General features: G+C 42.3%; 1 protein-coding gene across 4 annotated transcripts; it reads left to right on the top strand.

The window, feature by feature from the left end:
- Positions 1-13,049: 13,049 nt before the first annotated feature.
- Ildr2 (immunoglobulin like domain containing receptor 2) lies at positions 13,050-85,440 on the top strand. 4 transcript variants are annotated; one of them, XM_063253597.1, is made up of 10 exons: positions 13,050-13,246; positions 28,448-28,780; positions 29,715-29,834; positions 49,846-49,902; positions 52,650-52,796; positions 53,811-53,987; positions 62,913-63,026; positions 66,714-66,930; positions 67,950-68,481; positions 80,856-85,440. In XM_063253597.1, exons 1-10 carry the CDS (start codon positions 13,201-13,203, stop codon positions 80,868-80,870), a joined length of 1,758 nt encoding a protein of 585 aa, XP_063109667.1. In that variant the 5' UTR covers positions 13,050-13,200; the 3' UTR covers positions 80,871-85,440. The 4 variants fall into 4 exon arrangements, with proteins under 4 accessions (XP_063109667.1, XP_063109668.1, XP_003468719.3 ...); XM_003468671.5 differs by lacking the exon at positions 80,856-85,440 and adding an exon at positions 69,963-75,845 and having other exon boundaries at positions 13,052-13,246; XM_063253599.1 differs by lacking the exons at positions 13,050-13,246; positions 80,856-85,440 and adding exons at positions 13,438-15,518; positions 69,963-75,845.
- Positions 85,441-112,330: the final 26,890 nt, after the last annotated feature.

Genomic DNA, 112,330 nt, shown 5'->3' with positions numbered 1-112,330 from the left:
CTCATGTAAGAAAAGGTATAGATTTCGGTGTTGATCTTGTGTAGTCATGCTAGATGGTTACGTTGATTCAAACAGTGTCAGTTGATTCATATTTTCTCAGTGGATATATTTTCCCGGGAAAATTCAATTTTCTATGTGTGTGCACAGGTAGGGTACACGAATGTTTAAAAATAAAGGATGGCAATTGAAAATTCATTAAATTTTGTGGTATTTTCCTTACTACATATTTCTGTCACGGTTGTAGTAGCCTCATAAAATGATTGAGTGTTGTCTCAGTTGAGATTTGAGTAATAGGTGGCAACTAATATATTCCTCGACGGTTTAATGCCATTTCTGATCCTGGTATATTTTTGCAGGGTAGGTGGGTCTGACCTTTGATTACCATTTCATTACCTTGTATGAGTTATAGGTGTTTTTGTTCTTTAGATTTCTTTAGACAATTTTTGTATTTTTCCTAGAAAATTGGCTAAACTATTTGGGTTCTGAAGTATTTTGATTTAAAATTCAACCAAGAGTGAAGCAACTAACAGCTCCGTGCATCATTGACAGGACAACAGCTTGACAGTATTTTCTACTTATCAGTGCACCCAGCGACTCCATTCTTTTAGGAGGAAGGAAACTATCCATTCAAAGCCTTGCTCTATTTTTAAGAACCACAAGCTGGACCACCCAAATGTTCATCAAGAAATGAATTGATAAATTGTGTTATAACCAGATAGTACATCACTGCTCAGGAATGAAAAGAAGTGAACTAGAGTTCACTTAACATGGATGAATTTTGAAATTTTGCTGAGTGAAAGAAGGCACACATATGTTCAAAATACAAAAATGTAGAAAAGGGAAAACCATGGTTACAGATCAATAGTAACCTGGGACTGGAAAGTAGGGGGATGGGACTGAGAGCTAACACAGAAGTCTTCTAAGTAAGCAGATGTATTTTGTACTTTGATAATAGTGTTGTTGGTTACAGACAGTATATGTCAGAATTCATCAAACTATACACTGAATTTGTGCAGTTTATTTTGTGTAGATCATAGCTCAACGTAGTCGATTTTTAAAAAATGGCATAAAACTTGTAATGTTTGCTTGTAATTGTAAAAATGTATATACTAATATTGTCCTCTCCCTTTTTACTCCTAATATTGATTATAACATCCAAGGCTTTTCTTGATTCTTGCTGAGATTTATTTTATTGATCATTTAAAAAAATAGAAATTTTCATCAACACTCAGGAGGCTGAAGCAGAAGGATTATTGCAAGTTTGAGATCAGCCTGGGGTACAAAGTGAGCTCAAGGCCAGCCTGAAGTGTATAATAGTAAAACCCTGTCTCAAAAAGACACATGCACACACACACACAAAACTCTCTAAATTTTGGGGTTTTGTTGATTTTCTTTTCACTCATTTCTGCTTTAACTTTATTCATTCTTTTCTACTTCAGGCTGTTTTAAATCTCTTTCTGTTGTTTCTTGAATAAAAGTCTATTTTCAATGTCTGTTTGCTATTTCTATAGGCGTCTTATTTTTCCATCTTCTGCTTTGATTGATAAGAATTTTTTTTTGCTTTACTTTCTCTTCCTCTGCTTCGAGTTACACATTCTATTTTTATTCATACCACAGTCACCCATAAAATTTTAATGTTTCAAAAAACTTACATAAATTTCTGTAGTTAATAGGTATTCATTTCTCCCCTTCACAGGCAAGAAGCTTGGAAAATTAACATATTTCCCCACTCATCTCCTAGTCCACTCCTCCAGCACCCCACTTCTGTCTCCCAGGTTAATGTCACCTCAGATTTTTTATCACCTACATTGAGACATGATTGAAGTGTCACAAACTGAATCTATTTACCAGGTACAGTTTGATGAGTTTCAGCACATGTACACCTGTGAAACTATCACTGCCAAGGCAAGGATACCAAGTGAAGTTTCCTTCACTTCCTTGTATTTCTTGAAGTTGCCCACACTTCATTGCTACAGTATTTTTTCTCCAGTCTTTTTTTTTTGTTTGCTTCATTTTCGTACTTCTATTACTGACTTTGTGCTTACTCGTATTTTCTTTTATAATGTCTAATTTTCTATTAAACTCATCTAGTAGATTTTTCATATCAAATTAGTTTTTATCACTAGAAGTTGTCTCCCTGTATTTCACTTCTCTACTTAACATGATCTATTTTTTTTAACAAGGAATATAGTTCTAAGACAGTTACAGTAATTATTAATTGTCCTGTCTGCTCACTCCATAAACTGAGCCTTTGGCGTCTATCTCTTTCAGGTTAATTTTTCTTTGTATTTTGATTTGAATTATCCTATGCCTTTACAGGCTTGATTATATTTCATCAGATGCTAACTGTTGTGAATTTTACCCCATGAATGCTGTGTATTTTTGTATTCTTATAAATATTCTTGTGCTTTGTTCTGGAACACCATTTTTTTACTTGGAAACAGTGTAAGGTTGGTTTTATTGCTCCTTTGAAGGCTTGCTTGTGTGCTTTGTTATTTGAGATCACAACAACCATTAGGACTAATTTTTTCCTCTACTGATATGACAACCTTTTGAGGGCTTTATCTGATATCCCATGAATTTGGACGTTTTTCCACTTTGTCTAAGGGGAACACAAGCTATTTCCAGTCTTGTGTGAAATCCAAGGATTGTTCCTTCTAATCCTTTCAAGTTGTTCTTTCCCTGGCACTGTGTAGTTTCCTCCCACACATGCAGTGATCAGCATTCAGCTAAAGCTTCAGGGGAGATCCTCGCAAGAACGCCAGAGGAATTTTCTTTCCTTTTGTGCTGCACCCCTTTTCTGGTACTCTGCTTCACAAACTCCTCACGGTGCCAACCTAGACACTCAACTCCATACCCCCAACATAAGCAGACCTGGTGCCTGGAGTACCCTTCTCAGGACTCAATTCTGGTTACTCTCTCCTGGCTGCAGCTGGGGACAATCATGACACTCACCTTGTTTTTTCTGTTCTTTCAGAGATGACTTGCCTCTGCTCCCTGATGACCAGTGTCTGAAAACATTGTTTCATATATATTTTACCAGTATTTTAGTTGTTTCAGGCTGCTGAATAAATCCATTCCCTGTTACCTCATCTTGATAAAGATGACTTTTTCTTCGACATCTTTTAAGACTTAACTGATACATTTTTAAATAGGTGATCACGACAGACCTCCCTGAGAAGCCAGTGACTTTTAAATGAGAAGAGGCGGAAAGTAGCAGAGAAAAGAGCATTCCAGACAGAGGCAGCAGTCTATGCAATGGCTCAGATGACAGAGAGCTGGGTTTGTCCTCAGAACAGATGGAAGCCTGGCTAGTACTGTCCTTGTGTATCCTGCTGGGCAGGGAATGGTGCATGTTGAGGTTGGAGTAATCAACAGAGATGCAAATACTTCTCTAAAAAAGATGTACAGTCATTTTAAATATTTTTTATATTTATTTTTTAATCGGTAAATAAAATTGCATGCATTTATTATTTATAACCTGTTGCTTTGAAATCTGTTACAATGTGGAATGGCTACATTGGGCCAATTAATATATGTATTACATCATATACTTATTATTTTGTGATAGGAACACAAAATCTATTGTTTTTAAAGATTTTAAAAACATGTCATGGTTCAGTTTCCTGTTGAAAAAATGTTAGAATGGCTCTAAGAAGTAAGGGGGGCAGGTTGAGCCCCGTTAGGAGGATCCTTCTGCTGACATTCAATGGTGACTCAGAATAGAGAAGCAGCAGCTGACATAGAGAGGCAAGGAAGGGCTCAGATTATGTCTTTGGGGAGAATGGATATGAATGAGAAAGAAAGAGAGGAAATCTCTAAAGCTTGGGTAACCTACAGTTAAATGATGGTTTTTGGAGATAAGGGAGGACTTGGGAGTAGAGGGAAACAGCAAGTAAAACACAGAGCTCCTTCATAATTCGTACTGTCTGCTCCTCTCCCTCTTTGGTATGGTTGATTTTTAAATCTTACTAAGTACTTCATAAACAGAAAAGCTTTCCCCACTTCCCCAGCAGATCAGTTTTCCTCTTCAGAAATTCTAAAGGGTGGCAGGCTTTGGCTGGGGTATGTGTGGGAAGGCTGAGGATTCAGAGTTCCATTGTGGACATATCAGTGTCTTGATGCCTACCTACGCTGTATATAAGTGGAGACGTCAAGTAGGTCATTGGCCTTGTAAGTCTGCAGTTGTGGATCTGAGATAGAATTTGGAAGCAAGTCAGGGATTTAGCTCAGCGGTATAAGATCGTGAGTTTGATCCCTGGTACCAAAAAAAAAAAAAAAAAAAAAAAAAAAAAGAATTTGGAAACAAGCCACATCAAGATGATACTTAATTCACAGAACTAGATGACATCACCTAAGGACAGAGTGGAGAGAAAGGATCCAGAGGGCCACCAGCGTGTAGAAGTAGGAGAAGGAAGAGCCGGTAAAGGTGATGAAGAAGGAATGTGAGAAGAACAAAAGCAGGGAAATAAGGAAGAGAGGGATTGCAGCAGGAAGCAGTTCTGTTATTCAATAGATACTAGACAAAAGCCCACGGAGCACCAGGCTCTATCCAATCTATAGTAGATTGGATATAACAAAGCTTATAATGAGGAAAACAGGCAATAATGTAGCTAACAAGATGCTAGAACTACTCAGACAAGTCCAGTGGAAACAGCAGCTGATGGAGGGCACAAATGTAGGGTGGTCACTAAAAGCCCCATATGGGGAGTGAAAATTAAAAGCAATGATTGGAAAGAAGTAAGGAGACAAATACGAGATCAGGGAAGAGCAGCAAGCAAGAAAGCACATCAGGTGTTTGAGGGACAGTAAAGCACACCTTTCCTGGGCTGCAGAGAAGTGGATGCGGAAACAGCAGAGAGGACTTGAGAGGGGACCAAGACATAACACTTAACAAGACCAATTTAAGGGCTTAGATTTAGTGTAAATGGGGAAGCTGTAGGAGATTACATGGCTTCTACTGTTTTGTTTTGTTTTTGTTTTTTCCCCCTGAATTGGGGATTGAACTCATGCTTTTGCTCTGAGCTACATCTCCAGTCCTTGTTTAAATTTGAGACAGGTTCTACTGACTTGCTGTTTCCAATTAACCTTGAACTTACAATCCTCTTGTCTCAGCCTCCCACAATGCTGGGATTACAAGCATATGCCACCATATGCAGCCTACATTTTTTTAAAAAATATGAAATATAGGATGTTATGTTATAATATAACAGTGACAGATAACATTCATCAAAGGTTGTGTTGGTCTCTTTACCAAAAGCCTCATGAAAGTGATCTCATTTCCCTTTCACAACAACTCTAGGAACTAGATTCTATGATTATCCTCATTTGCAGAATGGGAAATTGAGGCATGTGGTAGGGAGTGATTTCCCCAAGACACACTACCCCTGAATGAATCTGCCTTGCTTCCCTAATATTCTCATTCCAATCTGTTAACAATTAAATGCTCTGAGATTTATATTACCTGAGGCTTTGCTAAAGCAAAAAGAGAAATTTCCAAGTGCTTCTCAACATTGCCTCACTGAGCTTCCCCTTTCTTGAGTAACTCAACCTGAAGTCTGGTTGACTCCACTTGTGAGCTCAGTCTATCTAAAAGGTATGAGCAAAAAATACAGTAAATGTTTTAAATTTTAAAATATATAGATTTATTACAGTAAAAGACACACAGTCCTTAATCCCCCTTAAAATCCTCCTCTTTGCTTCAAATACAGCCCATCATTGTTGGCCCTTTCTGGGCCATTCCGGATTCCCTCTTTTGTGAGGGTCTTAGTTGCACAGTCATGGCTGCCGCAATGTCCTGAATCAATTCAAAACATTCACTTTCATGGTCATTCTGACATTGGAGAAGAGCCAGAAATTGCAGATGCCGAATTCAGTAAATAAGGTGGATAAGGACAGGCTGTGTGCTTTTAGTTGACAGAAATTGTAATAAACATTTGACCAATGAAGAATAATCAAAAAACATGGGTAATACTTAAATTTTAAAAATGTATTACAGCAAAAGATACATTGCCATTACTCCCCTTCAAAATACTCAAAATCCCCTCTCACTTCTTACCCACTTAGTAACCTTTGTGATATATAGTTGCAAGAATTTTTTTAAAAAATTTAAACACTTACTGTATTTTTCAGTCCTCCTTCTTGTCACAGGAAGCCTCTTGTCACATCTTGTGGACTCTGCCTTTTGAGTCCCCCTGTTTCATATGATCCCATAGCCTAGTTTTGGGGGTTGTGCTTTCTTGGGCTCTCAGAAAGCTCTCCCATGGCAGAGGCTAGAACAGCTTTGCCGAAACACAGGTCTGATGTTGTTCTACTTAGAGATTTTCATGGATGGTCCTCTGCCTGTGCACTTAAGTGCAGAGGAGGTAGCCTGTGTCCCTTGTTTGGCCTCAGCCAATCTTTACACTCTGTGCTTTGTGAACAGAGGTTCCGCTCTTACCTCTCCCTGTCAATTTCACCTCTGTACTACCCCTCCCCACTATTCTATCCTGATTTTTCATTTCAGCTGATGTTTAAGATTAGCTCAGGCACCACCTTTTTACGAAGATAACTCTGCGCAGCACAACGGATGGATAATTAACACTTCCCCTCTCTCTGCATTCCCACATCCTACCTGGTACATGTCCTAACCTAGGCGCTGCCATACACTATCACACTGAAAGATTACATGTTTGCCTTCCTTCCCACCTTCCCACACACATGACTGCAACTCAGCTGTCAATTCTTTGGTGTAAGGGGCTGTGACTCATCCATCTTTGAATTCCTATTTGTCTTTAATGTCTACACATAGTAAGCACTCAATAAATGTGTGTGGGATAGCTGAATGAATTGAGGGAAGAGAAGATGAGGAAAGAGGACGGTGAACATTCTAGAGCAGTTTGTAGTTAACTAGCCAAGAACGTACTGATTTTCCTTGGGTGCAAGTCCCCAGAGTTGGGGAAACCGTGCAGCATTAAGTTGTCAGAGATGCTTATGGCACATTTCCAACTCAAAGATCGAAGCTGCTGCTCTGTAATACTTTGAGACCCCTCCTGCCCCTTTGCTGGTGTGAGCTCATTCTTTCCACAGTGCTCAGTGTTCTGCCCTTCTTGTTCCAGTTCCACGCCCCGACCCTTTCCTGGGGGCCATGTCACGATGACATACTCTTTCTGGCTCACTTCTTTCCTTTAGGTTCCATCTTCAACTTGTGCCAGGGAAGGCCTCTAACTAAATTCTTAGGGCTCTAAGAAACAATCTTCTGACTCAGTTGCTGAGACCCAAGCGTACAAGGCACATCTTTTCTCCTATTGGGGTACCAGATGCTACTTGATCCCTGAAACCAGAATTGCTTTTTTTTTGTTCATGATGGGGCCCTCTGTGCTACTTGGGTCTCCTAAATAATGCTTCCGTGAGTCAAAAATGGAAACAAAAGCAAAAACCAGAGTCAAGGCTCATAAAAGAAAAATATTCTTCATATTTGGCTCTGTAAGTTACAAAGAAATTATAGGTTGAAGTATCAGTCAACAAGGGCTCCCAGGGCTTTAACTACTCATAATTAATTTGATTAACAGCTCACAATGGAGGCATCATGAGAGCAGATGTACATTTCAGGGCATTATATCTGGATAAAATTATAGGCCTGACAAAACACCTGTCACCCCTTCTTCCTGCCTCTCTCCTTCCTCCTGGGATGTCCTACAGACTCATAAATTTTGGCAGGGACAGATCTTTTGTGCAGCAACTTTTTCTACATTGCAGAAACATTAGCATATACAGAGAATTAATACAAAGAAGAAAATATAAATGAATGAAAGTCTTCCCAGAGATAACCATTATTCTTTTGCTGTCTCTTTTGTCTCTTTACTTTCCATATTTGAGACTATGATGTAAATGTACTTTCATGTTCCGTTTTTTGTTTCTTCACGTTATTCTGGGATTGACCTTTTTTGGGGGAAAGCATTGTGAGACAACTACTGCAGGGAGAAGTACTCTAATTCTGAGGGGCTCTGACCCCTGGACCAGCGAAAACCTTACCTAACTCAGCATCTAGCACCACTGACACTGGATTTGAAGCCTGAGACTTCAAGCTCTTAGATTAAATCTGCTGCAAATTGGGAACTTTTCTGCATATTCTCCTACGTGTTTACTTATCATAAACTTACCACTGTTCTTGGCAATCCAGGGATATTTTTCTTTGTATTTGTATTTGTATTTGTATTTGTGTGTGTATGTGTATGTGTGTGTGTGTGTGTGTGTGTGTGTGTAAGATGGAAGAATCATGCACTTTATATCTGTATTACAGTCTTTATATTTTAAAAATTTTTTGGTAGTGTTAGAGATCAAATCTAGGGCCTTGTGCCTGTTAGGCAAGTGCTCTGCCACTGAGTTACATCTCCTGCCCTAAAAGTTTGTTTTGTTGTTGTTGTTTTCATTATTGTTTTAGTACTGGGGATTGAACTCTCAAACTCACGTTTGCCAGGCAGGTGATGAACTAAATCCCTGGCTCTAAAAGTTTTGTTTTTTAATGGAACAATTTATTCCCCAATATGAAACAGCTGAAAATGTTTTGATTTTGGTATTGAGTTTTAGAATTTAAACTTTAAATTCTTTGGTTTCATTATCTGATATATTTAAAACTTAGAGTTCATTGAGGGTGGTTTTGACGGTATGGAGGATGGGGAAGATAACAAACCTAACAGGTAACACGAGAAACAAAAGACAAACCAGTTTTAGATAAGAAACATGGCATCTGTTTTACAGTCTCACTGCATATATTCCTCCTGAAGTGCAAAATCAGAGAGAAGGAGAGATATGATTTTTATCTGTGTGCTTTAAAAAGCCCCACATTAAGCAGGATTCATGTGCATGCATGCCTGTGTGTCTGCAATGAAATCATGTTTTAAAGAGGATTCAGCTGCATTATATTTATAACTATGTGGTTGCTACCAGCTACCAGCATGTCTCCTTGCGGTGGTTCACATCTCTTTTCTCTGTGTCCTAATTCTGTTCTAATGTGAGCAGCTTTGACGAAGCAGCCAGTGAGTCCTCACCCTTTCCCACCTAATGCAATTCTAGCTGTGGCTTCTTTAGAATCCCACTGTGATCCCCATGAGACCTTATTCCATCATGTTGGTCTCTGGTTGCAGAAAAACTATGATGAGTTGGGAATCAAGGTCCTCTGTTGCTTATGACGAATCCACTTCTATGGGTAGGGGGGAGTCTCATCCTCTTTGGCTAAGACATGGAAAACAGAAGATAAACCAGGTCATAGTTTCATTCACAAAGGTCAATTCAACAGCTTCCCAGGAGGACAATGGAAAGTTATATATTGCGTTTTTTATTTATTTGTTCTTTGAGACAGGTTCTCACTATGTAGTACGGGCTACAGGCTCTCACTATGTAGTACAGGCTAGCCTAAAACTAACTGTAGTCTTCCTGTCTCAGCTTCCGAAGCTCTGGGATTACAGCTTGCACCACCATGACTGTCATATGTATCACCTCCTAAACATTACTGTTCATTGAAAGCAGTGTGGAAGGCAGTTAAATGCAGATTTCTAGGCTCCTGAAATTTCTGATATCACCCTCCACCCCATACTAAGGATTGAACCCAAGGTGCTAGGTTGGATCTGACTTATGACCCCATCCATTTTTTAAGTGCTTACTTTGAGATGGGGTGTTTTTAAGTCACTACATTGCTTGGCAATGGAGGAGTAGTGGTTAATTTATGATCCTCCTGCCTCAGCCTCCTAGAGTACTGGGATTACAGGAAGTGCCATCATGTCCAGCTAGAAATCTGTGTTTTAAACAGATGCTATAATGTGATTCTGCTGCTGGAAGTTCAAAACACTGGAATTTTGGGTCTGATAACCCTACTACTCACCAACAGTACTGCAAAACGTTACATCCTCCATCTCCATCCACTAGGTTCCATGTTTTTGAATCATTGGTTAAAGTTTATATGAACACCCTGTCGCCTTGATAACAGCCTGCAGTTGGAAGAGACACATGTTGTGATTTAGGGTATGGTCTGGGCCCCCATTTTCATGCAGATTCAAGACAGACTAAGTCTATCTCTCTAGCTATAAAGTAGACGCAGGGCAGTACACAGAAAACAAGCACCTGGGATGGTAGAACAGAAGCCTGTATTCTACGGTTCACCACTCTTTTGCAACCTCTTGATTCCTGCTGAAGTACACACGTCATGTACCCTGAGACACATTCAAAGTTCACTTTGGGGAGAATCTGCTGTCCCATCCCATGCACATCTTAGCTCTCTTTTCTCCACCCACCTCCAATTTTTCACCCAAACTTCCTTCTGTCAAGTTTTTCATAAAATGCCATCAAGATTTGCTTAATTTAAACATTATTCAGTTTTTTGCACACTGTATATCTGCATACACTTACAAGAGGTGATCAAATATGTGGTGAATTTTTTAAAAATTTACTATAATAAAAGACATGTTGCCATTAATCCCCATCAAAATACTCCCCTTCACTTTGACTATGTTTATGTCGTTTTTGCAACTTTCTTGAAACAGTTCTAGAAGTCCTCTTTCATGAATGTCTTTATGATATGATCAAAAGTATGGTGAATGCTGCTGCTGAGTACCATCCAAGAAAAAGGCAAGCTAGAAGACATATTATGGTGTGTTTTCCTCCATCTTACTTACTGGTACTGTGCAATTTCTGGCTTTTCTCCACAGTCAAAATGATCATGAAAGGTAAACATTTTGAATCAATTCAAGACATCAAGGCGGTCACAAGGGCCCAACTAATGGTGGCACATGCCTGTAATTCTAGCACTTGGAAAGCTAAGGCAGGAGGATTGCTGCAAGTTCAAGGTCTGCCTGAGCTACAAAGTGAGTTCAAGGCTACCATGAAATTCATAGCGAGACCCTGTTTCAAAAAGACAAAAAAGAAAGAAAGAAATAAAGGACACACAAAAAAGGACTTCCAAATCTGCTTCACAAAGTGGCAAGAATGATGGGATAAGTGTGTTTGAAATGGGCAGCAGTATTTTTTTTTCCTTGGTACTGGGGATCAAACTCATGACTTTGAATTTGCCGGGTAAGCATCTGCACCGTTGAGCTAAATTCCCAGCCAGGAGCAGTATTTCGAGGAGGAGTAACTGTAAGAAAAGTTTTAAAAATTTAAATATTCATTATATTTTTCAAACACATCTCATAAAGTAGTTAACTGGAGAACAAAATATAAGTATATCATCAATGAAGCTTTTAGTGTTGTCCCTTTTATGGTGCAAACACATACACCGTATTTTGGGGTCAGAAGGTCTGAGTTTAAATATTAGGTCTGCCACTTACTAGCTACCTGACATTAGTGAAGTTAATTGTCCTCTCTGGTCCTAAGCTTCCTCATTTGGACGAAATGAGAAAGTTCGTGGAAAATCTAGAACAATGCTCAGCACTGATAAATTAAAAAATGTTAGGTAGCTCTCTTCCTTTTTTTCTCTCTCTTTTCTTTTTCTTTCTTCCTTCCTTTCTTTCTTGCTCATGAAAAGAAATAGTTTAGAAATTTCTCTCACATAGCATATTATTCAAGATTCTTAATGGTACCCATGAGAAATCATCCTAGCTAAAAGAAAAAAAGAGACAGTTTATGAAAAGATACTGGGTAGCTCAAGGAATTGTCAAGAAGACTGGAATCTCGTGCAGAAGCTTTGACTTCTATCATAGCCGGCCTGGGCAGCAGATGCTGCTGCCGGCTCATAGCAAGACTGATTCTCTGCTGTTTCTGTGTGTTGAGTAGTTTGAGTCAGATTCCAAACCCTGTGAGTGGATGGTGGCCTTGCCCAGGGGCCCAGCCTTGCACTCCAGCTGGGATGGTCAAGGAAGCGGTTCTACATTTTCTGCCTTCTGCTGCTGGAAAATATGAAGGGAATTCAGATGTCGGGCAGCTGTGAAAGACCACTACACAGGATCTCCCCACTCTCTCCCCCATTCTCAGACATTACCCCTGCATACATACACATCCCTACCTATGGGGCTTGCCTGCTTCAGGAACACCCTCAAGCCTGTCTTCAGAGCTGATTTAGCCCTTTCTGCTTGTGCTCCCTTAATTTGCCCACAATGCTCCCCACCTGCCTCCTTTACACCAGAAGGCTCAAACCTTGCCTGCCTGTTGTGGAAATTTTAATTCTTCCTGGTTGTGGTCCTCAGCACCCTTCCAAGATTAACTTGCTCCTTCTCAGGTTCCTCAGGCAGTTTTCCTGGGTTTTTATGGCCACTGTACAATGAATGTGTATTATGCCTCTGGTAGACTGACACTCCTTCCTGCCCTAGACCCAAAGAAGCCTCCTCAAAGGCAGCAAGTCTGCCTTACTCATCGCTATAGCCTGGGTTCTTGGTCCCTAGTAGACTTACTGAACATCTGTTAAGGCAGAATATACTTCTCAATTCTCTGTCAACACACGGTAACCCCTTTTCTACAGTCATCAGGTCAATGCATGCTTTAGAAATGCAAATATTTCCAGTGAACTTGCCCTGCAAACTCAACGTTGGGCTGATCTAAGTTCTTATAAATTGGTATTTCATTCTATTTTTACGTATTTTCTGTCAAGTGGCTGTATGCCCTCATTCTACCCAAATATGTCTTAACAAGGAAAGTTATGAGGAGGGATTCCCTCCTACGCGTTTTCAATTCTGCTGAGCCTGTGGGTTCCTTGCACTGTCGCAAAGGAAACCAGACGAGGGGTGGGTGGGGGAGAGCTAGGCAAACACCCCCGCCTCCAGGACTTGCTAGTCTAAGTCCCGTAAGGAATCGAGGCGGGTGCATGCAGGTCCCTCACTCTTGTCGCTCTGTCCTTCTCTCCTGGTTCCAGGGGCGCGGTTCCCACCTCCCAATACCCAGTCCCCAGCTCCCGTTCTCACTCGTGTCCGTGGCGGACTCGGGGACAGGCCGTTGACCTCCGGGCCGGGAGGGGCGGCACGTGATCGGGAAACTTCGGCAGCCGGGCTGCGGGCGGAGCGCGGGCGGCGGGCTGCGGGCGGCGGGCGGAGCGGGGCGGGGAGGCGAGGCGAGGCGTGCGGGGGGAAGGCGCCGCCGCGCGGAGCGGAGCCCGGAGCCGCGGCAGGCGCCCTGGGCAGGCGGCACGGTGCAGCGCGCGGCCCCGAGTGCGCGCCCAGTCTGCCCGGACTCCTCGCCCGCCGCCAGCAGCCGCTGCCCACTTTGCAAACGCCCGGCCTGCATGGGAAGTTGAGGGAGATGGACAGGGTCGTGTTGGGGTGGCGAGCTCTCTTCTGGCTAACAGGTAAGAGCCATTTCCTGCAGAGACGAAGAACTTTATATATAGATTTTCATAGTGGTGGCTGCTTTCACCCCACGCCCGACTGCTTCCTTGTTGACCCTGTTTTAAAGCTGCTTGTGTGTGTGTGTGTGAGAGAGGGAGAGAGAGAGAGAGAGAGAGTGTGTGTGTGTGTGTGTGTGTGTGTGTGTGTGTGTGTGAACGATGGAGGCTGGGGAGAAGCCCGATTACAATTGAGCCGGATGGAGATGCAGGTGTTTGGCTCTCTGGCGCTGTGAGGTTGTTCTGCAAATGTGCATTTTCCCCTCCATACAACGGTTCTTCCGCGGTCTTACCCTGAGTTTGTGATGCTAAGTCCTCGGCAAAGCCTGACTCAGGGGCTGATGCATTCAGACCACTGGTTTTCTGGAAGGGCTTTTCTGGAGTGTCTCCCCAGTTCCTTCCCCCGGGAAGGGGAGAGCCCCGGGGTGCATTCTTTGTGGCTTCCTGGGGGTACCCCAGAGAGGGAAATGGGAAGGAGGTGGTAGAGGCTTGATTGGTCGGAGTTTAGGGCCTGGCTCAGTCTCACTGCTGTTCTTTGGAAAGTGGTCCCCTGGTAAAAGCGGAGCCTTTCTAACAGAAGCAATCCCCTCCCCCCAGTAAAGACATTTTGCCAATGTCCAGACGCATTGAGCTTCTTCTCCCCAGCACTGATCTGACTGGGCTCTTCCTGACCTCCTCTCCCTTTTGCCGAACTTTCTTTCCATCCTCCTGGATTTCGGGAAGGCGGGAGGGAAGAAGAGGGGAAGAGGAAGTCAGAAGAGATTAAGATGTGATATGGATATGCACCGATTCCCAAGATGACTGTGTTTATTAGGTATCGAAAACATAGATGAATAAAGGGGGGGGGGACAGAGGAGAGATCCTTGTTCCCAACATGCCACCCTACGTGGCTGTTCTGTACTGTGAGGCAACAACCAGGATAGCGGAGCCTGAGAAACTCAGAAAGAACCCTTGCAGAGGGGTAGCCTGGGGTGCAGCTTGGACAGCCATTCAACACCAGGTGGGGACAGAGCGGTGGAGGAAACAGAACAGGGTGTCAGAAAGGTCAGTAAGACTTGCTGGGGCAGTGACTGGCAGGAGGAGAAAGAAACAGTACCAGAAGACCTGAAAAAAAAAAAAAAAAAGTCACTGGGCAAAGGGGACCCAGAGTAATATGTCCCAAGTAAGTCACTGAAAAAGAGTAAAATACACTTAAAAAAGACAAAGACCCTGTTTCCCTTAGCTTCAGAATAATTGTTGATTGCCTATTTTGTTTTATTTTTTCTATTTCAAATGAAAGGCTTCTGCCGTTGCTCCTTCCTCCCTCTGGCTTTAGACTGTGGAGGGCACCCTCGGCAGAGTTAGCCTCTTCTCCGGGCTGCTCTGAGTTCATCCCTCCCACAGTGTTCAAATATGAATCATCTCTAATTTCAGGGTTTGGCTGATCCATGCCTTCCCCCTCCCCTGGCCTCCCCTGGTGCCTTCTACTGCCACCCTCACTGATTCTGATTCCTTAATTTGCCCCTATTCTCAGTTTTCATCTTTAGGGGAGTTAAGCCTGGGGCTTCTTATCATGTCTCCTTGAAGTCAGCCAGGCATCTGAGAAGGGTCTGAGTCAGAGGTGCTTTGCAGACCCCTCTGTGCCCGCCAAGAGAAGCACTCTGGAGATTTGTAGGGAGAGGGTGAAGGAGAACATATGACCCTCTCTAGAGGGCTAACAGTATCTTTGCAGTGGAATCTTCTCTGTGGAGTGGCCATAGAAATCCAGCTCTCAGTTTATAGAAATGGAAGCCCAAAGGAGCAATATCCATGCAGCACACTGGTGATTGGGGGTAGCTTCCAGTTCTGAACTCAAGTCAGTACTACTTGCATCCTCCCGGCATGCCACTCTGGCTTTTTGGTTCGAGGGTCTCTTGTTTCATTTAGTTTTGAGGAAGTGATGTTTTCTGTGTGCCTTCTGCCATTTGCTCCTAGAAGCAGGCAACAGGTTAGTTACCAAGGCCCTCTCAGCAGTCAAATCACTGGGGCTTCTTTGCCCTGCAGTGAGGCTGACTTTTGCAATGCCATTGATCACCCCTCCCCATCCTCACCTCCCATCACTGCTGTCAGAGGTGCCCCTGGACAGGCTGCCTCTCAGCCTGAGCAAAGTAGAGAGGAGCTAACAATGGCGGCTGGAGAGGGGACTAGAGGAGAGAACAGCAGTCAAGGGTGACATGGATTCAGGCTCATTCTTCACGGAGAAACCATGCAAGGAAAGGTAAGGAATTTTAGTCTCACCCAATCAAAGAATCCTTTTGAGGGGGTGGTAAAATGGGAGGGAGAAAGGAAAAGACAGATTAAAAATGAGACAGAGCCAAAAAAAAAAAGCCACATTTATTCTCTCCCTCCCTTTTCTGCCTTTCTCTCTCCCTCCCTCCCAGTTAACTCTCCCTCTCATTTCCCTCTCCTCCCCCTCCCTTTGCTTCTCTTTCAACGCAGGCTGAGCAATTTCTAATCAACACTTCAGTTTTTTTTCCTCGGGCTCTAGCAGCTCCTTCCTTGTCTTTCATTGCTAAAATTCTGTATTTCTCTTCTGGTATATATTTAGCCTCATGATTTCTTATTGTCATTGTGATGCTGCTTCCTGCAGTAGATTGGTTGTGTTGTTGTTGTTATTTTGAACAGAACAAAATGCTTATCAGCTGCTATTTTAGCAACAGGTGCCATGTAGCCATAAGACTCAAAGGAGGGGGTCACTGTGTCTTTGTTCCTGAATATGAGTGGTGTTTTGTCTTTTCTGGTGGTAGAGGCTGTGGGAAATGCTGGAGCCTATCAGTGCTCTGGAACCCACTCTAAGGTGTTTTCAAGGAGCATCTTCTGCCATCTCTGTGATAAAAACTGTTTGCTTGGTCAGCAGTTCTTTAGACATTCTTTTGGTTTTATTAAGTTATTTATCTATCCATTCTGGAAGCATGTGTATTATATTCCTGTGATTTCTAAGCATCAAGCACTGAAGACATAATAGTCCTTGCCCTCAAAGAGTGGTCATTCTAGTTAGTGACTCTGGTGTGTGTTCAGGTAAGTTTGTCTTGGCTCCTAATAGTCCATGATGACCACCATATCAGTGCTACAGAACTTGGAGGCAGCACATCCAACCCAAACCAGCTCTGAAACCCATTCTCAGAAGAGGTGGTAGCTGAGTTAAGACTTTTTTTCATGCATTGTCAGTCAATGGGTTACTACCATGTCTTGGCTATTGCGGTAGGGTTCATTAGATATGTAAGAAACAACCACCGGCTGCTGGAAGCCAGTCCGATGGTGGAGATACCAGTTAGAGAATTGTGGACACATAGTTATGAAACAGTAAGCATTGTCCAGAGATAATAATAGAGATCCGCACTAAGTATTATGTGATGCCCCTCCAACCCGCAGGAGAAGGTTAGGGATGGGGGAGCGTCTGTTACCTGGGCTGGTTTGTGTTCAGGTAGTCACATGGGGACTGTGTGAGAACAGCCTCAGGTAAACACAGTCGGAGTATTATGATTCATCCTGGAGAAGGAAGAGCCACTTTTAGAGACTGCTGACACCTCAACATCCATTTTATCCTTTCCATCCTGTGTACCTTCTCATTTCTCTCCTTCCTCTGTTCTCATTTCCTCCACAAACCACCTTGTCCATACCAGAATGTTTTTCAGTGCTGTTATCACAACCAGCCCCATGCCCATTGTCCCCCAACCTGGATGTTCCTCTCTAGATTAAACCAGAAAGTGCTTCAATATCTTCATCACTACAAATTCCCTATAATGTATGTGCTTATTATTGTACCAATTGTACCAATAAACTTAAATTTTAAAAAGTCTTAAGCAAGTTTTAAAATTTGGACCCATGGTTTTAATGGAGGGTAGTTTATACAGACCTGAATATTAATGCTAGTGATCTTAATAAGAGCACTATGTGAATAATCTTAGTACAAGTACTTAGTGTTGGGTCTAATCTTAGTAATATTAATATGAGGGCTTGGTCAGTGGTATGATCCCTGACCTGGGAATTGAGGGCTGGGTTCCAATCCCAGGTCATCCATAATTAACCAGTAGGTTTATACCTTAGTCTTATAATTTATTGAATGTAGTCATTTCTTTTTTTAAAAATTTATTTATTTATTTATTTTGAATGTAGTGATTTCTAACATATCTGTCAACTTTAAGGTTCTATGATTCTGGACTTTTCTCTATTTAATTTTGATGAAACGACAGGCCCAACTCTCTGTTTTATAATTTACCCAATGATGAGCAATCAGGGAGCTTTCAGTTTTCTTTAACCTTTTCATCCTAAGTAATGTTTGGAAAAATCTGCTGTTAGAATTTCCAAACAAATGAGTAGCACCCCATTCTTGGTGACTAGGATAGGGTCTACTCTGAATAATTACATATGGTCATACTGGGGACTGGTAAAGTGAGGCAAGCACTTTGGACCAGATGAGATGAATCCTTCTTCGACCAGCATGGGCCTAGAATGTCCTTGCTGGTCTTCTCAAATTTTGGATCTGGGGCCTACTTACCTCTTTACTTCTTCCAACTATTTAGCTTTTTTCTCTGATCAGAAATATAAAGAAAAGTATGACTTGGTGGTTGATTTTGCTTATTTACACATTTTAGTACTCTTTGTGTGTGTGTGTGTGATCCCATTTTATAAGTAGGGCTGATGTTGCCTACTTACACTTAAGAAGACCAAAGCTCAGAAGAAGTAAGTGATTTGTGCAAGTCCATGGTATCTTAGTAATTAAAAGCATAAATACAGTGTCATTGATTTAATGTGACTTGGATGAGTTAAGCTGAGTCTAAGACAGTCTTTTCTGGTGAACGTGGGTCAAACCAGAACTCCTGAGTTAAATGAGCACAATGTTGTCTATTATGGGGCCTTTTATACTGAGGCTTAGAGTTCATAGAAGTCAGGGAAATAGTGCAGGGAAAAGTTAACAAAAATGGCGTTAGTTTTGCCTAGTTAAATCCCAGGCCATAAGGGGAAGGAGTAAATGAGGAGTACTCCAGCAAGGCACAGGAGGGCAGAGGCTGTGCCTGGTGACAGAGCTAGTCCTGCTGGCTGTCTGGGCTTAGGGGTTGGTATAGTGTACCAGAAGCCACACAGGATGTAGCTGTGGCATATGCCTGCTTCAAATCTCAGCTGTTGAGATAGTCTTTGGCTTTCTGAAAATGAAGGCATTTTGGATGACTAGAGTTCTTTAAGGGCCAAGAAACAAGGAAGAACTCAGAAGAACATGCTGCTTCCCCTTCAGCGTCTGGAGCACTGCAGGAAGCAGGGCTGCACAGTAGGAACAGGACCCCGACATGTAGCTGGGACCTTGTGCCCTCACTCCTTCCATGCCCTTGGTCCCTCAAAAGGCAGATGCCAAGGCAGTGAAGTTCAGATTCGGCTCAGATTGACCTGGATTTGAATGCTTACTTAATGTTTAACTTTATTTTCTTTTGCTTTAAATGAAAAGCTAACCTGCTTTATTGCATTATTGTGATACTCAAAACGAAATTACATAAAACTCCTAACAATGTTTGACACACCATAGACCCTCAATATTGATTATGAACCTATGCTAGGTATATTAGTCAGCATTTTGTTGCAGTATCAACAACCCTCAAATCCAGCATTCACTTTGTTCTTGCTCATGTTACTGGAGAGCTGCGGTTAACTATGCATAGCTATGGACTGGCTCAGCTTGGTGGACTTGGCTCTGTCCCAACTGTCTTATTCCAAGACCCAGCATGAAGGAGCAGCCACTATCTGGGCATGTTGCTCTCACGGTGAAGGGCAAATGCTTGGGAGATGGGAAAGCTGGAGCTGAGGGGAAGGGGGCAGACCCAAACCACATAAGTGCTTGTAAAGCTTCTCCTTAAACATGTTTTGTGGCATATCTGCTAACGTTGCATTAGGTAAAGCAAACCATGTGACTGAGCCCATAGTCTATGGAGTGGTCAGTACATACTGTCTATAGAGACCAATGCAACACTGAAGAGGAAACAAATAACATAATTAATCACTTGGGTTAAATATTTCAGCAAAAGTAATCCAGAGTCTTTAGAAGCCTGCAGAAAGGAGCATGTTTTTCATGGAGGAGGTAGATAACAGTGGAGAATGAAGTTGTATGAGTAGGTCTGGGGCACAGGGTAAGAAGTAGATAATAAGTTGAAACACAGATAATAAGTTGATAATAGTTATAGGAACTTTCTTATAAAAGTTTTTTTTTTCCTGTCCCAGTGGCTGGAACATCCCAGAAGTCTGATTCACCCGAATGAACGGGGACAGTTTCCAAAGTGCTTCAAGCACTACAGGGTACATAACCTCTTTTAGCTTTGGTCCCTTTGGAACAGCATGTAAGCCAGTTAGACATCACCCTTGAGCTCATTTCAGATCTGTGGAAGCGGAGGCAAATCAGACAGAAAAAAGATACCTCTTTGGCTTTTATCAGCACAGTTGTGGCAGAGACTAGGAAAGCAGGGCTCAGTTGGACACATAGGAAATATGCTTAATGAATGGCAAGCTTTGCATGCAAAAGCACCGGAATTATTGGCGCAAATAATAGCTAGGTCATGAGCAAAGCACACCTGGGCAGGGCAGCACTGGAGTTTATCAAGGCTTATGAAAAGGGGGCCATATTGCTGCTTTTTGGGACTCTTGAGGGGAAGACATACAAAAATGCTATCATGCTTTTAAATTTCAATATGGCCCATCTGGTCACCCTAACATAGATCAAGGACTCAGATACTGTGCTAACAGGAGAAACTGATCCTGGCCAGGAAAGGAATACATTGAAAGAAAGGGAAATCAATGGGAAAACTGGAAAGCAAGGCTCAGAACATAGGCAGATACCAAGGTGATGTCAACTATTCTTGGTAAAAACTTTTTTATTGTGTTTTCTTAATCTACGTTGATCAAGAAGATGAATGGTTCCTATTTCTGGAAGAAAGAAGGAGTTGAGCTGCATTTTCTTTGTCTTTAAACCTATAGTCTGTAGGTCAACATTTTCTGGATTCTTTGTTCTCATCCTGACACTGCTATATCCTTTTTCCCATATCCAGTCCTAGCAGACACTTTTGTGCACCCCATATTGGTTTCCTACAAGTGGAAAACTTACTTACCCATTAGTTGTCTCTAAAGGGGTCTTAGGAAGTCAAACACTATGTGAAAGAAGAATCTCTTTAAAAAGATTTCACTTGAAGGCAGGAAAAAAGATTTGTATTACCGTACTGAATAGAGAGACATATTAGTGATCTGAGGGCCAAGATATGCAGGAGAATGAACAATTTGTCACATTCCATTTTGGGTGCTTGAAAAGTTAAGGGATAGGTGAACTTTATACAAAATTTCTAAAGATTCCTGTCTTCACTGATAATTTCCCATGACCTTTAGCAGCAATCTTTGTTTCTCTAAAATGGGGCTGTGGTTATAGATCTGCCTTTCAAAGATGCTGGCATGAATAACTTACAACTAGTGGGGGAAAGGAACTTGCTTTGAAAAAAATGAAAGTGCTAAAATAAGAACAGCTTTGCCTTCGAGTCTGCTTTTGTTATTCTTGCAAGAACATAGTTCATCATATATAGAATCCTTTTCTTTACATGAGAATTGGGACAGGATTTTATTTTGTCACATACAGGGAGGCATTGTGTGTGTTTGGAGCTGATTGTTCCTAGCCTGGTGACAGGTACCTGCCCCTATTGAAGAGCTGAGAAAGGGGCAGTACTGCTGCTTTGAGATGTCACTTGTCATTCTACCTTTAGACAGCTTCCTAGTTATTGTCCAGCAGCCATTTTTTGCACTGGGGTCTACCTGCCCGGAAAATCCTGTCACAATCACAGGCTTATTTGTTCATCTGTTCATTCATTTCACAGTTTTTGAGCTTCAGCTGCATTCTGTGACTTTTCTGTATACTGAGGACACGGAGTCAACCAAATCTAGGTCCCTGCCCTCAGGGACGTTATAGTTAAAGAACAGATGTCTATTAAATTTCTCAAGATCAGGGGCTGATCTTTTGTCTGTTGCCAGACTTAGCATAGTGTTTTAAAATATATGTTTGATTGAATTAAAATTGGATCGTCAAAGTCAGTCTCTCTGTGTATCAGGGGACAAAAAAAGACTAAGAGAATAATTTGATTGTCTAAGAAAGTGCATTCCTTCCTCTGCAGATGTGAAATCCACCTGTGCTCTTCCATGTGCTTTGAGTGCTTTCTTTTTTAAAATTTAGGAAGTTTCATCTTCACAGATGTGCTCTGTACATAGGATCCCTATTTCATTTCCTGGCTTTTTCTGTGTTTTGCTCTCTTCCCTAATCTGTCTTCCTAGTTTTCTGCAGCACTTGCTTTAGCTAGGAAAGCAAGAAGATAACGGAAGTTAGGTAGAGAGGACACAGGTCCCGAAGGGTTATTGTAAAGTAAACTAAAAGTTGGACTTACGCGAGTCACATACTACAGGGCCCGGATAATTAACTTGAGCAACTGTCCGGATCTAATGGAATGCACACGACAAAGAACAGGTCCCTAAACAAATGGGAGAGATGTTGCAGCAAGTGAAATGCAAATGAAGCAGATTGCATTCCAGGCATCAAAGGCATGCTAGCAACCAGGAGCATCCCAGGTCCTAGAAACTGTTTGAAAGGCCAATGGATTTAAACATTTATTTTCTTCCCTTTGTGGAACCCCTCCCCAACTAGTGGGGAGCTTTTCCTTTTATTTTTTTCTAGGAAACATGCATTTTGGCTATTCCCCACCACTTGCTGTTTGCTGTTTTGTTGGTTTCAATCTTCATTGCCCCACAAAAGACCAGAGAGCTAGTTACACTAGGAAAAAGATACACAGATTCGTTCTGCACCTCCGTGAACTTTTTATTAGAGGTTGGAAACTCGCATTCTGTGAGCCTTCACCAAGGCCTCATCCCAGAGTGCCTGTAATATTGTTCCTGTGTGCAGGACCCCATCTCAGCACTCCTCTCTGATTCCTAGGGCCTACTTCAGTTAAATGCTTATGATTTCCCTATGCAGTGGGAATAACATGCAAACAAAAATGCAAAATATTTCATTATGTCTAGAGCAGGTGTGGGTCAAGTTGCAGTGAAGGCTTTTTAGGTATTTGGGTTTGATCCTGGATGAAATTGGGAATCAGTGGAGGCCTTAAAGCAAGAAACTCATGTGATTTGACGATATGTGTTTTAAGAAGAACAGAAGATGTGTGGGCTGGAAGCAGGGAGACCATTAAGGGGCTATTCTAAGGCCCATGTGGTCATGAAGACTTGTATAAAAAAACAAAGTGACATGAGGAGCTTTAGAACCAGTCAGCTTGGGTGCAAGCCTGAGTGTCACCTGCTGTGTGATGTGCTGGGTAGGGTACATACACTGTCTGAGCATCATCTGCTTACTCTATAAAACTAGTATGCTAATAATGCCTACTTTGTAAGGTTTTTGAGAGAATTCATGCAAGTGTTCTCCGAGAAGTGCTTAGCACAATCCCTGACACAAGTAAGTGCTTTACAATTATTCTGTAGTACAAAGAAGTAGAAGCCTCCTTTAAGGGAATGACAGTGGGGACAGAGAAGGACAAAGTTTGAAAAATGCTTAGGCTTACTTATAATGCTTTCATTCATTGGTTGGAATTGTTTTATTCTGTCTTGTTTGATTTTATTATGTGTGATGGTATAAACAGCTGTTTTGGAGAAAACAAGACATTATGACAGTCACTGCTGATTTACTATCATCTTGCTTTGAAGTCCTACCATGCTTTTATTCTTCTGTTTCCATTGGTTCTATCCTGTTGTGTCTTACTAGATTTTAATATGTGTGATAGTATAAACAAATTTTTAAGGAAAATTAGATATTATAGTAGCCATTGTTCATTTCCTGTTATTTGGTTCTGAAGTCCTGTAATGCTTTCATTCTTTTGAATAGTTTTATACTCTTTTGTTATGTTTGATATTATTGTGTGTGAAGCTATGCTCAACTATTTCAAAGAAAAGAGACATTCTGGTAGCTACTGTTGATACCCGGCTATCTGGTTGTGAAGTGCTGTGTTGCTTGCATTGTTCCATTCTGATTTGCTTTGTTCTATTCTCTTTTGTTTTATTCCTTTTAAAATTAAAAAATACTTAGACTTAGTGATCAGCATAATATGGCCAGGGACAGAAAGGAAATCATAAACGTGGGGATTTCTATCTGGGGAGCATGGTAAGTGTATACAGGCAAAAGACCTAGGGATAGAGGGATGATGTGTGAGTTCACAAGCAGGAATTGAGGCAAGAAAAGAAAAGATGTGAATGAGGTTCACAGATTTAACCTAAAGTATTTGTTAAATATACAGATGATGCCTAAGAGAGTTGAGGGTCTGGGACAAAACTGAGAGTTGGAATCATGGAATTGAGTAATATTTCTTACATTAAGTTCACAATTCAGCACAACAAAGAGGTTGAAATTTTTAAATTTATTTTCTGGCATTCAAAGTTATAATTATATATTCTTACTAGCCTGTATAGACTGCAATTTAAACAGTATTAGGTTTCTGGCATCGGATAAGTAGTGAAATAGAAAAAAAAAAGGATAATTTAGTGCCAGGCCAGAGCTCTTGGAAATGGGAATCAGAGAGAGGGTGTCCCCGAATTACATCTCAGTATCTGTGGAGAACTGGTCATCCTTGCCCCACCCCACTAAGCACTCATCTCTGAAGGGCTTGATCTTTAGGTGAGAGTGGAGGACTCATGAGAAGTATTTCTGAAGGTTCAGATTTGGATCAGCCATATGTGAAGGGAATAGGAAACAATACCCAGTGTTCAGCAGAAAGCGTGGGTATCAGGGCTCTAGAAAGCAGGCTAGAGTTCAGGGCCAGGCCTCGGTCTCACTGGAGCAACTGGGTTGCCAATCAGAATACCATTGTAGAAGCCCTGTCTCGGGTAAGGTCAGTAGTGTTGAGGGAAAGGGAGCTCAGTGAGCACAGGGAACCTAATCTCTCACCAGGATTCAGAGTTAGAGTCAGAAGAGCAATGTTGGGTCCTGTCCTCTTGGGGGAATGGGTTTCTGGTAAGCTTGGTCAAGAAGGATTGGGAAGTGGGTGATAGTCATCATAATTTTGTAACCTGTAGAGCTGAGACAGGGATTCACATTTTTAGTTTTAAATCTTCACTCTGTGGCCTTAAAGGTCCAGAAACGTCCCAAAAGCTTGTATTTACTTGGAATTCCTCATCCTACCCTCTCCAGTGATCCTGGTCTCTCTTTTGTGTAGAGTCCTGCTGTGCCTGCATGTGTGTTCTTGCCTATGCATATCACACACACACACACACACACACACACACACACACACACACACACAGAGGGTTACTCTCCTTGTTTGCCTTCTAGGAGGTGCACAAGCAATGTACATGGTGAACATACCCAGACAACACCACTGTTGAGTCCCCAGTGTAAATTCCAGCATCTGTGCAGTTTCTGCCCATTCTTCCCTGTTTAGTGTCAGCATCTCACACCTGGATATCTGTGCTTGCCTTGCTGTGGATTTGCAGCTTCACCAAGTCAACCGACTGTTCTCTGTAGCTATAGCAACAGCAACAACAGCTACATTTATTGACCCCTTAGTGTGTATCAAGTATTGTCCTAAGTAATTAACATAAAATGTTAATTAACCCTCAAACAACTCCAACTCTACAAGACAGTTACTGTTATTCTGGTTTTGCTTGTGAGGAAACAGAAATTGTTAAGTTGAGAATTTGCCTGAGGTCATGTAACTAACAAGTGGTAGTGGTTTCTAATTTAAGACTAACTCCAAAACCCATGCCTTGAACTTTCACGCTGTAAAAAAGCAAACTTTTCTGAGACTGTATTCCTTATCCTTCAGAGAGAGAGTCTATGTTATGAAGATGCGGAGACTTGACTGACCTCTGTAAATAACTGGTGAAGAGACTCCCAAGAATTTGCTTGTTCAGATGGCTAATCACATTAACAGAGAACCTAGCTGGGGAGGAGATTAACACTAACAATCACCTGATAAACAAAACCTGAAAGTTAACTTTCTCTCCACAAAATAATAAACAAAAAGGTCAAATATTGCACAACACTTTTGTACAGTACTTATCTCCTTTGATGGTTTTGCATTATTGTACTAAGTCTAGGAACTGTGATTTCCTCAGTAGACCTTCTTTCTGTATGGAGTAGAGCAAAAGTACATGATATGTTTTGGCTCCAGTGCCTATGATTTGCTATCCAACCTCAACCTGTTAATTGAAGTCATCTCACTTTCCTGCTCCATTTTTTATCACCCGAAAAATTTGGGTGTGAATAAGGACGTGAAGAAGGATTATAAGTTAGATGTTAGCATGAATAAATGAATACAGTAGACTCTAAAGTGACACTATAAGGAAATTTGTTGCCTAATCCACCTATCTGAAACAGGGAGCACAAAATTACCCACATCAACATTTGGTGTGGTGAAGAGAAGCATAGGAATGGAGTTTCCAGGTGTAATTATCTGCCCCATCATGGAGTTGACCAGGACCTGGTGGTGATGGTAGATGGTCACTGGGACTTAGAAGCTTCTGGATGGGAAGTCAAGGGAAGGCAGGAAAAGTGAGGGAAGGTAAGTATTTGAAATCACCTCTTTACCTGTCACAGGGCTCCTCTGTGGAGTCTACTGTGACAGCAATCAATGAGACACCATTTGTTAATGACCCTTAGAGTAGTATTATGATGCTCATTTTATAGGCGAGGAAAACGAGTCTCAGATTGCTTCATAGACTTCATTAAGACTCTACCACAAGTATATCGCCAGATGATATTCAAAGTCATTCCTATTTGGTGCCAATGCTATTTTACTATACTGCGCTATCTATGACTCATTTAACCAGTTTCCTCTGCAGAGTACTAGAAATTCTCATATTAATAGTAATTCACTTGCTCATTCATTCCTTTATTTCTGCATAGGTAGCTATTGAGCACATTAAGGTCTAAAATATTTTGAGATTTGATACATCTCAAATACTCTGGTGTGTTCACATCCAAATTCCACAGAACTCAGAAACCTTTTTCTCCTAACAGAAATTAGAAATTAGATTTTCATTTTGCTTTTCACTGAAGAGACACTGACTGGAAATTAGAAGACAAGAATAGAAGTATGGTGTCTCATCCATGTCAAGGGAGCTTGAGTAAAGAGGCATAATCTTAAATAAGTGTGTTTGAGCTGCAAAAGTTTGCTTTGCAGGATGTCGTAGCACAGGGGGCACTGCTGTGTTTTGTGTCTAGATGTCAGCCCCAAAGCTTCATGAAGTTTTAGATGGGGCTTTTTTGAAGGTAGCTGAATGTAGATGTGTGGTTGATTCCTGGTTCAATACTAGGATTCAGGGTCCTGGGATTAAGGATCAGTGACTGCTAGATCGATCAGTCCATGACTTGATTGACACTGCCCTAATTCTGGTAGCCTGGATACAATGTGAGGGACAGAAAGAGGCTTGTCTCTTCTCCCTTGTTGCTCTTGCTATCTTCTGACACCATGTTGCCCCTCTGCCATGTGCCACTCTGCCTAGGAGCCAGCTGATTATGGACTGAAACCTCTACAGACTGTGAGCGTGAAAGTAAAGTTTTCATCCTTTAACTTTTGAGTGTTGACATTTTGTCTCAGCAATGAGAGAAAAGTAACTAAAGCACCTACTGGGAAGTAGTCCTTTCTGCATGTTTCAAGTTCTAGGATTACCCTCTCACCCTGTCCTACCTGAAGCTGGCTTGGTAGCTTCCTGAATCCAATTCACAATCTTTTTTATATCTTCGTAACCTTTTTCCCCGCCCCTCATCATAATTCTACTTCTGCTTCTTACAGAAATTTCTAAAGTAGAAACTCTTGACTACCCTGTTCAACTGAAGAAGTTATGTTCTTATTGCTTGGAATTTCTAGATCTAACCACTGAGTTCATATAGATCTTTTGTCTCACAAATGAATCCCTAATCTTTCATTCACTGAAACTTTACTTGTCTTTTGTTGCTCACCAAGCTTCAGGTTGAATCTTTTTCCCACTTAAACTTCTCATCTGCTTTTTTACATTCTTTTTTTTTTTCTTTTCAGTTACTCTTCAAAGCTTTCAAACTCAGTTTTTTGCTTTTGATCTGAAATCCTGATTTCTCTCAGACTTCCTTCCCCCTTTACCTCTGTCCCCTTTACTTGGTCACCAGCTGGAAGGGAGGTCACTTCTTCTTGAAGCCATACTTCCTGGTTTCATTGTCCTTATTTGCCAAATATTTGCTGTGTACCTGTGGGCTTTACAAACCAGGGCAATGAGATAAGACACACTCTTTATGTGAAAAGGCATACAAGGAAATGCATGCATCTTACAAGAGGATGCTATGTATAGTGATGGTACAGAGGAGGAAATGATCAGCTGATTGGTCAGAGGAGGCATTATGAGTAGAAACAGTAACATCATGTGTACATTCTGGAGGGGTACAATAGTTTGTCCCACTTGGAGAAATTGATGCTATTTGATGCTGTTTAATATTCTTGCAACTTGGGCTCAAATAGAGATGTTTCAAAGAGGTGGGCTGAAGGTGTATGAGGAACTAGATGATGGAGCCCTTTGGATCCCTTGTCAAGGATTTGCATTTTATCCTGACAGGCATGCAGGATGAGTGAAGCGTTTTGGGAAAGAAAGCCACAGCAGTCAGATTTAGAAAGATTATCTGAACTATAGCAAGGAGAATGTATTGGATGTTCATGGACTTCATGGGGGGAGATCAGACAAAGGAGTATTGTAATATGATAAGAAACAAAGTCTAAGCATAAAAAATGAACAATGTTGAACAACTACTAAGATAAAAATATGTAATATATTAACTAGTGTTGATTTCTTACTTTTTTGAAATTCTGTTATTTCTATTTTTTTGTTTTGCTTTTTAAAAATAGAGATAAGTAAGAGACAAAGAGGAGCTAAACAAAAGCCATGATGGTGGAGGAAAAGAGGGGAGAAAAAAATATTGAAAAGATCAACTTGACATTACTTAATGATAGATGAAATACAGGGAATGAGCATAGGTTTCCAGACAAGGCAACCAAATGGACACTGATGTCATTGATTATGATGGGCAGAGTGGGATAAGGAAGTGAGGAGGAAAGGTATGAGTGACTGTGTGATGGGAGATGAGGTTCATCATGGACACCACTTGGATGTGTTCCTTTTGTTTTTCAGCCGTGGTTGAAGGCCTTCAGGTCACAGTGCCTGACAAGAAGAAGGTGGCTATGCTCTTCCAGCCCACGGTACTTCGCTGCCATTTCTCCACATCCTCACATCAGCCTGCAGTTGTGCAATGGAAGTTCAAGTCCTACTGCCAGGATCGCATGGGGGAGTCCTTGGGCATGTCCTCTACCCGCATCCAGTCTCTCAGCAAGAGAAACCTGGAGTGGGACCCATACTTGGACTGCTTAGACAGCAGGCGGACCGTTCGGGTGGTGGCTTCGAAACAGGGCTCCACTGTTACCCTGGGAGATTTCTACAGGGGCAGAGAGATCACAATTGTTCACGGTACTAGTGTCCTTACTTTGAATCTAGGGGATGGGAGGGAGGTTAGTTCCATTCTTCCCAGACACAGGGGGATGTGAGTTTCATCTTTTCAGCCCCTGAAGAGTCCAGTTTTATTGGAGACAGGAGCAGTAAGAGCCTTAGCAAGTTGCTTTAATGGAGTGGTGGGGAACAAAAAGAGAGACCAGTGTAACATGCAGAGAACTCAGAGACGAGCCTTGGAATATTCTTCCCAGAGCCTGACCTTAAATCTGGGAGCTTATTTTCAGAATCGAATTGAAATGGGTTCTAGTGAGAGAAGTTCAGCCACATATCCTACACCTCGATGTTGCTTTACGGTCCATTCCCAAATCCAAAAAAGCACAATTTCCTAAGGAGTTCCTCTGCTGGGAGAAAGGATGCAGGCTTGTAAGTTGCCTTGCCAGGAAGATGACTGGCCTGAGCCCTTAAGACTTTGTATCCACTCTATACTTTCTCTTGCTTCCTAAATTTTGGATAATAAAAAAAGGTCCCAAGAGTCTGACAGGACCTATTTGATTATTCAAATTTTGAAGAATTCCTGTAAAATCGGTTTATTTCTGGGAGTCTAGAATTGCTCTGCAATTTTTCCGGTTCTCAGGGGTCTCTGCAGGCCTCGCTCAAAGCCATCATCTATTTCTGAGGCTGGGTTAGATCTGCTTGTGACTGTGTTCCTATTCTCTCACTTCATGAATGCTACTTTTTGTTATTATTTTGTTGATTTGGTTTTATTATAAGAGCAAACATCTCTTGACCATAGTCCAGGTGAAGAAATGGAACACAGCAGACCCTACTAGGCCTCTCCCCTCTGAATCCCTCTTCATTCAATGCCTTTCTTTCCCAGGATAGAGTTATGGAACTGAGTTCTTTTGTGTGTGTGTGTGTGTGTGTGTGTGTGTGTGTGTGTGTGTGATAACAGATGCAGATCTTCAAATTGGAAAGCTCATGTGGGGAGACAGTGGACTCTATTTCTGCATTATCACCACCCCTGATGACCTGGAAGGCAAAAACGAGGACTCAGTGGAACTGCTGGTGTTGGGTAAGTGAAAACCAGAAGCAATATTTCCATCTTAGATGGCTTGTGTTGACTGTGTCCTTCTCTCACCTCTTCGCTGTGCACACCTTCAGGTTGCATACATAGCTGTTATCTTCTGTGTGCTGATAAAACTGTTTTAGAATATGTTCTTTCTGAGCAGTAACTGTATTTACAATGTCTTGCTCTTGAAGGCAATATCCCTGCCATTTTTACATTGTCACCAAAGTTTCTTCAGCTTTCTTGTTTTCTCCTCTATTTCACTTTAATGTATAACCCTGCCTTCTTGCTTATGTTTTACTAGTCTTTGTATGTGCTAATTGCTAAAGAAAATCCCAGAGGCCTTTGAAATAGGATAGAGACTAGAGAGAAGAACTGTTTGGTGTGCAGACATCACTAGAGACTTCAGGAATCTGTTTCTACTCCACTTAAGACAGTCATAAGGCAAGATAGCAGTTAACTAGAGAGTCTAGAAAAAGATGCTTTTCTGAAAAGAGCTGTTTGGGAGACGTGCTTATGTTTTACAGGGGAGGTGGGGAGGGGCAAATCTCGTGAAATCTGAAAGTGAGTTATTATCAAAGCAAATCCATCTAATTTTCATTAATGTTAATTTTTTCATAACTGAAATCTCCTTACTTTTGGCTATTTTTCATCTTTTGTGGATTGGAGGAATGTTAGTGGGAAATGACGTGTCTTGTACCAAAACTGAAAATGTAACACATACTTTGTTCTCTATAACTGTTCAATGAATAGAAAAATTATAATACAATCAGGTGTGGGACACCTGCCTTTAATCTTAGCACTGAAGGTGAGGTAGGTGGATCATGAGTCTGAGAACAACCTGGGCTGTATAGCGTTCAAGGCCAACCTGACTGTTTAGTGAGAACTTGTCTTAGAAAATAAAAAAGATGCCATTCACCAGACTGGAGTCTAATAAACAAAGCCACACCAGCAGAGAAGCCAAGTCTGGGAACCAGTGCCATGTGTGGGTCACGGGCAGACTGGTACAGACAGACCTTAGCTTCTCCTCGTGAGTTAGTGCCATTTGCGAACTAGTGGTAGAGAGAACAAAGCCACACCAGCAAGCAAGCTCAGTCTGGGAACTAGCGCCAGGCACTAGCCACTGCTGGACTGGAACAGACAGATCCCAGCTCCTTCAGGCACATGGGCTGGCAAACAAGAGGTACCAATGCCCCACTCCTTTGCTGTAAGTGACAGGCTTATCCGCAGAAGCACAGACTATCTATGGAGGTGAAATATAATTGGATGCCTGTGGTGCTTTGATGTCTCACTAACATTGAAGGTCTAGGGCCAGTGGTCTGATCATAGGTTCAGAGGATAGCAATGCACAGTGTGACATCTAGGGGGGATCTCCTTCTGAGGGTTGCAGCCATTGTCTATTCCCTGTGGTCTTGTTTTGAAGTCCTATATCATTTCCATTGTTTTGCTGGGTTGGGTTTTATTCTCTTTTGTTTTGTTTGACTGTGTCAAATCCAATGGAGGGATCAGCTCTTTCAAAGATAGCAAGATATATTAAGGTAGCAATTTTGGCTTATTTTGAAGTCCTTCATTACATTCAATGTTTTGTTTTTATTATTTCTATTCTGTTCTGTTCTATTTGACTTTTACTGTGTTCAAAGTTATCTGCAGCTATTTTGAAGACATCAAAAGGCATTACGTTAACTATTGTAGATTTTGTAATGTTTTGAAGTCCTATATCTTTCATACTGGTTTGTTTTGATTGGTTTTATTCTGTTTTGTCCTCTTTAAAATAAAAAAAATTTAAATTAGAAAATGAAAAAGGAAACAAAAAAATTAGAATAAAATGTACAGAAATCAAGAAAATAAACTGCATCAATTATTGGACAAAGGATAGTTGAGGATATATATTTGAAGTCATTCTTCAAAATAGATTATATTTTTTGGCACTTCCAAAAAGTCAGCTTACAGCAGTTTGGGGGATATGTAAAGGTACCTTGTTTTGAAGGCAAATGAGTTTGAAGGTTGATTTTTACCCTTTATGTGAAACTCAATCCCCAGGGGGGAAATGGCATTTCTACTGAGAATTTTTAGTTCTGATCTTTCTCACATTTGCATGACTTTGGTAAAACAACAGTTCTGATGCCTTTGCATTACATATTACAAATTGGCCTGAGGTAATCTGGTCTACCTTATTAGAAAGTTGACTTCAATCAAACATACTGTTTGGTTCCAACACAGGGAGTATAACTGCTACAACTTGTAGAAGAATCAACATATGACATATTCAAAAGGAAATAAAAATGGAAAAGGTTTATATTGACATTGTAAAAGAACACAGGGAGATCAGATTGGAGATCTACTGTGGCTTTGTAAATCAGAAGGGAATAAATAAGATAAATTTCTGCTTAATCACACAACTCTAATAGCCGAGTCTGCAGGAACAAATGGCTCATTGAACCTGCAATTAGCTAATTGTGAACAGTTATTTGGCCAGGGCAGCCATTTGTGGAGAAGTAATTGTCAATGCAGGACTAAAAAAAAAAAAAAAAAAAAAAAAAGCCAGATAAATAACAGATATGATATTTGATCCTAGTTGTTTTGGAAAGGGGGTAAGCGAAAAGAATGAAAGCTTTGCCAGGTGAAAATGTGCTGAAGTGCATGATAAATGTTCCTCTGGATCAGAAAATGCAATGCAATTTGGGTTGAGGATGCTGGTACGTCGGCTCCTGGCGGGTGGGGTTCAGTGGTCACAGGTAATGGAAGGTAAAATGAAGAACAGAAATCATGTTACTCTGAGAGTAACTGTGCAGGCAAACTAGGAAGGCTGCAAATCAAAATTCATCCCCACAAAATCAGTGCTGTCTAAATAGATACATGGTAGGTTCTTGGGGAATGAAAACACATGACTCTGCTGTTTCACATTAATTAGAGATGTTCAAAGTGTGATAAATTTGTCATGGAAACGTTTTAGGGAAGGCGTGTTATTTAAAGGGCTTAGTTTGAAATCTATGAAGATTTTCTCGGTGTCAGAAGTATAAATACGAAATTCTGAGTCTTGTTTGTCTCGACATCCCTTTATAAAGTGTTTCAAAATACTGTCACGGTTTTAAAAATTCAAGTTGTTGGGTTGTTATGCCCTGCAGCCTAAGGATATATATGCTATTAGGTATTCCTTTTCATGTGAAATGGGAGAGCAGCCTGATTTCTGAGGTCAACCCACAAAGTGATGGAGATGTGGGTGGGAAGACAACTGGAATCCACAGAATGCTAATTACAACATCCAGGAGCCACTGACTCTGTCACTGAATTTTACACAAGGAGTGGTTGGAGGTTTTATTCTAGTGAAAGAGAGCTTAGAATGGGAGCCATGGAAAGTGTCTCCAAATATCTGAAATGAAATTGTTTACAAGAGGGATTGGAAACACACTCTGTCTGGTTAGGTACAACTGAATGAGGAGGTACAAGGGGAGGGAAGTTGATCTCAGTGTAGAGGAAGAACTGTTAACAACTGGAGAAATCTGGGATGCATGCTTTTAGGAGTAATGAGTCCTATATCCCTGGAGATATTCAAGAAGGTGGAACATTTCTAATCAAAGTTATTACATAAGGAAGTTATGCACCCGGAAAGGTACTCAACTAACTTACTTTTGAGCTGTATTTCAATTATAAAAGTCTTGGATTAGAAATAAACAGGACTGACAATGAATAAAAAATGACCTCCAAGGACCAAGTCTTCATCACAGAGACCAACAGGGGAACAGGTTGGTTAGAAAAACACAGCGAGTGATGACCATGCACAGAGATCCCAGAAAGAGTGAGATGTGGTCTAGAGCAGAAGTCAGAGCTACCAGAACTAATCTCACATAGAGTGAAGAAAAGAAGAGAAACCTTTGATCATAACTTGACTAAGTCAGCCATATTAGCTCTTCTTGGAGATGATCACAAAACAGGAAGCAGAAAACTGATTTGAATTTCAGATAATGAGATATAAGGAAAGATGAGATGAAGAAGGCAAGAAACTATAAGAATTTAGTTTCCTCATTTAATTTACAAAGGTGAGGATGGGGGAACAGCTAACAAGGCAAGGTTATAAAGTGTTGTATACCTAAGACTAAGGAGTTTGGACTTTCTCTTGAAAACTCTGGGGAGCCAGTGAAGAAACTTTGGCAGAGGAAGATTAGCTCTCAAGTGAGAATGATGCTTCGCAGGTAGGGCAGGCCGTGTACCAGGGAGGGGAGCCAAAGGAATCAGGTGCACTGTAGCACAGGAGAAAAGTATGAGATTATGAGCCAGGGCAGGGAATTGAAAGCAGGCAACAGAAGGTTTCTGAGATGGAAGAAATGCATGTTGGTGATTCACATATAAAAAGAAACGGAGAGAGGAATGAGTCAAACAGGATACCATGATTTCTAATTAGTTGTGTGGCCAGCCATTTCATCAACTAACAAAGAGGACAGAGGTGGGAAAGTAAGTTAGTAAGGCAAGACAGCGAGCTTGGTTTCGTTGACTATAAGGTGGCTAGGACACCAAGGTGAAGACGCTTTGCTGAGAGTTGGAAACGTAGGTCTGGAACTCAGTGGAGAGCGAAGGTTAGAGATAATGGGTTGAGAATCATGAGCAATAGATAGGCAGAGCCATGAAAGAATAGATGAGTCACCCAGAAAGATAATATAAAGTGAACAGGGCCAGGAACAGAAGCCAGTGGTTTCATATTCTAATTTTACTTCTTGTGAGTGATAATATTGTTACTGTGTGTGAACTTGTCTTGGTTTCCTCCACAAAATGTGAGCCTTTTCGTAACACTGGACTCTTCAGAGTTAAGAACCAATTCTTGTTTGTCTTTCTGTCTGCTAGCAGGGTGTCTAGAATAAAGACACCTCAGTGAACGCTTTTAAATGACAAATGGGCAGAAGCCATAGCTAATACTTTATGCCTTTGACATATACTCAGTGTTGGGTACATATTTGTTGACTGTAAGTAGCCAACACAATAAACATCTACAGTCTTGAGTGATAGAAAATACTTTAATCTCATTCTTCATAATTATCTGGTTATTTAAATTATTACTACTGATAGATCTATCATAGACTATGGTGGAAAGCAACAGAAGTAGGTTCCAGTTATTATTTAAACAGGAAAGGAATTCATTAGAAAGCTATTAAAACTGAAAAAGACTGGATAATTGCCTCAGAAAAAGGTAGTGTGCTAGGGAGATACAGTATGTTAGCTTTTATACAAACAGTCCTCAAATATCAGCGACTTACCACAGTGAAATTTCATTACTTCATCTTATCAGTCAATATCATAGTCAGATGTGGGTTAGAAGGCTCCCATAGGTAGCTCCTTTTCAAGTAGGGGTGTAGAATTCCATGTGTTCAGCTCAGCTGTATTGGATATATTTGCTTCTAGTTGGAGAGAGAGAGAGAGAGAGAGAGAGAGAGAGAGAGAGAGAGAGACAGACAGACAGACAGAGACAGAGAACTCATGTGGGACATTTTAGTGGCCAGACGCGGTATTGACAGATGTTTCAGAGTCTAAGTAGCAATATCTTTAAGAGTTCTATTGCCAGGAAAGGAATACATTACTCAAATGTTATTTTCTGTTTTTGCATTTTCTTACTAAAGAGTCGGTCTCAAGTTAGCCCAACTGGTTCAGTTTAGTTAGATGTCTGCTTAGCCTTGGGAAAGGAAGGGTTCCTGGTGAATAGTCAGTCCATCAAGAAGCAGAGAAGAATGAACCCTCCCCAAAGTAAATTAGAACACTGTTACAGAAAAAGAAAAAAGAAACATAGGACACCAAAAAGCAGCAGATGTTCACCGAAGTTTTGCCATTACTACAGCCACTAAGTTGTGTTAATATAAATAGATAATAAATCATAGTTCACAAAATGTGTCTGTAATAGACTTGTAAGGTAGGAAGAGGGCAGGCATTATTTCTCTCATTTTCCAAACAAAGAATTAATGCCCCATTTTTATGACTAGTGCATCTGTTTTGTTTGTTTTTTGGTTCCGAGGATCCAACTCACAACCTTATGCTTGCCATGTAGGTGCTTATGCCACTGAGCTAAACCCCCAGCCAGCACATCGATGTTTAAAAAAGATGGTGTTGATACTCAAACTCAAGTGGTTTGGTTCTTAGCCTCATCTCCTTCCACAGTATCATGCAACCTGTGCTATAATAAACTTTTAAAATGTGGCTGTTGCTTGAGGCATTGGTCATAATTTCTATTTGCTTCAATATTTCCTTTTATTTCTTAGTGAAAGGGGCTAAAACCATTGACCTAGACCCTCACTTCAAAAGCATAGCTGTTCTGGTGGGATTGAATACCACCCCACCAAGCATGACTCAGCCCTTCTTCAACCCCACACTTCTGAACCATCCACAAATGCTATGGATGCTTCTTTCAGAGGTTTCAGAAATGTCCAAAGACATGTGATTCAGAGAAATGGGAAGACAACCACTGATTCAACATTAAACATGAAAACTCTACTAAACACCCTTTAATGACTTTTTGATGATTCAGAAGATAAAGTCATTCTGAAGTTGTAAACCCACACATTGTTTGGGGTGCTTTGAGATGACAGTGCCAGGTCATCATTGAAATATTTAGACAGATGTTTGAGGGGGGGGCTGTACCAGCAGACAGTCACAGAAGGTGGGAATGTCCAGAAATCTGCCACCCTGAGACTAGACAATGGTCTAACAGTGGCAAGGACAGACTGTTTATAACCTGGAACCATGCCACTGTTTAGATAGGAATAAAGTTCCCTGGGGCAGTTCCAGTTGGCAGGAAGGAGACTTCACCATTTCAGGAAGGCTCACGCAGGGAAGTTATTATTTTAAAATCCAAAAGCAGTTCACCTTGTTCTTGCTTCTTTCTGTGTGGACTATGAGGGCTTGACCCTTGGCGTCTGATGTCCCTCGTGGAAGCTTGTTGTTTAAGAGCTTTTAATTAGAAAAAGAGGAAAAGGATCCCCATGAAAATGTGGCTGGATGAATGTTTCTGTCTCTGACCTGAGAACAGAACAACAGGAAATAACTAAGAGAGATTTAGATTTAGACTAATGAACACAGTCCCAATGGTAAATATCAGTTTTTGGAAATTATGGGTAGTTGAGATAAATTATAGAAATTCTTTCTCTGATGAGGTTTACCATGACATGAGTTCTCTTGTCTGAGATATGGGGATAAATAAGATGGTTTTTCAGAGTCCTCTCAAAGTCTTTGACTGTGTCAAAGACCCATTGATTATAGTTAATTCTCTCTAGAGGATGATGCCTTGTATAAGGTTGCTTTGTTTGTTTGTCTCAGGAAAAAAAGATATAAGCTGTCAACATTTCAAGCAAAACAAAAAGTACAAAATCAGAAAATGTCTCCGAGAATCTCACTATCTAGATCTAACTGTTGTGTTTTCTAGAACTCTTTGGATAGCAAGGGACAAAAGTTCCAACTAGCTTAGGAGAACTTTTTGGTGTAGGGATGGATAGGCCCAGGGGTATTCCTAGCTTCAAGCCTGGCTAAGTCCTGGTGCCCAGACTGTGTCAAGGAATCTCTCTTTTGATCTCAGCTGCTCCACTTCCCTGTGTTAGCTTCATTTTCAGGCAAGCTCTTTCCACGAGGGGCAAAGACAGTGGCCCCAGCTCTGTGGTCTCTCACACCTTCCATCTCAAGGGGGTAAAGGTCCTCTTACCCCATAGTTTTTGTCAAAGTCCTGTTGCTGGGAAGAACTGTGTGCTGAGAGAGGAATGTAGCACACTATCAACCCCGACTGACCCGCATGAGATGAATTGGTGAAGGGAAGAGAAGCAGCTCACTAAAGGAGAAAAGACTGCCAGGCAGGCAAAAACACATACTGCTAACATTTTGTGGAATTCATCATCAGTTTCTGCTTCTTTATGGGCCAAATACAGTGCTAAATCAGGAGGCTTGAAATAGGTATGCTCTCAGCAGGCCCTTTTGAGGAGGCACTAATGTAAGACTGATTTTTCTCCACAAAGGTAATGCCTCAGAATTACCTTTGTTTCCCTGTCATGCACCTGTTTTTTTCTTCCATCTCCTCCTGTGACTTACCCAGAAGTACAGTGGTGAAGAAATGGGTGGGCATGGTTTTCTACTTTTTCTAAAAAGCCCAAAGTGATTCATAATACTGTGTCTAAAATTGTAATGCCAGAGTAAATGACCTTTTCTGCCAATTAGTGTAAAAAGCTATTACGCACCTAATAGAAACATCAGTGAATTCCCGGGACAGGACAACTCCCTTGAGGTAATTTTAGCATATTTGGTGGGAGTATGTTTCCTAAGGCTGTGCAGAAATGCCAAGCTCTCGCTGCTACTTTACTGCTGCCTCAGTTTGCATGCTGTCCATTCCTCACCCAGGTGACTTGAGTTCCCGGCTGTTTAGAAGGGCTACTTGTTGCATAGGCTACCCCTCCCCTGCCCCTCCCTCTTTGCCAGCTCCAGCCCAGTTCTGCTAACCAAGGAGATTTGCCGATTAGAAGGGCCTCAGCTCCCAGGGTTCCCATGGCAACAGCCTCCTTGGAGGTCTTTGTTGCCTGCTAAAACTTTGATCTCTGAGAGAGGCTGCTGCTGTTTCTTGAGAAGATTTACAAACAGAGGAAGGAACAGAAGAAGGAGAATGAATTGGGGGAGAAGAAAGAAAAAGTTTACTCCTGGCAAAAGGGAGAGAAAAAAGTAATTACAGAGCCACACTCTAGCTGTAAATCTGTGATTACTCCTTTGGAACATCTTGTGATTTGGGCTGTGCCCACATTGCCATTTGTAGACTTGATTATGCTTTGGGTGTCTTGGCCCTACATGAAAGGTCTAAAGTAAAGCTGATCCTCCCAGGATGGTGTAGTTCTCCTGCACACACACATGTGCTGCAGGATTCCAGGGGAGCTGAGATGACCCCGAAGGCTCCCATTGAAGGAAAGAGAAAAATCAAACGTAGACTGGGCTTCTTAGGGCCTTTAACTCTTCTCTTTCCTGGCCTTGGCCTGCTCAAAAGCCACTGTTGCTCTTATTTCTGGAAAGAACCAGAAAAATGGATTGAAAGGATAGAGAAGAAGGAAAAGCCAGAAGAGTTAGCCAGGTATCAACTTGAGTCTAATTCTGTTAATAATGGCATGAGAAGTGTTCTGCCTAGTAGAGGAGAGGTCATGGCACCTCTGAAGACCTAAGACCATGCTTTGTACTTGGCAAGAACCCTCCTTTACCCTTCAGACCTCTCCACTTGAATAGGCTCAGTCTTTTTTTAATTTCCCTTTCAATTATGGTTGAAATTTAACAAATATCTTTGTCATGCTATGTCCCCCGCATGGTGAGGATACAAAATAAATGACATATCTTGTCCTTATAAAAATGACTTGTCCTTTGGTGAAGATAAAAGTTACAGTTTTGAAGCAAGTAGAGGACAAGATTAAAACTGAGTTTGGATATTAAATATCTCCAAGGCCATTGATTGATTCTCAAGAGAAGAGACATTTGGCAGTGCCATAGACATTTTTTGATCGTGGCAGCCCTTGGAGAGCATGATGTATGGTGGGTAGAGCCCAGGGAGGTTGTCAGACCTCCTATAGGATGGCCCTCTCACATTCAGCAAAGGAATAACTGTGCTCCAGATACCAACAGTGCTAGGTCATGAACAGCAAAGTTTTGGGATCTCCATGAAAGCAGAGCTTTTGAGGTCAGACAACCCTTGACTCTGTGATAATGTGGCCAATATCCACGAACCAATTTTTCTTATCTTTAAAAATAGGAAGAGAGGTCATAACAGTTACATGGAAGACCTTCTATGAGATTAAATGATGTATAATAAGAACTCTGTAAATGTTAATTCTCTCTTCCACTCCTTCCCATCTCCCCATCTCATCACCAGTATGTTGACCCTAATTGGAGGGAACCCTGTTTAGGGAAATCTGCATTGAGGGCCTCCTGTTCTACATTTTCCTTCAGCAAGTTCCACGGGCAGAGGCTTTAATGGGCCATCTGTGAATCAGCAATCCTATTACTAATAGATCACATTTTCTCAACGACATCTTTGCTAGTGGTGACCCTAATCAGCCCATGGAAATCTTGCCAGTGGATTTGAGAGTATTCTGTCCTCGCATGCTGTTTTTTGGCTGATGTCCCCATTCTCTCACTGGATGGTCCTTCATTGTTAATTGCCAGGTGTTTACTGCCTAACCTAAAGGCAAGGATTAGGTTATATAGGTCTTTCCATCAAGTCTGGAGGAGTTAGGAGAAGACCTAAAGTTTGGATTAGGATCTGCATGGACTTAACAAGGCTTCAGATAGGGTGATTTGATAATTTATGATTACTTAAGAGTAAAAAGGGAGGGAGATTTTAAAATAATTTATGACAAATCCACAGGAATAAGCTGGCACCATCCAGGCAAGGTGGTCTGATGATCACCCATCTTTAGACGTAGACCACTTTGAAGAGTCTCTTGTTGATCCAAGAGAACAGAAGACCCAGAGAAGACTTGAGATCAGATTCGCGTCAGCAGCCTTTCAATCTCGGTCCGGGGACATGGCATTCACGAAGACCCAAGGGTGCGTCCGTAGTCTCCATTCATTTACTTGAACCAACAGTGGACCCAGCAAGCTGATAGTTTGGCGGAATGGAAGTTCTGAGAGTGACTGTGGCCTTAAGATTTCTGAACAAATGAGGTTTCCCTGCGCGGGTCCCCTGTCCCTCGCGGTTCCCTATTTTTTGCTCCACTTGTTGCGCATTCCGGGGGAGGAGCTGAACCTTCAATGAAGTGCATTCCTGCTGCGTTGCCGTGGTTACCCGGGAGGGCCGAGCAGCTGGGTCAGCAGAGCATTGTAGTCTGCAGCGCCGGTGCTGGGGAACGCTGGGGAGGAGGCTGCGGGGCAAGCGCTGCAGTGGGCGGCACCGGGAAATCGGCTCAGCCAGGGGGAGAAAGAAAGGCAGTCCTGGAAAGCCGGGCAGGAGACAGTAGTCCCATTTTCCCCTGGTCCAGCTGCCGCTATTCAAGCGTGCAGATTTGCGTTCACACGGACTGCCCCTCTGACTTTGCTGAAGTGGCTACTAGGAGGGATATGGAAAGGGCTCCCGGTCCAGGCCCTAAACATTAAGATGGGGCTGGCCACCGAGCAAAAGGCATGGAGCTCTGCCCAACCTGCTGAGCTGACGCCCCATGCTTAGGGAAAGTAGCCTGTTCTTGGTGTCTTTGTGTGTAGTCTGATGCCCATCTTTTTGAGGCCAACTAAGCAGAGTAAGTGCAAGAATCACACTGCGGCCTGAGAAACTCAATTTCCTACTCCCATTGAATCCCTCTCTTCTCCATTTCACTTTTGAATCAAATCTAGCTGTCTTCTGCATTTCGTCTCGGGCCAAGTCAAGCTCGTTGCTTTTACTGTTTTGTATCTATTCACTCTGAGGATGAGGGGTTGGATCGCTATAGCACTCTACAAAGGAAGAGTACTTTGCAGTCATCTTTATTATTAGTTAGTCGCAGTGTGGTGAATGCCTTTTAATTGGATCATACTGTGTTTTGATGTATTCAGTAATCGTTTCCCAGCCACAGCTTTTAAGAGGTGCTGAGAATTTCAATGATCTCCAACGTTTTCTGCATCCAAACATTATACTTTAATTATATAAGTGGAGCAGTCATGCTACACACAAATAAATTTTCACAATCACTCACTGCAAATACCAAGAGACTAGAAAGAAGTTGCTGCAGGTTTCTAAATTAAGAATAAGCAAGTGCTGATGGAGCATGAGATATTGGGGGTAGGGGCTTCTGTGATGGAAGTAAGTAGGCCTAGGGTCTATATGTTAAATTGATTGGCTTGTTAGTCAGCTTTGTGCCCTTGGGTGAGCGCTTAACCTCTCTGAGCTGAAAACATAGGACTTTAGTCCACACGGTGCACACACCGTGTATAGACTAGACCTCTGTGATCCTTTTGTAGTTCTAAAATTTGACTCTGGGAATTCTAGAAGAAGTCACTGCCTGGGGCTAAGCTTGTAATCACTGCCAAAAATAAAGCCGGAAGCATTTATTAACAGCTAATTGCAGATGGTCCAATACTAGTCATTTTATGGAGAAATTCATTGTCAGAATTATTCTCCTCTAAGACTATAATTTAAAGTGAACTAAAATACAAAAGACACAAAAAGAAAAAGTAAACACATGAAGTGCATAAATACATACTTTATAAATCTATATAAAAGGAGTCTACATCCTCATTTGTGATGGATAGTCATAAACTATATTTTTTGAATGCATGGTTGCCATGGGAATATAGAATAAAATTGAGGATGTGTGTGCCCTTGAGAAATTTCCAATCTATTTGGGATTTTAAATAGCCATAGAAACGACACTTAAAGCATAGCCATAGAAACATCTTTGCACTTAAAAGGGCTGGAGGAAGGCATCTGCTTTCCTCAAAGACATAGGAGAGAAACATTTTGGAGGATTAGGAGCTGAGAGAGCAGGAGCTTGGAAGTAAATGAAGCTGAGATGTGTGTCAAGCAGAAAGGAGAAGAAGGAAACTCAAAGAATCAGGGAAGAATGGCATCACCTCATTTTAAACCGAGGGTTTCCTTCTGTAGTTTATTGGAAAACCCCAGGAAAACCTCTAGTTAATGCGTTCAGAGAAACGTCCAAGGCATTAACAACCTGTCTGTTGAGTGACTGAGTACCAGATCTAAGATCAAAAAACAAGTTTGTCCAAAATCTAGAACTTCTGCACCTTTGATTGCATTTTGGAGGCTTAGACTTATCATCAAAACTTGGATAAGTATTAAGAGAGAAGAGCAGTCTCTTTAGTGGAAATCTGCATGCATAGGAGGTCTCTGTAATGACTTCCTTAAAAGTACCTAGCCTAGTGATTCTCAGTCAAGGGATGAGAAGTGAAGTGGTGCTTTCATCATCTAAGGTGATACCTTAGGACAGTCTGGTGTCTAGATGGTATTCCCGGCATTGAACCTTAACCAGTAGTATGTTAAATGTTCTACAATACATAGACTAGTACTGAATGAATGAATTAGTGGATGAATGTTTCTTTTATATTTTTTATTGAGATCCTACTTCCATTTGGAGAGTAGAAAGGAATATAATGAGCAGAAAATCAGAAATCTAGCCAGAAGCCCAGTCTACCAAGCAATAGCAATCTGCTGGGCTGCTGGGCTGCTGAGATTAGAGCCCTGTCCCTGCTCTGAGGGGTCTGCAGCCTGCTAGTAGACGCTTCCATGAGGGAATCCTTGTCCCTGTGAGGGGAGTGCCCTCATGAAAACATATACGGTGCCTCCAGGGAACTCAGAGGGAGAAATCTAATTGAGGCATGCTTACAAGGCTCTGTCAGAACTTATTTCTATCTTGTAGACTGTGTGTGGTAAGGACTTGAACAGAGCAGTTAAAATGAGCATCTCAATAATGAAAGTCAGTTAATTTTGTCACCCATCAAGAAAAGAGTATTAGAACTGTGGGCAATATCACTAGGACATGGTTGTTATGAAAATGTGTAAAGATAGTTCTTTGAAATAAGGGAAAGACTCTGTCTTGAAGGGGAAGATCCACATAACCTGCTACAATCAAATGTCAGAAATACAGAGAAAAAGCCAGGGGGAGCTAAGTTGGAACTTAGTCTGGGCAATATAATGCCTAAGCAAGACCCTGTCTCAAAATAAAAAATTAAAAGAGGGGCCAGGGATTTAGCTTAGTGATGTAAGTGCTTGCCTCGTGAGCACGAGGTCGTGAGTTTGATCCCTGCCATACACACACACACAAAAAAAAAAAAAAATTAAAAGAGTCTAGACATGTAGCTTAGTGCAAAAGCCCTAAAGAAAAAGGAAGGAAGGAAGGAAGGAAGGAAGGAAGGAAGGAAGGAAGGAAGAGGGAGCGAAAGAGAGAAAAGACAGAAGAGGGAAGATCCAGGTGATACCTGTGAGATTGGCTACTCAGGATGCTGAGGCAGAAGAAATACAAGTTTGAGTCCAGCCTTAGCAACTTAGTGTGATGCTGTCTCAAAATAAAATTTAGAAGGGGGGCAGTGATATAGCTCAGTATTCCCTGTTTAATCTCCAATGACAGACACAGGAGAGAGATAGTAAGTCAGGGGACAGAGACAGAGACAACAACAGAGAGAGGATGATGCAAACAGACTTGGCAGGAAGAAAGTCCTTTGACTTCAGTAACTTTTTAAAGTCAGAAGCAGTTAACTGCCAGGCATAGCCGTGTATCACTGTAATCTCGTCCCTCTGGGAGGCTGAGGCAGGAGAAGTACACATTCAAGATTATACAATTTAGATCTTGTCTCAAAAAACAAACAAAAAATTTGGGGATGTAGCTCACTGCGAAGGCCTTGGGTTTAATTTAGAGTGCTGGAAAGAAAGGGTGGGTGGAGAGAAAGGAAAGGAAAAGAAAAGAAAAGAGAAGATAAGAAGAGTCCTGAGTTCTGCTTATGTGACTGGACAGGTTGATGGGTGTTGGCCAGACAGAATATCTTGAGCATTTCAAGGAGCCAAGCTTATTCCTGTTTCTGTCTACGCTAGGTGCAGTACGCAATTCTTTATTGAATGAATGAACTGGAGACATTCTGGAAGGGAGCTAGTTCCCAGGAATATGGATAAACAGTTCAGCTGAGGATAACTTTAAGGTGCTGGTGGCAGAAAACAGCTGGAATAGTGATGTAGGTTAGAGACCTCAGTTGTTTTATTAATAATGCCAGTTTCTATCCTGAACATTCAGCCCAAAGGATCCAAACATGTGTGCTCCAGAGCCTGTGCTGTCTGGTGTGACACTGGCACTATGTTTGTGCATGCACAATCTATGGGTGTGCCTGATTCATTTGGTTTATTCATGTGGAAATTTCTGAAAAGTAATAGATTTTGCAAGGCTTGGAAAAAACTGAGTGGTTACATGAAAACTGTTTTCTTTGAATTTGGGCTTTGGTTTGAAAAGAATAAATGTAGCTGTCTATTACAGGGTCTGCTTTCCATCCTTTTTCTCAGATGTTAAAGTGACTTGTAAATTTCCAGTCTTAAACTAAATCCTGGAAGAATAACAGTGATTCATAAGTGTTGGTAAAGCACTGCTGAAATCTGGGATGTATTTACTACCATTGTTTAGACATCCTAAAATGAGACTTTCAATTGGTTGTGATAGAATGTATGAAAAGATAGCACATTTCTTACTGGCAATAGCATTTCTTTGGAATTGTTAGGGAGGAAGCTGGAAGCAAAACAATTTTCAGAAATATAGGATTCCAGCACAAATCCAATTTTTAAAGTGTCTTTAGCACCATAGAATATAAGTCACAGAGTAAAAGTCGGAGAACCTTGTATTCTCTGCTGTTGATATAATGGTGTTGTCTGCAATACCAAAACTCCTACTATGTTCTGAATTCAGAAGTCACTTAATTTCACCCACTTTACTGCGAGAACCTGTCATTCTTACTACCCTAAGGCTAACATAATGTTTCAGAGATGCATTATGGGAACTCTTCACTCTCTGAAGCCCCAGTTATGGACTGTTGCTTCAGGGAAATGAAGAGCTTGGTGTAGGTGTTCCTGCTAGACTGAAAAACTTTGTGAATTTCCTATCCATATGTAGTATGCACTCCCCCGAGTGCCAGTTTTGTACTAATCTCATTAATTTTTTTGCAGTTATAAAAGTAAGAAAGTCTAGAGTAAAATACGAAAGGCCATTCATTGTTTTTCCATGATGACCATTTCAGACCATTAGAAATATGAAAGGCTAACAACCTGATGTGTAATAGTATTGCACGGAAGCTCCAATTTGAACATATGTGCCTATGAGAGTTTATATTTACCATTATTCTGTGTGAGGCAGAATTAGAACATCATTGAGGTAACCTACACAACCTATGGAGGAAAATCAGCATTTGTGTTTTATCTCTGTGTATAGACCCATCAGAGGTTGAAAACTCATAACCCATAGACATATTTTGTTTGCCTTATCCACTGTTTTAAGTATATATGAATTGGCTGTCACAGAGTATTTCACATAAAATATGAGCTCTGATGAATCTTGAATAATAGGGTAACAGGGGACCCTGAAGACAATTCCCACTAGGCAGGAGTTGGTTGGAGGTGAGTAGTAGCAGCACTATAATGACACCCCCATTTTCCACACCCTAGCTGTTCCCTCTTGGTTTAATCCTGGCCAGCTATCCTTATTTGTATTACCTGCTTGTCCCTGTAGAGATTTGCAATGCCAATCACTGGGTATCAGATTTGATAACTAAAAATTATCAAATAAATTTTAGATAATAAATTGTCTAAACCAGGATACTTTGAAAGTAAAAAAAGGATACTATTAATAATTACATCATGACCATAGGCATAAACTAGGACCATCCCAGGCAACCTCTTCTTTCTTCTTCTTTTTTATTTTAATGAAAAAGAAATAAAAACAATGGTATGGAATTTGAAAATAAGATTGTAGGAGAGTAATGATGGTTAGTACATTGCATATTATTATTTTCAAAGTAGTTGCACCTATTATAAGCTATAGGCATGAAAACTTGATAAAACATAGGCACACACTTTTCTTTCAATGAACTAATATCAATTAGTAGTATAACTATCCTACTGTTTGTTTTGTATATATGTATATATATACATACATATATTTTCTCCTTTCCCCCATCCCAGTTTCTCTTTCCTTTGAACAGCTTCTTTTCACTTCATGTTATCTATTGTACGTTCTGAATCTGTTTATTTTTCTAACTTACACTGAGATAATATGATGTTTATACATGTGAGTCTGATTTATTTCACTTAGGAATATGGTCTCATGTTGCATCCATTTACCTATAAATATCTCAAGTTTATCCTTCATTATAGCTGAGTAGTACTCCACTGTATTAAAATATCAACTTTTTATCCATTCCTTGGTTAATGGACATTTGGGTTGTTTCCAAGATTTAGCTATTACAAATTATGCTGCTATAAACATGGGTGCAAATGTATCATTGTGGTATGATGTTTTTAGTTCTTCTGGGAAAATACCCAGAAGTGGAACAGATGGCACAAATGAGACCTCTAATCCTAGTTTTTTGAGGAATCCCACCCTGGTTTCCATGGTGTTTGTACCAGTCTGCATTCCCACCAACAGTGCAGAAAGGTTCTTTTTTCCCGTTGCCCCTCCAATTTTTTATTGGTTGATTTCTGGGTGAGAGCCATTCTTATGGGGGTGAGATGGAATCTTAGTGCTTTCTTTTTTTGGTACCAGGAATCAAAATCACAACCTTTCTCTTGCCAAGCAGATGCTATGCTACTGAGCTATATCCCCGACCTTCTTCTTTCTTCTAATGAGAAAATTGAGACTTACAAAGAGGAAGTAACTTGTCTGTGCCAATCAATAAGTAAATTAATGAAAAAACCTTCCCTAAGCTACCTTGATTCCCAGTCTATTACTTTTTCCAGCATAATGTGATGTATATAATATGTGCAAATGATTCTCCTATTTGAATTTATGGATTTTTATAGTTAATAATTACTATATAATTGATATCCTGTGTATCTTATATCAATGGCATTTTATTAGTGATCTAAAAAATGATCTAGAGATGTTTAAAATATTGGTAAACCTGAAAACTAGAGTAAACACAAAGCTTCTCATTTAACTAGATACGAGACATTTAGAAGTTCTAGAGATAGAAAAACAGTTTATAACAAAAATCTCCCATCAAGCTGGGCATGGTGGCACACACCTATAATCCCAGCATTAGGGAGGTTGAGGCAGGAGGATCATTGGGAGTTCGTGACCAACTTGAGCTACAAAGTGAGCTCAAGGCCAGCCTGAACTGCATAGAGAGACCCTGTCTCAAAAAAGAAAATCTCCCATCAAGTGAGTATATGATACCTGGTTTGCCCACAGCATACACTGACTTCTTGGGCACTGGCACTTGTGAAGTAATGAATACTAATTATGTCTTCAAGAGATCTCCAAGATCCCACATTCCAAAATCTTTGACCAGCTATGTATTGCCTTGTTGAATTTCCAAGAGATATTTCTACAGAGCGTACTCTGGATGAAACCAACGCATTATTCTTGATCATTTGCTCAGATGTGATCCCAAACCCTCATCTAGCTTTCTACTCTAGGGGACTTTGTGAGCCTTGAGGGCACCTCTTAGCTTCTTGTGAAGGCTCAGACCAAAAGCCAGCCCAAGCAGTCTCCCTGTCTTCAGGGTGTCTTTCTCCAATACCTCTCGTGGCTCTCACTTGTCCTCCTACGGGACCTTATAAGAAGCAGAGTTGGCCTGAGTCACCAACTGTTTCTCTGGGAATATACTCTTAGCTTTCCAGGTGTGGTACCGTCACCCATGAAGGTGACATGGCTGGGACTCGTGTCACCATTTAGCCTCCTATAGATGAGGAGGGTCAGGGAAAGGTAAAGTGACCAATGATCTCCTTTACCCCACACTAACTTCTTACCCCAACTGCAGCATCTTCCCTAGTATCCTGGAGGCGTCCTTGTCCTTTGACCTTTGTCAGAGCCTCTGTTCTGTGGGATGCCTTAAGAGAAGGGACCAGTGACCACATCTGATCCTTATAAGTCTTACATAGGTGACATTTTCTCCACTGTACCTCAGCAAACTTTAACAGAAAATAATGGATTCTAAATAAGTCAAATCTGTGAATGTATATATTTTGTTTTTATATGGAAATAAGGCTATGAATGACTGTTTGAAAATGTAGATGGTGGATTCTTGTTGTATTTTCCCCAATCTGGACAATTAGCACTTCTAAATATATCTCTTGTTGTATCTGGTTAAATGAGAAGCGTTGCTTTTGTTTACTCTCTATTACTTTCAAAGCTACCGATGCTTTAAACCTCTCTTAGTGTTCTGTGCTCCAAATAATTAATTAGACTCCTGTCACTGATGATATAAGCAACCAGTTTATAGGCCTAGAGCAGTGCTGTCCAAAAGCTATGTGTGCCCACTGAGCCCTTGAAATGATACTGTGTGATATTGATAATGATAATATTGATACAATATAAGTAAATAGTACTAAATTAATTTTATGTTTTCTTTGGCTTTCTTAATGTAATTACTAGCTAAAATTACCCATGTTGCTGGCTCTGTACTTCCACTGAAAGGAGAGAAGTTTGGCAGTAGTTTCCCTGGAACTTACTAGTTTATTAGTGAGGCTTCAATGTGGTAGACATAGCATAACAGGCCTTGATATTTACCTTGACAGAAGAATGTGGTGAAAGAATCAGAATGTTTTTCTATAAGTTAGGCCAGTTTCTAAAAAGACTCCTCTCCTCTCCCTCACCTCCCCCAGTGCTTTATTTCCTGCATAGCTCTTTGCCTCCCAGAACCTCTGAGGGGCACCTGTTCTGACACCAGCTTTAATCTTCTGTGCCATATCACGCAGAAGGCACTTGGGTGCACACAGTGCCAGCTGTGGGTACCATATGGAAAAACCATACCATCTACATATGTAGAGAGTATTTCTGAAGCCAGAAGGAGTGTAGAGGAATGTGTAACCGATGTAGCTTCATCTTCGCCTTGCCATTGAAAGTTTTAATCATTGAAATATCTTCAGGCCGTAAATAGAATCATGTAACAAGATAATTCTGAGTTAAAACCAAATATGTACTTTTGTTTTCATATGGACATAGGTCTGTGTATGAATGTATGAAAACGTAGACAGAACGTTTTCATACAGATGGGTTTGACTTGCAATGAAGTATATGGAGGATGTATGAATGAGCGGAGTTGGGGTATGTCAATCTGCTCAAGCAGAGCTTTTCATATGGAAAAAGAGATTTCCTCTTCCTGTAAATAGTTGGAGAATAGGTACTGTTTCTGCTTCCAACAAGTTTCAGTACAGACTCCACTTAGATGTCTGCCAAAGATTACAGAGAAGGTCTTGGACTGAGCTCAGCCTCAGTGATGTGCCTCTGATACCCCATTGAGCATGGCCCAAGAGCCCCATGTAGGATGTTACCAATGGGAGCCATGTTTCAGGCTGCATTTTCCTTTGGAGTAACCTCTTTCCTTCTTCTTTTCCTTCCACTTCTTCTAGGCAGGACAGGGCTGCTTGCTGATCTCTTGCCCAGTTTTGCTGTGGAGATTATGCCAGGTATTCAGTCATTTAACTCTTTATTTGCTTAATTTGCTATCATTCCATCTGTCTTGCTTTTGCATTAGTGACTAATTTCTTGTTTAATCTATTTGCACATTTGTCTATATATATATCTGTGATCTTTTGCAGGATGAACTAAGCCCATTGGAAAAGCTTTTAAATTGTATTCCTTCTGTTCCTAAGCCCTAAAATAATGATAATTAAACTTGCACTGAGTTAGAGACCTAGTTCGTCAGTGTGAGGCATTGTGGCAGTCTCCCTGCCTACCGAACTATTTCAGCTATACCCAGAGAGCTCCTTAGATTCTTAACAAGGCCATTATTTTTACATTTGCCTATGTATTATTATCCAATCACACGTTACTCTGAATAGCCTTTTTTTACATTATTAAAAATCTTTTTCAAACCTCAGGAAAGATACGTACTTCCCCCCCATTGAAAAATACACACTGAGCATGTGGTGACACAGGCTTGTCATCATAAAACTATGGAAGGTTAAGACAGGAGGATCACAAGTTTGAGCCCAGTCTGAAAAACTTAGTGAGACCCTGAGTCCTTTCAGGCCCCATAAATATATCAAGCAACCTGATCACAATACACAGCTCTATCTTTTGGTGTAGTGTCAGGTGGATACACCAGCCTAAACAAGCCAAGTTAGTTTGGTTCAGCAGTATATTTCACAATGGAAGGAGGCTCAGAGACAAGGCCAAAGTCAAAGATTAAGGAAGGTTGGGATTCAGTCTCATTTTAGAGTTTTTGCGGGATTTTAACAGCTTGCTAATAGCAGAAGAGAGATATAAAACATTCCTGGCCATTGGTTTTGACTTGGTTCAATTAAAAAAAAAAAAATCCAGAGTCTTCACAGTTGAACTTCACTAATTATTCATGCATGAATTCTTCTAGCACTTTCCCATTAGCTGGCCAACCCAAAACCAGACTTTTTTTTTTTTTGCCATTGCTTCCAAGGACACAAATAGATAGCTCTTTGTAATCCCCCTTGTCAAAAGTTCACTTAATTTGTAAGTATTTGCTCACAAAGCAAAACCTCACAAAAGCCCAGTGTTACCTTATGATGTTTCAAACTAGAAGTTACATCTCCGGAGGCTGTGAAGGAGTTATTCTATGTATCATATCTGGCTCTATCCACCTGAATTCCCCTCCCTTTGACTCCAAGAATATATATATTTTTTTACTCTAGAATCTTTTAGCACATAATATTCTTTTGACTTTCAAATATAACCTGCCAGACTTTTTTCCTTAAGTGCCTAACATAAATTGTAATCACTACGCCATACGGCTCACCAGATCTCCAGGATTGCACTCTGGGAAGCTGAGGCAGAAGGATCACAAATGTGAGCTGAGTGCTCGGTCTCGACAAGTAAATAAATGGAATGTAGGTCAGTGCAAAAATCCTGAGTTAAATCCCAGTACTAAACAAACAAAATAAAACAGCCCTCCTCCCCAGCTCACTTGCTCAGCCCTTCATGCAGAGAGGCTGACTAGCTTAATTGGAATGTATCTGGATGGATAAGTGGGGAGGGACATTCAGGGGACATAAGTTGTTTGCTTTCTCTTTGAGGAAATTATGTTCTAACCAAAGGTCAAGTGACTTTATCACAAAACCTTTCATGATAACAAAAATGTCATATTTTAAAGTTCCTAAATGAATGTCCATTTAACTGAAAGAAGACTTAATAACAAAAAAATTTTTTTAAAGTGTACTTGAAAGTCCTTGTAAAGGGGTGTTTTGACAGATGGCTTTAACTGAAGTGACTCGCTTTAGTCTTTTGGCTTTTAAAGGAAAGCAGGGCCCATCCAGCCAAGTCCATACTATGATATTGAGACAATTTGCGTGAGAGCCATAGTCATTTTTATCTAAGCCAAGTAAGATTTGTTGCCGTTCTCTTAATCTTTTGGATGGGCAAACGAAATGCAATTCATGTTCAGCCGCTGGCAGAGCTGTGAAACTAACAGAAGTTAAATCAACAGACTCAGCCACATACAGGTCATTTGTGTGACCATTCATCACAGCTCCAAGCCACGCTGGCCCATGGCTATGCTATGCTATCTGAGTGTCATGGTCAACTTGAAGATGCTCAAATCAATCCCGTTATCTGGGGTTGGGGACACTACCTTCTTTGTGTGAGACTGTGTCTCCAGTTTTCTAAAGCCATGCATAGCTATCCAGGAATAAACAAGAGTTTTGGATTTCAGTCCCAGTGCTGATCGCAGGGAAGGTTTGATCAGTAAAGAAACCAGATGAGTATGTGTAGAAGCTGCATCTAGACATGGAAACCCCTTTGTCAGCATTTACACTTAATAGGCAAGGTTAACTTGACTGTAAAAGGTAGATCTTTTTAGAGATACCACTGCATAGCCCAGCAGACAATGTAATGGTAGCTCTAAAAAGCCCATCAATCCCCAGCAGGAGCCTTTCCGCCCTTGTTTCACCCTATTCTGATAATGCAATCCATTTGGTAAACCTTTCCTCAATAAGGGACCCTGATATCCCCCACTGTTTTGTGCTGGTGGTTTTGTGCGCCCAGTTCGAGACCTAGGTAGCCATCTTCCCTCTTCCCCCCTTCTTTGAAGTGCTTCTCACACTTAGAGCTCCTCTGGTGCTTGGGGGCTGTGTTTCCCAGAAAGACCTGCTTTCTTCCCCAGGTCCTCCCTTGTCTCCTTTCAGACCGTGTCCTGTCCTGGAGGTGGGCCATCTCGAGTGTGAATTTCTCTGTGTTCCTGCAGAGTGGGTGTTTGTCGGCCTGGTGCTCCTGGGAGTCTTCCTCTTCTTCGTCCTCGTGGGGATCTGCTGGTGCCAGTGTTGTCCACACAGCTGCTGCTGCTATGTCCGCTGCCCATGCTGCCCAGACTCCTGTTGCTGCCCCCAGGCCTGTGAGTACAAGAAGAATCAGTGAAGAGATGGGGAGTGATTGGAAGAAATGTTACCTCTCCAGCTGACGCCATCCACACCGAGTTCCTCCTGCACCTCCTTTTCTTCCACCCCAGAAGTTGGTCATCCCAGAGCCTCTCCTCTGTGTGAGCCCGGGATGACTGCTTCCAGGATGACCATCTTGTTTTCATCCTCACCTACATGCACATCTCCATGCTCTCTCCACATCATTGCTCCTTGAATTCAAAATTCTCATGGACATTACTGCTCAAAGGAAGGGCAGGTCCAGATTAGTGAGGATGTGGGATAATAATTTTTCTTATTGTTGGGGCAGCCAAACTAGGACTGGTTTGCTCAACTGGTTGCTCTCTTCCCATGCAGAGAGCATCTTCTGTTAAACACAGTGTGCAGATGGTGGCCTTTGGGTACCTTCTAGCAAACACTGATAGCTTTATGTCCTTGTGTGATGAAATGGGCCCTACCATTTCACCTTTCTAGCCAGACCCATATAGGCATTACATTTGGCACCCTTCCCATAAGCCAGTCTTGGAAGAGAGAGGCACACTGTATACTCTTTGGTAATAAAGCAATATTAGCAGTTTTGAAATCAAGAGCCCGGGCTGTGTACAAGCCTGTTGCTTGCTGTACTTTTCCTGAAGAGGCTGCGGATCCCCCTGGAAGCAGCCCTGGGCAGCCCTTGTGCTTGGCCTGCTCCAAAGAGGTAGAGGCCACCTACATACAGTGTGAGTAAGAGTGGACCGCTGCTGTCACTGGGGATGCTGCAGTGACAGCTCCCAGAACCATGTAATTAGTGAGGTGCCAGGTGCCAAATACTGCAGTTCCGTATGTCTCTGCCTTTTGATGGAGCTGGAGGAGGCCAAGAGAGAATCCATGCAGTCCTAGGAGGGCGTGCATATGCCTAGTAGCTCCCCCAAGTATCTCCTCAGGGTGTTTTGGTTGAAGATTTTGGAGGGTGGGAAGACATAATCTCTTTTGCTCTTCATCTCCTTCCACAGTGTATGAAGCAGGGAAGGCAGCCAAGGCCGGGTACCCTCCCTCTGTCTCCGGTGTCCCTGGCCCTTACACCATCCCCTCTGTCCCTTTGGGAGGAGCCCCCTCATCTGGCATGCTGATGGACAAGCCGCATCCACCTCCCTTGGCACCAAGTGACTCCACTGGAGGAAGCCACAGTGGTAAATGTAGTTCTAGACCCTGCCCCGTGCTTGTCTTGGGCCCCCACACTGGTTCCTTGGTGATGAACACAGCCAGTTTAGTGAAGTGTCTTTGGGAAATGATGATCTCCATTCCAGAAGTAGGGCTCTGTCCACTGTGTACTTGAATCTTTGAAGTGCATATTAGGCTTTGCAAGGGTCGTGGGGGAAGTTGCTGATCCCTGCTCATTCCTTTCCAGGCTCCTCAGTAACTAAAACTACTGGAAAAATGCAATCTACTCCTTGATTGCTGACCATTGGTTAAATCGTTATCTCACCTCTACCTAGTGTTCAGGACTCTTACTAGGTACTGTGTGGGACACAAGGATGGGTAGAATGTAGTTTCTAACAAGCAGCATAGTCTAGTCAGGAAGAGAGAGTAGATCTTTAAGACAGTTAGAAGCTTAAGAGTATGATACTCAGAGTTCAAAGACGAAAGAGATGCAGTGGCTACCGGGAGGCACAGAAATTGAGGCTGTGCCTAAAATACTGCATAAGACTTAGGAAAACAGGGGGAAATGTTGGGTATCTCCAAAAAAAAAAAAGGAAGGCCAGTACAGTGAAATACCAAGCCTGGAAGAATGCAGTGTGAGCCTTTAGTAGTGTCCAACTTGTCAGAATGGCTGGAAGGAGATAGAACAATATCATGGAGCCAGATTACAGATGGCTTTGTAGCCCTGCAGAAGAAGTGGGGCTTTGTGGGGTGAGCAGGCAAAAGCCTCTCCAGGCAGATCCCCAGGCGGAGAAATGGCAGGATGACAGGTGAGTGGTCACTGAGAGAGAGTGGGCCTAAGATCTGATGGATGTGGTTCAGCTGTGTTACGTGACTGACTTATGGTGGAGAGAGCAGGGGAAGTACTTGGGTAAATCTAAGAGACAGTTTGAAAGAAGTGAGGAGGTGCAAGAGAAGGAACGGAAGGGAGGCTTTGCAGTGACTCCAGGCTGTCTAGTGGTACAGATCATAAACAGGAGTGAAATACTGCTGGGGAGAGCTGATTCGGGTGAAGATTAGCTCCATTTGGTGCTGGATAAATTTGTGCTGAGGTAAGGAAGACAGCAGGAGGGGCAGAGTGTGGTGGAGAGGTAGAAGGACACTAAAATACAGCTTTCCTGGGGCATTTGAGCAGGATTACAGGGTAGGTTTAGAGGGTGATGTTTAAATCCCTAGATGTGGATGAGCTAGTAGGGCTGGTGAAATGACTTGGAAGGACGTGGACTTCAGAGAGTGGAGGAGGGTCCAGCTCACTTAAGGAACCACTAGTAGCTGACTGTGGCAGGTGTGGCTGTCCTCAGTGAGTAATTGGTATTTATGTTTTTTTTCCTCCTGGAACTATTAGTAGAATTCTGACGTCTGAGACTAGGAATGACTCACAAACTGAAAAGTAAAAGTGAATGACCAATGACAGCCAGGGAGTTAGAAAAAGTCAGTACAGCTCATTCCCCAAAGGATAGAGTGGGCAAAAGAGACATTAATGAAACTTACCTTATAGTCTTTACATGCTGCTTTTGCTACTCTTCCTCCCCACCAGAATCCTTCATCCCCTTATTTTTTTATTAGTGACATCGTAATAAAATGATTCTTCTTTACAGGATAGCAAATGCTTTCTGTTTTCTGTTTCCAACCTTTTCTCCATTTCTGTTTTTGCAATTTAATCATTTTGGCACTATCTTGCCATATTAACCAGCTGTACTTGGAAGTTGCTTTGACAAGTAGAAAATGTATTATTTCACACACGAAGAAATTGCAAAGTAAAGTAGTTCTAGGGTTGGCTAAATGAAGAGGTTGGTAGCATTGCTACAGGACCCGCCTCTTTTCACCCTTGAACTGTTACCTGTCTTCCTTGGCTGGGTCCTCTGGTGATGCCTTGGTGACTTCAGCAGTTCTAGGAACTCAACGTTTTCAGAGATGGAGAAAATGCATCACACCCTTGTACTGCTTTCCCCACCAGTAAGGAAGAGTCTTCCAGGACTTCTTCCCCATCCACCAGACTTCTTGTAGTTTTATTGACAAGAATTGTATTCCATGTCCATTCCTAAATCAGATGGGTTTGAACTAATCAAGACTCACTTTTTAAATCTGGACAACTATTTGCCTTAGAAATGAACCAAGTCAGAGTACCATTAGCCAAGTAACACAGGAAAGATGGCAGCCAGTGTATAACACAGCTAGTCTGCCCTCATTCTGATTATCTGGTTGTGGGGCCGGGATAGAGTTCTTCATAGAACCCACAGGGACATTTCTGTACTCATGGTCCCCTGGACAGCATAAGTGATGGCATTTAGCTAATTTTCCTATTAAAAAGGTGGCTTAGGCCACTGTAGACTATTCAGTAAGGAACATAAAAAATGTTAAGAAATGCTGATAAAAATGTAAATGTAGCCTTTTTATATTTATATGCTATTTTAGTTTTAGGGTAATTGTGATAGTGATTTTTCAGATAACATTTGTGCACAATACTCTTTGAACACTGTGTAGTTTAGAAAGGCATTTTCAATAGGTTGTGTATAGTGTAGCCTTTTGTTTACCAAATGGGAAAGGAAGAAGAGGTTCTTTGATTCCTTCTTCCATTCTTCACAGCAGTTGCTCAAAACTTACTTACTTTCTTTCTCTTTCTTTATGTCTTCCTCCTCCTTCTGAGATTTTCCTTGTTATGAAAGAAAGTACTGTCCCCCTGCCTTGGATCCATCACCTTCGACTTTGTTAAACTTACATTCATACTGTACCCAATTTCCATCTCATATCTCCAATTTTTCCTTCTTTTACAAACTCTTTCCTATCAGCATTCAAAACACACTCAAATCTCACCCATTAAAATACAACAATGATCTGTAGAAAATTCTGAAATCTTCTAATGTTGCTTCCCTGATCCTGTTCCACACTCACTGCCAAACTCCTTAAAAGAACTTTGAGGATTTAATGTCTCTCTTTCTTCTGCTCTGACCAACTCCCCAACTAACTTCCATCTTTCTCTTGCTGTTAGGACTCCAGCTCCAGCCAAGGTTGCCTGATTGCTAGATCTAATGGATGCTTTTCAATCTCCACCTTCTGTGACTTCTCAGAAGCATTTGCCATCCCTGTTCTAATCATTTTTCCTTGCTATCCTGTACTTGTAATCTTCTGTTTGTCTGTTGATATGCTGGCTGTTCCTTTCCTGAGTCCTTCAGATATTTGTGTTCCTGTTTGGTCTGGAATCTCCTCTCTGGGAAATCCTGCCTACTTCCATGGCTTCTGTCCTCTTCTACAAAGTATGACAGAATATTATGGTTATGTGTTTAAATTTTTAAAAATTATCACATTAAAAGGCACATTGCCATTAACCACTCCCAACATATTCCCCCTCACTCCTAATATATTATCCTATTGTTTTTGCCATTTCCTAAAGCAGTTCTGGAAGTCCTTTTCCTTGAGTGTCTTTAATTGCTCCGTCCTGATGTCCTGAATTGATTAAAAATATTTACTTTTGTTGGTCACTTTGACTTTGGAGAACAGCCAGAAGTCACATCGTGGCAGATCTGATAAACAAGATGGCTGAGGACACACTGAAATGTTTTTATGAATCTGCCTTTCCATTGGATGGCACTCATCAGCAGCATTTATATTTTTGATCAGACTTCTTAGAAATGACTTGCAGAACTGCTTCAGAGAGCGGCAAGAACAGTGGGGTAAGTTGTTAGAAGTGAGGAGAAATGTTCTGTGGAGAATTAATGGTAATATATCTTTTACTATGTGTGCCTGTGTGTGTATAATTTTTTTTTTGAGATAGAATCTTGCAATTTGGTTTAGTGCCATTGTCCAAGTCATTTTGTTGCCCAGGCTGGTCTCAAACAGTAATTTCCCTGCCTCATCCTCCTGAGTGCTAGCATTACAGGTGCTGGGTGAATGATTTAGGGATGATGATGTGCAATTTATGTATCATTGTTGCCCCTGATTGATGAGTTTTGAAATTTTGTTTTAGTTTTCTTTTTTTTTCTCCTTGAAATAAAATGGATTTGGAGGAAAAAAAAACAAGATCCTGAATTCAATCTTCAGTACCACCAAAAAGATGAACTATTTTCTGTTAACATGTGTATTTCAGTATTCACTACTTATTTATTCTTGTTTTTTAAGAAATAGAATTACAGGTGTGTACTACCATACCTGGCTTTGTAATACACTTAAATTTAAATACTTATTTTTTTCAATCATCCTTGTACTTATATGCTGATAATGCCCCATTATTATCTCCATGTTCTCTTCTGTTCCTTAGTCTCGGTATCCAGCTACCTCTGGACATCTCTACCTAGTGGCTTATAAGCATTTAATCCTCATCTTCTAGGAAACAGAATTAATCTGCAGCTTCTCTACAGATCCCACATATCTTATATCCATGGATGGCATCATTGTTTACCTGCTGGCCAAAACCAGAAGCAAAGACTTCATCTTTAACCTTTCCTTAGTGGTCCCTTCCATCATCCAGGTGGTCACCAGAGTCCTTCAGGTTGTACATCAGGATAATCTGGAATTGGCTCCCTTTCTTCTGTTTCTTTGGGAGTTCTGTTCTGTGCAGCCATCACCTCCTGCTCTGCTTAGTGTAGCTACCTCCCAGCTGCCTTCACCCCCTGTACTTGCGCCTTACTGTAATCCAATTCACTTCTATTTACCTGGCTTCCACTCATCTTTCGAAAGAACTGAGCAGACAAATCGGATTTTGAAATACCATCTTCCAAATTAATTATATATATACACACACATATATATATATGTGTGTGTATATATATCCCTACTGTATATGTACAGGGAATATGCAAATTTTAAGAATCACTTCTCCCACAATTGAGCTGCTGTCACCCTGGGGGTGGAATCTGGCAGCTGTTCCATCCTCCATAAACAGCCTTGCTTAGCTCATTAAGAGAGGACAGGAAGAACAAGGTTCTATGCATGGAAGTCTCCCTCAGAGATTGGCTGAAAAGGGAGAGATTAGCTGAAAAATACTTGTACCTTAATTGGGTCAAAGGTATCAGCTCAAATCTTCTAACAATAAGAACTTTAAAATTTATATTTTGGTGTCATAGGGAATATGCCACTATCCTCTCTCTCCAGTAAAGTCCAAGTTGGCAAGGCTAATGAGAGGAGGTATTGAAGTGTGAAGAGTCACAGCAACCAAAGAACCAGACCAAGTTAAAAACGGAAATAAATCACCCATCGACCCAAAGCTGCACTCGGAAAAAAAATCAGTTTCCAAATATGCTGGACTCTGGCCAATCGTCTAGAACATTTCTTATTAAAATATCACCACACATCAGAGAGCTCTCTGATCTTCAAAGTACAGAAAAACATCAATCTGATGCCATCCTATATGTTTTTAAATCAAGAAACATTTAATGAATGCCCACAAATTTTGCCTGCCCTCAAGGAATTTATAATCTAGCAGAGTGACTGCCAGGGACTGATGAATGGAAATAAAATGAGTAACAAACACAAGACAGTATGTGATAAGGTATTCTGTAGTGCAGGGTCAGAAAGGAAAATCTTGCCTTTGGAGAGGAGGGATCAAGAGAGGTTTTTCTGGTGATGCATATCCTCTTGAGCGCATATGTGACACAAAGCCAGATGCTGCCAGGATGAGAGAATAATTTAGCATGTCATGCAAATTCTCAGCTTACCATTAAGAAAAAAAAGCCTATTTTTGTAAGATGGATAATTGCCTAGATTTTAAAGTTACTGAACCTAAATGGATAATGCCCCTAAAGTCTAATGATCAATGCTTGGCCTCTGTCTTTTTTGACAAATTTGACTTAATTAAAGTTTCTGAAGCCATGAGACTGCTGTGACTGCTGAGAAGTCAAAGCTGAAAGTACTTAGTACAGGGGAGTCTTTTTTATAATGCCATGATTGAAAGGCAAAACTATTATCTTCATTTGAGACTGTAGTTACTGTAACTTTTCAGAGACCTGCAGACCTTTGCACACAGTCAAATCTGGGCCATAATGAGCAGTGTAATTTTTTCTTAATGACATAGAAAACAATCTAAGCTCCAGTCCAAGTGGCAATTAACTGAGAATCCTCCAGCTGTTATTCGGTGCAGCTGCCCTCTTCGGAGTTCTACCAGGGAATAGCTGCTGTGTGGTTCCATACTGCAACAACCCTTCGCTCCATGATCTGTATCACAGGGTCCTTGGAGGCTTACCCTAAAAGTGTTTCACATATTGAGATAAAGCCACTGCTGTGGGTAGAGTAGGCCCCTCCTAGTCCCACACACAGTTAGTATTGTTTATTTAATCATCAATAATAACAGCCACAAAACTTACCCTTCCTGATCAAAATTCTTCAGTAAACCACCCACATAGATGCACATGCTATACTTTATAATTCATGAAAAATACAGTTTCCATTCCTAATTTCTCTTTACTCATTCATTCATTCATGCATTCATTTGAACACACATGTTCTGAATGTCTATAATGTGCCAGGCTCTATGCTAAGTGCTAGTGATATGGATGTGAAAAGCCTTCATGAAGTTTTTACTCTGCAGATGGATACTACTGAAAATACTCTATCCAAGAAACCATAACCCTTCTCCATTCTCAGGCCAGCAGTAATTCAGCATTTATTAAGGGCCTACTATTTGTAAAACACCACCCTACGCACATGGAGATCCTGAATAATAAAGATTCTGTTGCTTTAAGAATCTTGAAATTAGATTTTTAAATAACTTGAAACACACCTGAATATCTTAAGAATAAAAGTTCAAACTAAATGACTGTAAATGAGGAAAAAGATCACAACAGAAAGATAGATCTTTTCCAACTCTGAAAATTAAAGAAAACCTTTCAAGGATGACATTGTGTTTGAGCTGCCCTGAATAATTACAAAGAACTCCATATGCTCCACTGATTTGGCCTTATGTCTTCTATTCTTGAACAGATTAATTAAAAGGTATGAAATATTAGTTGCATTTTATAGATGGGAAAACTGAGGTCACCATTGATTTGAGGCCCCTCAATAAACTGGTGACAGCATGACCATAGGATGCCCAATTCCCCACTTCCTAGTGCTGTCTCATCCATTAGACACAACTGCCTTGGTATAGACATAACAGTTCTGGGGGATAATTGCATTTTAATTGAACTCTCTGTACTATATAAACGCCTCTGCAGAGAGGAAAGAATGTGTAGCTTGATAAATAAAATCATTTCTGCTAATAACTGCTTCTGCAAAAGGATTATGGATCTAACCTCTTGGTAGAGATGCCACTAAAAAGCATGTGCTGCCATCTGGGTTTTTTTTTTTTTTTTTTAAGTAATTTCACAATTTGAAGTGGATGTGGACTGCCTAGGATGTTCTTGTAGAGAAAATCAGTGTACCTGCAAATGGGTGTGTGGGCGACTTCTCTGTCTTCAGTGCCCAGGTTGTGATTAGAGTGCTGTGGAATTTTATATTTTAATCTTTCATGTAAATAGCCTGTGGGTTGGGGATGCGGCTCTGCCCATAGTCATGGTAACAAGTTCGGAGGCTATCTTCTATGGAGGGCATGCAGTCACGTGTTTTCTTTACAATACCTGCCTCACTTCGATGACAGGGAGTGTTGGGCATGGGTCACTTACTTCCAGGTTACAGTCCCACTGGCTGGAGCAAAGGACCCAGCTGCAGGCCATACAACCCATGATATACCTAAGAGCATTCTCTAATTTGAGCTTTGCTTACTTTTCTTCTTGATCTAGTTTTTTTTTTTTATTTTTAACTTCTCTCGTCCTAGACTATTGAGAGGCAAAATGCCATGATACAGTGAAGCAGGAGTCAGTCAGACTACCTGGTTCCAACCCTGGCACTGTCAAATTATTCCCAGAAAACATATAAAAAACCTTTTAATCAGAAGTTTTCTCAACCATGAAATGCAAATGATAACAGTCCTTCTTAGAGTAGATGCAAGAGACAAATGCCCATGTAGACATTTGGCACAGGACCTAGCACATTTTCAGTGCTTCGTAGTGCTGGCTATTTGTGTGATAGTTCCATCCCCACCCCATCATTCCTTTCTTTCATTGTTTTCCTTCCTAGTATGGAGCCGTAGGCCTGCTGGTATCTGGTCACCCTTGGGCTTGGCACTGGGCTAGACTTATACTTAAGCAGTATGAGGTTTAAACAGCCTTTGTCTCTGACAATATGTGATGGAGATGTAAGACATGATATTATGTCTCCTGCAATTTATTATTAAGACCTGAAAGTAACACCTGCTTGTAACCACATAACAGCAAGTTGAATTAATCAAGTCTAAAATGTGGTATCCCTTTTCCTAAAAGGAAAATGCTAAAGAAATAAAATGGAACCATGATTCGAAGTCTAAGTGTTTTGTATCTTGTTTTGTAATAATGTATATGAAGTCTAAGATCTAATATTGGCTCTGAGGTACCACCCAGTTTAAGGAGTTTTTGCACCATCTCCTAGGCAACTAGAGGCTTCCAGTAGGAAGTGCTTTGTCAAGGTCCCTGATGTTTAGGTTTCTGTTTTCAGGGGATGTATGATCCCATCAAGTGAAGATGTGAACCTTTGACTCTGGGTGACATGTCCTCCATCTAGGAAGCAGCTGTTTTTTGTTTTTTCATGTTTTTTTATGGAATTAAAAAACTTTCAGACAATAAGCATTCAGTGGAGTGGTAGGAGGTCAAAAGAGGAAGTAGAGGGTATCAGATGACTAAAATGCACTGTAATGGAATTTTGTTATTGACCTTCAGGTCCTCCATTCAGATGGAGGGGATCTCAGGTATTTCCCCATATATAGGTACAGGTGACTTCCGAGTGATTGCAAAAACGTTTTGATAATTAGGAACTATGTTTTCCATTCGGTAAAGTGAACATAGGCCTCTTTTTCCTGATATTTTCTTTTCTTTTTCTTTTTTTTAGTTCATCTCCTTGTGTTTTCTCAACAGTTCGCAAAGGCTACCGGATCCAAGCTGACAAAGAGAGAGACTCCATGAAGGTCCTGTACTATGTTGAAAAGGAGTTGGCTCAGTTTGATCCGGCCAGAAGGATGAGAGGCAGATGTGAGCATCTGTTGGTTTTATGTGATTTGTGCATCGTGCTCTTGCTCTTCCTCATAGCTAAGGAAGTCAGGAGTATCGAACCTGAGCAGTCTTGAACTTGCAGAGCTAACAAAGATGCTGGTGACATCAGGATGGAAGGCAACAGAGGGAACAAAAGGTTTCTGTTGTGAAGAGTAGAGCTGTCATGTTCCCCGTGGTTTATGGTCTCTCCATGGGGTGGTCAGCATTGATTGTGGTGGCTAGGTAATTCTGGGGTTAGAAATGTTTTATTAAAACAGTTTTCCCCTACTCTCCTTTTAAGGTATAATGAAAATAATGATGAGGTATGAAGCTTCAGTATCAGTTTTTTCCAACACAAAGGGCCTTGGCATGGAACCATCAAGCAGTCTGGTTGCCTCATGGAGGCTCAGTAAAAGTGAAAACACAAGTTTGGCAAGTGAATCTGGGAAAAGAGGCTGACATTCATTCTTTTGAGATGCCCAATCACTGAGATGGAAAGGAGAGCAAAGAGGCTGTTCCTCTGTCAAGGAGCTTTTTAATTACCAAGTCTGTAGGTAACTGGGCACCAACCCCTAACTTACCCACAGTCCTCACAAACTCTGCAGCTGACACAGCTGATTTTGGGGGGGTGGACTCCAAATTACTGTCTATCACAGAAGGCAGACCAGGGCAGGTCTGACATGGATGGGCTAATTATCAGTGGGTGCTGGCAGGCATGGTAGTGAGGTCACTGTGTGATTACTTCAAACCCTCCTCTTCTTGGAACCAGGGAGAGACTTGATGGAACTGTTGGGAAAACAGTCCCAGACTACAGGAGCTTTATTCAGATTAAGGACAACATATTCCACCCAGTTTGCAATTCTAAATTCATCCTGTCTGTGTTGCACCCATTACTGCATCCTCCCACCGCGGGGACTATAAAAAGACCATCTCCAGATTGCAATGTCAGGAATGCAGATGTCACTGCACTTGACAAGTTGGTTGTAACAGTGTTGTCATGGATCCCTGAAAGGGGCCAGAGACAGAGTCAGGGATCAAAGAGAAACCTGGGTAGTGTATCTACTGAATCTCACAGCTGGGGATTGGGGGGTTAAAAACTAAGATCAGAATAGAAGAATAGTTTAGGTTATGGTTCCTGTCTAACTGTCTTGACTAAAATGGAATCTGGGGTCCAGCTGATCCAGCTGATGGACTCTTAAGACCTACTATCTCTGGGGATAGAGTTGAAGGGGACCTTAGAAAGGGCTAGGTCAACTTTTGTGAGGTATATACTGAAGAAACAGAAGGTCAGAGGGGTGCAGTGACAGAATCAGTAGAACCCAGCTCTTCTGAGTTCCAGTTTCATGATCTTAACACAAGAAATTTCTGCACAAACTTGATGGTTACATGGCTGTAGATCTACTGAATCTATGGCCTTTTTGATGGTCTTCTTGTTTATTTATGTAGGGCTCCAGAATCCTGAAACTAGAAGGGACTTCTGAGGTTCTTAAATCCATCTCCTTCAATACAGAGGAGGATAGTGAGACAGAGAGAGATAACCAGGGCCAGTACTGAAGGCCAGTACCAGGACTTCAACCCTGGATTACCTGGTACCTGCAGGTTAGCATTACAATAGCTGCATGGAAATGAAGTAGGAATATAGTTCATTGTTTCCAGATGTTGATTCTATTTCTGAAGGGCAAAGTAAACCCTCGGGTAGATCACAGAATGGGACCATCTTGAAAAATCTGTAACAGGGAAGTTAGAGATTCTATAAGAATTAGGACTTTGAGGTCCAGAGTCATGAATTTGCTAGCCACTACGGCCCTCATTTGTCTTGTCTTCATATGTGAAGGATGGCTCCTGGGTCTTTTTAGCCTGACAGTTCCTAGAGTAGGGGTCAGTAAATGAAATCTCCCAGGCCAAGGAGGTTCAAATTTCTGTTTTTGTAAATAAATTTTCATGGGAACACAGTCATGCCAATTCAGTTGTGTATTATCTGTGTTTTCATGCTAGAATGGCAGAATTGAATGGTTTTAACAGTATGGCTTGCAGTGCCTAAAATACAGACAATGTTTGCTACAGTTATACTACTGGAGGTCTATGAAGGATGTTGAAGTTCAGGTTAACCTTGCCAGAAATTTTAGGGAAACATATTCCAGCCAGTTATGAAATTGACAGCCCTTCCTATCTGCAAAAATCAAAAGGGTAAGTCCAGCATCCCATCAGACATTTAAGGAAGGATCTGAGCCAATATTGTTTTTCAATGTCCTCCTCAACCCATTGTAAAGTTTTTTTCTATACAGTTTCTAAAGAGATTGTAATTCATGAGAATCATGACAGAAGGAATGTTCTAAGTTTTTACTAACCAATAGGAGCTATTTTTCTTTAAAATAGGCACAAATTAGTTCATTCTCCTTGAGTGGGAGAAAAGTTTTAAAATTTAAATTATAATTCGGAAACCAACTAATGGCACGATTAAACAGAGAGGCACTTATGGTAAAAGCTGTGTCCCTAGGAGGCTGTGTATGGAGAAGAAGAGGGAGACTCCCCGCTTTGATGTCCAAAAATTCTCTGTTCCTCCCAAGATTGTTGGAGACTGGGTGGGGTGAGGGTGGGGGCGGAAGGGACCTTGAGATGCGCATTTATGTTTCCCAGGCCTTGGCTTATCATTCCCTTGACGGCCTTAAACTTAGTAAGTGTTGTTTTAAATAATATTTTGAAGTCTTAATGAAAACGATTCTACAAAACAAATGGTTTTGGTTACATTGCAAATAGGTTTACTAGATTTATTTTTTAAGTAAAATGAAATTCAATACATTTCAGAGTTCTATAAATAGTTTCTCTCTGTTCTTTCTAGACCGTGATTCTGGTTCTTGTTCAAAGGTGCTTTGCAAAAAAAAAAAAAAAAAAGCTACTTAGGAAAACAAGACAGTTATGACTAGATACTCTCTTGCACTTGAGCATAAATGGAGACCAGGCCAGAAGGGCAGGCCACCCCCTTTTGTATTCTTATCTCCAGGCAACCAGAAATACTCTTGTAGGGAAGGGAAGAAGTCTCCCCAGGCTTTGGAAGTGTACTTGATACCACTTGGGCAGAATATTCCAGGTTCCTGGATGAGCATGGTTTAAAAGGGAGGTGTGTGGACACAAGCTGTATGCTTCTGGTTGACCTTATGGACTTCTTGCTATGCAGGGAGGGGCAGATTAGGGGTCCTGTAAAAACATGTGATGATATTGACTCTGAAGATCCCATTACATGGGAATGCGCTGGCAGAAAAGATGCTGGGTTCTGAGGTCTCTCTTTTTTGTTGTTGTTTCTTTTGGCCCAACATGCTAGGGATCATCATGGCTCATCAACAGAACTATACAGAACCAAGAAAAACATTTGAACAAGGATGATGATGTACTAGCAGGCCACCTGCAGAGAGCCCGAGTTCTGAGAAGCCTGCCTCAGGTGGAACAAAAACAATTGTTCTCTTATTCCAAGAACAGAGCACATAGGAAACCTCCCTTTCCATAAACAGTAGGGTTCAAAATGGAGTCAGTCCCTGCTGAGCTGAGAACACAGATTCCACTAGTGCAGGTCCATATCCCTCCCGAGGACCTCCAGTGGGACTTATAGAGCCTCAGGTCTCAGCCTCTAACAGGGTCCTCTTCCTGTCTCCCATGTAGAAAGTTTTGTCATGCCTGGTTTTGTCTCCACAGATAACAACACCATCTCAGAACTCAGCTCCCTGCATGAGGACGACAGCAATTTCCGCCAAACCTACCATCAGATGCGGAGCAAGCCCTTCCCTGTGTCTGGGGACTTGGAGAGCAACCCTGACTACTGGTCAGGTGTCATGGGTGGAGGCAGTGGGGCCAGCCGGGGGCCCTCAGCTGTGGAGTATAACAAAGAAGACCGGGAAAGCTTCCGGCACAGGTGATGGGTATGAAGGGGCTGGAGTAGCAGGCAAGTTAAAGCTGAGCCTATCGTTACGTACAAGTTCTGTTTTCCATCTTGTGCTGCCTCACCAGGTCTCTTTCTATAGGATACAATGTGGCCCCTTCTTGTATTCATTAAGCAAGGGAACCCTCATGACACTCTTAGAAGACATCCTGTAAAGCCTTTTGAACATGTGTGCCGTAGGCTCCTCAAGGAACCTTCACATACTCTGCCTTCCTCACATACTTAATCCTATAACCTCTAAAACTTCCCACTCATTACGTGCATCATTTTTTATCATTTGTCAGGTAAGCTGTAATGTAATGCCAGCACTCATATTGATGCACTTAATTCTCATAACGCAAAGGCAGCGACTACTACTATCCCCGTTGCGTTGGGGAAATACAAATTTCCAGATGCCCAGGAATTTACCAAGGATAAGACCAATGAAAAGGGAAGGCCAAGATTTTACCAGTTTTTCTGACCACTTCTTGAATGGCACCTTCACATTCACCTGTCCTTTACTTTGAAGGTCAGCAAACATCACATGTTTCTTACCAACTGCAAGGGTCTCTCTGGTTTCCTGCTTGGTAACTTGGTCCTAGGCCCTGAAGCAGGAACACGACTGTTTACGTGTCAGCGTATATTCCAGAGACTTCAAAGTGTTTTGTTACTTGGCTAGCTTAGAGAGTGGGCAGATGAGATGTGCAGGTTCAACCAGAGGTTACATCCTAATGATCAGAAGGCCTCACTGTGTGTTTCAGCACTGAGTGGCCCAGAAAGCATTTTTAGGCAGCCAATACTACTTTGATCCCTCTCACAAACTCATCAGGTAGCTTGGGTCACTCTCGATGCATCACGGGTGCTGGAGGGAGGCACGAGATGATTGGTGCATCCTCGTCCAGGGACCGCTGAGGGCACTCCCCCAGGTGGGCCTCGGTCTCCCCGCCTTGAACTGCGCAGGACGCGGTTACCGTAACCCTCAGTCCCCTGACCCATGCCTCCTCTGCCCGCAGCCAGCAGCGCTGCAAGTCTGAGATGCTGTCCAGGAAGAGCTTCTCCGGGGGCGTGCCGGCAGTGTCCATGGACGAGCTAGCAGCCTTCGCGGACTCCTATGGGCCGCGGCCTCGCCGCGCCGACGGCAGCAGCCTGGAGCCCCGGGGCGGCAGCCGCTTCGAGCGCGCAGAGTCGCGCGCCCACGCGGGCTTCTATGCGGACGGCGCGCTCGAGTTCTTCGCGCCCGGGGACGCGCGCGCGCCCCTGCCGCGCCTGGTGAGCCGCACGCCCAGCGCAGCGCCTGAGCCGGGCCTGCCATTCCCGGGCGGCAGCCTGGAGACGCCGGCCAAGCGCAGCGCTCAGCTCGGCCCGCGCAGCGCCTCCTACTACGCTTGGTCACCGCCCGCGCCCGACGAGGAGGACGTGCCCGACGACGCGCTGCCGCCCTACAGCGAGCGCGAGCTGAGCCGCGGCCCGTCCTACCGCGCGCGCGAGCCGCCCTACGCCAGCAACTCGGAGAGGCGCAGGAAGAAGGAGCCCGCCAAGAAGACGGTGGGGCACCTGGGGGCGTGATGGGATGGGGCTCCGGGGGAGGGTAGGCGGGGACCCCACCCAGGGAGGCCGGGCAAAGGGGCCCTGGAGTCCACCGGCCTCGGGCACTTTGTCCGCAGAGTACGCTGGGGTTCTTTTCAGCCACTTTCTATGCAGGACCAGAGTGGGGTCAGTAAGCCTGGGGTCCTGCAGGGTTTTTTTAAAGAGGCCAAATTAGATGTGTGGATGACTTTACAGAGGCCCTTAGATAGTTAAGGCTATCTTTAAGGAGGATTTGGCAGCAGGTTTTCATGGTGACCCAGACCAAATGTCATCCTAGCACTGTGGGAGGCCGATGCATGAGGATAGCTAGCAAGATCAATGGCAGCTTTGGCAATTTAGAAAGATACTGTCTCAAAAAAAAGAGCTAGGAATGTATTGCAGTGTGAAGGCTTTGAATTCACTCTCCAGTACAGGGTAGGGTGGGGTGGGGGTCAGCAGCATTTGGCATCTGGGATTCTAGGCACTGTGGCCACTTCAGGTCTCCTTTACATGAGTGTCTGTGGTCTGTGTGCAGAACATTGTTCAGGGTTTAGGTACACTGCTCCTTTCCCATCTCCTGCACCCTTTGGGTGAGAGTTGGTAAATTGTATTAAGTTCCCCCAAGAATCTGCATCCCAGAGAAGATTAGGAGATATTGTTCTTTACAGCGGGTAACTAAATACTTCCTTTTCTCTATTTTTTTTTTTTTTTTGAAATTTTATTGAATGTTAACTGTGTCTGTATATGTGAAAGAAATCCTCTGGCCCCTGCCTAGCTCCTCATTTCTTTTGTAGACCCTCTTTTGCTTTCACTCTTTATGAAATGCAGCCCACTCTGTCCGTTGGTCTCTGAACATGAGCCCCGGACCTCAGAGAAACACTGGGGGACGGTCACAGGTGCTCACTGTGGAATACCAAAGTGCCTCGGAGTCTACACTTTGGAGATCGCTGTCCATGCTCAGGACCTCTGAGTCCTGCTCCTAACTTTGCCTCCCTGCATTTTGTCTTTCATGATTCCAAAGGACATTTACTTTAGTGTGCAGTGTAGGAAAAGGAACATACACACAAAAAAAAGGATTGGCATTATTACTAGCCCTCCATAACAGGGGTCCTTTACTCTTTAAACAGAAAAGTGCAATGATCAGAACACTGAATAAGGAAAATCTTCTGGGTGATACTGAGTTTATGGTAGACTGTTTACACATGCTCTTAGACAGCTGTGATGTGGCTCTAGGGAGGGAGGTGCTTGGAAGTGTGGAAAATGGCTCTGTAGCCAAGTATCTAAATTCCGTCCGGGGTATCTTGGCTTCAGCCCCAGCAAATGGAATGAAATGTCTTCCAAGGCAGGGCGTATCTGGCTCTGAACAGATTGTGGACTCTGCCCAGTGGATTATCTGTTGTGTTGGCTGATTTCTTTAAGCACCTTATGTTTAATGTTAGGCTTTTTCTGCTTTTCTTCAGAACGACTTTCCAACTAGGATGTCCCTTGTGGTCTGATGTTTTTTGAGACATCTGTCCGGAAAATCCAAATCAGATATAGACTGCAGGAACAAGACGCAAATCCAAGAGCCAGCAGGCCGGGACTTTTCTTTGACAACCACCTTGGAAGATTTGCTGACTCTTCTCTGGCAAAGGAAAAAAGGCAGCCTTGAAAGAAGGCTGAATACAAACCTCAGTGCCCATCTAACTAGTTTAAGAAACTTATGTTAAAACAATGATGTGAGAACATCCCACCCATAGTTTACGCTATCCAACCTCCTTCCTTAGCAGATCTGGGATTTCACTTCCAGTTCTGAAAGAGTTAACCCTGGACCACCAATCTCTGGAAATTGTCTGTGCTTACAGTACGTCTCTCTGCTATGCTTAGAGACAGAAGAATTCATTACTGCGACTGGATGAAGGCCTGCTGCTGACAGGGGAAGAGCACTTCAAGGCAGAACACACCTTTTATTCCCACCACTTCCTGGTCACTGATCAATGACCATTGTTACACTAAAATCAGAAAGCCTTTGGTGCATTCAGTGATAGCAGCCTCCTGGACAATCACAGAAACGACTTTGTTTGCTCTTCTGAATTGCAACTCTTGAGTGGCTGGGACAAAGCACGAATACACCATTGTGAGAAGCAGTCTAAGTGGTATTTCCTTTTTTATTCTGAGGACATAAACTGCTTTTCCCTTCCCTCAATACATGTCAACATCTGAGTCTTGAACCTTAAGGGCTCTTCTTTTCTTCTCCTCTCCTCTCCAGGACTTCCTACTGGTCGGTGCCACACACAGAGCCCCACCTCCATCTGCACTCTGATAAGTTTGTCATCAGGTGCCTTTTGATACATGCTTAAAATTCAACATATGAAAGAGAAGCAATTAAAAAAGAAGACAAAGCAGTAATACAAGATAGAGAAGAATGACAAGAATTTAAGAGGAAAATACTGTATGGTCCCACTATATTTGAACTATGGAGCATTTTCCCTACAAATCCCAGTCAGTCTTTTCTGGTTTTGTACTTCATTGCTCATAATTGTCTCTGCCCTCCTGGTTCTGCCATTGCAGGACACTAGAGATGTAGAACTTGCATCTCTTGGATTCACTGGGATGCTTTGGGGAGATGAAAAAGATACTGCTTTCTTGGAAGAAGTACTTCCTATTCCTACCCCTGCCTAAATGGTAGGTCCTGAGTCCCAAAGTTAAACCTCTTTGGATTTTGTAATTTGTGTGGATTACAAAAATGGCCACAAACTTTCCCTCCCATTAAAAGGTGTTTTCCCCCACCTTTTGAGCCAGGAGATGGCTGTGTGATTTGATTTGGCCAAATGGCCCAGTAGCAAATATACATAAATAGAGATTGGAAAAGTTCTTGTGTATGGGATTTGTTCTCTCTTGCTGCTCTTGGAACCTTGCAGTCACCACCTGGTGAATGAGCTTGAACTGTCCTGCTGCATGATGAGAGAAAACGGTGTCATTACCCCTGGCACTCTGTGTGACAGTTCGTCAGTTCTCAGCCAATTGTAGACACAGGAGAGTCCAGCCAAGATCAACAGAAAAGCTGCCTAGCTGAGCCCAGCCCAAACCGCTGATTCCGACTTGAGGCTTGAGACATCAGTGCACCCCGTGTGTTTTCTTCTAATCAGAATGTTCAGCCCTGAATCTCTTCTCCATCCAGTCGTAGATGTCTCACAGCCTCTCCTTTCTTTGACAGACTTTGCATTTCATCTTTATTCATCACTATTATGATGGGACACGTTGTCAGGTCAAATCACTGGAGTGGGGGATGAACTTGCAATGTCCTAACCCAGCAATGGTTCATCCCTATTCTTGGATCCATGGACAGCCTCTGAATGTGGATCAGCATCTCGCAGGCCTTCTTCCGAGCCATCAGTCCAGACCTCTAAACCACTGTTCCATTAGTATCCGTTGTATTTTTTAGCATTTCCAAAAAGTCCTATGTGCAGTGTTACAAAGTAGTACTGGGTAAGGGTCAGAGGGAAGAGCTGGTATCACTGCTTGGAGACTTGGCCTACCAAAGGCCTTCATAATTGTTCTGGCCTGTCCTGTAGGAACTAGAAGTACAGATCAGCCCAATGCCGACACTTCCAAGGGCTTGAAGACACAAGCCATAACCCTGGTGCTGAGTTTTAGACGTGCTGGTGTCCCTGTCCTCAAAGAGTTGGTCTGTTCAGGCCCAAATTCACATGGAAAATATGATAAACACATAATTTCTTAGTCACCAGCTTTGGATTTCAACTTGCTCAGGCAGTTTTGGAGAATATTGGATAGCTGCAGTAGCTGTTACTGCTTTATACTGAGCACTGTGTCAGGCTTCTCACCACCAAAGAGCCCCATAGCACCAGCTGCAGAGACCGAATACAGTGCTTTTTAAAGTCAGGGGCATGTATCATTTTGGTGAAGGTTGAGGGAAGCAATGGGAAGAATTATTAAAATTAGAAACTTGTAATTCCTAAGACAACGAATGAGTAGACAGACAATAAAAATACACCAAGAACATAGTAAACTATTAACACAACATGGGGTAGAACCAGCTTGTTTTCTGTAAAGCTGGATAAAGTTGGATAAATCACTCAGACTTCCAGACCTTCAGTAGACAGAAAAAGCAGGGGTTTCTTTTTCCTGGGTATGTGGACAAGGACATAAGACTACATAGACAAAGCAAAGCTGACTGCTCAACACCCCTGGCTTTTCTCTCCATGCCTCTCTGCTCCTTCCCGGTATAGTGTATCCCATTTAGGAAGTGCTTACATCTCTTAACTTCCTTTGTGGATTTTATTAGACTATAAAGTAAGTCTTGTCTAGCTCATGGTCTCTGTCCATCAGGACCCTGCAATTTAATACGGAAACAAGACATGCCCAAGAATGAACTAGGAGATTCTTATGCATATGATAAGAGATAGTGCTATGGATCAGTTGTAATCAATTATATAATAAACCCAGAGATTTACAGATTTTTCAATTTGCGGGGGATATTTTGATATTTAAGTGTTGCATGTTTGTCTGTCCATGTCATTTGAACATATGATCAGTCCTCTGAAAAGCCAGTCTAGAAGAGTCTGCGCTGAAAAGTGAATCAGGATGGGTAAGGGTGAATGACAGGGAGCCTGGAGGGATGGTGCAGGAACCGCTGTGCTTGTCTGTGAGTCACAGCTGAGTCAGGGACGGGCTGGAGGAGGGAGTGTGGAAGCAGGTGGCAGGAGGTGTCCCTGGGTAGATGAGCTGCTTTTCTAGGCCATGTATAGTCATTAGGAAGCTGAGGACAATCACCATGGACCTGGCAGTGGTGTCAGTTCTTCCACTTGAGCAGGCTGGCAGAGCATCTGCACATCTAGAGGCTCAGTTCTGCAGTTAGAGGTGTTGTTGCCCACCTGCACTAATGCAGGCAGCTTTCACAGAGAGGGCAAGGTCTTGTTTCTCTTTCCATGGGCCTCCCTCTGTGCCTGGCATGGGCTGGGCACCCTAAGATGGGAAGGCTGCCATGCAAACCCAAAGCACAGAGCCACATCTGAATATATTTCTAATGATCTAAAAAATTCATACAAATAACAGTTTCTTAGGCAGCCTTTGAGAGAGACTGAAAGTAACATTGTGATTTACCCTTACGCTTTTTTAAACAAAGAAACCATCATTCCCATTAGTGAAGTCATAAACCTATCAAATCTTTAGACTCCCAGACTGTAGGTCTTACTGGATCAGTGTTTCCACAAATTGCCTAGCCATAAGAATTATTTGATTGTCATTTAAAAGGTACTGTTGACAGTTTGGGAGGCTGAAGCAGGAAGATCAAAAGTTTGAGGCCAACCTGGGTAACTTAGTACTAAAGACCCTACTTCCAAAACCAAAAAGAGCTGGAGATGTTGCTCAGTGGTAGAGCATTTGCCTAGTATGTATGAGACCCAGGGTTCAATCCCCAGTACAGTGTTGCTAAAAAGAAAAAGTGTCATTGAACTCTGCCCTGTGCTGGTCTGGAGTTAAGATCTGTATTTTGTACCTGAGCTTCGGGAGAATCCTGTGATCAGATGCGTTTGGGAAGAGTTACACAGCTGGCCTTGAGGCTTTCTGGGTTGTGGAATCTTAAGAAGTCCTGGTGAGCCCTCTCCCACTGTCTCAAGGTTGCCAGCCAAGTGGTCCCCAGCAGCTGGCTGACCAGAGCTGGGAGAGGAAGCGCTAAAGGACAGGAAGGAGTGGAGAGCCTGCGTTAGATGTCTCTATTTCCAGAACAGTGACAAGCTGCTGTGACAAGCTCAGATCAAACAACAAAAATTATAGGTAATTTTCTCATTCCCTGGATACCATTCTGAGCAAAACTTAGATCGTGAATAGAAACAAAGGAGGCCATTGGGGAAATGGCAAATGTAAATCACTTAAGTTATCAGCCTTAGGAATCAAAACCATTTCCACCTTACGACCCAAAGTGGAGTGGCTAAGAATAATACAATTTATAATATAACTCCTTCAAGGATCAGATTTAAATGCTGCCAGGATCTTACAGACATTTGAGTTACAGCATATGGAAATCCAAATTCACACCAGTGGCTCAGACACTTAAGGTCCTGGAAGAAAAGAGTGCATGCTTTTTTCCTGCCAAGATCCTTCTTACCTCCTGTCACCTGAGAAACTGATCAGTGAAGCTGGAAGAAGGGACTGAACATCAGAGTAGAGAAGGGGTGCTGCCATGCTGTTCTAAGTGGGTGCCTGAGACTCAACACTGCCTGACAGTGGTGAGGTCAGTACTAATGATGTGTGTAGGATTTTTATGACATATTAGTGTTTACAGACCATTTTCCCATGCATTATATCATTGGATGTTCATACCAAGCCCTGTGACAGAATCATACAGAATGTGAAACTGAGGTTGGAAAGACTGAGTGATTTTTTTCTTTTTTGGTGCTGGAAATTGAACACAGGACCTTGCACTTGCCAGGCAGGCGCTATGCTGCAGAGCTAAATTCCCGACTGATTTTCTGAAAATCAAGTGGCTTTTAAAATTATAGGCCTTATTGACTGTTTAGAGATTTTTGCAGTTCCTACAAAAGCTGGGGGATGGGAGGCTGGCTTATTATCTTACAGCACAATGTGAGGTGAGAAGCATCCTGAACTCAGCTCTGGTTCACAGACCATCACTTAGGTAAAGCAGCAAAGAGCACTATAGCAGCTTGGTCCAATTAAGCGCTTTTCCTCAAAGGCCTTCTCAGAGAGAGGGGACTCCTCAGAACTGCCATGAGCAGTGGCCACACCGAGGGGCTTTGGGAGATAAGCTCCAGCACTCGGAATCCTTCTTCAAGAGGAATTTCTGAGAACAAACTACAGGTTCACCTGGACCTAGAATTCTGGGGGTGGGGTCAGGAGCTGCTGGGGAAAAGAATAGCTTGTCACTTCCCTACATTCCAGGCTTTAGGTAGAACTCAGGAGGGTCAGATATCTAGAGGGAGCAAGAAGGGCAAGTACTAGAAAATTTGGTGTTCGTCTAAACTTTTGGTAGTTTCTTGGTGGGCTTCCCTGGATGCAAGGTGAATGTGATCTGACCCATTTTATCTGGGAAAGCAGACAAATGGCTTCTCTCTTACCTTGTAAAGCCACTTGATGTACAAAAATGTAGATGCTACCCCATGAGAAATTTCCTCGTGCAAATAAAGAGCAAGAGAATAGAAGAAACAATGGGATTAAGGGGCAGAAGTCAGCATCCTGAGGTCACCTGCCCAGTTTGTTTTGGTGCCTTGTCTGTGACTTCAAAACTGAAATGTTTATATCACTGTTGCCCATGATTTTTTTATATGTTGGACATACAAAGTGAATTTGGTTGTGATGTTTTAAACTAAATAAAGCGTTTTCATTTACCTTTGTTATCAAGTATTAATTATTAACATAAATTGTAGTTCCTCATGATCTGGAATTAAATGACCTCAGCAAAAACGGAAGCATGTAACACACTCTCCTCAGAATGGTTTCTGTGCTCTACCAGAGAGATAAATATTATGGGTTGTAGAGAAGCAGGTACTGACAAAGCATAATATTGTGCCTTTGCCGATTGTAACAAGCTGCAGGCTGGATGAGTTCCTGGCATGCACGGCTCTGCTGTCCTGGAGGAGCCGAGGTGGGACAGTGGGCTAGTACCTGGCTCCTTTTCAAGACGGGAACCAGCCTTTGCCTGACAGAAATTACACTTGGGGAAGGAAGAAAGCTTATCGTGGGAGGACACTTGAAGTTCTTAAGAGATTTGAGAAAGTCCACAGCACCATAATTTAAGAGGCAGCAATTAAAATCCTTTGTTGTCATAGAAGTGATTAAAAAAAAAAAACAACTCAGGGAACTATTAAGCCTGTGTTGATGGCCAGGCCTTGTCAGATGAGTTCCAGATTTTGGAGCCCTAGTTGAATGGAAAATGTGTTTTTGCATGATGTGTCTGGGCTTAATTTTCTTCTTTTAGTAATTAATTTAAAATATTAACATAAAGGTTTAATTTAAAAATAGATTCTAGCTGAGTGTGATGGCCCATTCCTGTCATCCCAGTACTGTGGGAGGTTAAGGAAGAAGGATCAAAAGTCTGGGCCCAGCCTGTACAACTTAACTTAGTGAGAGCCCGCCTCGAGATAAAACAATTTAAAAAAGGTTAGAGGTGAAACTCAGTGTGAAGGCCCTGGGTTCAACCCCCAGTACCACCACCAAAAAAAAGTCAAACAAAACCAAAAAGCACTCTAAATAACATGTTTCACTCCAAATACCTCTTATTTACTTTCTGCCACTTTGTTTTAATTCTATCTTGGTTTTCCTAATATATATTTTTATATTTATATATAGAAATAATACTTATTAATATATTTTACCTATCTAACATTTAGATATATAGCTTTTATTTTTTGGAATTGCTGATGTCTTGCCTACACATTCTTTTTTTGTATGTTTTATATCTTCCTATTGAAATCTTTTCTTTCTGAAGGAAAGTTTCTTTAGTTTTGGTCTGTTGGTAGGATACTCTGTCAGGTTTTTTTTTTAATCTAAAGCAAAGTATTTTATTCTTGTTATTGAAAGATAAATTTCATTGGTTATACAATTGTAGACTGTTAATTATTTCCTCTTGGGTTTGAGATGTCAGTTACCAGCCTAACTATCCTTTCATAGGTAATCTTTTTTGCCTTTCTGGCCATTCTTAAAGTATTCTTTTTATCTGTAGTTCTTTTTGGTTTTTATTGACTTGTAATCAAGTGTGAGTTCTTTTTACCTGTTCCAATTGGGGCTTATTGTATTTCCTCAGCCTGTGGGTTAGTTTTCATCCAATATAAAAAACTCTGAGCTATGAACATATTACATATTTCATCTCATCTGTAAGCTCTCTGTGTTAGATCTTTGTATCTGTCCTCCATATTGCTTCAGCTGTCTTCCATTTTCTTTCTCTTTGTCTCCTCTTCTCTGGTTAATTTCTTTAATTGTATCTTAAAGTTCACTAATTTTCTCTGCAGCTCACTTTAATCTTCTTTCTTTTAACTTTAAGCAATGTATTTTTCATTTAGAAGTTCAACTTTTTCAGATCTACATAGTCACTGTTGATAGTGTTATGTGCCTTACTCTGTTAAATTCCTCTTTGATTCTATTAAACATCGTGATTTGAAATTTTGTGTCCAATAATTCCAGCATCTACTGTCTTCGTGGGTTTAATAGTGGAATTTGTTACTTCAGCTAATTCTCATTCATGGTTCCTCATGTCCTCATATGTTTTATAGTTTTTGATTGTGAGTTTATATTGGGTAGAATGACATATTACATTGGTCTCAGTCAGGAAAATCCTTTCCTGCTTTTTTATAGTATCTACCCAAATAGCTCCATATATACCCAACAACTCTGAGTGTGGGATCCAAGAGGAATGAGTGAGCAAAAAAGAATAGAAGTGTTAAGTAGAAAAAAAGTCAAGAAGGTACATGTATTTCTACTGAAAGTTTCTAGACTTCTAGATAATATAGGATTATAGGAGAAGGCAAGAAGCTTTAACTGTATGTATAATTCAGAATTTGATCATCAGAAGAGAATGAATATTTTAAGGCGAGATATAAAACTATTTTAGGAGTTAAAAACAAGCAGCCCACTATTTATTAAGAGTGATTGAAGCAATTATAGAACTAGATTCCCTTCGAGATGTACAGAAAGACTACACCCATAGGATGAAATAGGGTTAAGAAAAACAAAATGATTTATGTTCTCTACACATGGATTAATTCTAATTCAAATTTTTCTATACATTTAAGAAATAAGAAGTAGACTGATTTTAATTTCTCTGGAAAATATTGGGAAGGACATCCTAATAATACTCATTACACCATTTAGGTGCAAGTTATATTTTTCTGCTGAATTGGCTTTAAGCACTTGCTGAAGACTTATCAGGTGACCTGAGAGGACTCACATCAAGTTCATAGGAGGTACAGGGGTCACAAGTCCCTTGGAGGTGAGTGAGTTAGCCTGACGTGCCACCTAGTGGCAGCCACCCAAGAATGCTTCTGTCCTGGACAGAAACTGGTGTGCCTTTCACTATGTAAAAGATAGGTTCTTTAAAATCGTGTATGACTTCACTTTTGACAAATTAAGTGCACTGAGAGTTCTTTATTTAGCAATGGTGAGCTTTTATGCATGTTTTGCAAGTTTACAACATGTCACATTATGTTTTCAAGGCGTACTTCTGGGAGCACATGCCTTTCTTCATTTACAGCTATTTTAAAATGTGCTTTTAACACCAAAGAATTACAAGTGCTTTCTAAAGTCAGGTCAAGACTCTGATTTTGCAGCATTATAGTGAAGCAAAAACTATGCCTGCGAAGTGTGCAAACAAATTTCCTAAATAGTCCATTCCTTGGCCTTTGGCTGACATAAAGAAAACTTTTAAAAAGAATCAATTATTTCTCTTGCTCTCATGCTCATTTTCCTAAAAATCAAGAGGAGTACAAGCTTCCACAATCTCAATACTTTATTCATTTTTAACAAACCTTGCTCTTAGGAGGTATTTTGTCATGTTTTGTCACCTTTCCAGGGCAGCAGCCTATCACCAAACTATTCTGCCTGGCTCTTGTCTCCTCCTGAGATACTCAGCCTCTGGAGGTACTTCTGCTTGGTCTTGTTCTTAGAAAAGTCCTTTATTCACTGAGTCGTGTTCATTTACAGTGCACATTAATACCTGTTCTTCTCCCTAAATCTTAGTATGGTTTAGACCAGCGGTCCCCAATCTTCTAGGACTAGTTTTGTGGAAGACAATTTTTCCGTGGTGGCAGTGTAGGAGTGACTTGGGGATGATTCAAATTCATAATTAACAGAAAGATTCTGATGCAACCTAGACCCCCTAAGGTGCAGTTCACAGTAGCATCCACACTCGTATGAGCATCTAACATTTCCGCAGGTCTGACAGTGGGGAGCATCTGTACATACAGATGATGCTTCACTAGCTCACCCCTGTTCCCACTGCTCACTTCTGCTGTGAGGTCTGGTTTCTAACAGGTTATGCACCTATACCACTCCTGGCTCAGGACTTGGGGATCCCTGGTCTAGATAACTGGCTTTTCTCATTCTTTCCTGTCAGGTGGGTTGCTGGAGTCTAGTTGATGTTTCTTTCTTTTAGCAGCTGTTAAAAATATTTGAGTTACAAATGACAGAAAACCAACTCAGAGTGACTTGAAGGGAAAAAAAAGACAAGAAGGGATGGAGGTAGCATAATTATCAGAAAGATTCTGATGGGGCTGGAGGAGCTAGGGACCAATCTGGGTCTTGATGCAGCCAGATGCTCTCTCTGTCCATCACTCATATCAGCTTCTCTCTCTCTGTCTCTCTCTCTCTGTCTCTCTGTCTCTCTGTCTCTCTCTCTCTCTCTCTCTCTCTCTCTCTCTCTGTCTCTCTCTCTTTGTATATATATACACGCATAAATATGTGCTATATATAATTAATATATGTAATATAAATGTGTATATATATGTAATTTTTCCAGAGAGGATAGTTTTTCTGAGCAAGGAAGGGATATAGCATCCAGGAATCCAAGACTTACAATTTCCACCTCCTTGGACCAGAAAAGTGAAGTTCTTTACTCTTGAGAAACATTCTGGAGAAAGACTGTGATTAACCCATATTCAGTCATGTGCCCATGTTTGAGTCTACCACTGTGACCAGAGAGATATGAGTCCATTTATGACCATGAAGGTGAGGTACTGCTTATAAACTGGATAGTGGATGCTATGGTTTGATGTCCCCTAAAGGCCCATGTGTTAAGGAAGGGCTTCAGCCCCAGGATTTCACTATCAAGGAGGAAACAGAGCTTTGTAAAAAGTCCTTATGCCATTAGGGGTGAGTCTTCTAGGAGGGATTGTGAGATACCAACAAGCTAGTCTTCCTCTTTGCTTCTAGGTTCATGAAGTAAGCAGTCTTTCTCTGCCACATACTCCAACCAGGATGTGCTGCTTCCACAAGCATAAAGAATGAATCCAATTGATGAAGGACTGGAGCATCCAAATTGGAGACCTAAAATAATCCTTTTCTCTTTATAAATTAACTATCCCGGACATTTTAATGCAGTGAGATAGGAACATTTTTCCAAAAGAGAGGGATTCAATGTTAATAGAAGTGAGAGACATGGTAACATTGTTCATATATAAACATGGCCTATATATGAAATGTTACCTAAAAGTCTTACATGATCAGAGGTGGGGCTTTTAGAAAATAACTAGATTCTGGGATACTCTACTCATCAATAGATTGACCTGTTGATGAATTCAGTAGCTGAACTTGCTGTTCAGAGGTGGGGCCTCTTTGGAAGATGTTGGCCACTGTAAACATGGCCTAGAAGGGTGCATTCTTATTTCAGGTCCACCCCCTTCTTTCAGGGTACCATTGGATGAACGGCTCTCCTTTGCTGTGCCCTTCCACCATGCCATGTTTTCCTTGGAAGCAGCTGACTTTGGACTGAACACACTGAAACTGCAAGCTAAGTAAACCTCTCTTCAAGATGTGGATACTGGGGTATTTTGTCCCAGCAGTGGGAAAGTGACCAAGATACACATCCACAACATCTACAACAGGCCTTCTATGTTCTTTCTGTTGCCAGTCTCCTCAGACAGTGTTGCATAGGAGCCTTCAAGGAGACTGTTTTCACTCTTCAGTGACAAACCCCAATAGAACCTTCTACAAACCTCATATCCCTTTGATTGCTCATTCAAAATTCAGAATCTCTGTGTCACTGCCTTAACTAGTACCTTTTATCCCTTTCCCAGATTTTCCCAATACCTTGACTTCTACTCTCCTAGCTCCAGGGTTATCTTCCAACTTTTACCTACTTTGTTTTGGAGATTCTTGATTATTTCAAAAAAATACTTAGATGATGTGCTTTCTCCCTTCTCTTCTGTTATGGTTTGTGTCTGGATGTGCCCTCAAAGCCTCATGCAGTCATGGGAGCAGGCTTCTAGAATTTGTGATTGATTCATGGTCCAATGCTGGGATTATAGTATGAGTGCTACACTTAAGTGAATGTAGCCTACATGCAATAGAAGAGACAGAGTCTCCTCTCTGTCTCTTCCATTTTTGTTCCTCCATTTTTGCTCTTATTGCTTTTGCTGTTTTCTGCTGGTATGAACTGTCGTCTGCTGCCAAGTGCTACTCTGCCTTGGAACTAACTGAGTATGGATTGAAATCTTTACACACTGTGAGCTAATAAACCTTTCCTTCCTTAATTTGGCGTGTTGGGTATTTTGTCCAAGCAATGAGAGAAAAGTAATTAGCACACCCTCTACGTTGTATAGAACAGGGAACTTTTTGCCTGTTGATGCGGACTGAATGTTTTTGTCCCCCCAGATTTATGTGTTGGAACCCAAATATCTAATGTCATAGCTATGACCTTTGGAGGTAGCTATAATTAAGTCATGAAGGTGGAACCATGAGGTAACTTAGGGTTACCTTAGTAGGATAAAACTTTGATGTAACTGAGGACAACTTTAAGGGCAGACCTTTGGAAGATGACTAAGTTATGAGGGTAATGGCAGGAGACAGCTTACTTTCTCCCTTTCTTTGCCACATGAGGACACAGCAGTAAGGCATCCATCTGTAAATCAGGAAAATGCTCCTCACCAGGAATTAAATGTACTGGCACCTTGACCTTGGACTTCCTAGATTCCAGAACTATAGGAAATAAACTTTTGTTGTTTAGGCCACAGCATCTATTACATTTTTGTTACAGCAACCCAGAGTAATAGATCCCGTCCACTTCTTCAGTCTTTTCTGTATGAGGAAAGAGCTAATCGATTTTGTGAGATTCTGAGGTTTGTCATGCCATATTTCCCGGTGTCGGTGTAGACATTCTCTTTTCACTTTCACTTTCTATTTTCAGGCATGCACAGTAGCTGTTTGTGCTTCCTTATCTCATGTAGAGGGCACAATTGGGTATTATTTTTCTTATACATCTCAGTTTCAGACCACAGCTGCATTCTCTAACACGTTTCTGCATTTTTGGAGTTACTTGTCTCTTCATGAGCTCCCATTTAATTTGTAACCTTTATACATAAGCAGCAGTGGGAATGGGAGAACAGGACTGTGTCACTTAACGTGTTTCCATTTCAACATTTGATGTGAGAATTCAAACAAAATATTGGCACTTTAAAACAAATTTATCACCTCAAATTCTTGGAAGGGAGTCTATTTATAAGAGATGTCCCCTCCAGGGAAATGAATTTATCATCAAGGTAGTCTCCTTGTCAGAACTTGGAGAGTGCCTGTTTTGCCATGGTGACTCTTCAGATCTAAATAGTTATCAAATCAGGATAGATATTCATAATGAGCCAAACTCAAGACACTCAAACAGTCCATGGGAAATTTTCAAAAGGAAATCTCTTCTTCAGGTATTTGAGAGCTCTTGTATATACTTTCAGTGTGAGCACATCTTCAATGACTGGCAAACAGCTCTTCATCATGGCAAATATGTCCCTCATTCTAAGAAATGTATTAACACAATTTTTCTCTCCCAGGGAAGTTTAAAGTTACATTAAATGTCTCAAGTTATTAATTTAAGGAAACCAGTATTTTTTTGGATAAATTTTTCAAATGTACTTCACATTAAGAAAGTGAAAAAATTGCCCAGAACTATAAGAATTTCAAAGGTAGATGCTGCTTAAATCTGATTTACAGTAGAGGGTCTGCTGATGAGCACAGCAGACAGGGACGGGGTGGGGGTGTCATGGAGACCATGAGCTGATGAGAGGCTAGGTCCCCTAAATCTATGCAGAAACTAGAGCATCACATGGGTCCTCCAGGAGAGCAAGCCCACATCCTCACGTGAAAGGCAGGCCATAGCTTGTTAAAGACCTTTGGTGGTGAAATGCTAGATGTGAAAATATTTCCTAAATAGAGAACTCAAATAGTTCAGTTGCAACTAAGGTACCTGGGAGGACTAAAATCTGACTTTGTCCCTCTCTGTCTTAGAATGTACCCCAAATTTTCCTGTTGCCTGACCCTTCCTTCCACCACACCTTCAGTGACAGTGCCTTTTACTTTTTGGCCTTGCTGTATCCACAGATCATCTGTAGCCCTTGGATACACTGCTTTGCTTTGATGCTCTGTCACTTTATTCCAGAATGTCTTCCTACATGTTTTGGAGGTGTTTCCAATGCTTGTTTTAATATTCAGTTTAGGTGCTGCAGAAAGACCCATTCCCACCCATCAGGCTGAGCTAAGAGACCAGTTCCACATTTCCACATCTGCATTCATTCTGTTCCTACATTCACCATTATAAATTAAACTTCTTGATATTTCATCTATCCACTGAAATATAGCTTTGAAAGTATTCTCGGGGCTGGGGATTTAGCTCAGCGGCATAAGTGTGCGGTTGTGAGTTCGATCCCTGGTACCGATAAAAACAAAAAAGACCAAAAAAAAAAAAAAAAAGAAAGTATTCTCTTTTTCATTCTTCATACCAGCATAGTATGTGTTACATAGCAGTTTCCCTTATATCTGCCTAACTGAAGCAGTTATCCTAAAACCTCTAGTCTCAGACAGCTGGACAGCAGTCACTATGTCCAAACACTGTGTATCCAGGTCACATAAATCTCAATCGCCTTAAAGCTTTCCACGTAGTGGAAAAGATCCTCCCCACCCCCAGCCAAATGGGCCAATAATTTCAGTTTGTTAGTTGCCCAGGTAATATTTCCAGATCCTGTTACCTTTGTTTCTTAGAAATGGCTGGTCACTGTGATGCTTAGCTGATCACTATGATGCGTGGTGTAAGAACAAACTCCCAGTTGACAAGCCATTCTATCTCTGTACTTCCTGTTTGTTTATCCTGTATAAGCTTTAGACCACCAGCGATCAGGGGCTGATAATTGGGAATGATCCTGATCAGTGTCCATCAATGTAAATAAATCTGCCTCCAAATCCTGAGTGTTTCTGCTTGCTGAAGTACTAACAACACTAAAGGAGAGTTTGGAAAAATTTCAAAGAGAGTTTTCAAGAAACCAATCTCTTTCACAATGACATAGAGAGGTTTGGAGGGAAGTAGATAAAGATTATCTTCATCTATAAGTCTCTTATGTGCAAGAAGCTCTGAGATATCAGGTCTACAAATTTTAGAGGTAGAAATGAGGTAAGAGGTAGACCAAGTACAAATAAACAACAGAAAACATTAGATCAAGAATCGAGAAACCAGAGTAAGAATATCTATGTCAAAATATCAAAAACCAATAGATAGAGTTAAGATCCGCAGGCATGCACAAAACCAAAATTACATGACCTTGACCTATGTTTGGTCATGTACATTGCAGTTTTGATCCCTTCCCTGTGGTCTTTGGGCACCATGATACTTCCTCTGAAAACCTTGTATGGCTAACATGCCTCTCCTGATGAGTGGGCTATGTCAGACGCCCCACTGAACATGACTCCTGTCATCCTCAACTGTGGATACTTCTATAACCCAGGACCTTAAGAGCCGGTCTTAGTTACTTTTCTTTTGTTGCTGAATGAAATACTGCTTCCTAAAGGTCAGGAAGGAAAGGTTTATTTAGCTCACAGTTTGTAGCAGTTTTAGTCCATAATCAGTTGGCTCCAAGGCAGGGTGACACAGAAGAGGGACAATCGTTCATGGCAGCAGAAAATAGCAAAAGGAGGAAAGAAACCTCTCTTGGTCCCTTTTATCTTATCTAGACTGCTGGGATTAGGGCCCTGCCAATCCAATCAGTGGACTGATCCAGCAGTCTCCCACCCTTAATCCCAGATCCCTTACTGCCAGCATTGAACTGTGTGTGAATTAGTCACAACTCTAGATTTAGCTATCTCCAAAAAAGCCTGCCCCCCATGACTGCATGAGGCTTTGGGGTGACCTCCAGTCACAAACCAGAGCAGAGACCTAAGATTTACCTCCATGAGCTCTTGTTACCAGTCCTTTCCTACCCTTTTATTTCATACTTTTAATAAATCATGTTTTTTACTCTTTCTGAGTGTCTTGATCAATTCTTTGTTTGAGTTACCGAGAACATGAAAACAGTTCCCCAAGACCCTCCACCAATCAGAAACACCTGATACCATTCATCAACTGCTACCATTAGCTGCTCATGTCCATTGAGGATTATTTGCTATAGCAATTCTTAGTGAGGTTGTTCCTGAGACAGGAAGGATACACTAAATCCACAACCAAATTCTATTGATGCACTATTTCACTACCATCAAGACCAGCATGCGTTGAAGATAAAGACACTATGGCTGAGCAAGGCAGGGAGGCCTAGAAAGATCATGTCCAAGTGAAGGGGATGATAAAGCTCTGGGGCATTAGAGAAATCTCAGTCCTTCATAGGCACTGGTATTCTCTCTTCTTCTCCACCATCTCTGAGCTTCAGTTTCATTTAGTCTAAAATGGAACAAATCTAGGTGACAAGTGGATGGTATCAGTATTCTCCTTCCAAGCTTGCCAAATACTATTCGGCCAGCTCAGCTTCTGCAACTCAGTGGAACACACACTTGTGAGGAGTGAAGGAAGAACCTAGAGGAGCCTGGACTGGCTCAAATGACTTACATGGGAGGAGAAGAGTATGGGAGGAAAGAAGGTGAGAAATTATGAACAGGATGGACTTGGAGATTTTTGAAAAGAAAGGTGCAGATTAGCAGATATAAATATCATTTACATGAGATTTTGAGAGAGTGATGAAAAAAGGATTTCAAGGATTTAATTTTTTGTAGTTGTTGTGAATATAATCCCTTTTGGCATTTTTGAGAGACTTATATGTACACCAAAATAGAACAGGTTTGAACAGCATAAAATCCATGGAGTATATCCTCATTTTAAGAAGTCTTCTGCCTTTGCGAGGCTTCTATCTTCTCATCCAGAACAGTGTGTGTTTTTCTTTTGCAGCTTCTTCGAGGAGTCTCCGTGCTTGGCATGGAAATCAGGGGAGGAAACAGTCAAGGTGCATTACTGTGTACAGCAGAGGAAGACTGATCGTTTGGAGACGAACTCCAGAGCCTGCCATCTGGTGTCCCCACAACCACCCCATGTTATGTAGATTCTCCCTGATGCCTGATCCTGGCTGTCCTGGGATGCTTCCTTCTATTTCAAGAGAACTACTGCATAGTATACTTATGTGCACTGTCATCTGAGCCTCACGACAACGCTGTGAGGAAAGCTGAATATGTACTATTTTCTTTGCTTTACAGATGGAAAGATTCAGACCACAAAAAAAGAGAATGAATATCTTAAGGTGAATTTTGAAAGTCAGGCAATAGTGACACACACCTGTAATCGTGGCATTCTGGAGGTCAAGGCAGGAAGATCGCAAGTTTGAGCCCACCCTGGGTAGCTTAATAGCTTAGTGAGACCTCACCTCAAAATGAAACACAAAAAGAGTTGGGGATGTAGCTCAGGGCAGAGATCTTGGGCTTATTCCTCATTACACCAAAAAACAAAACAAACCCACCAAGACAGGGGTAGAACTGGAACTAGAATCTAGTTCTCCTTGTCCCCTATGACACTTAATTTTTGCTTTGCAAACAAGTGTAAGATTGTTGAAGTTCATATGGAAGTTGGGTACAATGAGCCGGAAGCATAAATTAAAGAAGTTTGGATCTCCATTGTACACTGACAGTGCAAGAGATAGCTGACTGTCAACCAGTATGTGACAGTGGGAAGGACCTGCAGACCCACTGGCAGTGTACAGGGCCAGAATAGAATCCCAAGAGTGATCTATAGATTGGAGTAATGGGCCAAATCAAACCAAGTGAGATCAGGAGGATGCAGTGCCAAGTCTAACATTTTGATCTGCAAGGTAACTGCACAAGGATGGAATAGGGAGATATTTCTTGGGATTCTCTCTCTCTCTCTCTCTTTCTCTCTCTGTTCCCCCCCCCCCCGCTCCAGTACTAAGGATTGAACCCAGGGCCTTTGTACTGAGCTACACCCTGCATCTTCTTTGTTTTTTAATTTGAAACAGGCTCATTAAATCAGTAAGTTGCCCAGCTTGGGCCCAAACTTGCAATCCTCCTATCTCAGCCTCTCAGAGTATTCTTTTATCATTTTATTTTATTTACTTTAAGGGATATTTATCAGTCATTCACCATGTCTACACAATGCTTTTGGCACTGAGTTTATAGCACTGAATATAAGACAAATAAAGCCTCCTCTCTCTTTGGAGCTTAGATTCCAATGAAGGAAACAGCTACTCAAGGACGTTAGGGGACTACAGAGTCCACAGATCATTTAGGCCTTTGAGGTCTGTTTCCTTCCCTGAGCTCAACCATTCAAATAAATACAACAAGATGGCAGGATGCTGGAGCAACAATATGGGAGGAATGTCATTCTGGAATACTTCGTGGGGAACTGTCCTGTCCAAATGGACTGTTATATGAAAGAGGAATCAGCTCTCTTCTTATTTAAGCCACTGTATTTTGAGTTCTTTATCACAGTGCTCTAGTCTTTGCTATAATTAAATCAATTGGGAATTTGTACTTGGGGAAGTTGGAAACCATTAGAAAATTCAGACAGATGAGGGATGTGGCCTATGTTTTAAAAAGAGTATTCTGGTTTCTGCATGGAGAACAGATTCCAGGAAAGCAGGGGTGAGCAGAAGGTAAACAGAGACCATTGCAGATTTTACGTGATAGACAACAGAGCAAAATAGTAGCAGTAGAGGAGGAGAAATAAGATGGGTTATGGATATATTTTGGAGTAGAACAAGTAGGCTTATTGATCAGTTAGACTTTGGAGAAGGTGCAGGGAAAGAAAAACCATGATTCTTAGGTCTCTGCCTTGAATAACTGGTGAGAGAGTGGTCGAATTTTCTGAGGAGGAAGAGCAGATTAAAATGAGAATGGGAGGGGATGGTTTGACTGCTCTTTCCCACCAAAAAAAAAAAAAAAAAAAAACCCAAAATGAAAAAAGCTTGACACAAATTGCCCGCACAATTAAAAAGTATCAGTCTATAAAATATAGAAGCAGCTACAATGATGGGTTGTTCCAACAGCTTAAATAGGCCATCAATATCTTCTAACTCTTTTGTCATTCATATTTAAGTTCCATTTCCCAATGGCTGAGTGTGTCTTTGCTCACACTCAACAGAAAGGAGAGAGAAGCCTTTCCTCTAAGCATGCAAGGCCTCCCTTTGAGCCAGAATTTCCTAACGAAGTCTCCTATATCCTGATTGGTTTAGTGAATAAGGAATAGGCTTGGAATTTTTATCCTCTGAGCCATGACAGACACATGGCAGAAGGTGACACCTGGGTGAAATTAGGTTCTGCTGGCCAGAACAGGAGGACGGACAGGTGAAGAGTTTATGTGTTTCAACTCTTTTCTTTCTTCATGTAAGCTTGGAAGGAGATAGAAACAAAACGCTGGCAGAGAGAACAGGGCCAGAACCTCACAGAGAGAGATTTTGTGTCTGTCAAAAGAAAGAAATTAAACATTCAAAAAACCAAAGTAAAAGTCTCTCTGGCACCAAGGAGGAAGCCTGTTCCTAATATCAAAGGGACCCTCACGGCAAGAGTGCTCACTGTGGGGCTCATGGGAAGAGTGCTTACCTGGCATGCGAGAGGCTTTGGGTTAATCCTCAACATTGGAAAGAAAATCATCAGGGTGAGGTCCTGTGACTGTCAGTTACTGTGTTTTGGTAACCCGGGTGCATTTTCTGATGGGTCCTAAAAGCCTTCCAGGGGAGCCAGGGCAGAAGACAGCAAAATCAAACTTGCTGGTCCTGGTTTCCACACCACAGAAACCTAGGCTTTTGGTCTGCTACCGGATGATCACAAAGGATTCTAAAACTGTCTCCTTTTCATAACTCTGGTCTATGACATTTTGAGAAATCAGGTCCTGAGTATGAAAAACAAACTGGGACAGTGCCATTGAGGGCAAAAGGGACCTTGTTCCAGAATGAGGGAGGTAAGAAGAGAGAATTGGCAGGAATGAGGCTGTGCTATCAAAAGCCTCCTGCTCTCCAGGGAGACAGGCTCTCTGGGTGGGAAGCTTTCTTACTGGCCCTCCTGTTAATAATAAATGTGTTCAAAAGGTGTTTACAGTTGGAGCCATGAAAGTGTCTCTTAGAAGTTCTGAACTTTTACCATAACCCAGAGCATCCCAATAATTCTAAGGTTGATGTGATTTGAGGCCATTTATTTTTTCCTAAGAGGAAAGGAACAGAATATATTACCAGTCATAGGCATTTCTGCTGAAAACCTGAAAACTCAGGGGGCATGGAGCCCCGTTAGTTTGCACCAAATGCACAAAGTCTGAGGCCCCTACTAGCTCCAGAGTGTACCCTCAGGCCATCAGTCACTGCTGAGAATGGAGGTAGCTAAGGAGAACAGGCAAAGCTGCGGAGCGCTGTGTGTTTGGTGGTGGTGGTGGTAGGGGGTGCTCCTTTAGTATCTTGTATTCCTGCAGGAAGAGTTTGGTGTTGAAGCCTGGCATGGTGGTGTGGTGGTGATACACAACTAATGGCAGTGTTCTAGGGGGCTGGCACGGGAGAACTGCAATTCTGAGCCAGCCTGGGCCACTTAGTGATTTAGTGAGACCCCATCACAAACCGACAAACAATTAGTTACAGAGATATAGCTAAATAGGAAGGTCTTGGTCTAAATTCAATCCAGGAAAACACACACACACAGTTTAAGAGTATTAAATTCTAAAAGTCAGAGGTGAAATTTGAGTTTAGTCTCTTTTCTCCATGTCAAGATTCAATTGCTATTCTCATGTCTATCTTCTATCTCTCTTTGAATACTATACATCTTACCATTTAAAAATTAAATTTAAATTAAAATCAGAGCTAAAAGTGAAGAAAAAACAAAAAGACAGGAAATTAAAAATAATTTTAAGTTATTCAAGCTCAAGAATAATTCAGGAATCTAACTAGGAACATAAGTAACTTGAACTATCCCTACCATCCCCCAGACAGGGGGGAATGCATTTCTTCCCATCTGTCCTACCTCTGTTGATGGCCCACTCCAGCCCCAGGTAGATAATCTGAGTCCTACGATCATCACAGACCTTTTGCTCCCGCCCCTGCTTGAGAATCAAATGTCCGGTTCCCACTGTCAGACTTCTTGTATTCCAATCTTGCGTTGCATTCCATTCCAATCTTGTGTAGCTCTGTGAGCCCATTTCTCATGTTATGGATCTTTTCTGAGCCTTGGTTTCCCTATCTTTGAATGAAGTTAAGAACCCTACTTCACAGAGTAACACAGATTCTTACACATGGCAAGGATGAAACAATCACGAGAGGAGGTAATTATTAGCTAACCAATATTGAGTCCTTTTGATTTTACCTTTTCACTATCTGTTGTATGTGTTGGCTACAATCATCTTAAAGTGTGTACAGTGAGATAAAAGATTGGCTTAAGGAGAGTAGTAGGCTGCTTGTGAAATCAAAGGGAGATAGACTCATCAGTGGGAAGGGGGGAGGGACAGATGGGGGGGTGCAGGCTTTTTGAAGGAGAGGATGGTGAGATAGACTGGGGTGTAGGATGATAAGAGAGAGATAGAAAAGAGAAAGAGGTTGGGAGGCTGATAAATGGAAAGAGAGAGAGAGAAAGAGACAGAGACAGAGAGACAGAAAGACAGAGAAACGGAGACTACATGTTAGGAAAATGTGTCTTGTTGAAATGTAAATTCTGACTTGTATGTCAGAGTAGACCCTGGGCTTCTGCATTCTGCCAGCCTCGCAGATGATGTTGACACCGCCCAATTTTAATTGATTCAAAGTCACAAGGCAACAGAGCCAGTCCTCATATTGTCCTCAAATTTAGGGAGCCGTCTTTGGAACACTCATGGATTCTGAGGCATTCTGGCCTCAGAATAATTCTCCCACTTCCCCTAGGCCTCTTGTCCATGTTCTTACAAGAGGAAAAGGGTTGTGTATAAGGAAGAATTTTTATAAGTGGATTGTGTAGGAAAAACTAGTATGAAAAAAAACTTAAAAAGTCAAAGCTAAGTGAGTGTTGGGGATCAATTTGTAAGCCATAAACATGAAGAAATACTTGATTTTTTCATGAGATTGAGCATCTTCCATGAACAAATTCTTAAGAAGACAGCAAAAAGACCCATGTCTCATCTTCAATCTACGGAGTTCTGTCTGCTTAAAAGATGAATTCATATTAGATTACTCTCACAAGTTACACATAATCATGTGATCAAATAATTTGGTTAACATGTGAAAGTTCAAATTCTCTCAGGCTGGGCCGGGGATTTAGCTCAGTGGCATAGGCACCTGCCTGGCATGTGTGAAGTCATGAATTTGATCCCTAGTACCAAAAAAAAAAAAAAAATGTTTTCAGGCTATAACCTCCTGCAGGGTAGCAATCTTGTCTTTTGCAGTTTCGATTTTCTTAATATTAAGCACATACTAGGAACTCAAAGATTTGCTAGGAGAAAATGGAAACTTTGGCATTAAAAAATGAACTATCTTACTGTGTTCATACACAAGTGATAAGACAAACCTAACATGTAAAGGCTCATGGTTCTGCACTCCTTATTCAGAAAAGGTAAAAAGGCTCATGTGTTAAAGGTCTTGTCCTCAGCATGGGTTGCTTTTGGAAGGTGGTAGAACTTTTACAAGCGGGATTAGTGGAAGTTAGCTTAGGGACCTGCCCATGAAGGAGCTACGAGGGCCCAGTCCCTCTTTCCCCTTTATTTTGTCCTTCTTGTCTACCAGAAAATGAACAGGACTCTCTTACCATGAAATATACTGGGCCACCACAGGCCAAAGCCTCGTGACTGAAACTTCTAAAGCCACATGACCCAAGTGACCATGAATTGAAACCTCTAAAACCATGAGCCCAAAGAAACCTTCCTTCTCTTAAGCTGTTTATCTCAGGTGTTTTGTCACAGTGATAGAAGGCTGACTGTCATGACTTAGATCTAAAAATGGCCCTAAAAGCATCATGTGTTCAGAAGGTGATTGAATCATGGGGGTGTTATAGCAACTTGCTGTTAGGAAATGGGGTCTAATTAGAAGAAGCAGGTCACTAGGGATGTGACCTAGAAAAGTCTACTCCTTCCCCAGCTCCTCCCTTCTCTTTCTGCTTCCTGGCTGCCATGACATGAGCGGCTTTTCTTTGTCAGAGCTTTCTGCCATGCTATTCCTGCCTCCCAGCCAGAAGCTGTGGACTGAAAATGTGAGCCAAAATAAGCCTCAAGTGGTGGGTGTTTGGTATTGTGTCCTAGTGACAAGGAAAGCAAATAATATGTGACAACACACAAAGGGACACCGAAAAGAATCTAAAGGAACAAATATGTCAGGGTTCTGCATGCAAAGGGAAAATAAAGGGTCGCACACACTAAGGGTCAGCAAAATGGCTGCCACCCAGCCAGCCTAAGCAAGCAGCTTTTATTGAGATAAAGCACAAAGAAACTCAAATTTCACATGCTTAGATTATATAACTTGTGTGCTTCTTATCCTTACTGGGCCTCATGTTTTTGCCTTGGGGTGGGGGCAATGTTTCAAGGCCTGCACTTTTCCCCATAACATTGTTGACTGCATGTGTCCAGGACAAAATGGAGTCAGTGTGGCCTCTCTACACAAATCTTGTCCCCAGTTTATTACATCATATCCCTTTGTCCTTTAATCATATTTCTTAACCCTGTCCACCCTTCATCAAATGTAAAAATAATTGTTTACCTGCTTCTTTAAATCTTCATTCCTACGACTTTGCATGTTCTTAAAACTTAATGTATACTTTTCTTTTGTTAATCTGTGTTTCATGATAGGGAAGGAGAGATGTCCTTTGATCCTTTAAACCCCAGTTCTTCCTTTTCTGTGAAGCCACTGCAGGCCCTCCAGGCTGAGTCCATCCTGCTCACCTTGGAGCCTCTGGGAAGTTTTAATGCGAGATTAGAGCAAACTACATTTTCTGCACCAAAGATCGCAACACATGATTTGATATTTCAAGTGATGCATAGGAATATTATTTGAGCATCAAGGAAAAGTGACTTTTGGAATTATAGTACTTATCATGTTTTATTGAAACTGTGTTTGTACCTGCCTGGTCGGCGAGGACACAGGGGTCTCCTCTGTACCCTGTCTCCTTAGCAGAGAGGTTTTTTGGAGCCACTGAAGACATATAGGTGCTGCCTGGTGCAAAACTGAATATTTCCAAAGTGCATCCCAGGGCAGTCACTTTGGGGCATAGTTTGGCAGTTTCTTACAAGACCACACATCCTCTTGCCATATGATCTTGCAGTCATATTGCTCTGTATTTACCCAAATGAGCTGAAAACATTCACAGAAAAATCTGCTCGTGTGTGTGTGTATAGCAGTTTTATTCATAATTGCCAAAATTTGGAAGCACCCAGGATGCCTGTCAGCAGGTGAATGGGAAAATAAACTGCAGTACATTTACACAGTGGAATATTAGTCAGCGCTACAAGTAAGTGAGTTATCGGGCCATGAAAGAATATGGAGGCAATTTAAATGCGTGTAAGTGAAAGCATTCAGTCTGAAAGGCTATAGATAGTAAGACTCCAACTATAATATACATTCCGGGAAAGACCTAACTGTGGAGGCAATAAATATATCAGTGGTTGCCAGGGATTAGAGGAGAAAAGAGGATACATAGACAGAACAGTGAGGTTTTAGAGCAGTGAAATACTCTGTAAGATACAATGGTGGACACACGTCACAGACTTATTCAAACCTATAGAATGCGCAGCAGCAGGAGTAAATCGTGAAGCAGACTATGCTTAGTGATAAATATGCATTGGCATAGGTCGGTTGTAACAAGTGTACAGTAGCACTCTGACAGGGACATTGGCAGTGATTGGGGGTGGTTTCATGCCCGTGGGTGAAGGAGTATATGGGAATTCTTTGCTCTTTCTGCTCAAATTTTGTGTCAATTTAAAAATTAATACCAAAAACCAGTCTATTAAACATATAAACAAACACCACAGAATGAAGAAAATATCTGTCCAAGAGCACCTGGGAGGAAAAGTAACCTTCATGCTCCATAGCTCAGAGGACCCCCTGAGCCCCAGTCTGGGAGTCGTAGGTATTCGCTGTGCCTCATGGTCCCTGGCACACATTACTGGTTCATCTCTTCTACCCAAATGCAGACCCACTGAAGGCAAGGACTGTATTTGATAAAGTACTGCATTCACATTCCCTGGCATCTGACAGGTGCTTAACTCATGTGCACTCAATCAGTGAATCAGAGCGTGTGGACAACTGCTTAGCTGCCCTGAAGCCTGCTTGGCTCCAGCTGGGCACTGGATGCCCCCAGTGCAGTCCTCCAGGAGCACTGAAGTATCTAGAGTGCCTGGTGTCATGCTGCAGGTCACACTGTCCCCGGAGAGGATGGGACGTGACTTCTATGGAGGTGAGCTCTGCCTGATGTCCATCTGCAAAGGAGAGCTTCTTTCACAGTAACTAGAGAAAGTTAAATGCCATATCTGTATGTTCCTGGCTGATACAGATCTTTCCAAAGGAGGGAAATATTAAATCAATCAATTACCAATTTGAGTGGCCTAAGTGGCACCTATGAGATTAGTAAAACAGACCTCTGGGTGTGTCTGGCTGTCCTCATATCTGGCCCTGACCCCTTCCTCTCTGAATCTGCCTTCATTCTCTGATTCACAGCTTCCATGAGGTGGGCAGCTTCCCTCCGCCATACCCCTTCTGGTATGCTATTTCTCTTTACAGCCAGCTAACCATGGACCGAAACCTCTGAAATCGTGAGGCATATAAATGTTTTCTCCTTTCCATATGCTCAGTACTTTGTCCTAATAAGCGGAAAGATGACAAACAAAAACCAACAAGGATTTGGACTAACTTTATTTCAAGACCAATTCTTCCCCTTTCTGACTGTGTGAAGAGTGATTCCAACTTCTGTGAGCTTACTTCTTTGTGAAAAAAATGAAAACAAAACAAAAACAAAAAATTTTAAAAATTGCGGTGAATGATCTTATTGCTCTTACCTTTGTGATTTAATAAAAGCCCACAGCAAAGGAAATACTTTTAGTCTTCATGGTCTATGTCTTCTCTGAAGCAAGTTACCAGCTAGCTACCCTTGCTATGCTTCCATTTGTCATCTTATTTAAAATAACTGTCACTGATAACCGCTTTTATTTCGTGATGGTGCGGGTATTCTCTGTGCCTTTTTGCAGGCTGCCTCCTCTGAGCCCTTTTGCCTCTGAAATTCAGCCAATGGAAGGTACTGGCAGAGCTCAGAGGTTGGAGGAAGGAGATTAGAGCATGTACCCCCACCCATTCCCGTTGCATTGGCTCTCTAGGGCTGTTACATAAATTAGGTGGCTCAAACAGCAGAAACTTGTTCTAATGCACAGTTCTGGAGACTACAAGTCCAAATCAAGGCATCCACAGGGCTGGCTCTATCTGCAGGCTTTTAGGAAGTGCTGTCCTATGCCTCTCTTCTAGCCTCTGGTGACTCTGGAAATCTTTGGTGTGCTGGACACATGACTCCAATCTCTGCCTGCATTTTTATATGGCCTTTTAGCCTGTGTTTCTATGTCTCAAATCTCTTCTTTTCTCTATTAGAGAAACACCAGTGTCCCTCCTAAATCTGAGATGATCTCATCTTGAGAAACTTATATACATTTGCAAAGACCCTATTTCCAAATAGATCACATTTACAGGTACCAACCGTTAGCAATTGGGTATATTTTTGGAGGGCCACATACCTACCTACCGCCTGTACCTACCCTGGTTAAAGCAAGCCTATATGGAGAGCAGAGAGTTCCTCCACAGCTGGGAGTCTCATGGATAACGTCACTTTCTTTGTCTCTTTTTCCCTAAAAGTGGTAAAGTCCCCCTCTCCTTGGCTTAGGCACCCTTCGGAGTGCCTGAGAGGCTTTATTCAAGGGCATGAGAATAAAATTTGTTTTCAGGAACAGAACTGGCACAAAGTGAGAGTGAGCCTGGATGTGGAGTTCATAGCACACCAGCCGGGCTGGGTGTGATAGGGGATTCTGGAGTCTATTTAAGAATGGCTCTCTCATCACAAGAAGTGAGTAATCTGGAGTGTTTCTCCCTGATTCCCAACTCGCCTTTGGCTGAGGGCTTCTTGTGGGACCAACAACTGCACACCACTTGCTTGCCCTGTGCTGCACTGAAAACAAGTCCTCAGGCTATCCCCATGGTGAATATTAAGGAGATACAGGGATGATACTGACAGCCTCTGCTGAAGACATTAGTGCCATTAGAGAAGAAGACAAGCTAGATACACAGACGTACCAGCAATATGGCAGACAGAGCTGGACTGTGTTACATACACGTGAGTCTGCCTGTCTTCTCTGCCCTTGCCATGGCTGACTTCGGGTTCTGCGCTTGACTTCTGCTGTCCAATGGAAGGCTGAAAGATGCCATAGGAGCGGAAGTTTGACTTGGATCGCCTACGTTTTCATCTTCTCTATTTTTACCTAGAATTCCACATTGGGAATCAGTCCTACAGAAATACACAGATACATGAATAAGTTCTGCAAAATATAGTCATTGCAGAATTAATTGTAAAGGCAAAAATTTGGGGGAAAATGTAACAAGAGGAAGGGCAATAAGTTAGGAAATATTCTTACTATGGAATTTTATGTTGTATGTCTTCACAGAAAAACATGTGAATGCTACATAAACCAGGAAAAATAAATCTAGGAAAAAGAACTCTATATAGTCTCATTTTTGTAATGACAAAGATCATAATTATGCATATTCAAAGACATACGTATACTTGCATTTTTCTTATATATTTAGAGAAAAAACTGAATTTAAAAAAGTATCTCTGGCCACTGCAGTTGGTAGAAGTAGAGAAAAGAAAAGCCCTGCTGACAGTTTTTAAAATGTCATAAGTGAAATGTATGAGGGAACATTTAATGGAAAAAAGACAAAGAAAAACTGAAAGCTTAAAAAAAAAAAACGAAAGCTTTGCTTTTTTTTCACACCAGCTTCCATCCCACTGATAACTATTTCCTGTAATTCACTCCAAAAAGCTCTTTTAATGCATGCATTCACATCATGTATGTATGTATTCATCTGTTCTTATTCATTATAGTGCAACTTGTTCTTTTGACTTGTGAGGATACAAAAGGACCTGATTCTCCTTACAGAGGCATCCTTAGCCCATCACAAAAGCTTAGTGTTGCAGAATTTAGTAAACTTCTTCCCTGTAACTGAATAGTGGATGTTCCCACTGTTTCACTTTAGCAAAACAATGTAGCAGTGGCACCCTTGAATACAGAGATCTAGCTAAACATGTGTGACCTTGTGTATTGGGTAAATTTCTGGCAGAAGGATTACCAGTGGAAGGAGATGTACATCTTTAATTCTGACACATATTGTCAAATTCTCCAGAAAGAATGCACCAGTATATGTTGCCACCAATGATTTATGAGAGCATTTATTTTCCCCTGGGAAAGCACTAGGTGTCATTATGTATCCACATCTGCCAATCAGAGAGGTCAAAATTATCTCTTTATTCTTGGTTTTGATTGTTTGTACTTATTTCTTTATAAGCGAGATTGTATATTTGTTTTCTGATTAGATGTGCTGTCTTTTCTACGAACATTAGCATCTTTTGACTCTTTCTTCCTGAATTGGTCATCTTCTTTACCCTGACTTGTAAAAATATCTTTGATAATTGAAGAAGCTTAACTTTTTATCATGTGTTTTGCATACAGATTTTTTCAATTTGTGATTAGTCTTTTGACTTTGTTTATGGTACTTCCTTTCCCCACATACCTTTCTGAAATATTCACGTGGACATATATATCAATTTTATTCTTTATGGCTTCTATATGTTCTTATTTAAAGCATTCTTCCTGGTTGCAGATTTTTCTAGAGATTTTATGGTTTTTATGCATAAATCATTGATCCAGAAAGCATTGATTTTTATGGAGAGATGTTTATTTTTAACTTTGTATTCATTTTTATTGTTTGTTTTTGAAAATGAACATTTGCTTGCTTCTGTAATTTAAAAATTTCTGTAAGTGAAAAAAAAAATAACAAGGCATAATAACCCACCGCACAAAGCCTGGAGAGAGAAAGAACAGGTAAGGGTTATTTTAATAATCTTGATCAGAGGTGTTCATTCAATATGTTGACCATCTATTATCTGTCAGACCCGGTGCTAGATTCCGAAGACATAATAAGAGCCTGGACTGAAGAGCTGACAGCGGTAATAAGGAGGAGGAGAAGGATTGATGGAAGTGTTTTAGCCTGTGGAACCATCACTATGGCAACGGGAGCCTGAATCATCTCTATGGAGACACAGTGCTTGAAATTATGACTCGAAGGATAGTGTGACACTGTTGGTGAGGACTCTGAAGAAGGTAAACAGACATGTGACAGATGCTTCAAAATTGCGCTGTTACTTCCTAAACCAAAGCAATCACCTCCCTTTCCCCAAATGTTCTGTTTTATAGAGAAGATGGAGATGAAATCATTCAAAGACAACACAGATTCAGACAAGTACAGGCTTTCTGGGGTCATTGCTACTCACGACTGCACCTGCTAGGCAAAAGCCTTTTACTCAAGAAAGTTACCAGCCAATACAACATGCATTACATACTAAGTGTTCCTGGGTCCTGGACTTCTGATCCTGTGCTGCTTCATTATTGGCAGGGACTTTTCTCCTCACAGCAGCCATAAAGTCTTCTGTCCAACATTTAAGGCTAAAGAGAAATCTGCATGTGTTTAGAGTTGGGGCTTGTTTTAGTGGGAAATTTGATTAAGGCTTCAGCTAGACTCTCGAGCTATTTGACTGTTCTACAATATAGCAGACCACTTGCTCACGAGTGCAGGAGGGTTGCGTTTATTAACATGTCTAATGATAATACTTTTGCTCCTCTACCTCCCCCCTTCACCGGGAGCTTCCAGCCTCTCCCTCAGGGTCACTGAGGCCTCGGGCGGTCCTAGGGCAGACAGAGTTCTAAGTCATAGCTCCAATTTCAGGCTGGGACATCTCGTTCTCCTGCCGCTACCCCCCTACGCTGGCCCTTGCTCTTTCCTCTCTCCGTACTTACTGCTTCTGCTGCTGCTGCCCATGTCTGGCAGTGTCCAGCTGCCACCTCAGGGTAAACCAAGCCGCTGCTCTCTTTATCAGACCTCTCAGACAGTACGGCTCAAACCAGCTTGTCATCTCGGGTGTAAATTCTATTAAAGCTCAGGACTAACCAAAGCGAAACTTCCATCTAGTACCAGCTGAGACTGCTCTTAGGAACAAACGCTAGACTCAGCCTCCTCCGTGTGGCAGGGCAGTTTGCCTCCATTCTAGAATGTACTCCAAAAGTCTGTCTTCCTTTTAATAAAGTGACCCTATAAATACATTTGTGATTTTAATCATTGCAAAAGTCCCGAAACTTGCCTCCTTAATTCCAATCTCGCCTTCAGTGACTCCTGATCACAGGAGTCTTCTGTCCTGGTGGGTGCTATACATATCCTGCACAGTGGGTCACCTGTTAGGGTTACAGAAAAAACAGGGAAGCAAGCAGGGTTGCACATTGGAACTACCTAGGGAAACTGAAATATACTGATACCTGGCTCCATTCCCCAGATCCTTGGCTTTAATATGTCTGGGGTGTGGCCTAGGAAAAGTTTTAAAATTTTTTTCTCTAATATCAATGTTGAGTACCACTGCTCCTAGCAAAGCTAACGTAGAGCAAATTAAGTAGAAAAATTCTCCATTAGAGAAAGCAAAGTCTAACAATATCCTTTGGTCATACTGATCTCCAGAAATGGAGGGTGAATATTGTTCTTGTCTCTGTAGCCCTCCCCCACCATTGGATTCTCCATAGCAACCAGATGGAACTGATTTCATTGTCCTGGCCTGGCTGATTCCTACGTCACTACTAAGTGATACGGAAATTGTTGGAAGAGACTATGTATTGAAATAATTCATGCTGGCATATTAAGTGCTTGGTAAATGTTAATCTACATTAGTTGTGTGGTCAGAAGCTGGCTGTGCTGGGAATTAGGACACACAGAGAAGCTCCCTCTTCCTCCACGGGCACACAGCAGAAAAGTCTGAGGCTCCTGGTATTGGCATTCTACAGACACTTGCCGTTTGGATGCTTCTAGGCAGTATGATAGGCATTGTGGGTGAGAAGCTTCCCAGCAGCCCCCATCTCTAGCAAAGACACCGTCCATGTTGTATTGAGCAGGCATCTTGCAGGTTAGAATGACTACCATGGAAACAGCCAAACTGCAGGAACCTAGTCTATACTTTTTCATAAACAAAGCTTAAGGTCACAGACTCCCAATGGATCATAAGGATGCAGAAGCAGCAAAGTATTTATTTGCTTGTTTGTTTTGAAGTCCCAAATCCTGCTAGGAAATTAAGTGTAAAACCAACTGGGTTAGCCCCATGTGGAGGAAGCCTGGGTGAGACCAGAATCGTCTTCCTGAACTTTTCAATGCAGTAAACTTTCAGATGCCATTTTCTAGGTTTAGATGCCACACCATTCTAATTAGGGAAAAGCAGTAAACCTAGGCCTCAGACATTTGTGCACTGAGAGAGAGATGGAGAGACAGAGAGTGAAACAGAGAGAGACAGGGAGACAGAGAGGAAGACAGACACAAAGCCCAGTGCATTTTGTAGAGGGGTCTCTCAAAATGTGGGTAAAGAGCGTGCATAAGGTTTACCCTCACGGTGCACAGGAGCCAGCACATTGCAGAGACGGCAAATGGAACGAGGGTGGATGGAAAAATGGCATCAGCTGTAGCAGCTGGAGGGCAGCAAGGAGTTTTCATGTCATCTCGACTTGTTTCAGATGAAATCTTCGGGGAGAAGTGGGCAAGGTCACCGGGATCATCCTGAGGAGCAGAACACCATAGCGAGTGTACAGCCTGGGAGCAAGGCTGCCTGGGCTCGGGTCCAACTCCACCAGGTAGAGGGCTGGCTGCGCACCGATGGGATCGGAATTTGTCCCCCTTTTGACTAGGAGTGATAGTAACAGTATCTGCTCCACAAGGTTGTGACCAGGATTCAATAAAGAAGTAAAACCAGACCGTGGGCCCTCTACACTTGTGGGTTCTCCATCTGCAGAGTCAACCGGTTACAGATTAAAAATATATTTTTAAAAACTGTGTCTGCACTGAACTTAAAAATTTTTTTTTATCTGTATCCCCTAAACAATACAGTGCAACAATTATTTACATATTAGTAATATCTCATTGAGCATTGTAACTAATCCAGAGACGCCCCGAGCTTATGGGTAGGTTGCACATGAAAATACACTTTATATACGGGACTTGAACATCCGTGGGGTCCTAAAACCGAATCTGTGGATACCAGGGACACCTGTATTCCATACCAGCTTGGCAGACACTATATGCATTAAGTGCTCACTGGAGTTAACTTTTATTGCCTCAGAGTAAATAGGAATATGGACTCTGGTGAGAAGGACCTGAGTCCCAGCCTTCATTCTGTCATTTATTGTGCAACCTGCAACGAGCCTCAGTTTCCCCCCTAGGCAGCAGGGCGCTGTGAAGACTCGGTGCGTGATGGTTGGGGTCAAAGGAGGTCATGGCGCGCCCTCCACTCCTCTGAGGGGCTTTCACGCCTTCCCTGTCTTATTTTCTGGGCCGTGATGAGACCGCGCCGCGGTCTCTGCTCTCTCCCGCCCTTTGGGGACTAGTGAGCTCCGCAAGGCCTCCGGCAGTCACCGCCTTCACCTGCCAGCGGACACTCAGCTCACAGATGGTTACCAAACCTGGCAACTTGTCAGCTGCTGCCCGTAGGTGACAGCCCTGTCTGGAACTCTGCAAGGACGTTGTTGAGCGCATCGCTGTTGTTCTGGGAAGCTCGGCAAATCTCCTCTTTGGCTGGCCAGGTGTGTGAGGCCACAGCTGCTTCTCTCCGGGCAGCCTTGGCAGCCTGCGGAAAGGTGAGTGCGCATCGCCCCCTGGTGGCCGCCGGGTAGACGCGCGCCCTGGAGGTCTCTCCAGGGAGGGCGGGCTGCCCAGGGGAACACCGCTCCACCCAAAGCGAAGTAATGCTCCTTCTCCACCTTCCCCTGACCTGTCCAAGAGCACCCAAAGTCCTTCCTGAGGGACAAGGATCCCTGAGTCCGCCTTGGAAAGTGGTTTCTACCCCATTCCTCCCCTCCTCCACCCCCCAGTATTGGAAATCGAACCCAGGGCTTTCGCTCAGAGCTCCATTCCCAAACCTTTTTTGAGACAGGATCTCACTGTCACTACATTTGTTAGACGGGGCTAACACTTGTGATCTTCCTGCCTGAGCCTCCCAGAATGCTGGGATTATAGGCGTGCACCACTACGCCTCGAAACAGGTCGATTCTTGAAAACTCAGGATGCACCTGGGAAGTTCTCTGGGTGACAGCCCACAAGCCACAAACCTCTGGAACTAGTACAGAAACCAGCAGGGGTCTGCGGGACGAGGGAGGTGATTGATCACCAGAGATTTAAAACTTGCAAAGTGTTGCTTTTCTATTTTTATTTATTGATTATGGATTGGCCTCCTATTAGGACTCTCCCTAAAGGTAGAACTGAGCCCAGCCCAGGATAGAGGATCCATTTTCTCCTGGCAGGAATTTTTGGATTGTTCTAGAGCGCCCTTGGCTAGGTACAGTTTCACAAGGCTAAACACAAAACTCCTAGACGACCAACTGCTCCAAATGCATGAAGAAGACTAACAACTAAACTGAGCTTGCAAACCCCAAGTCTGAACTTGTGTCTTTAAATAAATACATATAAATGCAAAAGATCAAAGACCTAGGATTCAGAATTTAAAAGCCCTTTCATTAGCTTTCTGTTGCTCCATTGCTTGGATAAAATCCCTGATACCTGAAATTTACAGGAGGTGAGGTTTCATTGGGCACACAGTTTCAGAGGGTTCAGTCCACAGACTGCTGTTTGGTCCACACTGGTAGACCAAAACTGCTCAGATCATGGAAGCAGAGCCAAGGGGCACAGCCCAGGGATACATCCTCCAAAGGCATCCTCTAGTGGCCCTGTTACACCTTCCCTTCCAGCCTTTCCTGCACCACCAGAGCCTCCTGAATTTTTCTTGGAATAAAGTCAAACCAAATTAGGCCAGAGGCAGGGTGATGGAGTGGGGAGGTTCTTTGATGTGTCAGGAAAATATTGTATATCTTCTGTCCTACAGTGAGCAAGGAATTATGATGGTGATACGCAAAGGGTCCACTTCCAGGGTCCACTCTCATGCTAAAATAAATAAATAAATAAATAAACACAGGTCAAAACCAAGTTTTTGAAAATTTGGAATGGAAAAGTTCACAGAAAAGCCACATAGATACAAGAAACACACAAGACCAAGGAACTGAATTGGATTGCTTGGATTGGATTGCCCTCTCATCTACCAACAGAGCAAATTTAGGGAACTTTTCTCAAATTTTGAAAGAACAAAGAAAGTACTTTCCTTCTTTTTAAAAAACTGTTTCAGAGAATTAAAGAAGTAGAAAATAATTCCCAACTCATTTCATGATGTAATACATAATCTTGTTATGGATGAGGAGAGTCCTCAGAATTATTAGATTAGTTTTACTTAGGATGACTCAAAAGTCCTAAGTAAGAGATGATTAAATCAAATACAGCAGTGAATTTTAAAAATACATTGTAACCAAAAAGAATATTCCCCAGAATTCAAGAGTGGTTTAACATCAGGAAAAAAAATTCTAATTAGAATAATTTACCAAAAAGGTAAAGAATTAAAACAATTTTATCTTCTGAATTGATAGAGAAATACATTTATATGAGGCAGGAGGATTTCAAGTTCAAGTTGAACCCAGGCAACTTCAGAATATGGCAAGACTCTGTCTCAGAACACAAACAAAAGGGAAAAAACCCTAAAAATCCAAAGGGCTAGGGGTGTAGTTCAGATCAGGGGTCCTGGGTTCAATACCCAGTGCTGGGAAAAAAATCTATAACTTGTATTAGTTTTGATTGATGGGACAAAATACTCAGCATCCACACTTAATTAAAAGAAGAGGTTCATTTTAGCTTTAGCTTATGGTTTTCTGAGGATCCAGTCCATGGTTAGTTGACTTCAAGGCAGAGATAGCACTGTGGAAGGGATGGGGAGGAAGAGGGGTGGAGAAAGATCAGGGACAAGAAAATACCCTTTCCGGGCACACCCTCTGTGATCTGCCTCTTCTGATCAGCCCAACCTCTGAACGCATGAGACTGGGGATGCATTTTAGACCCAAACAATAATGTGCCTTGCAATGGTTAATTTTAGGTGTCACTTTGGTTGGGCTTAGGAATGACTAGATAGTTGATAAAATTTTATTTCTGGGTGCTTCTATGAGAATGTTTCCAAAAGAAAATAACATTTTAGTCAGTAGACTGAGTAAAAAAGAGGTACTGTCATTGTCATCTAATCTACTGAGGGTCAGAACAGGAAAAAAAAATGTGGAGGAAGGGTGAATTCTCTTTCTCTTGTTAAGATGGAACACCTTGGAGTTCTTTCAGACTTCAGGATTTAGGCCAGCCCCCACCCCTTACTCAGGCCTCTGGATTTAGACTTGGAGTTACACTCTCAGCTCCCCAGTTATCTAGTTTGCAGATGACAGATTGTGAGACTGTCAGCTTCCACAGCCATATGACCCCACTTGCAACAAATGCACACCTCCCCATGTAGAGATGCTCCTTGACCTACAATGGGATTATGCCCCCATAAACCTAAGTTGAAAATACCCTAAGTCAAAAATATATGGATCACCACAGCTTAGAGCATGGTACACATGGTCCCCTCATAACTGCCTGGGAGCTGTGACAAGCAATGGTTTTCTGCCTCTATCAGCACTAAGAAACAGTATTGTACCACACCACATGGCTAACTGGAGAAAAGATCAAAATTCAAAATCTGAAGTATAGTTATGACTAACTGCATGTTACTTTCACACACACACACACACACACACACACACACACACACACACACACACACACACCCAGGGCCCCTGTTGGTTCTGCTTCTCTTGGAGAAGCTTGACTAGACAAGCAGACAATGGCAATTCATAGTAAAATGTTTTGCGAACTGGGAATAGAGACTATCCTTCTGGTTGTGGAGCAAAATATTCCCGCTGGTGAAATCTGAAGAGTGCCATGAAAGCCAGGTGCTGGACCTGGAGGAGCAGTCAGCGCCACTGGTCCCTCCTGTGCAGAAGGTCTTGAGTCTCACTAGTTGTATTTTAAGCGGGAAATAGCCACATGCGGCTACTGCATTAGATAACCTAGTTCTGTAGCATTCTTTCCAGCATAGGAAGTTTTATTGGCCAATTTAGCCAGCACAAAAACAAAGCAAACAAGATCGAAGAAAATTAAGACAGAGGCCAATGGATTGGAAAGAAAAAGATGATATGATTGTCCTCACAGAACATTCAAGAAAACCTGCAGAGGCACTATTAAAATTAATAAAATAGTTGTGTACTGGTGCTAAACATGTGTTCAACATAGCAATAAGAGCTGTGACAGACTGACTTTCATATCTAGCTCTGTGCCAAGGCCCGTCGTGTAACCTTACATGTTACCGTCACCTAATTCTTATGACAACCCTGAGGTAAACAGTTGTATTGTTTCTATTTTGCAGTTGTGGATGATTAAGTAACTTGTTCAGAGTCACATGACTTAAGGAGGAAAAATCAAGATTCAGACCTCACTCAGAACAGCTCTTTAACCCTATGTTTGCTTTCATTGCATTCCAAAGCACCAACAAAACAAGGCAGACAACATAACAGAGGGAAAAGTAACAGACAGAAAAAAAATTGCCTCTGAAACAGCTCACATAAGATGCAAGATTAAGCTCCATACTTTGGGATAAATTCTAGCTCCCAAGGTGGGAACAGACTCAGGGTACCAGCAGCTGAATGGAGGTGTTCGTTTTGGTATAATGACATTTGTAACTGCAGGCAGTGAATCCTTTCTGGGATTTCAACCACTGAGCCCAGAGTAAAGCTGAACTTCTCTTATGAAGTTGCTTCCCCCAGGTGAGGATTTTCAGGGTGACATCAGACAGGGTTTGTCCTTCTGGATCAGCCCTCGTGGCTTTTCCTCTTTCCGGACAGTGATGTGAGCCACCCAGGCTGCCCCAGCACAGGGTCCTCATGCCATTGATAATTTTAGTCACAGAGCACGGACTTCAAATCTCTACCTGCCAGAGTACTGATGATCTTTGGTGCTTGACTTTCACCCCTATAGAAAATGTTGTGTTAGCACCTCGGAGAAACTCCTCTCTGCATACTGAGTTCAGCGAGAGGTTTCAGCCAACTTTTCTGAATTTCAGTTTGGCTATTTACAGGGATTGAAAGGGGTTCTTTTCCACAGTGTGCAGTGTAATACTTCATGTTCAGAAAAAATTTTTCAAAGCCTCACAAACATTTCTGCTATTATGTTCACCTTTACCAAGAGCTCTTCATGCCGTTTGCTCAGCCTTGTGGTAGACGGTAGCATCCTCATTTCCATTACAGGCCCAGGGGATCTTGGCTGTCAGACTCCCAGAGGGAGGAGTAGATGGAAAGGGATGCTGAAATTTTTTTCAGTGATAGCAACATTTTGGGGAGCCCTAGACAGCTGTTTTCATGGTTGGTATGGTAGCTTTCTGTTATTATAACAAAAGTATCTGAGTTAAATCAATTTGAGAAGAAAAGTGTATCTTGGCTCTCAGTTGTGGCAATTTCTGTCCATGATCAATTGGACCTGTTGCTTGTGGGCCTGCAGGGAGGCAGCACATGTCTCCAAGGAGGGAGCAGTGGAAGATGGAGGTGCTGGGGACCCAATGTCTCCTGCGAAGGCTTGCCCACAAGGACTTCACTTCTTCACACTAAGCTCAACCTGCCAAAGGTCACTTACTCCTCCCCCACAGCACCAAGGTGAGGATCAAGCTGTCCTGGTCATTTTCCCCATCACTGAGACACAATACTCAACCTCTACAGCTTAAAGAAGAGGTTTGTTTTGGCTCAGGGTTACAGTCCCGGTCAGCCATCTCTGACAAGGAACTGCAAGGTTGAAAGGACTGGGAAAGGGTGGCTGCTCACATCATGTCGACCAGGAAGCAGAGAGAGAAGGGCGGAGCTGGGAGGGAGACAGACCCAGTGACCCGCCCCCAGTCAGACCCCATCTCCTGAGAGCAAGTCAGCTGTGTGGCCTCTGTGATCCAGTCTCACCTTCCAAAAGCCCTGACTACGAGAGCACACAGCCTGCAGGGGACATTCTCAGCTGCACCGCAGCACACGCCTTCTGCCTATGGGGTTCTGGGGGACATCATCCAAACCGTATCAGTTCTTTGTGTCCTCAGGAGCCAATTAGGCATCCAGCTTTGCCCATCTTCTGCCCTCAGTAGCAAACTCCACTGCACCTCTATTTTCAGTTGGTCACTTAAACTCTAACTTTTTCATTGTAATAAAACTTATAGCCCCTCTTATTGGGGAAGGAAACACTTCCATAACGGGATAATTAAAAAAATAAATTGCAGAATCTGGACTAAATAGCTATAGAATTCTTTGCACTTCATGACCTATGAATATTGTACAGTCGAAGTATCTCCATGAATGTGGAGAGAGCATGCATCTTTTTATTCCTCAACTGTTTGTTCCTTTAAGAGTAACCGAGGAAAGTGCTTTGATCAAGTTGATTATAAATATAATAGGTCAAAACACTGAAAAAACAGACCAGCATCTCAGGGTTTTGAGGTTTGTGTCTTTTACCATTTCTCACAGCCCTAGAACTTTGGTCCCTGATTGAATCTGGGAAATGAAGACAGAAACTGCAGTTTACTCAGTCGTGTGGTCTTAGATTGAATGGTTATGTCTCTTGAATTCATATGTCAAAGCACATAAAACCCTCAGTGTGGTTTCATGATAGACACAGGGTCTCTAAGAAGGGAAGTGAGATCCAAGGGAAGTGAAGTTCCGATCCAATAGTGTTGGGAGCCACCACATTGCCGAGCCGCCGCATATAGCGATCATGCGGCCTGTGGTAAAGAGTAAAGCCTGAGTTAGATTACCCCTCCCATCGAGCACGTTAGTTTCCTGCTTACCGCGTAAACAACCCGCTCAATAATATGTTAGCCAATCAGCTTGCCTTGCTTACTTTAACATGATTGGACACTGTATCCGTATATATACTGGTGCCACCCCTGGGGGGAAGTAGAAGCCCGGAAGGAGCCGCGGAGAGCGGACCGGTAGAGGCTTCGGGACAGACTGTAGGGAGAAGCACGCAAGGAGCCGCGGAGAGCGGACCGGTAGAGGCTTCGGGACAGACTGTAGGGAGAAGCACGCAAGGAGCCGCGGGGAGCGGACCAACAGAGGCTTCGGCCGGGAGGATTCCCGGGGCAGGCTGTACGGAGAAGGAAAATAAAAGAAAAGGTTGTCACTGCCAGACTTTGTTGTGTGTCCTTCCTGCCGGCCGGGAGTGACACCGACATTTGGTGACCCGCACGGGGACTGATCAACCCCGAGACACGGCGGTGGTGTGCAACGCTCCAGCGTGGTGCTGCCGGACAGGTGAGTTGGGGATAAGCCTGGGCTCTGGGTGGCGCGCACCTACAGGGCTTTTAGACTCCCCTCAGGCTCACACGTAGGTGACGGGTTCTTTAAGTCACACGCGGTGAGTAACAGCCCTTAGAGGTTGAGGATGGGTAATTTACCGAGCGCGGAGACGCGGCCCTTGGTAAAGGCCCTTAGAAAGCTTTTAAAAGCTAGAGACCTCAGGGTAGGTCAAAAAACACTGGAACTATTCATAGCAGAGATAGATAGGGTGGCTCCCTGGTTTTTACCCACGGGGCATTTAAACCTGCCGTCATGGGAGAAGTTAGGCGGGGACCTCGCCTCGGCGGAATTGGGAGGCGATATTTCGCCGGCTATTCGCCCCCTGTGGGAAATGATACATGCGTGCCTTGACTCCTATGCCGAGTTGCGCCGCGAATTGTGTGCGTGCGCCGCTCGAAAAAAGCAGAGAGAGGAAAAAAGGACCCCCAAACGCTCTCTGGCGGGGAGGAGATAGAGAGCCATCCGCTCCGCCCTGGAGCTCTTCTCCAGAAGCGGCTCCCCGCCGAGAGGCCGCTACAGGGAACCCTCCCTTCTCTCAGCCGGCACAGGAAGTGACGCCCCGTTCCACTCTGTCGCGACCCCCGTCCTATGACGTTGCGCCGCGGGGCGGACGGTATTTTCATGGGCGGCTACTCTGCCGAGCAGGCTGAGAAAAACGCCGGTCGAGAAAACGGGGGCTGGGGATTTAGCTCAGCGGCATAAGCGCCTGCCTTGTAAGCAGGCAATCGCGAGTTCAATCCCTGGTACCGATAAAAAAAAAAAAAAAAACGAAAAAGACCAAAAATAAAAAAAAAATAAAAAATAAAAAATAAAAAGGGGGAGTAAGCCAAGGCCTGCCTCCAAAGGCGCGGTTATCTATGGCATGACAATGGATGGGCCCGGATCCGGTAATCAGCTGGAACCGAGGCGCGGTTTGTGTTTTTCTGCAGGAATCGGGACGAGAACCACTGTGGGTACCGGAGAGACTGACACGGGCGACAAAGCCCTCGACTGAAGATCAGACCTGCCCTACCGGAGATCCATCACAGACCAACCAACAAGATGAATAGAAATAGCGGTAGCCCGAAATGGACAAGAAGATCCTCAGGCATATGCATGGCTCGCTCGCCTAGCCTACGACCGAGTCTAGGGACGGTGAGCTTCCCACACTCCTCCTCTAAAAAATTATGATATAGCAGGGTAGATGAGTCAATGACGGGTAAGAGCATGCCTCCCCAGCATGACTCAACCTAAGACAGGCCCTACCCCATACCGCACGAAAGCCGCTGAATTACTAGGTTTCGCCCAAACCAAATGTCGCCCCGGGGGGATCATGCGGAGCGACATGAGTGTATGCCTGTGTGCATCCAGGTTCCGTCCGGTTCCTTCCTGGCCCTGGAAAAAGGACGAGGGCCTCGGGGCCTCGGCAGACTCGGGGACGGCCGACCCGGGCCGACGCCGAGAGCCCTTGGTGGGCCTCCTATCAGGGCATAGGCCTCTACACTCAATTCAGGACGGGCTGCGATGCGTAGACTTATTTAAAATAAAAAAGGGGGAGATGTTGGGAGCCACCACATTGCCGAGCCGCCGCATATAGCGATCATGCGGCCTGTGGTAAAGAGTAAAGCCTGAGTTAGATTACCCCTCCCATCGAGCACGTTAGTTTCCTGCTTACCGCGTAAACAACCCGCTCAATAATATGTTAGCCAATCAGCTTGCCTTGCTTACTTTAACATGATTGGACACTGTATCCGTATATATACTGGTGCCACCCCTGGGGGGAAGTAGAAGCCCGGAAGGAGCCGCGGAGAGCGGACCGGTAGAGGCTTCGGGACAGACTGTAGGGAGAAACACGCAAGGAGCCGCGGAGAGCGGACCGGTAGAGGCTTCGGGACAGACTGTAGGGAGAAGCACGCAAGGAGCCGCGGGGAGCGGACCAACAGAGGCTTCGGCCGGGAGGATTCCCGGGGCAGGCTGTACGGAGAAGGAAAATAAAAGAAAAGGTTGTCCACTGCCAGACTTTGTTGTGTGTCCTTCCTGCCGGCCGGGAGTGACACCGACACAATAGGATTAGTGTCCTCATAAGAACCACCACAGTCTGCTCTTTCTCCCTCCTCCTTTGAGTAAAAACAAGGCAAGGCCATGTGCGCTTATATGGCCACAGTGAGAAGGTGGCCATCTCCAAGCTAGGGCAGGAGCCCTCATAGAAACTGAATTTATTTGCACCTTGACAAAGGATTTCTCCCTCCAAAGTATGAGATAAAAAGCTTCTGTTATTGAACCATTCATTTGTTAAAGCAGTCTGATCAGATTAAAGTAAGTACTATCAAATTTCAGGGGGTCTTAAGCTGAGATCTGTTGTAGTTGAATCCAGATGTCCCCATCAGGCCTCACATGATCATAGGCAGGAGCTCTGGAAGGAGACTGGATGAACTGACATGTTGGGAGGAGATGAGTCCTGGCTGGAAGAGACAGGTCACTGTGAGCCTCACCTAGACTGTGATATCTCCCTTCCTGACCCTTTCCTTGAGTCTCTGTCCTTCGGGTCTGCCACGGTGTGATCAGCTCTCATCTGCTATGCCCCACTGCCATGCTGTCCTGCCTTGGAACAACTGGATTATAGGCTGAAATTGTGAGCCAAAATGAGCCTTTCCTGTAAATTGTGGGTGTCCCAATGATAAGAGAAGTGACTAGGAGGGGAACTGTGAGCCTTCCTGGGTCTGTTGGCAGAAATGTGTTTCAATACAACTGTTTTAAATGTGACCCATGTAATTTAGGCATTTAAATACACAATACAGAGAGGTGCTACAAAGACATCCCCAGACTGTCAGTGAGGTTTACGGCATTGTGTGTGTGTGTGTGTGTGTGTGTGCGTGCGTGCGTGCGTGCGTGCGTGCGTGTGTGTGTGTGTGTGTGTGTATTAAGAATCTCTTTATCCCCAGACATGAAACAAATATACAGTATGTGGTATCAGGGAAAAACAATTCTCCACATTTAAACTGTACATTTTACTGAGGCCTAGTATTCAGTGTTTCAAGTCTATAGCTTTTATAACATTTTATATTAAAATATATAGATTTACACATATAGAGGGGCAAAAACATACAGAATTTTAAAAACTTTGCAGGGCTGGGGATTGAATATTTAATTCCAACATTTATGTTGAGTGTAAGCCACTATATGCCTTTATGTAATCCTGTGTACAGGACATGCATGCATCATACGTGATACACGGTACCACGTGTCGTATGGGATGCCACACATACCATGCCATATAAGGGTTACAAATGACAGCCAGTGTTATAAGGGGCAAATTTAAAATATTATTAGTAATATTTAAAGCAGAATACTAAGTCCTTCCAGGAAAACCGAGCTGCTGCTGGCTGAAATGGAAATAACTTA

The sequence above is a fragment of the Cavia porcellus genome, unplaced genomic scaffold, assembly GCF_034190915.1.
Source record: "Cavia porcellus strain 051 isolate PalLab524CR breed Dunkin Hartley unplaced genomic scaffold, mCavPor4.1 scaffold_7, whole genome shotgun sequence".
NCBI lineage: Eukaryota > Metazoa > Chordata > Mammalia > Rodentia > Caviidae > Cavia > Cavia porcellus.
Note: the sequence above shows the minus strand (reverse complement) of the source record. Positions and strands in the feature narration are given on the sequence as shown.

Bases quoted from the DNA above. Each gene is read 5' to 3' on its own strand.
- Ildr2 (XM_003468671.5), top strand. From the start codon at position 13,201: ATGGACAGGGTCGTGTTGGGGTGGCGAGCTCTCTTCTGGCTAACAG. The intron at 28,781-29,714 runs GTACTAGTGTCC...GTGTGATAACAG, and splicing joins AGAGATCACAATTGTTCACG to ATGCAGATCTTCAAATTGGA. The intron at 52,797-53,810 runs GTGAGTACAAGA...CTCCTTCCACAG, and splicing joins CTGTTGCTGCCCCCAGGCCT to TGTATGAAGCAGGGAAGGCA.